The sequence below is a fragment of the Pangasianodon hypophthalmus genome, chromosome 9 (assembly GCF_027358585.1).
Source record: "Pangasianodon hypophthalmus isolate fPanHyp1 chromosome 9, fPanHyp1.pri, whole genome shotgun sequence".
NCBI classification, from domain to species: domain Eukaryota; kingdom Metazoa; phylum Chordata; class Actinopteri; order Siluriformes; family Pangasiidae; genus Pangasianodon; species Pangasianodon hypophthalmus.
The window spans coordinates 28,747,757-28,863,141 of record NC_069718.1 but is presented as its reverse complement, the minus strand read 5'-3'; the positions used below and the strand labels follow the sequence as shown (position 1 = coordinate 28,863,141).

General features: G+C 39.8%; 4 protein-coding genes and 3 long non-coding RNA genes across 8 annotated transcripts; 3 read left to right on the top strand and 4 right to left on the bottom strand.

Annotated features, from left to right (window-relative positions):
- Positions 1–13,776: 13,776 nt before the first annotated feature.
- Positions 13,777–26,620, top strand: LOC117597895 (NLR family CARD domain-containing protein 3-like). The gene is made up of 7 exons (XM_053236966.1): positions 13,777–14,187; positions 14,648–14,764; positions 15,200–15,254; positions 15,513–15,717; positions 16,006–17,776; positions 19,673–19,846; positions 25,421–26,620. Exons 1-7 carry the CDS (start codon positions 14,135–14,137, stop codon positions 25,740–25,742), a joined length of 2,697 nt encoding a protein of 898 aa, XP_053092941.1. The 5' UTR covers positions 13,777–14,134; the 3' UTR covers positions 25,743–26,620.
- Positions 26,621–28,627: 2,007 nt separating this feature from the next.
- On the top strand, positions 28,628–34,230 carry LOC128318871 (ribonuclease inhibitor-like). Its single transcript, XM_053236968.1, has 5 exons — positions 28,628–29,211; positions 29,423–29,599; positions 32,221–32,394; positions 32,637–32,813; positions 32,974–34,230. The coding sequence occupies exons 2-5, from the start codon at positions 29,424–29,426 to the stop codon at positions 33,008–33,010; spliced, it is 564 nt and encodes a 187-aa protein (XP_053092943.1). The 5' UTR covers positions 28,628–29,211; position 29,423; the 3' UTR covers positions 33,011–34,230.
- A 7,394-nt stretch (positions 34,231–41,624) lies between these two features.
- Positions 41,625–45,473, bottom strand: LOC117597917 (uncharacterized). The gene is made up of 4 exons (XR_008302345.1): positions 44,640–45,473; positions 44,456–44,534; positions 43,605–44,319; positions 41,625–42,924 (listed from the first exon to the last, which is right to left on the bottom strand). It is a non-coding gene; the product is annotated as an uncharacterized LOC117597917 (long non-coding RNA).
- A 159-nt stretch (positions 45,474–45,632) lies between these two features.
- On the bottom strand, positions 45,633–46,807 carry LOC128318934 (uncharacterized). The gene is made up of 2 exons (XR_008302354.1): positions 46,635–46,807; positions 45,633–46,486 (listed from the first exon to the last, which is right to left on the bottom strand). It is a non-coding gene; the product is annotated as an uncharacterized LOC128318934 (long non-coding RNA).
- A 22,214-nt stretch (positions 46,808–69,021) lies between these two features.
- Positions 69,022–84,989, bottom strand: LOC128318886 (NLR family CARD domain-containing protein 3-like). Its single transcript, XM_053237009.1, has 8 exons — positions 84,755–84,989; positions 84,178–84,294; positions 81,559–81,613; positions 81,186–81,390; positions 79,133–80,906; positions 77,435–77,608; positions 72,475–72,648; positions 69,022–70,447 (listed from the first exon to the last, which is right to left on the bottom strand). The coding sequence occupies exons 1-8, from the start codon at positions 84,805–84,807 to the stop codon at positions 70,222–70,224; spliced, it is 2,778 nt and encodes a 925-aa protein (XP_053092984.1). The 5' UTR covers positions 84,808–84,989; the 3' UTR covers positions 69,022–70,221.
- On the top strand, positions 74,511–96,272 carry LOC113524039 (uncharacterized). Of its 2 annotated transcripts, XR_008302312.1 has the most exons (5): positions 74,511–75,040; positions 75,186–75,508; positions 83,954–84,265; positions 92,003–92,077; positions 92,551–96,272. It is a non-coding gene; the product is annotated as an uncharacterized LOC113524039 (long non-coding RNA). The 2 variants fall into 2 exon arrangements; XR_008302313.1 differs by lacking the exon at positions 75,186–75,508 and having other exon boundaries at positions 74,512–75,040.
- LOC117597891 (NLR family CARD domain-containing protein 3-like) lies at positions 94,336–110,423 on the bottom strand. Its single transcript, XM_053236996.1, has 9 exons — positions 110,213–110,423; positions 109,932–110,053; positions 109,349–109,471; positions 107,628–107,682; positions 107,257–107,461; positions 105,192–106,968; positions 102,979–103,152; positions 94,557–94,733; positions 94,336–94,403 (listed from the first exon to the last, which is right to left on the bottom strand). The coding sequence occupies exons 2-9, from the start codon at positions 109,982–109,984 to the stop codon at positions 94,367–94,369; spliced, it is 2,601 nt and encodes an 866-aa protein (XP_053092971.1). The 5' UTR covers positions 109,985–110,053; positions 110,213–110,423; the 3' UTR covers positions 94,336–94,366.
- Between the last annotated feature and the right edge of the window lie 4,962 nt (positions 110,424–115,385).

Genomic DNA, 115,385 nt, shown 5'->3' with positions numbered 1-115,385 from the left:
TTTACAACATAGTCCAATCATATGATTATATCTACATAGTTATTTCCCTTAAATATTTACAGAGATCCTATTTTTAATAAAGACCATGGAGATTTATTTTTAGATCTTCGCTCCATTGTCCTTTGTCTTTATAGTTCATTTAAGATTAGTTTAAAAAGCGTCTCAGCTGGGAGATGGCATTGCTTACTGATCATTGTGCACCTTGTTTTCCACATTTCATACTTAACAATACACATTATAAGCCAATCAAAATCTTTTATGTTTTTGGCTTTTTTTTTTTTCAAATATTCCATACATTATTGTCTTTTCATGTGTGTTGATATTCAGCCCTAGATGTTTGGGTTTCTTGCCACATCTCAGCTGAGTGTGAGCAATGGAGCAATAAATGGTCTATTGTCTCATCCTCATCACAATCATCAACAGCACAGTTTTTCTTTGGTCCAAAACAGCTCCATTTCACCTCACATCTAACTGCGAGTCTTAAAAACATCAGTTTCCATCATATGAAGGTCTTGCTTATTTGAATCCTAGTTTTCTAATTCGCAGCTTTCCAATGATGGATTTCTGTCTTAATCTCTTGTTGTTGTTTCTGCCAGTTTCCTTCGACACATTTAGTAGCCGATATGGTCAGTCCTAGTCATTAGATTTGGGCTTTAATCTGGATGGTTAAAGTTGGGAGAAATCTGTTTCCTAGCCATACTGCCTCCGGTTTATTTTGGTGTCATTTGGCTCCTGACTCTTCATCTCATTTAAACAGTTCATTTATTCCGTCTAGTTCTTTTGGACTCTTTATAAAGAGCGGAATATCGTCGGCATATGCAGTGACTTTTTCTTTTTTCCCTGTTGAAGTTTTAACGCCCTGTATTCTTGGATCTTCTTTTATTTAGTGGAAAAGTGGCCTAATGGCTATAATATAGAGTGCAGCGCTCAAAGGCCAGCCTTGTTGATCTCCTCTGTTTATCTCAAAGGGATCCGTTAAATAACCGTTTACATTCATCTGAACTGCTCATTTTTACATCAAGCTTTTAGCATTTTAATAAAGTCTTTTGGAAAGCCATAATGTTCCATAACGCTCCACAAATAATCTCTGGATATCAAGTCAAAAGCTTTTTTTTTGACACGAGATGCTCCTTCTACGGGACCTTGTTGAGAACAGGCGAGGAGGCGGGGCTAAGACCAAAGGTGACACAATAGAGCACATTCAAAAAGAAACAGAACCCCACAGCTTTCTACCTGCTAGCGTCTTCTTCTTCCTCACCCTCTCTATACACACAAACAGTATTATTACTGTTATTAGTAGTGGTTGTTTTTCCAGTAGTAGTAATAGTAGTAGAAATCTTATTCCGATATGCAAGGTGTGTATTTAAAAAAAAAAAAAAAAAACATACAGCCAAACAGCCATCAGTGTGAGGAGGTTAGTAAAAGTAGTGTGTTTGTAAAACATTGACATTCCCTTTACAGACACGAGACGCTCCTTTTGAGCATGTCTGTGGGCTCAAGGCCCGGATTCTACACTCCTAGGTCCACTATAACTCCGGGTCACGCGGAGCAGCACAACATCTTATTAGTAGCCCATCATTCAGCTGATCACCATCAAAGTCTGTGTACACTTTTAATCGAGCCACATTTTACCACACGACTAGCTCACTCACAAATGCCACCACTGCCCTACACTATTAGTAGTAGTAGTAGTAGTAGTATTGCTGCTGTTGTTGTTGTTGTTGGCTGTTGTGATCATGTTTTAATATATGCTCTAACAAGCAACAAACATTTCTTAAAGGACACCCCCCCCCTTTATTTATTTTTCTTTTTTTTATAGCTAATATGGACTTATAACCTGCGGCTTTAAACAGCAGTGGCTCTGGGAACGTGCACTTCCTAAACCTGGCCACACGATGGCAGTCAAGATCCATCCACAACATCTCACAGTGCTGCACTCAACACCCTTGATGGAGATCACAGACTGAGTGACTGTGGTAGTAAGCACAGAGTGAGATCGCTTATAGAGAGAGAGAGAGAGAGAGTTCAGGGTGTTGGATGGTGACTCTGCTCTAGATGAATGCTGATGCAGTGTGTTTGAGTTTGTCTTCATGCATACGTGCAGTTTGCAGGTTGATCAGTCAGTGGATGCGCTTCCTGATGAAGTTCAGTCAGCTTCATAACTCACCAAACTCAGGCAAAATGAAAAACAATAACTGAAAACCCCTCATATTAAGTATTAAATTCCCAAACAGACAAGTACTGAATTCCTAAACAGAAACAGTGAAAAAGCTGATTGTATTTAATAGGGTTTTGTGGATGAAATGAATGTTGAGTTCTGAGAACATTAAAGAACTTATGAATATTTACCTGGATGAAGCAGGTATCATGTCATGACATCAGTAATGTAACTGAAGAAGTGGTGATATTAAATTAAATAACGAATCAAAGTGAAACACTATCTGCCTCAATTAATACAATCTAAACATCATTTGAAGTTTGAATTGTGAATCATGTGACTTTTTTCAGGACGAGCTGAAGCTGAAGCTGAGGCTGTAGAAAGACTGCCAGAAGATGCTGAAACAGTGAACAGCTCACCTCTGGGTGAGTAGGAGCAATCACTCACACTGATCTATCTCTTTAACTGCAAAATACATTTCACACAACCCTTACAATCATCTAATATTCAAACAAATAAATAACCAACTGCATTAGTTTATCATTGATAAGTATTATTAATAATACTAAACAGGGATGGGTTTTCTAAAATGTTTGTAACGCTAAGTACTTCACTATTTTCTTTGTAAGAACATTCTTTAATTAATGAGCGTTTCCCAAAACCCTTTCATAACTAACATAGTACGTAATCTCATCTGTAAATTAATCAGTAACCTGACCCATTCATTATTCACTAAGTTCTCTGTTATTTGGAGCTGAGTGCAGTTTTACCTCAAAAACGTCAGAAGCTGCTGATTTCTATAGAAAACTCCTCACAGTTCTATGGAGTGAGTGTGATCCATTGCTCTAGTGTTAACTGGATTAATGAAAGTGTCTGTGGCTCGGTGGGGCAGTGGGAAGCTTGGCCACTTCACAACGCTAGAGTCTTAGGTTGGAGCTTCAGCTTCAGTCTTTGAGGGTTACACATCGTTTTTATTGATCATGTTAGATGTACAAAAACAAATGAAGCAAACTGCATTTAAATCTGTGTTCATGTAAATCAATTCACATGAAAACAATAAGTTAACAAGTTAAGTGTAAGAGATGAATTCATTTTTAAGTAAAATATTTCATTTACATAATTCAAGCTAGTAGATTAGATTTCTGTTTCAATTAAATTTAGTGTAAGCAATGAAATCATGTTTTGATGAGTAACTAAATATTTTTATGTAAACTATACATTATAGTTTCTCTTAAAATTCCCTTTTTTTTCCTCTGTAGGTCTTCCAAACAAATGTAATTTCTGGTTTAAATTGCTGATTACGCTTACATCTATCATCTGCCATTTATAAAGCTTGTCTATCTGCAATTGTTTTTGCTGTTTAAGTCATTGATTCATTTATTAAATTTACCTCCAGACTGTGAATCGATTGTTTGACTATCGACTCGTGCAGCTTTTCTCCAGACACGGGCTGGATGGAGCCAACAAAGAGCTACTTACAACTCATTCATTAAATCTCTGATAATGAAGGCTTTTGAAAAACACTCATAAAACAGACTCGTATGTAATGTACTCCCTTCTTTATGTTGTTCGTTATTCACCAAGATTCATCTTTAACAGGAAACCCACACCAGTTTTTTGTTCTGATGCTGATAAGAAATAAGACAGTTAATTAACTCTTCATTAAACATTCTGCTTACTGTATCTGTAATGTTGATGTTGAAGCTGAGGCTGCAGTACATAAAATACTACTACTACTTAAAATACATAGCCTTTATATTTTAGGCAAGGGGGTCCCCTGCAAGGAATCATCATATTTGGGGGTCCATGGAATTAAAAAGGTTGAAAACCCCTGATCTAGAAAACACCCGGCTGATTCCAATGGTTGATCTTGAGCATTATCACCTGAGCTCTCAATTCCACTTATTTATAATAATGTAATTTATAATAGTGTCACTGTATTTATATTTACACTTGAGAACCAATCATTCTGTTTGGTTTGCTCATCACCGGGTAATAATGGGATCACAGAATCATGAAGTTTGATCGCCTCTTCAAAAACTCGCATCAAGCTTTCAAGTTCAGAGCGAACAGCTGAAATATTCTCATTTCTTTGCATGAGTTCTTTGATGGCCAGTATAGAACTTTTAATCACATTCCCATTTCTTTTTCCTTCTTTCTGAAGTTGCTCAATTTTATTAGCCAAAGCCTTTGCGGTAAGCTGAACTTTTCTTTTACATTCGTCCTGTTTAGGTTCAACATCCGCACTAGATTCAGTTTCACTCATGATTACAGCCTGCGCATCTCAGCGCGTCTATTCAAAACACGCGAGCACAATCCGAAACACGCAAACACTTTGTAACAAAGCACGTCAAAGACGCTCCTCAACTCACACACTTTCACCAAAGCCCAAACAACGGCTTAAACACACCAACAGCGCTAGATCAACAGCAAACCAACAGCAACAAAACCGCCAAGCCATTTCAAATCATCCGCAAACACAAGCAAAGAAAAAATTACAATCCATGTCCTACCGATTCGATGTCAGCAAACATATCCAAAATCATCGATCCTGTTGTTCCGAAAATCCAATCATGCAGTAATCCTTCTCATGAACGAGTGTGAGTAGATCCATATGCTCCATCAGCGCTGCTCTTAATTCCAGTTGCAGAAGCGTGCGGGTCTCCTTGCATAATCCAAAATCCATTCATTCATCCAACAACATATTTGTTTGTTGACTAAACTGTACCGGCCTAAAAGCCAACCAAAGCCGCAGGAGCTGAACGCGGGAATAACCATTACATTTGCATCTTGAAGTTTATTTTCTCCACCGAATACTTAACACTGAGGCATCAACATTTCCTGAAGCATCGGGAGATCATTTGAATCAAGGCAAAAACTCTGAATGAATTTACGGTCAACAAACAAATGTGTGCTCCCACACTCACCCCCTTTCTTCCCGCCAACCCCTCCCACTCCCAGGTGCTTTAACTCTCAAATAATTAATGACACGCCCAGATTTTCCCACAGTCACATGACATCACACATGAATATTTACATGGCTCGTATAATCCTGATCCCAAAACGGTGACAGAGGCTGTAGGAATAACATGAACATATGGGCAAACTAGTAAGAATTTATATTTCTCTATCGCTGTTTATAGTTTTGTTAGTTTGTGAGTTTGTATGTCTGTTTTCCCTTCTGTCTGTTTTCATGCGCTTTCTCTCTCTCTCTCTCTCTCTCTCTCTCTCTCTCACTCACACACACACACACAGAGGCAGCGTCACAAACGGGGGTGGGAGGGGTGTAGAGTAGAATAGAACGGTGGGCGGACGCTGGAGTTTGACAGCGTGTTTGTGATTGGTTCTTCTGCCACAACGGTCTCAGCCAATCACAGAGCGGCTGTGTTGCTCTATCACGGAGAGAGTAGCGCTTGTTATTTCGGAGTTGTTCTTAAACCAGATCTGAGCAGCAAAATGAGTGGTCGCGGAGATTAAGACAGAAATCCATCATTGGAAAGCTGCTGAATTACAAAACTAGGATTCAAATAAGCAAGACCTTCATATGATGGAAACTGATGTTTTTAGCTGCCATTTTCCCTCCCGACAATAAATGCGGAATGAAATGAAACAAGCTTTGCGTTGGCTTTATCTGGGGCAATAACAGGGAAGTAACGAACCGGGAGCTTTTCTACAAACCTACAGCTTCTGCTGGACTTGGGGCCATCGACATAGGGCTTCAATTAAAGGATCCTTCTGTCCAGATATCACACAAGCTATAAAAAGAAGAGCAGATTGGATAGGGGACATAAGAACATGGCAGGAAAAAGCAGGCAGAGCCAGACACTAACTCCTTCTTACAAATTAATATACGGCCATTTTAAACACAAATATAAACACTTACAAATAGACTGGGACAAATTAGCTAACAAATCCATATCTGAGGAAATAAACGAGGATGAATATGGGGAGGTTTTTAGGCAATGGATCAGAAATATGAAGAGCAAAGGCATGTGTGAAAATGGGCGTGACGTCATGGGGCTGGTCAGTGGGGTAGAGTCGCAGTTAGATGTGAGGTGAAATGGAGCTGTTTTGGAACAAAGAAAAAAGGTCCTGTTCATGATTGTGATGAGGATGAGACAATAGACCACTGGAAAATGTTACTGATGATCTTACTAATAAAATGAAGTGACTATAACTTGTTTTGAATAAGTTTGTTGACCTTACTGAGTGTAGCTAAGCAATGACAACTTTTTAAACTTTGTTTTATTAAACGCAACAGATTCAATTAACCTCTTCTTAAAATAATGAGGATTTTGAAAAGTTGTGGGGGTCATGCACAGTTCTACCTGTAGGTGGAGTCGATTTGGAAGCTCTATTTTAACCATGAAACTACTTTACCTCGCCAACATTAGCGAAGGTGACCGGCAGGGGGCGCAAAGACGCGGGGAAGACAAACACGTTCAAGCGTGAACTCGACCCTCACGTGAACGCGCGTGAGACACTTGGCCGGAAGCGATGTTTTATAGTTAAAGTTTAAAACATGAGTATTTTTCTTACACACACTTATCGTTTGGCTCCAGAAGACACTGATTCATCCACTGGGGTCGTATGGATTACATGATGGCTGTATGAACTTTCTGGAGCTCATTCGCTTGTATTATATGGACTTACAGAGATGGATATTTTTTCTATATATATCTTCATTTATCTTCATCTGAAGAAAGAAAGTCATATACATCTGGGATGGCATGAGGCTGAGTAAATGATGAGAGAATTTTCATTTTTGGGTGGAGTTTTCCTTTAACACTAACTAAAAACCCAATAGATCTTAAACTTTTCTTTTTCCTTTCATAGGTCATTGCAGAGTTTAATCGCTTCACAAGCAAAAGCCTCAAGCAAGATTTCTTCTCAACACTTGATCAACATACAGCTCGTTTTCTGGAAATTTTTGAATCAAAGAAGGGGCAATTGGAAAGAGGCTTTCTGAGATCCTTGAGCAAATTAAGTCTATGGTAAGCTTGTAAGTGTTTCTTTCTTGCAAGCTAAAATCTGTTACTGTTTTAGCTCAACTTTTAATTGATGCTATGTTATAATTTTTTTCAGAGCACTGACATCACTGCTAAGCACACAGCAGTTCTCCGTGGCCTTCCTCTCATTCTGGAGAAGAAACCACTGACTTTTTTCAAACACGTTTGGCAAGTATCCTACATGTGATTCCAAATAATGCCCACACACATATAATCACATATAATCACATATAGGCATGCCTCATTCAACTCTGTACACTGAGCTCTCTTAGCTTGGACCAGAAGCACAAACTCTGCTTTTGAAGTTTTCTTTTTCATTTCGTTTTGAACTCAGGCCCTTCTACATTTTGCTGTATGCAAGTTCCACCTTCACTGTACAGTTCACTGTTTTGAATATAAATTTAACATGATATTTTGATTCACAACCTTTATTTATCTCCATTAGTTGTACATAAAGAAGGTGATGGTCCTGGATCTTTCAATGACATGTACATTTGTGAGGTTTGGATTTTTAATGTAACTAGGATTGTAATATTTCTGTTTTTTATTAGGACTGTGATTGGGACACACCCCACATTTCTGACCGTGATACCTGAAGACAGCCAGGATTCTCCACAAGCACTGCATCTGGAGGCTTCGCACAGAGCAATTATTCTAGAAGGAGCCATAGCGATGGATGATCCTGAAAATCTTCCTCATGCCATGTGCCTGTTTTTGGGCTGATATATGCACTAAATTTGGAGAACCCTCCACAACTAAAGAACACCTTTGATTTTATTCAAAGAGTGTTTCTTTCCCTTGGACATAAATCCCTGAAACCAAAATTAGTCACTTAAAAACCTTCTGCTGATGGAAGTGAATGCTGCGTGAGATTGTGTTAAGCTTGTGGTTGCACAAAAGTCAGGATTCTTGGGTGTTGTGTTTGAAACAGTCACTCGTCAGTCGTAATTAGTCGCAATGCACTTGTATTATATTGTAAAAGAAAGATTGTTTTTAGTTGCACTGCACATTTGAGTTGTGTAAAGAATTGTTAATGTTACACTGAAGAATAATGTTTGGCATTTAGGAATGTCTGAATGGCAGTGTTTGGTACATTGTAGTGTCTGAAGACAATTGAAGAAAAATAAATAATGTTTTGCTAGAGTTTAGTTGTTGCTTTTTGTCTTAAATTAATTTTTGTAGTTCAGCTTACTTGAAAATTTTAAGGCAATCAGTTTCCTAATGTTTTGGTAATAATGTGAAATAATGATTTTGAGTCATCAATACTTAATTAGACTTGATAAACAAGTTTTATATGCAAATTGAGTTAAGTTTTACCAACTAAAAATTAATGCGCTACTTTACTTGGAAATTTTAAAGCAATCAGTTTCCTTGCTTTTTCTAAGGAAAGTCAACTTATGACATTTTACAGTGAAATTGCTCACACTCAGCTGAGATATGGCAAAAAAAAAAAAAAAAATCTAGGGCTGAATATGAACATAAATGAAAAGACAATAATGTATGGAATATGTGAGATAGCCAAAAATATAAAAGATTTTTATTGGATTATAATGTGGATTGTTAGGTATAAAATGTGGAAAACAAGGTGCACAATGATCAGTAAGCAATGCCATCTCCCAGCTGAGACGCTTTTTAAACTAATCTTAAATGAACTAAAAAGACAAAGGACAATGGAGCGAAGATCTAAAAATAAATCTCCATGGTCTTTATTAAAAATATGGTCTCTGTAAATATTTAAGGGAAATAACTATGTAGATATAATAATAGGATTGGACTATGTTGTAAATAGTTATTTTTGTATATTTAAAAGTTTGTAATGTTGAAGAGTTACTGTAACAAATTGTGAAATATTTAAACTGTGTAAATGTTCAAGAGTTATTGTGACAAATTGTGAATGATTCAATAAAGTTTGATTTAAAAACGCAAGACCGGCATTTTAATTTTATTTATTTATTCATTCATTCACTCGTTTATTCAATTATATAGTGTTTTTAACAATGGACTTTTTGTCACAAACCAGTTGTTACAGATATCCGGATATAAAAAGTAAATATAAACCTTTTTTAACATTTCCATGTCAAGTGCTGAGAGGCATGAAGATATGTTCTTAAAAAAGGGATAGAAAATAAAATAATACTACTACTAATACTACTACTACTACTACTAATAATAATAATAATAGTAAAGAGTAGAGGAGAGGCGTGTGTTGGAGTTGTTATGGCAGAATAATCCAGTGCACAGTAATAAGGCTGATGAGCTCTGTGTCTGTGGGAAGGACACAAGGCCTACCGGCTGTGTGAGGCGGCGCTGCGTGTTGTGCTGGATGGAGCTTGACTGCCCTCGTATGGCCAAACCCAGGAACTGCAATTTCCCACAATCACTATTCTGTTATGAAGTATTTTATGGAGGTGTTTATAAGTCTACACTTGCAGTAGTTAGCCGGGGGAGAGTGGAGAGAACTGTTAGAGAAATATTAGAGAAATGTTAGTGAATGCTCCCGCCTCCTCCCCTCCCTTTTTCCCTTTATGTTTTACTGTAATAAGGTATATATTGGCTTTATCTGTGTAATCTTCTTCCCTAGTTGTGGAGATTCTCGAGTGAAATAGCTGAGGCCACGTACGGAACATATGAAGTTCCACTGAAGCAGTGATGAGACTGAACATGACTTTTGGTGCTCATGATTGAATATGGCAGTTTTATTAGGAACCCTAAACATTAGAGAAGGAAATATTGAATGTGAAGTGTAGTAGTGCTAGTGCTTGTGAATAGACTCTCAGTTTAGATAGTGACCCTGAACAAAACTAACATGCAGTGCTTTATTAGGGTGCTGATGAAGTTGGAGTTGAACTGGTAAGAAAGCTATTATAGAGAGGCCTCATTAGACTCCCGAGGATGTTCAATCAGAAGCTGCCCCAAACTCCCCTGATTCCAGTCATCAGCTGGAATGAAGCAAAGCGGCCTGCACGAGCTGAGGCGGGGGTTGTAGAGAAAGCAGATAAAACACTGCCATGTGTTAGATAAGGGCTGGGAAACTGGGCTTTTACACACAGGATTTAGAAGACACAGCTTTGCAGTTAGTTTGATTACAGGTTGCAGTGATCAAGTTACTGTTACACAGTTAAGTTACTGAAAATAAGGTTATAGCTGTGCCGAGTCCCAAATCACACTATTCTCATCCACTATTTAGTGTCCTATATGTCAGAAATGCCTTTTGACACACAGTCACTAAATCCACGTAATATTATTTCATAATGACTTTGTATAATCTATATCATATCTATATTATTGTAAACTCAGTGTTAAATGATCTTGGTATTAATACACTGTTCAAAATAAACGCTGATGCCTCTACTGGAAACATGTCTAGCTAATTTCTCTGCTACAGCACTGATCACAGTCCGGTGGTAGTTCATGTTGTGATTTTTTTGGGTTTCTTTCACCTGAATGCAGATCACTGGTTGTGTTATGCTTTTTTACACACACAGCATTGCTGACTTCTAGTGTTACAACCCCAATTAGTCTAGGGGTATGTGAGGAATAACACTTATTTGATTATTAAAAAATATCAGTTGTGTGTGTGTGTGTGTGTAATCAGGGACCATCAGCAAGTAGTGCAAATCAATCAGGTGATTTATTTATCTATATAGAAGGGGAAGTGTGTGTGTGGTGCCAGGTGATAGTGATACTATTTACAAATTAGAGGTACAACTGGGTTTCGTGTTAACAGCCAGAACAACTCCCCAGGAATGAATGGCTGCGGTTTGTAAATAGGCAGGGTCAGAGGTGGATTGGTGGTCATGGCAAATGACATCAGCGGGGATAATTGAGACGGACAGGAACGTTATCCAATGAGGCAGTGCTGCAGAGAGAGAGAGAAAGAGAAGGAGGGCGAGAGAAAAAGGGAGAGAACAAAACACAAAAACACGTGAACATACCCCAGAACGTAACACCTGGTTTTTATATTCAGTCACACACCCTCAAAACGTTTGAACAAAAAATACACTCTTAGGAAAGATGGTGAAGAAGCCTATGACTAATCTAATAAAATAATAAAATCCTTTCACTCCTCACATATCATTTAAAATGTCACATTACATATTGATTGTGAGGAATTTTTTTTTTAAATTAAAAACACTTTTTAATTACTTGTTTATTAAATATTCACTGCAAAATTAGGCATTTTATTATCTCTTCAGGAAATAACTGGACATCATTAAAGTTTCTTTTTGTATTTATTTAAATCCAGTTTATTAGCAATTAATAACATCAAATATACAATATATAAGCAAATAAGCAAAAAAAGAAAATTGTTTTTAAATATATTTATATTTATCCTCATGAGACTCCATAGTGTTTACTGTGAGTCACTGAGCCTCATTCTGTGTTTACTAACATTGAGAAGTTTAGTTTCTGTAGTTAATGTAGATAAGTTTATGTTTCTGTAGTTACGAAGATTATGATAGTTATGAGGTAAAGTTTAATATTTACTAAAGAAGGTTTACAGAATTGGTAATGAAATATAATATAATTAATTTGAAATAAAGCAAAGTTGGGTGCTGGAAACAAACAAATAAATAAAGAATAAAATGAAAATAGAAGAAAAAAATGAGTGAAGTGACATAGCTGAGTGTTTTATTCCTGACTCATTAGAAGTGCAGTGTTAGACTGTTACACTCTAAAAAATTATTCAGAGGGTTAGTAAATAAAGCTTAAAATAAAAAGTATACTTAACATAAAACAATTTTTTAAATTTATTTCAGATTGTGAGCCAGGATCATAACTACACCCGATGTAATGAATCCGGCCTCTGTGGTCGTCACCAGAGGTCACCATCACCAGAGTACTGACTTTTCCCTCTAAACTCCATTTCCCATCACCCCGTGCCCAGCACTGATTACGAGCTCACCTGCAGCTTGTTACCGGGACTACTTAAGCCTCTGTCTCACCCTCACTCTTCGTGAAGTCTTGTGTTTGACCCTGGACTGCTTTCTCTGGTTTCTGGATTGTTTGCTGCCTGCCCCAACCATCCGCCTGTCTGATTACTCTGCCTTTGTCTCGCCTCTGATGACCCTGTTTGCTGCTGATCGACCACGCCTGTACAACTGTGTCTACCTTTTATTAAACGCTGCAAATGGATCCTCACTCTGTTGACTCATCATTACAACCGAGCTGCTTCTGAGCTTGTGTTGAAAAAATGTGAAGCAGTGTTTTCCAAAGCAGTGTGCTGATGCTTGTGTCGCTTTGCTGTAGTCACATGATCATTGAGGTCTGAAGCTTCATTCAGGACACGCAGTCATGTGACTGGTTCAAAAGCGGTTCATTTGAAGGTGCAGTGTTTGGAAAAAACTGTGAAACCTTCACGTGAGGCGGCAGAGTGGTGTTACGATTCAAACTGTCAATCACATATTTGCAAGAAATGGAAACTTCAAGAAAGAGAAGTGGTTCAAAAGCATGAACTTTTTTTTTTTTTTTTTTTTTTTTAAAAACAGATCTCCTCAGATGTATATTTATTCACATTGTATTCAATACATGCATTGCATTAAATTGTGTTGATTCTAATTCTTTTATTTTATTTTTTTTAAACAAAACATGCTGTTAGATTTTCAGATGCAGTGCTTGCTCTGCTCTCAGCAGTTGGCAAAAAGCAATAAAACATCAATGCTTGGGCATGAAAATGCACCTGAACCAGCAGAGAGTACTCCAAGGTATAGAGTATAGTGTAATTATTGTATGATGCAAGCCAATATTGTATATGTGGATAAAGAATAAAATTGCTATTATTTTGAATTGACTCCATATGCATATGATCTGACCTTCAATATAATACCTTTTGTAGTGAATATCAGCTTTTTTTTTTCTTTTTTTTTTGTAGGGACAAAACCAAAGGCTTGAGGAAGCATTACTTAATATGATTAAATGGGTGGGCATCCTTAACACACGAAGATACTGGATTTAGGGAGTGTGTCAGTGCACTGGACTCTACCTGCACTTTCCCTACAAGAGCTGCTTTAAATGAGAGTGACCCTGAAGTACAATGAAACAAAGGAAAAAGCCAAGGCCGAAGGTATCAGCAGTGAGTCTGACATCTGATATGTGGACAATCATGTTCCATTATATTAATATTACCTGGTAACAGGAAATTCTCCAATCTTACATGGCTGCAGATTTGGCTGAAGTAAAGATGTTACTGATAGAGGAATGGGGTATCCAGGGGAAGGTGAGATGCTTAGTGACTGATGCAGCTCCCAACATGATTGCCTGTGTAAACAGTCTGAAACTCTGACATGCAACTTTTATTGTAGCACATCTGATAAATAAAGACTGTCAGGTTCAGGAACAGATGGGCAATCCTGTCCTGATACTGGTTCAGGAGGTGGACACTTGATGAAACAGCACTTACACAATGCTGCAGTGTTTGGTTAATCTGGGACAAACAGGGAATTAACATCAGCCCTGGAAGAAGTAGTCTTCTTGATAAGAAGTAGTCTTACTGGAAATATTTTCTCAGCACAACCCTGTATACTTATAAAAAATATATGTAATTTTTTAGTGATTTATTTTGAGCAGTCAGTACACCATTGGTAAACAAAGCAGCACCACGTCTCTGTGACAATGTGTGTGCGCAGGTGTGTGTGTATGTGTCACTGCCCTTTGCTCAGGTAGAGTGTCAGTGAAAATAAAACTCAGCAGCTCCATTTTGTGTTGGGGGAAAATAAACCATTTCAGGAGTAAAAACACAGTGAGTCTCTAAATCTAAAGCTATAATATATAAACACACTGAAGTGACACTAGATGCAGAAGAGTTTTGTGGGTTTGTACTGAAGGTTTAATGTACACAGGTTGTTTTAGGACTTGATACCGTGACTATTTCCTGTAAGTGAACTCTGTGCTGATACAGGGTTTGATTTAACACACCGATGTTGGAGTGAAGTAAACGTGTGTCCTGCTGTAATCTGGAGAAGGAGACATGACCTCCAACATGAGTGTGTCTGGAAAACAGGACTTAAAGAAAGACGAGAGGTGAGTTACTTTTCCATTCAGCAGCAATAAATACACACCGTCTCATGGGAACAGATCTGTATCTCTAAACACTCACTAGTTAACAGAGGAACTAAACTTTGCTTTAAGGTGTTTAATAGCAGTGAATATATCACTGATCTGATGTAAGAACAGTTTAGAGAAATCATTCACTGAGAGAAGAGTAAAAAGGACTGTGTAATGTGTAGCATAAGAGCAGCATAGCTTTGAGTCAGTGAACTCTACAGGTTTTAAGACCCAGCTGAGTCAGTTAGCTGTGATTGGGACTCCTGACATCAGAGTAATTCCTGAGGTATGAGGCGTGTCTCCTGTCTGAATAAGTGTGCAGACTGTAGCTGAATTAAAAAGATGGAATTCTTGGTGTTTAATGATGAACACATTGTTTAACAGTGCTGAGACAGCAGAGTATTAATTATTGCTGATATTTCTGTTGTAATTCTAGAATGATGGAGAGAAAGAGATCAGACTCACCAGAACCCAGCTGTGTGTCCATGAAGAGTGACCAGTCAATGGATCCTCCAATTAAGTTCAGAGACAGAGACAGTTCTACTGATGTGAGGTCAGTATAGTGAGGTGTTTTATGGCAGTGTTCCACCTGATCAAACTCACTCGTCTCATTATGAAGCCCTTCATGAGCTTTATCAGGTGTTGAAGCAGTAAAACACTAAACTGTGCAGTGCTGCAGCTCTCGGACTGGCAGTGAGGAAAACTGCTTTAAGAGTTCAGTTCAGCCTGCAGTCCCTGAGCTGGAGGGTCTGTGGTGCTACAGAAGAACATTTACACCTGGGAAATTAATGACTATATAACCATTTTATTTATTTATTCTTTCAAATATTTATATCTAAATATGTCAGTGTCAGTTAGGAAATCCTGAAATCAGTGTATTGTGTTAACAGGATAGTGTTAAATATCTGCCTTTGTATTTATTAGTGTGCGTTGTGCAGCTATGAATACATATAGTCCAAATTACATTATGTGTTTTGTTTGTTCACAGACCACAAAAGAAGAAATCAAACATCAGCAGAAATCAGTTGGAGTCCATATTCAAGGTGTTTGTCTTTATTCTGTGTAACTTGTGTGTGAGTAGGTTGCAGGTTTTTCGATTTAAGATAATATACAGTTTATAATTTATGTAAATTTACAAATTACAGTTTTATTGATGTCCAGCAGGATTATGGGCAATCAGACAGAACGTCAGTTGTAACCGTGTTAATAGAAAGAGACTTTTCTTCTTTTCATAAAATAAAAGCGTCTCTCACAGTGTAACATTATAATATTTAGATCTGTTACTGTGACTTTCTAACCAGGAGCTGGAACACAAAGTCATCACTCTGATAAAGAATGAGCTGAAGAGGTTTAGGAAGCTCCGGAGTCCAGATTACCCAGCATGCACTGAGAGGGAGGTGGAGGATGAGGAGGATCTGCACAGTGTCAGAGAGGGAGCGCTGAAGATCACACTGCACGTCCTGAAGAACATGAACCACACAGATCTCGCTAACACACTGCACAACAGTAAGAGCTCTGAGTCATGACTTTATTCCATCAGGTTCACTTTAGAGAGAGGAAATTGTTTTAGATATTAACACTTTTAGTTTTAAGTTTGATTTTAGTATCATGTACATCTGGTGCTTTTCTGTTCTGTTCGTGGTCCAGCTTGTGGTTACTCTGTACAATGGTCCTGCTCCTTCAGTAATATTTAGTACATGAATCAGGAATGAACAGCAGCATTTGAAAGTATTTTACATTTTATATTGTGCTCAGTGATTTTTCACTAAAACATGTTATTACTTTGTTTATTAGAACTCACCTCTGTGTATCAGCCAAAGTTCAAATCCAACCTGAAAGAGAAGTTTAAAAGAATTAATGAAGGAATTTCACAGCATGGAAGCTCAGCACTTCTGAATGAGATCTACACAGAGCTCTACATCACAGAGGGTTGGAGTGGAGCCGTCAATAATGAACATGAGGTGAGACAGATTGAGACAGCGTCCAGGAGACCAGCAACACAGGAGACACCCATCAAATGTAATGACCTTTTTAAAGACAAGTCCGTCAGAACTGTGCTGACTAAAGGAGTTGCTGGAATTGGAAAAACAGTCTCTGTGCAGAAGTTCATTCTGGACTGGGCTGAAGGAAAAGCAAATCAGGACGTCTTCTTCATGTTTCCACTTCCCTTTAGAGAGCTGAATTTTATGAAGCAGAAAAATCTCAGTCTGATGAACCTTCTTCATCACTTTTTCCCAGAAATGAGAAAACTACAATTAATAGACTGCGACTCCTACAAAGTGGTGTTGATCTTTGATGGTCTGGATGAGTGTCGACTTCCTCTAAATTTCCAGAACAATGAGAGATTGTGTGATGTGACAGAGTCAGCCTCAGTGGATGTGCTGCTCACAAACCTTATCAAGGGGAATCTGCTTCCTTCTGCTCTCCTCTGGATAACCTCTCGACCAGGAGCAGCCAGTCAGATCCCTCCTGAGTGTGTAGACCAGGTAACAGAGGTACGAGGCTTCAGTGATCCTCAGAAAGAGGAGTACTTCAGGAAGAGGATCAGTGATCAGAGCCTGGCCAGTAAAATTATCAGACACATGAAGTCTTCAAGAAGCCTCTACATCATGTGCCACATCCCAGTCTTCTGCTGGATTTCAGCAACTGTTCTAGAGAGAATGTTGGTTGAAGCAGAGAGTGGAGAGATCCCCAAGACTCTGACTCAAATGTTCACACACTTCCTGATCTTTCAGATCAAACACAAGGACCAAAAGTACCATCAGAACTGTGACCCTGATCCTCAGCACACCAGAGAGAGTATCCTGGCACTGGGAAAACTGGCTTTCCAACAGCTGGAGAAAGGAAACCTGATCTTCTATGAGGAAGATCTGAAAGAGTGTGGCATTGATGTCAGAGAAGTGTCAGTGTACTCAGGAGTGTGTACCCAAATCTTCAGAGAGGAGTTTGGGCTTCACCTGGGGAAGGTGTTCAGCTTTGTACATCTGAGTGTTCAGGAGTTTCTGGCTGCTTTATATGCATTTCTCTCCTCCATCAGCAGAAATGTAACCAATCAACAAACCACTGATCTGTCTGATCTTCTCAGAAAGTCAAACATGTCTGATTTCCTCAGGAGTGCTGTGGACAAGACTTTACAGAGTGATAATGGACACCTGGACCTCTTCCTCCGCTTCCTAATGGGTCTCTCACTGGAGTCCAATCAGACTCTCTTACGAGGCTTAATGCCACAGACAGGAAGCAGCTCTCACAGCAAACAGGAAACAGTCAAGTACATCAAGGAGAAGATCAGGAAGAATCCATCTCCAGAGAAATCCATCAATCTGTTTCACTGTCTGAATGAACTGAATGATCATTCTCTAGTGCAGGAAGTACAAACTTACCTGAACAGAGGAGGTTACAGGTGTCTCAGTGGAACCAGACTCTCTCCTGCTCAGTGGTCAGCTCTGGTGTTTGTGTTACTGAACTCAGAACAGGAGCTGGATGAGTTTAATTTGAGGAAATATGACCCTTCAGAGGAAGGTCTTCTGAGGCTGGTGCCAGTGGTCAAAGTCTCCACAAAAGCTGTGTGAGTATTTTTATTTATAAACGTATTACTGCATGGTTTGTTATTTTAATGTAACACTGAACTGCAATGTTTCGATTAATGCTTGTTAATTGTTACTCTAATTATCGCCAAATAAACATGTTTTACACTAACACGTTATGTCTAAACTGATGGCTGGGCGATATGGACAAAATCTTATGATATGGTTAATATCTATCAAAATCTTACAATATGGTTCGTATCTATCTTTTTATATATATATAATGTAGTACATATATAAACAATATATTTTGTTTTTTGTAAAATTAATGAAAAACTAACTAACTGCACTAAACACCAGTGCAAGGCACTTTTTCTTTTCTCTTTTTTTTTGAAAGTGACATTGAACAGAGCTATCACAAATGAGAAAATGAAAAACATAATATAAATACAAACTATAAAAAGTAAATAAAACTTTTTTTAAACACTCCACCTTTATGTTCCTTTTAGGTACAAGTTCCTCATCCTTTGTTCTGTGTAACACAGTGTTGTGGGGAGTTTCACTCTGTCATGCTCCTCCATGCTTGTTTTTTTTTTCCACCCAATTTCTCCCTAATTTATTCATGGCTCATTCCCACCGTCCAGTTCAGTCTCCCCTATAATATGACCCTGTCCTCTACTAACTTCCGACACAAGTGATACCAACCGCATCTTTACAACCTGCTCATTCAACATAACACACTTGGAGGAAAGCGGTATCTGCCCACTTCTGTATGAATGAGCTCACAGACGTCCATGATCAGTTAGTGTCACTGTGATTGATAGGGGAGAGAGAGTATGCCACCCCTCCCTCCCTGAGAGCATGGACTCACTTGCTCACTTGGACTCCTGGCCACTGATGGCCGTGGCATCGTCGGGATTTGAACTCATGATTTCTGGAAAATAGGATGAATGCTTTTCTGTTGCACCACTCAGTAGCCTTTTTTTTTTTTTTTTTTTTTTTTTTACTAGCACACTGCTAGTTGCTCCTAGCTCCATCATTAGTGAGGTAAATCAGCTGTCAAAAAGTGGCTTTTTGACATTGGTGATAAAGAGGATATAGGAAAATATCTATCAATAGACATTATTCATTATTCTATTTTCTCATCCTACGATATGTATCACCATATTGCACAGTCCTATTGAGAGAGAATATGGATGCTTTCACACCAACCTATTTGGTTTGCACTGATCAAACTTTTTCTCTTTAGTTTGGATCTGTTCAGAAGTATGTGAACACTCCACCTGTTCTCCAGTCCACACCAAACACCTGATCCAGTGTCTCTGTAAAATCAGAGGTCTCAAGATACAAATTTTTAACTGTACGAGCACAGAGAACAAAACATACCAACTGTATGTCTTTACCGTCTCTGTGCAAATCACCATATAAATCACTGTAAAGTATGACTAGTATTGGCTTTTTATTAACTGGTAGTGTACAGTGTATTCACTGACACTTAGAACAATGCACACCAACTCTGTGAAATTCAACATATAACTTTGTGTTATTGCTGAAAAATCTGCAACACTTCTCACATTAGAACTCAATACATTTATTTCTAGATTGTGGAGATCAGTAATCATCACTGCATGCATTTTCCTTCAAAAACATTTTCTGGAATATTTTTGCTCCCATAGAACAATAGAAACAGGTCTATAAAATGGTACCGGCTCCATGAGGACAGATAACATCAGAGAAATTGCCTTATTGACCTCACTGTAAAGTACGACTAGTATTGGCATGTTATTAACTGTTAGTGTACAGTTCTCTAATTCTTTATTTTCTGTAATAAAATGCGCTATATCTGCAGTGTTGTTTGTAGAAACCTGAACATAGATCAGAGTTCTGAGATATCATTTCATCATCATTTCATTATCATTTCATCATTTCTCTTCCAGTTTGTATGGGTGTAATCTGACAGAGGAAAGCTGTAGAGTTCTGTCCTCAGTTCTCAGCTCAAACTCCTCCAGTCTGAGAGAACTGGATCTGTGTCACAATAAACTGCAGGATTCAGGAGTGAAGCTGCTCTCTGCTGGACTGGAGGATCCACACTGCACACTGGAGATACTGAGGTACACACACACACACACACACACAGATTAGATTATCACTTTATCACCAAATTTTACATACAGAAATGATTGTGTTTTTATGTAGCTGTAAATTTTAGAATATGATTTAAATATTTTTAAGAAACTGAAATGTGTTCATGAGAATAAGATTTACTTTTTAGATTAATTCTATATTAATAAGAAATAAAAGCTGTATTTATGAACTGTAATTATAGCTGTTTAGATCTTGTGTCTCTGCTAGAGGTGTAACACAATGCTATTATCTGTATCTGTTTAGTGCTCAAATTATTTGTAACCCTATCACTTTGCCCTGAGAAACATTGAAAAAATCAGGGCTGCTGCAAAAACAAAACATGTTATTCACAAATTACAAAACCTTTCTTTCTTTCTTTCTTTCTTTCTTTATTTATTTATGTAACTTTTATTCAAATCCTGAATCAGACATCCTGTGGAACGTTCTGGAAAGCTTTCTATATCTTCTATCTAATGTGACTGAGTAAAAAAGCTAACTATGTTTCAGAACAACGTCTTTCCCAAATCAAGAAACTGTTATTTACCATTTACATTTATGGCATTTGGCAGACACCCTTAACCAGAGCGACTTACAAAAGTGCTTTGAAGTCTCTGTCAATAAATACATTCTGATACTGGTTTGCTAGATCATAAACTAAGAATACCATCAGTCCAAAAAACTCTGTTGGGGAGGTAGTATAGTAACAAGTGCTCAGACACTACAACGTTTTTTTTATAATAAGTGCTAATTTAATTACTTTAGGAAGAGGTACGTCTTTAGATGTCGTTTGAAGACTGCCGGTGACTCAGCTGTTCAGACATCTAGGGGAAGTTCATTCCACCACCTAGGTGCCAGAACAGAGATGAGTCTCGATGCATGCCTCCTTGTACCTGAGAGATGGTGGGACCAGTTGAGCAGTGCTAGAAGATCGGAGGGAGTGTGGTGTCATGCGGGATGTGATATGTGCTTTAAGATAAGTGGGTGCTGGTCCAAACTATGTAGGCAAGCATCAGTGTTTTAAATCTGATGCGGGCAGCTACAGGAAGCCAATGCAGGGAGTGTAGCAATGGGGTGGTGTGGGAGAACTTAGGAAGGTTGAAAACCAGTCATTCAGCTGCATTTTGGATCAGTTGCAGAGGACAAATGGCGCTCAGAGGCAGACCTGCCAGGAGTGAGTTGCGGCAGTCCAGTCTTGAAATGACAAGGGACTGAACTAGCACCTGTGTGGCCTGTGTGGAAAGAAATGGACGAACCCTTCTGATGTTACAAAGGAGAAATTAGCTTGAGCGTGTCAGATTAGCAATGTGAGAGGAAAAGGACAGTTGATTGTCCATGATCACCCCAAGGTTGCGTGCAGTAACTGAAGACGAGATCAGAGAGTTTTCCTGGGAGATCGCAAGATCCTGACATGGGGGTGAATCCCCTGGGAGGAACAGCAGTTCAGTCTTGCTGCTATTAAGTTTCAGTTGATGAGCTTTCATCCATGATGAGATGTCTGCCAGACATGCTGATATCCGAGCAGAAACATGAGTGTCTAAGGGAGGGAAGGAGAGGATGAGTTGAGTGTCATCCGCATAGCAGTGGTATGAAAACCCATGTGAGGATATGACTTCACCAAGAGATCGAGTATAGGGGGAGAACAGAAGTGGAGAGTCTGCAGGGAGCAGATGTATCCATGTCACCTAATATGACCGACCTTCTAAGTAGGAAGCAAACCTTTGCCATGCTGCACCACGAATTCCTAGACTCATCAGGGTGGACAAGAGAGTCGTGTGGTTCACTGTGTCAAATGCTGCTTAAAGGTCAAGGAGGATGAGGACTGAAGACAGTTTGGCTGATCTAGCAGCATGTAACTTCTCAGTGACGGCCAAAAGGGCAGTCTCTGTGGAATGTGCCACTTTGAAGCCAGACTGGTTAGGATCTTGGAGGTTGTTCTGTGAGAGACAGTCGATTGTAGACAGTTTGTTCAAGGGCTTTAGAAAGAAAAGAGAGAAGTGATACTCGTCAGTAGTTGCTGATGCCAGAGGGATCCAGAGTGGGTTTCTTCAGGATGAGAATAACCCTTGCTCTCTTGAATGAGGTTGGTACACGACCAGATGTTATGGAGCCATTGATGATAGTGGTGATGAAGGGGATTTACCGTTGACAACAACAGCCAACTAATAATGTTTGATCAGATTTACTTTAGCGTTTGTGTTTGTTTCTGATCTTTCTGGAATGTAACATTCACTGGACACGCTATCAGAATCTGTTATAAAGCTGAACATGGCACACATGTCAGGACAGATAACATCAGAGAAATTGGCTTATTGACCTCAATTAAATTTTATTTTTTTATATAGCACTTTTATCAATGGACATTGTCACAAAGCAGCTTTACAGAAATGAATAGATTCAAATTAAATTAAACCAAAATAAATTGTACATATGTGAATTTATTCCTAATGAGCAAGCCAGAGGCGACTTTGGCAAGGAAAAACTCCCTGAGACGATATGAGGAAGAAACCTTGAGAGGAACCAGACTCAAAAGGGAACCCATCCTCATCTGGGTGACAATAATACAGTTGTGCAACCAGTAAATTCATCACGGTTTTGAAAAGAAGTCCGGTTTGTTAAACCTATCCACTGTCCCCTGATGGAGTCCTGGGTACAAAGCTGCCATGGCAACTGCAGCCCTAAAGCCACCACAGCAATTGCAATCCCAAGCCATCACAGTACAACTCCCCATATGAGATCCCCAAGCCATTTCCACGGCCCCAAAGTGGAACCATCCCCAGCAATCCCAATGATCTAAGGCCATCCATGTGGGGGCACCACCAGCAGCAGTGAGCGATCTCAACCAATGAGAACTCCAACCAGAAGTAGGGCATCAGGATGGATCAGGCATGTCCGGAGAGCAGAAGGGGTCAGGATCACTTCCATCTCAGGAGTAGCATGTGTAGCTCAATAGTGAGAGAGAGAGAGCGAGCATATGTGGAAGAGATATGTGTAAGCTTTTGTCCCGAATTGGTTAAGGACAGTGTACTTTGTGTGCAGAGTGAAAGCAGGAAATCCGGCAAAACTAGCTATGACAGCATAACTAAAAGGGAGAGCCAGAAGGTAACACAGACATGAGGGCACCCTGGGACATAAAGCTCCAGCCACTCCACTGTCAACAAACCTGAGTGAATGCGTGTGGGGGGGGGGGGGGGGGGGGGTTTGGGTGCGACAGCATCCAAACATCCCAGTTCACCACAACATTCAATGCCCGTGAACCCTCCAGATCTGCTCCTTTACCTAAGAAAAAACTATTCACAAAAGGCTTAACTAAACAAATATGTTTTCAGCCTAGACTTAAACACTGAGATTGTATCTGAGCCCCGAACACTAATAGGAAGGCTGTGCCATAACTGTGGGGCTTTGTAAGAAAGTTCTACCCCCAGCTGTAGCTCGCACTATTCGAGGTACCAACAAATAGCCTGCACCTTTTGATCAAAGATGGGGTGGAGGATCATAAAAGACCAAAAATTTGCTCAGGTACTGGGGCGCGAAACCATTCAGTGCTTTAAAGGGAAATAGTAGTAGTTTATAATCAATACAAGATTTGATTGGGAGCCAATGCAGTGTGGTTAAGATAGGGGTGATGTGGTCATATCTTCTGGTGCTAGTAAGGACTCTCACTGCTGAAGTCTGGACTAACTGGAGCTTGTTTATGCATCTACTGGAACATCCAGACAGCAAGGCATTACAATAATCCAACCTAGAGGTAACAAAAGCATGAACAAATTTTTTTGCATCTTGTAGTGACATTATATTTCTTATCTTAGCAATATTTCTGAGATGAAAGTAATATTATCTGCATGAGCTTCAAATGAAAGACTGGAATCAATAATCACACCAAGGTCTTTTACTGCTGCACATGATGAAACAGAAAGACCATCCAGAGTTATGTAATCAGAAAGCTTACTGCATGTGGTTCTAGTACAAGTACTTCTGTCTTGTCAAAATTAAGTGAGAAAAAGGTAATAAGCATCCAGCGTCATAACAGTGGAAGCTAATACATTGTTTACCAATAATTTTTCCCAGAGGTAGCATATATAAAGAAAAGAGCAGTGGGCCTAAAACAGAGCCTTGCAGAACACCAAACTCTACCTTACTAAGCGTAGAGAAGTCACCATTTACATCTCCAAACTGATAATGATCAGTCAAATAAGACCTGAGCCAGGAGGGGGCCATTTCCTTAACTCCTACAACATTTTCTAGTCTATCGAGGAGAATAGCATGATTAATGGTATCAAAAGCTGCACTAAGGTCAAGCAACACAAGCAAGGAGACACAACCCTGATCAGAGGCCAGTAGTAGGTCATTTATCACTTTAACCAGTGCTGTCTCTGTGCTATGATGAGGCCTAAATCCTGAAAGATACATTTTGTGAATGTTATTCCTATGTAAGTAAGAGCATAGCTGCTGTGCTACAAACCTTTATAGGATCTTGGAGATAAAGGGGAGGTTTGATATTTGCCTATAATTAAACAGCTGACAGGGGTCGATGTTAGGTTTTTTAATCAGGGGTTTGATAACCTCTAGTTAAAAGATTTAGGTACATAGCCATTGCTAAGGGAAGAATTGATTACCTTTAGAAGAGGTTTGATTGTTTCAGGAATTATCTGTTGGAAGAAACATGTAGGTAAGGGACCTAGTACACAGATTGATGATTTTGATGATGAAATTAGTGAAATTAGTTCAGCCTCTTGAAGGGGAGTAAAACATTCTAATCGTTGACCTGATATCATTATTTTATTATCTATAGGGTTAGTTATGAAACTGTCTGGTTTTAAATTAATAGTCTGAATTTTTTGCCTGATATTTTAAGTTTTATCATTGAAAAAAATCATGCTATACTGCTATATAATGATTGTGTGCATGTTTCTATAATGGTCTTATCTCTAGTCAATTTTGCTACAGTATTAAGTAATAATCTAAGATTATTTTTGTTATCTTCAATTAGGGTGGAGAGATACAATGATCTTAGAGCTTTTCTATAGCTCAGAAGGCTCTCCTTCCATGCTATTTGAAATACTACCAATTTAGTTGGATGCCACTTACGTTCTAATTTTCGAGTGGTCTGTTTTAAGGTGTGTGTGTGATCGTTATACCAGGGTGTTAGCTTTTTCTCTCTAAACTGACCTCACTGTAAAGTATGACTAGTATTGTCATGATATTAACTGGTAGTGTACAGTTCTATAATTCTTTATTTTCTGTAATAAAATGCACTATATCTGCAGTGTTGGTTGTAGAAACTTGAACACAGATCAGAGTGTATTGTTTGTAGGCTGCTCACTCTCACGTGTGTGTGTTATGTACATGACCTAATGGTCTTATAATAAATTGTAGCTGAGAGAGTGGAGTGCAGAAAGACGTCCCTGCTCCTGTAAATATGCTGATGTGGCGTCCTGTCCTCTGATTTGTGTGTGTGAGAGAAACACAGTGACATTTCTGTTACATGTTAAACTTTAGCTGTATTATGGCTGTGTTTGTGTGTTCAAGATCAGTGTTCAGATCTTTCATCATTTCTCTTCCAGGCTGTGTGAGTGTAATCTGACAGAGGAAAGCTGTAGAGTTCTGTCCTCAGTTCTCAGCTCAAACTCCTCCAGTCTGAGAGAACTGAACCTGAGTGAGAATAAACTGCAGGATTCAGGAGTGAAGCTGCTCTCTGCTGGACTGGAGAATCCACACTGTACACTGGAGATACTGAGGTGTATATATACACACACACACACACACACACACACACACACACACACAGAGGTCAGATTTTCACTTTATCACCAAATTTTACATACAGAAATGAGTGTATGTTTTTATGTAGCTGTAAATTTTAAAAACTATGCTTATGAATTGTAATTATAGCTGTTTAGATCTTGTGTCTCTGCTCGAGGTGTAACACAATGCTATTATCTGTATCTGTTTAGTTCTCAAAATATTCATAACTGTTTTTGTATTTGGATTTAGACCGGAACTGGGCATGGTCTATACCAGAGGGTTTTTTGCATGAACCCTATCACTATGCCCTGAAAAACAGTGAAAAAAGTCAGATCTGCTGAAAATAGAAAACATTTTTTTTTTTTACAAATTATAACACATTTATTTATTTATTTGGTTGGTTGGTTTGTTATTATTATATAAATTTTATTCAACTCCTGAACCAGACATCCTGTGGAACTTTATGGAAAGTTTTCTGTCTTCTATCTAATGTGACTGAGTAAAAAAGCTAACTGTTTTTCAAAACAACAATGTCTTTCCAAATCAAGAAACTGTTATTTACTGGTGACAATGACAGCCACCTAATAATATTTGATCAGATTTATTTTAGCCTTTGTGTTTGTTACATTCCAGAAAGATCAGAAAAATTCACTGGACACACTATCAGAATCTGTTCTAAAGCTGGACCTGGTACTGGCTCCATTAGAACAGATAACATCAGAGAAATTGGCTTATTGACCTCACTGTAAAGTACGACTAGTACTGGCATGTTATTAACTGGTAATGTACAGTTCTATAATTGTCAAGTTATATTGGGATTCTCAGCCTCAATGTCAGCCCAAACTTGACAAAGGCTTTATTCAACAATGAAGGGCATATGGAATAACTCAAAACATCTGATTCTTGATTACTGATGCAATTTATTTGAAGATCCTTCAAACAATAACTTGATCATCTTTGCATAAATTCAGTGGTTCAATCAGATCTGCTTAGCTTAATAACCTATACAGGAAGCACAAACCATATATATATATATATATATATATATATATATATATATATATATATATATATATATATATACACACTATATTACCAAAAGTATTCGGTCACCTGCCTTGACTCACATATGAACTTAAGTGCCATCCCATTCCTAACCCATAGGGTTCAATATGATGTCGGTACACCTTTTGCAGCTAATACAGCTTCAACTCTTCTGGGAAGGCTGTCCACAAGGTTGAGGAGTGTGTTTTTATAGGAATTTTTGACCATTCTTCCAAAAGCGCATTGGTGAGGTCTCACACTGATGTTGGTCGAGAAGGCCTGGCTCTCAGTCTCCGCTCTAATTCATCCCAAAGGTGTTCTATCGGGTTCAGGTCAGGACTCTGTGCAGGCCAGTCAAGTTCATCCACACCAGACTCTGTCATCCATGTCTTTATGGACCTTGCTTTGTGCACTGGTGCACAGTCATGTTGGAAGAGGAAGGGGCCCGCTCCAAACTGTTCCCACAAGGTTGGGAGCATGGAATTGTCCAAAATGTTTTGGTATCCTGAAGCATTCAAAGTTCCTTTCACTGGAACTAAGGGGCCAAGCCCAACTCCTGAAAAACAACCCCACACCATAATTCCTCCTCCACCAAATTTCACACTCGGCACAATGCAGTCCGAAATGTACCGTTCTCCTGGCAACCTCCAAACCCAGACTCGTCCATCAGATTGCCAGATGGAAAAGCGTGATTCATCACTCCAGAGAACGTGTCTCCACTGCTCTAGAGTCCAGTGGCGGCGTGCTTTACACCACTGCATCCGACGCTTTGCATTGCACTTGGTGATGTGTGGCTTGGATGCAGCTGCTCGGCCACGGAAACCCATCCAATGAAGCTCTCTGCGTACTGTACTTGGGCTAATCTGAAGGTCACATGAAGTTTGGAGCTCTGTAGCAATTGACTGTGAAGAAAGTCGACGACCTCTTTGCACTATGCGCTTCAGCATCCGCTGACCCCTCTCCGTCAGTTTACGTGGCCTACCACTTCGTGGCTGAGTTGCTGTTGTTCCCAAACTCTTCCATTTTATTATGATAAAGCTGACAGTTGACTGTGGAATATTTAGGAGCGAGGAAATTTCACGACTGGATTTGTTGCACAGGTGGCATCCTATGACAGTTCCACGCTGGAATTCACTAAGCTCCTGAGAGCGGCCCATTCTTTCACAAATGTTTGTAAAAACAGTCTGCATGCCTAAGTGCTTGATTTTATACACCTGTGGCCAGGCCAAGTGATTAGGACACCTGATTCTGATCATTTGGATGGGCGACCGAATACTTTTGGTAATATAGTGTGTATATATATATATATATATATATATATATATATATATATATATATATATATATATATATATAGATACATATATATGAGCAAAGGCAATACATAGTAGTGAAATAATCAAGTACATTTAAGGATATTAACTACAAACTTGCTAGTATACTCACAAGTCACTTATCAAAGAACATATAAACATAGCAATTCAAAAGCACTGCTAAATAAAATGCTGTTACTGCACATGGCTAATTAGCCATTAGATGCTAAACCGCTTACAATACAAACAACTTGCAAGTCAACATAGCGTTCTCATAAACAGTCTTTAGTTACTAGAAAAATCTAGAGTCTTTGTCCTACCAGTAGCATCTCAAAGTTGAACAACACATTGTGGCTTTTCCCAGGTGTCCTTGAATGAATGAACTCAGCATCCAACCTTGATGATTAGATCCGTGCAGGTTTAACAATCTTTCTCCATTGGTTTTACTACCAGCAGCACGAACTTGGGTAGGAGCAGTGTATGCACTTCACGAACAAAGAACCTCTGCGTGCTGATAATCAGACACACCTGCCGCTATCAGACATGAGCATGACATGGCACTGGCCAATCAGCTTCCTTGTTGCTTCCATGTTTGCACTATGTGTTCACAACCAATAGGTTTTTTTTTTTTTGTTTTTATTTTAATCTCAAGGTTAAATTCATTTTATCAGATAGATCTTTCCTTACTTTAATAATGATGAATATATATTTTCACTCAATTCCAAAATGAACTTAACAATAATTCTTTATTTTCTGTAATAAAATGCACTATATCTGCAGTGTTGGTTGTAGAAATTTGAACACAGATCAGAGTGTATTGTTTGTAGGCTGCTCGCTCTCACATGTGTGTGTTATGTACATGACCTAATGGTCTTATAATAAATTGTAGCTGAGAGATTGCGGAGTGCAGAAAGACGTCCCTGCTCCTGTAAATGTGCTGATGTGGTGTCCTGTCCTCTGATTTGTGTGTGTGAGAGAAACACACTGACATTTCTGTTGCATGTTAAACTTTAGCTGTATTATGGCTGTGTTTGTGTGTTTGAGATCAGTGCTGTGATATTTCATCATTTCTCTTCCAGGCTGTGTGAGTGTAATCTGACAGAGGAAAGCTGTAGAGTTCTGTCCTCAGTTCTCAGCTCAAACTCCTCCAGTCTGAGAGAACTGGACCTGAGTTACAATAAACTGCAGGATTCGGGAGTGAAGCTGCTCTCTGCTGGACTGGAGAATCCACACTGTACACTGGAGACACTAAGGTACACACACACACATAGAGCAGAGTTTGAATAAGTTCATCAACATCCAGTTTTCATCTGTGGTAATTGTAATTGTAGTGATCTGATATATTTTCAATGTTGTGTCTTTGAGATGGAGAGTAAATGTACTGTATATAAAGATTTTGTGTAGTTCATGTTTTCAATGCTAAAACTGAGTGTGTTATGTGTGAGAAGGTTTTTTATCTTGCAGGATGCGTTACTGCAGTATTACAACTGAAAGTTGTGCTGCTCTGGCTTCAGCTCTGAGGTCAAACTCCTCATCACACCTGACAGAACTGAATCTAAATGGTAATAATCCAGGAGAATCAGGAGTGAAGCTGCTCTCTGATCTACTGAAGGATCCACACTGTAAACTGGAGACACTACAGTGAGTTACTGACTTTCTGTATCTTTACTGTACTGTATGATATTGTGTGTGAGAGAGCCTGATTTGAATTGGGATGCTGTGTGCCCCAGCATTCAAGATCCGTCTCGCAACCCTGATCACCAGTTGATTCATTTTAATTATTTGCACAGGACATACTTAACTCCCCTTAACTCCAGCACATGAACATTATAAGGTCCCTGGCACTTTTATCCATGTTATCATGTTCTGGGAGAGTCCACTGGTTGCTGAGTTCTGGGTTAAGGTAGTGTCCAAACTATTGAATTTGATATCTGTGACGGTGCCCGCAACCATATCAGTCCTGATTCTAAACGAATTATCCACAATTAACATTTCGAAAAGAGTAGTTCTTGCCGAACTCACTGCTGCCAAGAAAATGTCTGCAGTCCACTGGAAACCTCCTCAGTCTCTCCATTATAGCTTGGACTCTGTCCATTATAGAAGTAATCTACAAGGAACTCTCAACAGCTTGAATTAAGTGGGTTAACATTAATCCATTAACATTAATTAACATTAACATTAATTAATTAACATTAATCACTGGTGTAAGGCAATCAATGCCCTGGAAAGTCTGCTATAAAACCTGTATCATTTGTGCTTCCCTCTCTCTCTCTTTATTTCCAAACAGTAGACTCAGAGCCTGTGTGTGTGTTTGTGTGTGTGTGTGTGTGTCAGCATGTGTTTCTGTATCAGATTATGTGAGTGTTCATACATGTAGTTGATGTTTCTTGTCTTACTTTGGCCACATTTCTGTCATTCTTGTATACTGCCCCGTAGTGCCTTGTTTTATGATGTCGATTGTTTTATGAATAAACAAGTAAAAATAAAACAAAAAATCCAAAACAATCCTCTTTAAAACACCTGTTAACTGCTAAGAGGATGAATTAGATTTCTTTATCTTTGAAAGACAGAGGGCTTAGCCCTACTAGTACATTGACACGAGGCGCCCTGCATGATGCCCTCTAGACTTAGACATTTTTGTGCATGAACAGAAGTTACAGCAGAGTTTTAATAAATGCAGCAACATCCAGTTTTCATCTGTGGTAATTGTAATTGTAGTGATCTGATATATTTTCATTGTTGTGTGTGTATGTACTGTATATAAAGATAGGCTAGCACTGATAAACATACAGCAAGTTAAATAGATAGATAAATATTCTTTATTGATGCACAAGAGGAAATCTGGGGAAGATAAAATGAAATTCTACACAGTCACCTGAGCTCAGGATCAAACCCAGGACTCTACCACTGTGCCAGCTGTTTCCTTTTGTATCAGTCGCTGATTAAAATAAAAACAGATGCACTTATCCATGCTGTACAGAATATATGTCTAATCATGCATTTCAGCATCATGAGAAAAATAAGTTGTGATCTGGTGAAAACAGAAATGGTTCTGTCCATTGTAGCTAGGTCTACACTGTCTGCATTTAAATCTCCTCTTTGCCAGAGCATATGTTGGTAGAAATTGGTTTGATTTGATTCCTTTTTTTTTTTGCTTTAAAACAAGATCTTGGCAGCTGAGGACTCTTTATAAATCAGCCCCAAAATCCCACCAGTGGACTTGTTTGACATCTCAACTTTGTTCCAAACAGGCACAGTACGGTGTAAATCTGGCAACCTCACCAGTGCTGTGTTTCCCCATGACTCACACTCTGACAGGGCGGAGCAATTAGCATATGAACAAAACATTTCAATTCTACATTTAAATTTACATTTAATATTGTTTACATTTAATAATGTAATTATATTTAACATTTAGATTCATATTTAAAATGTATATGTAACGTTTACATTTAATATTTACATTTAAAATATTTAAGTACATGAAATCATCTTATAATATTTATATTTAATATTTATGTGTAACATTTATATTTTATATTTAAATTTTTTCCATTTATATTTCTATTTAAATTTTGCACTGAAACTTAGAACAATGCACACCAACTGTTTTACCGTCTCTATGAAATTCAACATATAACTTTGTGTTAATGCTGAAAAATCTGCATCACTTCTCACATTAGAATGAAATACATTTATTTCTAGATTGTGGAGATCAGTAATCATTACACATGCATGGATTTTCCTTCAAAAACATTTTCTGGAATATTTTTGATCCCATTGAACAATAGAAACAGGTCTATAAAATGGTAACAGCTCCGTAAGGACAGATAACATCAGAGAAATTGCCTTATTGACCTCACTGTAAAGTACCACTAGTACTAAACTACCACATGTTATTAACTGATAGTGTACAGTTCTATAATTCTTTATTTTCTGTAGTAAAATGCACTATAGCTGCAGTATTGGTTGTAGAAACTTGAACACAGATCAGAGTGTAATGTTTGTAGGCTGCTGGCTCTCACATGTGTGTGTTATGTACACGACCTAATGGTCTTATAATAAACTGTAGCTGAGAGATTGTGGAGTGCAGAAAGACGTCCCTGCTCCTGTAAATGTGCTGATGTAGTGTCCTGTCCTCTGATTTCTGTGTGTGAGAGAAACACACTGACATTTCTGTTACATGTTAAACTTTAGCTGTATTATGGCTGTGTTTGTGTGTTTGAGATCAGTGTTCTGATATTTCATCATTTCTCTTCCAGTCTGCGTGTGTGTAATCTGACAGAGGAAAGCTGTAGAGTTCTGTCCTCAGTTCTCAGCTCAAACTCCTCCAGTCTGAGAGAACTGGACCTGAGTAACAATAAACTGCAGGATTCAGGAGTGAAGCTGCTCTCTGCTGGACTGGAGAATCCACACTGTACACTGGAGACACTAAGGTACACACACACACACACAGACACACACACACAGACACACAGAGAGAGAGAGAGAGAGAGAGAGAGAGAGAGAACAGAGTTTTAATAAATATAGCAACATCCAGTTTTCATCTGTGGTAACTGTAGTGATCTGATATATCTGTATGGAGAGTAAATATACTGTATATAAAGATTTTGTGTAGTTCATGTTTTCAATGCTAAAACTGAGTGTGTTAAGTTTGAGAAGGCTTTATTTCTTGCAGGATGTGGGGCTGCAGTATTACAGATGAAGGTTGCGCTGCTTTGTCTTCAGCCCTGAGGTCAAACTCCTCATCACACCTGAGAGAACTGGATCTGAACTGTAATAATCCAGGAGAATCAGGAGTGAAGCTGCTGTCTGATCTACTGAAGGATCCACACTGTAAACTGGAGACATTACAGTGAGTTACTGACTTACTGTCTCTTTACTGTACTGTATTGCATGATACTGAATAATATTCACGGTGTACTATATAATATTTATATGTGAGCATGTGCGTGTGTGTGTTTTGGTGTTTATGGTGATGTTTGTTCAAACTGATGCTCTTCTCTGTCTTTCAGCATTAAGGATTATAAACTCACCAGGATGGATGTGTAAGAGATCTAATCACAAATGCTCCTGACAGAGACTACTTTATTGTTGGCTTAGATCAGGAAAAAAAAGCATTTGATTTTATCTCAAGAGAATATCAATGGAATTTTGTTTTCCTGATAGTGAAACAACGCTGCAGCTCTTCTACAGAAAATATTCAAGAGAACAAGGAGGATGAACCGACACACACAAACAAATAAAGATATCTGCTTATGCAGATGATAGAACCGTTTTTATAAAGAACCAAAAGGAACTTGATATAATAAATAAACATTTTAAAAATGATGAAAAAATCTCTGGGTTCAAATGAAAGCTGAATAAAACAGAGGCAGTGTGGATGGACTGCAGCGCTGCTCCGCCTTTACACATAGAAAGTAAAGATGAAAGTAAACATAGAAAGTAAAAATAAAATCAAAATATTAGACTAAATATAACACACAACGAGTGTCCTGAACACAACTGGCAAATAAAGGAACAAGAAATTACATCTGAAATTGAAACGTGGAAAGAATCCAATTACAAAACCAGAACACAAATAATAAACCTTGATACTATCCAAGCTTTTATTTTTAGCCACTGTTTTTCCACCTGATGATAAAAATATCAGCGATTAAACAAAATGTGAGCTTTATTTGGGGAAATAACAGAGAGGTGATGAAGAGAGAAGTTTTATTTAAAACTAAAGAACAAGGAGGACTGAATGCAGCTGAATTAGGGAATAAATGAAAGACAGCATTTTGTAAGAATGTGACACAAGAAACTCAGAGTGGAAATCCTATAAAACAGAATATTGAGTTGAATCAGATCATTTAGCTGTTTCAGTGAGAACGAACTTAAATGAGCAGAGAGGTTACTACAAACTTTTTGCTTAATTTCAGATTGCCTGTGACTGCTGCAGTCGTTGGTACCAATCATGTGTCCAGGAGACATCAAAAGTGCAAAAGTTATAAATGTATATTTTAACAAGCTACTAACAACAGAGATCTTGCCTTTTTGACACACTATTATGATGTGCAGACAACAGAAATCAATGAGCTAAAATGTGATAATGTGAGTGTCTCACTGTAGCCTATAATGTATATGGAGAAAACGTGTGATCTGTTTGAATGAGAGACACTCTTTATTAATCAGTATCCAAGAGTGTTATATTTGAAGCATTTGAATTCTCACATCACATGTTGTGTATGCAAAATTAGGAAAGGCGAATGTACACTGAATTTGCAGTCGCGTTTCACACTCATTGATCAGTATGCTTGTGTAGACTTTGGTGAAAGGTACGCTTGTAGTTCATCTCCGTGTTCTGATCTGCTGCGCGAGTCTCATCAACAATAAGCTTTATCAATAAGCTATCAAGTTAACATCTTCATATCCAGCTGATACAATCGCACCTTTAAATGTGGCTCTCCTATATCAAGGATTAGCACTGTTGCCAATTTTGGCATAAAATTTTAGACTACGCCACCCCAGAAATTTGGCTGGGGACCCACAAGTACATCGAGTACCCAATACACAGATTTGTTGTGGCTGAGACAGGTATCAAACAATGATGAAAGGGTTCACACAATTTATTCAGAACGGCATACAATAAAGTGCAGCATTGATCTCTTTAATATACAAACATTAAAACACCTCACTCATATAACATTATACACATGCACTTTACCACTTCAGAACTGGGGAAATCGTCCTGCCTATCCAATAAATACAGCAACCACACATACCACCACAGCACCAAATCACCCTTTGTGAACACTGCAAACAGACAGCCGCACCACCACCACATACGGAGGACTCTGGCTAAAGCTAGCCCCCAATTCTGAAGGAAAAAAAAAAGAACAAAATATAAGACACAACCACACATACACTTAAATAATATCCTCAATAAAGGAATATTTATCTTGGGCTGTTGAAGCAAAAGAGCAAGTCAAACTGCTCACAAAAAAACATTTACAAAGAAAAAAAATTCAAAATACACAACCACATACACACACAAAAAACACAACCAAATAGTACTGATGTAATGCCTCGTCCGAGGCGGGCTGTGTAGGATCCATAAGCAGAGACTAAAGCAGATAAATCCGAAACGGCAGGCAAAATCACAATCAGGAAACGAGAGCAAAAGTCCGAAAAAACCAGGAAGTCAATCAGCGAGAAAATATGATCCAAAATCGCAAGGCAAAGGCAAAAATCAGAGTTGAGGAGCGAGCTCACCCTGTAGGCTGGGGCCCCGTCAATATCGAGCGGTGGCGGTGGATCATTCTCTGTGGTCGAATTGTCCAGGCGGGGGCGTGCTGGTTTGAGCAGGGACACGTGGAAGGTGGGGGAAATTCGATACGAGGCAGGGAGTTGCAGTTGGTAAGTCACTGGGTTCACTTGGCGGACGATGCGGAAGGGGCCAATGAATCACGGGGTCAGCTTGCGGCAGGGTAGCCTCATTCTGAGATTTTGTGTGGATAACCAGACCCTTTGGCCCACCTGGAACCTGGGATGTGGCCGTCTGCGACGGTCCGCCTGTATCCTTTGGCGTCGTATGGCTCGTTGTAGGCGGATATGGGTGCTTTCCCAGACCTCCTGGCTGTGACGGACCCAGTCATCTATGGCAGGAACGTCAGAGGGTTCTCCTGACCAGGGAAACAGAGGAGGTTGATACCCCAGAATACACTGGAATGGAGTGAGTCCCGTGGATGAGTGGATGAACGAGTTTTGGGCATACTCTGCCCACGGGAGAAACTCACTCCAGCGCTGTTGTTCCCGACTGCAGTAGGAGCGGAGGTACCTGCCGATTTCCTGGTTTAAACGCTCGGTCTGTCCATTAGACTGTGGATGGTTCCCAGAACTGAGGCTTATGTTGACCCCTAAATGGGTGCAAAAGGCTCTCCAGACTCTGGACGTGAATTGCGGGCCTCGATCGGACACGATATCTTCAGGAAGGCCATAGGTACGAAAAATGTGGTGAAATACTGTTGTCGCTGTTTCCATGGCTGTGGGTAGGCCTTTGAGAGGGACCAGTCGGCAGGCCTTAGAGAACCTGTTGATGGCAACTAGGATCGTGGTGTATCCTGCCGAACTAGGGAGGTCGGTCACAAAATCTATGGCCATGTGAGACCAGGGACGCCTGGGTATGGGCAGGGGTTCTAACAAACCCATGGGGAGCTGGCGGCTGGTTCGAGACTGCGCACAGGTACTGCAGGTTCCCACGTACTCCTCTATATCTTGTGCCAGTGCGGGCCACCAAAATCGGTTGCTAATCAGGGCTGTGGTGCGCCGGATACCGGGGTGGCCGGAGCTAGGCGCCTCATGGACCCATTGCATTACTCTCGGACGTAGGGAGGTAGGTACGAAGAGTTTCGTGGGTGGGCAGGCTGGTGGTGGGGGTTCGTTGCTCTGGGCACGCTGGATCTCTTCCATGATGTCCCACCTGATTGGTGCGAGTACTGTGGCGGGTGGTAGTATCGGCTCTGGGCTGCTGGGCGAGTTTATGGGGTCGTGACGCCGGGATAGTGCATCAGCCTTGCCGTTCTTAGTGCCTGGTCGATATGTGACCGAGAACCGGAACCGGGTGAAGAATAGGGCCCATCGAGCCTGTCTAGGGTTCAGTCTCTTAGCGTTGCGTAGATATTCCAAGTTCCGGTGGTCCGTCAATACTAAGAACGGGTGGCATGCTCCTTCCAGCCAATGCCGCCATTCTACTAATGCCTCCTTAATGAAAAGGAGCTCCCGATTGCCGACATCATAATTAACTTCAGCTGGAGTTAGTTTACGTGAGAAGTAGGCACACGGATGAACTTTCCCTGGGTTTCCCTGGCGTTGTGATAGTACGGCCCCTATCCCGCAGCTGGAGGCATCCACCTCAACGATGAAGGGCAGGCTGGGGTCTGGGTGCCTCAAGATCGGTGCTGTAGTAAAACTTGACTTTAGCTGGTTGAAGGCGGATTGGGCCTGGTCATTCCAATGGAGGCATTGTGGTTTGCCTCGCAGGAGTGACGTCATAGGGTTAGCGATGCTGCTGTAGTTTGTTATGAATCGCCGGTAAAATTTTGCGAACCCCAGGAACCTCTGTAATTCTCTGATCGTGGTAGGTTCGGGCCAGTCCGCGACCGCCTTGACTTTGCCGGCGTCCATCTCTACCCCCTTCTTCGAGATGACATAACCCAGAAAGGTGATAGAGTCTCGGTGGAATTCGCATTTTGCGGCCTTGACGTATAACTGATGTTTCAGCAGCCGAGTGAGGACTGTTCTAACATGGTGGATGTGTTCGTCATAGGTGGACGAGTAGATAAGAATGTCGTCGATGTAGGCGATGACGTAGTGATGGAGTACATCCCTGAAAATTTCGTTAATTTTGTTTAATGACTGAAATACTGCTGGCGCGTTGGTTAGTCCATATGGCATCACGAGATATTCATAGTGCCCCCTGGTGGTGTGGAACGCCGTCTTCCACTCGTCCCCCTCTTTGATCCTTATTAAATTGTACGCGCTGCGCAGGTCCAACTTTGTGAATATCCGAGCCTCCCTGAGCTGTTCCAAGGCTGCTGGTACCAGTGGGAGAGGGTAAGGGTATTGGACCGTTAACGCATTCAGTCCCCTGTAATCGATGCATGGCCGCAGGCCCCCGCCTTTTTTTTCAAAGAAGAAGAATCCTGCTGCAGCAGGAGAAGTGGAGGGTCGGATGTAGCCCATGTCTAGGGCTTCTTTGACATATTCCTCCATTGCCTTGGTCTCGGGGAGAGAAAGGGGGTAAACCTTACTCTTAGGGGGTATCGCGTTGGGTAGCAGCTTGATCGCGCAGTCCCATGGGCGGTGGGGGGGGGGAGCTGTCTGGCTCTCTCTTCACTGAACTCCTCTTGAAGATGCTGGTATTCATGAGGTATGGAGATGTTCGTTGGTGTGTCCGGGCTTTCAATGGAGGTCGCGAGACATGGCAGTGACTGGACCCTGCGAAGACAGTGATTTTGGCAGTGGGGTGACCAGCTAACTAATTCCCCCTCCTTCCAGGACACGACGGGGTTATGGAGTTGCAGCCAGGGAAAACCCAGGATGATGGGATTCGAAGGAGTGGGGATGATGTAAAATGCTGTCTCCTCATAGTGAAGTAGGCCAACCTGTAGGGTGAGCGGATGGGTTTGATGGGTGATGAGGCCTCCCCCGATGGGACGATTGTCGACGGCCATCACTCGCAAGGGTGGTTCGCATGGCAGTGTGGGGAGATGAAGGTCTTCTGCGAGCTGTTGGTCAATCAGGTTGACGGCCGCCCCGGAATCCACTAGTGCTGGAACTACAATGGTACCCTGAGTGTAATGCACCGTCACTTTCAGTGTCATACAGGAACATATGAAATCGCATCTCTCCTTGGAGGTAGACGGTTTCTCGGGACAGTTGCTAACCCGGTGGCCAGCTCCCCTGCAGTAGAAACAGAGGTTTCGGCGTGCCCGACGTTGACGCTCGTCCTGAGAGACTCTGGTGCCACCCAGCTGCATAGGCTCCGGCCCCTCCTCCCGTGGTCTGCAGTGGTCCTCCCGAAACCAGGATTCATAGTGTGGGCGAGACATGCGTCGTTGTTGGCGGAGGAGGTTGTCCAGACGAATAGCCTTGGTGATATATTCAGACAGGGTAACATCCGTGCTGTGGCAGGCCAACTCGGCCTGTAAAGCCGGCCGTAATCCCTCCCGAAATACTGCTAGCAGGGCAGGATCATTCCACTGACTTTGGGCCGCTAGGGTACGAAATTTTACGGCGTAGTCAGCCGCCGGCTCGGTGCCTTGACGTAACTCCAAAAGTTGAACAGCCACGTCACGCCCCCCTGCTGGGTATTCAAACACATCACGGATTAGCCCAGAGAAGTAAGCAAAGGAGGTTTTTACCTGGGGGTCGGTGTCCCAGACGGCCGAGGCCCAGTCAAGTGCTCTCCCTGTGAGCAGAGACAGGAGGAAGGCACACTTGGTGATCTCCTCTCGGTATGCCAGGGGTTGGAAAGCGAAGAAATTCGCGCATTGCCGTAGAAATCCTCGGCAGTGTTCCGTGGAGCCGTCAAATTTTTCTGGGAGCGCCATCTGGGCCGAATCGCCGTGGATTGGCGCGGTGACAGTAGCGGGGCTCGCCGCTGCTTGCTGGAGCTGTTCGTGGGCGGCCTGTAGCGCCGCGAGTTGCTCCTGATACGCACGAATGATGGCGCCTTGGCGGGCCACCACCGCCTGGAAACTCACGCGCTCTGCTGGATCCAAAGACGGCGAAGTATTCTGTAACGCCTCGTCCGAGGCGGGTTGTGTAGGATCCATAAGCAGAGACTAAAGCCGATAAATCCGAAACGGCAGGCAAAATCGCAATCAGGAAACGAGAGCAAAAGTCTGAAAAAACCAGGAAGTCAATCAGTGAGAAAATATGATCCAAAATCGCAAGGCAAAGGCAAAAATCAGAAAAACAAACCAGGGTCATACACATGAAGAAAAACCGTAAACAATGCAAAAGAAAACGCTCAGTAATGTCCAGAAAACAATACTTCGCGTCCTCATGTGGTGAACGCGCTGCTTAAATGTCCCTGAAAACCCCGGAAGTGTTTCTCAAGGATGGAGTCAAAACTCAGGTGAGGGCTCCCTCTGGCGGGCAGGTGCCGGTGGTGACGTTACAACTGACAAGCATGTAGCTATTCGCCTCCGGTACCCCTCCTCAAGTCCCACATTCACCGAATACCTGAAACCATAAAATTTGAATGAATCACCTCAGGCCGCAACGATCGCTCCGATCGTCCGAACAAACCCTTCTTGCTGAAATGAAATAGTCATCCAATTAGCCACCCAACGCGCGTGCAAATTGAACTCTCGCAAAGATCAGCCTTCACTCGATACATCCGTAGTTCTCCTCAGCCACGCTATTAAATAAAACAAGTCTCAAATAACCCCGCATAACAAACACAGACCACATTGTAGCTACCACCAGCAGCTCCTACCTCCTGAATGTGCACCCAGCGCACCAAAATTGACGTCACTTCCAGGACCCAACTGGATGCACTTAGTATACAAAAATGGCATATCACATCGCCACATAAATAAGAACTTTCTTCTATCAAACAAACACCAATTGTTGTGAGGATTTTGGCTTTGTTGGAGATAAGCACAGGATCACTAAGAGGTACAGGTCCTGGACACAATGAGCAGTGCATTTCATCTGGAACCAAGATTTTTGGGAATTTCATTCAGATTAGTGGTTGACTTAGTTGGTAGGGAAGCTGGGATTTTTTTCTATCTGAAGATGTGCTGTACCTTTCGTTTGAGGTCCTCATTTGTTGGAGGGTACACTGTGTTCTCAGCATCAACTTTATCAAAATCTGACAGGTTTTTCTCTGGCAACAAAGTCTTGTCTTTACAGGTCACCTCCACCTCAGTGCTCTTAACTCTTTGAAACATTTTTCTATTGGTTTGAAAAAGGTGCCATTTGCATACTGCTTTATGTATGCAGAATCGCCTTGATATAGTACAAGGACAATGCCACATGTTTTTGGCATTGTGAACAACCATAATCCTTCCTAATCTGCTGTATAAAATGATACTTTTGGCTCAAAACAGACACATAGTGCATATAAGACAGACTTCCAAGGTTCACATATGTTGCAAAACACATAAAACTTTCTTCAGCTTTATTCTGATGATTTAAAACCTGTCTTTTTTTTTTCTTCTGAAAACCATTTTTGATAGACCATTTCTGTTAGTCTTTTTGTATAGGACCTCATTCCCTCCATCAGATCTGCAGTAATCCACTGATTTTAAGTGAGTATACTGACGAGATCGCAAGCAACTTCTTCTTCTGAAATCCATGACAACTCACCTTGTATGAACTGCTCCATGTCTTTTCAATGACATGTATGGGAATTCAAGGGCGTCTAGATGATTTTGCCACAGTGAAGACTCCACTCTTTGCATCAATGCACTGACTTTGAAGGTGGGACTGAGCAGTGACATCATGGTCAATATTTGAATGAGCCCTTTGTATGTGTCTTCTAAGATTTTTCTTTAAAATGCACAAATCACAGTGTGGACAATGTAACTTTTGCTCTTGCTTATTTTTAACATATTTAACACAGTTTATAGCTGTCTTGCTGCACTGAGGTGCAGTAGGGGATATCTGGTTCCACTGAGGAGCTGAATAATTGCACACATTTATGTGCTTGATAAAATCTGATATATTGATTATTGTTTTTGTGCAAGTAGCAACAGTGAAAATGTTTGTTTGTTCTGCACTCCAAGTGAAAGATGAAAATTATGAAATCAAAAAATATCATAACAGATACAGTTTCAAATGGTAAAATAGAGTATATAAGCAAATTAAAATGAATTGACTCACATTTAAAATGTTAACAAGATACACAAAATGACAGCATATAAAACTATCAAATATATTCACTATCAAATATACCTATCATTATTCTCTGCATACAATATACATATCACACCTTATGTTTATGATGAACCACGCAAAGTATGTGGTAAAAGACTAAGAACCGTATGTCTCTCACATGGTCTAAAAACATGTGTTGCACAAAATGGACAATGATACAAATTTCCAACTCTGAAAGCTTCAAATAGAATCATTGCTGCTTCTCACTGTAGCACATGTCTGTTAAAAACAATAAATTAATAACTAAGATATGTAAGATATAATGCAACCTAGGTATATATTTATATTTTTAACTACTTAGCTACTGTTAATATACATACACATTTATGACACTACATCTTACCTCCATCTTCTTCGTGTCTAAGGGAGATGACGTATCTGTATGGTTAATGCTGATTGATCAATTCAGTTCCCAGCAAGAACCTCTTTCCACCAATAAGAGAAACCTTTCAACATGCCTATTACGCCGATCTGCAGAGATCCATACTTGCCTGAAACGGGCAAGTGCCACGCCTTACCAAGCACCCATACCCTGTGAATAGTCCCAGCTTGGCATGTCCCATCACCTTTCCTTTTCTTTTTCTTTTGTTGTTTGTTTTTTTCCACTTACATTTCACAGTATTTTTTACAGTAACTAAGTTATTATTATTTTTTTTATTTCTAGAGCACTTTAATAAACCCTTGTTACAGTGCACCTCACAGGGCCTCACAGCACTTCATAAACCACAATCCTTCACATGACTTACACATGAGGAGAAAAATAGGCTGCTGCTAAGAGTTCTAAAATCAGTATTGTCTACATGGGTTTTTAACAAATTTAACAAAGTCCCCAGGACATGTCTTGAGAGCCACCATTTGATTTCCAATGTTGTTTAATGTGGCTCATAGCTAAATCGTTCTTGTCATATTTGTACTTATACTTTTGTCTACAACATGGTGTTAGGGCAAACACTTTACTCAGCACCGTGTTCCAGGTGCTTCTATGCTAGCAGGATTTGAGAGTTGAAGGTTGGGCAGGGTCCTTGAAGTAGTGCAATTTGACAGATGTTCCTGAGCAGGACTCAACATCTGGCTACTCCAACTGGAAAATGTGTCTATGCTACAGTATTATGGGACGAGACATCAAGGAGAATCCACAGAGGTGTGAAAGGCTGCTCCTGAGGCAATATGGTCATACAGCTTACTGCATGTTTATGAGCTGGTGTTGGGGCTACCTGGGAAGGGAAGGGAAGGGTAGCACTTCCATCCTCTGTAGCGAGCAGGATCTGGGCAGACATCCCTGAAGACTCTGGAAGCTACATTGGATTTAAATGACCCCCACTAAGAGGCTGCTGAGTTTTATTAATATCAATATCATAACTGAATAGAGTTCCTGTGCATCTACGTTGATTTATTAAATCTATTTGAACATACAAACTGCTAAATGCAGCACAGAGGTCATGTGGTACTTCAGCTTTGTCTGGGTGTTCCCAGCAGGGGGCCCAGATCACCAGCCACATCCTCCAGCAGCAGTTGCAAAGTGTCCACGTGGCCTTTGAAAAGAGAAAAAGAACAACAATAGCAGATATGTAAATAAAACAGATAAAAAGCAATATGTGAGAAACACACACATACTGCATCCATAAATGTATGCACGACTTTAATTTCTTTTACTACTTCTTGTGTATTATTTACAAAACCTAACCTAGCCTACTAAAACCCAGCCAGATACTAGCAAGCTAATTTAGCTAGTTAGCTCCTGGTCTTGTTTAGCTAACAGGAAAATGTTTTTAGTAGACTCTGATAACCAGAAGATCTCATATGGAACTATAATTTTTTTTTTTAAGAAATAGCTAGTGAACATATTCGACTGCTAGTCTTTTGAGTCTGCTAGTCTTTACACATTAATGTTCTGTTATTTCTGGCCTCCATTTTAGGTTCTTCAGCATTTTTCTGGTTTAACTGTAATTCTGTTGTAGGTTTATAACAACATATATATTATTTACACTTTCATATATTGCTGGTTTTTTTGCAGAAGACAAAAAAAAATCTTTTTAACAAATTATTGTTGAAGATGTACTTCAGTTGTGTTTCTCTATATAAGTAGTATTGTAAAAATTGTCATGTGACTTGACTATTGTTGGGTAAAAAAAAAAAAAAAAAAGATTGTACTAAATTTTTTAGAAATGTAAGTTTTAAATAAAGTAATAAAAGAACTTGTTGCAAACCTTACGTGTTCGGGCGGAAATGAGGAAGCAGAAGGCAGGCTTGGGAACAACTCCAAGGCGTTTTATTCTCCACTTGCACTTTCAGCGGTTTACTTTATTTACACACACAGTTAAGCATGCACACGCAGCTCTGTGCTGGATCTCTCTCTCTCTCTCATTTTTAGGCCCAGCTCACTGCAGCACAGAACACTCGTTAGTAGAATTCCCCGCAGGTGTGCATTCCTTACCGCTCACCTTCTCCGGCTCCGCCCTCCATTCACCAACTGGTGCTCGACCACGCCCCCGCTTCCACAGCACTTCTCTTTTTTGTGAACTCAATTTTAGCTTCATCTGATCATCGTATGTTTCTTATCTATGCTCATGAGAGTTCTGAGGTAGTTTTGGCTGAACAAGTTCTCATTAGTTTGGCCAATTTTACTTCATTAGTCAACACAACAGAGCAGCTTGTTCAGGAAAGTATGATTTAGTCACTAGCAGAATGGAGCAGTAAAAGGTTGAGTGCTATTGTAATCAGATACTTAAATTTATTGAATTGAGAAGATGATTTGTTTATTTACAGCATAATGAACTCCAGCACTTATTCCATTTCAAGTACAGAAGCGATCCATAACTAACCAGAAGAAATAGGAATAGTGTTGCTCAGGTTCAGCCAAGTGTAGCAAACATTCCTGACATTTCCCCTGGATAATTCCCATCAGCTCATCCTTCTGCATCGTATCACTGCAACAGATGTTGGAACAGCTGGCTTATATGAATTACTGCACACACACACACACACACTTTTACTACCTGATGATGTGCTTCAGAACATTACTGCTGAAATATTGAACATGTGAGAGGAGAAAGAGTGTCTCACCTCATCAGTGGGCCAGGAAATGTTCAATTCTTCCCATCAGACACGTATTTATCATCACATTGCAGGACGTCGGACTCCCCTGGAGTCAAACCAAGGAAGAACAGAGGAACAAATGTTGTTCATCATGGCTGTAACTAGCTAAAAGTACACTGAGGTGTGAAACTCGAGATTCAGTGTGTTCTACCTGTCCAGCATGAATGATGATCAGCTCCTCCTTCAGGATGAGGTATAAAAACCTCAGAACAGTTTCTCATCACGAGCACGGCCATTGTCTTCACTAAGCTTTTTGAAATATATCACTTTATGTGGTTATGCGTATGGTTAAGTTATTCTGAATGAATTGAAAGGCAGTTTTATTTTTATATTCACTATTCATTTTTATAAAAGTGAGAATTTCTCAGCTGTTTCCCCTTTCCCCTGCCTCTATAATAAATAAATGTGAATGACTGACCAAAAAAACTGCACTGGAAAGAAAATAATAAATAGGATAATGTATACATAACAAAAAATGATCCTAACAAAGGAAAAAGCAGTTGAGTGTCTTTATTTCCAAAATGCAATTCCAAACTTCTCCATTTGTTACAGGATCTGATATACAATACGTTTTTTCTGATATCCGATATCCATCATTTTGTTTTTGCTGGTATCGGCCCGGTACTGATACTGGGTATGGGATCGGTGCTGTCTCTACTTCAAACCCTGTTTTTCACTCTCTGTAATGAAATATTAGTATTGAGTTGTACAACGCAGTCATACTCTCATCTTCTAAATGTATTTCTAATCTGTGGTGTGCTCAGTGTGTGTGGAGTTTACACACCTGTCAGTTTTAACACATAGAGAAATCTCTCTCACCTGAATCTGTGAGTGTGAATGATGAAGCTCCCAAAGTAGAAATAAACAAACCTTCAGCAGTCCTAATGAAAAAATATGTACCATCTCTGTGACATCATCATCATCACCATGACTACTGCAAAATTCTACACTTCTAATTATTTAAATTTATTTGTATTAAATTAAAAAAATTCTTTAAAATCTCTTTAGTAAATATTAAACGTTACATGATAGTTATCATAAATTACCTCATAACTAGGGAAACACGGTAAATAACTAAACTTATCCATGTTAATAAACAGAAATGAGGCTCGTTGACCCACAGTAAACATCTCATGAGGATAAATAAATTAAAAACACCTTTATTTTTTGCTTATTTACTTATATATTGTATATTTGATGTTATAAATTACCAATATACTGCATGAATGTGTACAGGTGTTCCTAATAAAGTGCACAGTGCTTGTATACAACGTATATACAAAACTGTATTAAATGACAAATATATAGAGTGCATGTACTTAAAGCTTTTCAGTTACAGTTTAAAAAAATCTAAATATATTAGACAGTCAAAATATCTAGTTATCGTTCAGCAAAAACTGTTCAAGTCTGGGACAAGAACCCTGCTGGTCTGTACCCAAGGAACTGGTAAGATAGAAGTGAGGTTAATTTATCACCATAACAACAACAACTCAAGCAACAGAGTTCTTACCATGGTTACCATTAAAAACAGATAAACAACAAAGAACAGAGCTCTGAAAATCATTTTTAGAGGAAAAATAAATAAATCAGTATCACAACTATTAATCAATCATCAGTGGAGACACAAATGTTAAATAAAAATGTGGAGCTAAAAATAAGCTATAAACAGCTACAACACATGGATGTGTATTTGTGTAATCAGTGTGATGATGTGATGATATCTCTGTGTTGTGTGTAGACACTGAAGGATTTGACTTTGGATTGTAAAATAGGTTATTAAAGCCTGAAGTAACTTGTAGCTGAGTGGATAAAAGGATGTGATCAGTCACGGTTATTGTTATGGAACTTCTACATCTGAATATGAATGATTCAGCTCCCAACCTGCTGGAAATGTGGGACGGGTTCTAACGCTTCACCAAAACTGCTTTATCCTGGAAAAGAGGTTTGAGGTGAGACTCCTGTCATACGCCAGTCCTGGTGAGTTTATTATCCTTAATGCTGAAAGACAAACAAACAACATCAGCATAAACATCAACACACACAAACACACACACTCTAAAAATCATAATATTATACAGGATACAGTGAATATTATTCAGTATCATACAGTACAATACAGTAAAGAGGCAGTAAGTCAGTAACTCACTGTAGTGTCTCCAGTTTACAGTGTGGATCCTTCAGTAGATCAGAGAGCAGCTTCACTCCTGATTCTCCTGGATTATTATAGTAAATATTCAGTTCTCTCAGGTGTGATGAGGAGTTTGACCTCAGAGCTGAAGCCAGAGCAGCACAACCTTCATCTGTAATACTGCAGTAACGCATCCTGCAAGAAAGAAAACCTTCTCACACTTAACACACTCAGTTTTAGCATTGAAAACATGAACAAAGCAAAATCTTTATATTCTGTACATTTACTCTCCATCTCACACACACAACAATGAAAATATATCAGATCACTATAATTAAATTTACGACAGATGAAATCTGCATGTTGCTGCGTTTATTAAAACTCAGGTGTGTGTGTGTGTGTGTGTGTGTGTGTGCGTGTATATATATAACCTCAGTTTCTCCAGTGTACAGTGTGGATTCTCCAGTCCAGCAGAGAGCAGCTTCACTCCTGAATCCTGCAGTTTATTGTAACTCAGGTCCAGTTCTCTCAGACTGGAGGAGTTTGAGCTGAGAACTGAGGACAGAACTCTACAGCTTTCCTCTGTCAGATTACACCCACGCAGACTGGAAAAGAAATGATGAAATATCAGAACACTGATCACAAACACACAAACACAGCCATAATACAGCTAAAGTTGAACAGAAATGTCAGTGTGTTTCTCTCACACACAGAAATCAGAGGACAGGACACCACATCAGCACATTTACAGGAGAAGGGACGTCTTTCTGCACTCCACAATCTCTCAGCTACAATTTATTATAAGACCATTAGGTCATGTACATAACACACACATGTGAGAGTGAGCAGCCTACAAACAATACACTCTGATCTGTGTTCAAGTTTCTACAACCAATACTGCAGCTATAGTGCATTTTATTACAGAAAATAAAGAATTATAGAACTGTACACTACCAGTTAATAACATGCCAGTACTAGTGGTACTTTACAGTGAGTTATATGTTGAATTTCACAGAGACGGTATAGTAGTTGGTGTGTACCGTTACAAATCTGTCACCTCAGGACCTTAGATTTTACACAGACACTAGTTCAGTTGTTTGGTGTGGACCCCAGAACAGGTGGAGTCACATACGTCCAAAGAGATCCAAACTAAAGAGAAAGTTTAATCGGTCCAAACCAGCCCAAGTAGATGTGAAAGCGTCCTTATCCTCTCTCACGTGTCCCGCAGTGTGGACATAATGTGTTAGTGTAAAAAGTGAAAGAATATTCTGTAAAAGATCTTCTCCAAACAGTGTGGTTCAGTGTTACAATAAAATAACAAACCATGCAGTAATACATTTATGAATAAAAATACTCACTCAGCTTTTCTGGAGGCTTTGACCACTGGCAGCAGCCTCAGAAGACATTCTTCTGATTGGTCATATTTATTCAATGAAAACTCATCCAGCTCCTGTTCTGAGTTCAGTAACACAAACACCAGAGCTGACCACTGAGCAGGAGAGAGACTGCTTCCACTGAGACACCTGTAATCTGCTCTGTTCAGGTAAGTTTGTACTTCCTGCACTAGAGAATGATCATTCAGTTCATTCAGACAGTGGAACAGATTGATGGATTTCTCTGGTGATGGATTCTCCCTGATCTTCTCCTTGATGTACTTGACTGTTTCCTGTTCGCTGTGAAAGCTGCTTCCTCTCTGTGGTATTAAGCCTCGTAAAAGAGTCTGATTGGACTCCAGTGAGAGACCCAGAAGGAAGCGGAGGAACAGGTCCAGGTGTCCATTCTCACTCTGTAAGGCCTTGTCCACTGCACTCCTGAGGAAATCAGACATGTTTGACTTTCTGGAAAGTTCAGACAGATCAGTGGTTTGTTGTTCTGTTACATTTCTGCTGATGAAGGAGAGAAATGCGTATAAAGCAGCCAAAAACTCCTGAACACTCAGATGTACAAAGCTGAACACCTTCCCCAGGTGAAGCCCAAACTCCTCTCTGAAGATTTGGGTACACACTCCTGAGTACACTGACACTTCTCTGACATCAATGCCACACTCACTCAGGTCTTCCTCATAGAAGATCAGGTTTCCTTTCTCCAGCTGTTGGAAAGCCAGTTTCCCTAGTGCCAGGACACTCTCTCTGGTCTGCTGAGGATCAGGGTCACATTTCTGATGGTACTTTTGGTCCTTGTGTTTGATCTGAAAGATCAGGAAGTGTGTGAACATTTGAGTCAGAGTCTTGGGGATCTCTCCACTCTCTGCTTCACCCAACATTCTCTCTAGAACATTGGCTGAAATCCAGCAGAAGACTGGGATGTGGCACATGATGTAGAGGCTTCTTGAAGACTTCACGTGTGTGATGATTTTATTGACCAAGCTCTGATCATAGATCCTCTTCCTGAAGTACTCCTCTTTCTGAGGATCACTGAAGCCTCGTACCTCTGTTACCTGGTCTACACACTCAGGAGGGATCTGATTGGCTGCTCCTGGTCGAGAGGTTATCCAGAGGAGAGTAGAGGGAAGCAGATTCCCCTTGATGATGTTTGTCAGCAGCACATCCACTGAGGCTGACTCTGTCACATCACACAATCTCTCATTGTTCTGGAAATTTAGAGGAAGTCGACACTCATCCAGACCATCAAAGATCAACACCACTTTGTAGGAGTCTATTAATTGTAGTTTTCTCATTTCTGGGAAAAAGTGATGAAGAAGATTCATCAGACTGAGATTTTGCTGCTTCATCAAATTCAGCTCTCTAAAAGGAAGTGGAAACATGAAGGTGACGTCCTGATTTGCTTTTCCTTCGGCCCAGTCCAGAATGAACTTCTGCACAGAGACTGTTTTTCCAATTCCAGCAACTCCTTTAGTCAGCACAGTTCTGATGGACTTGTCTTTAAAGAGGTCATTACATTTGATGGGTGTCTCCTGTGTTGCTGGTGTCCTGGACGCTGTCTCAACCTGTCTCACCTCATGTTCATTATTGACGTCTCCACTCCAACCCTCTGTGATGTAGAGCTCTGTGTAGATCTCATTCAAAAGTGCTGAGCTTCCATGCTGTGAGATTCCTTCATTAATTCTTTTAAACTTCTCTCTCAGGTTGGATTTCAACTTTGCCTGATACACAAAGGCCACAGACTCTAATAAACAAAGTAATAACATGTTTTAATGCAAAATCACTGAGCACAATATAAAATGTAAAATTCTTTCAAATGCTGCTGTTCATTCCTGATTCATGTATTAAATACTTCTGAAGGAACAGGACCATTGTACAGAGTAACCACAAGCTGGATCACGAACAGAACAGAAAAGCACCAGATGTACATGATACTAAAATCAAACTTAAAACTAAAAGTGTTAATATCTAAAACAATTTCCTCTTTCTAAAGTGAACCTGATGGAATAAAGCCATGACTCAGAGCTCTTACTGTTGTGCAGTGTGTTAGCGAGATCTGTGTGGTTCATGTTCTTCAGGACGTGCAGTGTGATCTTCAGCGCTCCCTCTCTGACACTGTGCAGATCCTCCTCATCCTCCACCTCCCTCTCAGTGCATGCTGGGTAATCTGGACTCAGGAGCTTCCTAAACCTCTTCAGCTCATTCTTTATCAGAGTGATGACTTTGTGTTCCAGCTCCTGGTTAGAAACACACAGAAACAGATCTAAATATTATAATGTTAAACAGTGAGAAATGCCTTTATTTTATGAAAAGGAAAAAAAAAACCTCTGTCTACTACCACAGTTACAAATGTCTGATTACCCACAATTCTGCTGCACATCAATAAAACAACACAAGTCACACACACCTTGAATATGGACTCCAACTGATTTCTGCTGATCTTTGATTTCTTATTTTGCAGTCTGTGAACAAACAAAACACATCATGTAATATGGACTATATGATGATAATAATGATGATAGAATAACAGAATAGTGGGGAAACGCATAATAATGAGCAGTTGAGTAGTAAGAATAATAATACACAGCATAAATGTAAGACACTGCAGAATAATAAGGAAATGAGGATGATAAAGTGAAAAGTTTCCTCGAACTGACTAGCTCGTTTTTCATTCATTCTTTTTTGATTTTGTTCCACTCAACGCCTCAATGCTGGACAACGCTGGAGCTCATTTGTGGTTCTCTTTTATAGCTAAAACACCTTCACGAGCTGTTAACAACAGTGACTAGCATGGCTATTCTCAAAGAATTTTCTTAATCAAAGTATGATTTAAGTATGATTATCATATAATCCATCAAGTATAATCAAGAGTTAAAATACTTAGAAATCATAAAAGATTTAGTGCATTTAGAGAGTGACTTTATGATTTTACAAGGATATTTCTGTGTATGTGAATCAAGAAACCTAAAACAAACTGGTGTGACCTTGCAGGTAGACTTTTGGGAAAAACAATAAGCACGCAGTTCTCATTCATAAATTGTATCTTCTTCAGTCCAGATGTGCGCCGTCATATCTCACGGGAAGGTGTTTTTCTCTCTATCAGACTACTGAAGTGCATTGTTGAGGTTGTGATGAATGTTAACTTTTTTTAAAAAATAAACTGACTGATCTCTCGCCATGGTTAAAACTAAGAGAGAGGGTCAGTGAAATAATTGTGGTGAGAGGCAGGGGTGTGATTAAAAGAAAAAAAGAGAAGACTTCACTTAATAAGATCATTGTTCTAGAAGTGTATAAAAGCATGAGCCACGACTGTGTAAATCAGATGATCATTTCGGCTTTGTTGGTTCATTCAATAAAGTCTCATATTTGGCATCCAAAACCCTTTGTCTTTGGAAAGTTATTTTTGTTATTCTCATCTGAAAAGTTTTGCCACGACACTATAGGCTAGTTTATATACAGGATGGCTGAGTGAATTATTGTCTAATCATGTTACACAGATACTCTGCTTGTTACATCAGTTAACTTCAGAGCTTCGTGGCTCCAGTGTCCCAGGTGGCTGAGATTAGGATTTTAGTGTGTTTGCACAGTTTACTGCAAATTAGCCTGATAATGTCCCATCTATTCTTTTATACTGAGGACTAAAATGATTAGATAGTTTTAATTGATCATTTATACATATATTACTTTACATTCTATACAATGGTCACTTTACAATTTAAAAAGAATAAATTAATAACCATACAGTCTATCCAATATATTTTAATCCATAGATATAATATATTTAAAAAGTATTTTACTTAAAACAGGGTCACCATATCCTTTTTCTATTCAATAATCCACACAGTGTTAAATCATCATTCTTCTATCAGTAAAAACACAATTGTAAATCTGTAGAATCAGGAAAATGGTTCAACGATATGTGCCAGTGAAAGTCTCAGATAGACAGACAACCTGAAAACATATTGCCTATTTATTTATGTATTTATTTGTTTGTTTGTTTGTTTGTTTATTGGGAGGATGTCCTTCATTGGAAAAATAAATTATTGCACCTTTAACACTCTCCTCTTAACAGAATACACTGATTTCAGGATTTCCTAACTGACACTACCATATTTAGAAACAAATGTTTGAATGAATGAATGAATAAAACTGTTATATTGTCATTAATTTCCCAGGTGTAAATGCTCTTCTGTAGCACCACAGACCCTCCAGCTCAGGGACTGCAGGCTGAACTGAACTCTTAAAGCAGTTTTCCTCACTGCCACTTCGAGAGCTGCAGCACTGCACAGTTTAGTGTTTTACTGCTTCAACACCTGATAAAGCTCATGAAGGGCTTCATAATGAGACGAGTGAGTTTGATCAGGTGGAACACTGCTGTAAAACACCTCACTATACTGACCTCACATCAGTAGAACTGTCTCTGTCTCTGTCTCTGAACTTAACCGGAGGATCCATTGACGCGTCACTCTTCATGGACACACAGCTGGGTTCTGGTGAGTCTGATCTCTTTCTCTTCATCATTCTAGAATTACAACAGAAATATCAGCAATAATTAATACTCTGCTTTCTAAGCACTGTTAAACAATGTGTTCATCATTAAACACCAATAATTCCATCTTTTTAATTCAGCTACAGTCTGCACACTTATTCAAACAGGAGACTCGCCTCATACCTCAGGAATTACTCTGATGTCAGGAGTCCCAATCACAGCTAACTGACTCAGCTGGGTCTTAAAGCCTGTAGAGTTCACTGACTCAAAGCTATGCTGCTCTTATGCTACACATTACACAGTCCTTTTTACTCTTCTCTCAGTGAATGATTTCTCTAAACTGTTCTTACATCAGATCAGTGATATATTCACTGCTATTAAACACCTTAAAGCAAAGTTTAGTTCCTCTGTTAACTAGTGAGTGTTTAGAGATACAGATCTGTTCCCATGAGACGGTGTGTATTTATTGCTGGTGAATGGAAAAGTAACTCACCTCTCGTCTTTCTTTAAGTCCTGTTTTCCAGACACACTCATGTTGGAGGTCATGTCTCCTTCTCCAGATTACAGCAGGACACACGTTTACTTCACTCCAACATCGGTGTGTTAAATCAAACCCTGTATCAGCACAGAGTTCACTTACAGGAAATAGTCACGGTATCAAGTCCTAAAACAACCTGTGTACATTAAAACTTCAGTACAAACCCACAAAACTCTTCTGCATCTAGTGCCACTTCAGTGTGTTTATATATTATAGCTTTAGATTTAGATACTCACTCTGTTTTTACTCGTGAAATGGTTTATGAAATAGAGCTGCTGTGGTTTACTTTCACTTTCACGGTCTCAATGCGTCCTTCCCTCGATCCCAACGCGCATGCGTTAAAGGTTTACAGCTGGAGTCAATCCTCTGCGCATGCGCAAAAACGTCACGAAACTTAAAAGCTACGGTTTTATATTAAAAGTGGGCCCAGTGTCTTTATGGATCTTTATTCCCAGTTACGTGCTTCTCAGTTTGATGCCTTGATTTGCTTCTGATGTGTAATTATATAACTGATAAATGACCAGCAACATTATCTGCTTTTCACAGGCAGCTTCTTCTGACTTGGTCTCTGATACACAAGCACAGTTTTCCACCTCACAAGGATTTCATTTGGAATAACTGCAATATTCTTCATAAGAGTAAATCAGTATTTTGTCAGACTTGATAAAAGGTTTGATAAAAATATTCTGTTAGTCAGTCAGTTACTTAATTCTCGAGGGATGCTGTTCTCATATAAGGGATTTCTAGCTCATTTCCAGTCTCCCATTTTCCCAAAAGATATTCCTGTTACTAAACTCTGACCTGCTGAGGTTCTTGGTGCTGTTCCTATCAGAGTTAATCCACTTTTAAAGAGCTCTATGGAGTCATAATTCCTCTCCTTGCTGTTGCACATCCATACACAGACTGGTTGGGTGAATTTGTTTCTCTTTCTCATCCGAACCCTGTGTTAGAAATAGAGGAAGATTAGTAGATTAATATATTCATGTCTTATTGGAGCCTTGAGCTCTACTGTATAAATATCTTATAAGAAGCGAGGTTAAAGAGGTATGCTGGAGGTTAATTCATCACTTTTACCAAGTCAGGTTGCAGCTAAAGAAGAGGGATTCTGACCTGTATCCTGTTTGCTCTTTTTATGCTCGTGCTGAAGAAGAGAAAATCCCATCTGTTTTGCTGATGTATACAGTGTTATTCTGGAAGGTCTGTGTTTCTTCTGCTAAATCATTTCTTTATTGTTTTCTAAAATAATATCTTTATTGTACATAGATGTTTTATTTCAATTAAATAATTTTGACAAAGTATATGTAAGTATATATTAGTATTTATTTTTACTTGGACAGATTTTTTTAATACAAAAGTGTACATTTTTAAAACAAAAGTCCATTTGAGTAATGAATATCAAATACTTCATTTGTGCAGTTTGCTTTCTCTCTGCATCAAAATAATCCTACAGCCGTCGTCAATGAAATTATTCTGATTAAACCCCAAATAAAGACCAACATGCATTCATACATTTAATTTATTAAATCATTTCATTGTTTGAACCATTATTATTATTATTATTATTATTATTGTTCTTGTTGTTGTTATCAGAATATTTTTTTTTTAATTTCTGCCATATACTTTGACATGTATTAGGAATTTTTCTTGGTGTTTGGTCACAACACGATACATTCAACTCAGTTTACACACACACACACATCTGTAGCGTCACCACCGGCACCTACCCGCCAGAGGGAGCCCTCGCCTGAGTTTTGACACCACCCACGAGAAACACTTCCGGGGTTCTTTCAGATATTTAAACAGAGCGTTCACTACACTAGGACGCGAAGTATTGTTTTTGGGACATTACCAAGCCTTTTCTCTCTGCCATAGTGTTTTGCTGTCTTTTGTGCTCGACCCTGTTCACGTTTACGGTTTTCTGCCTTTGCCTTGTGTTTTTGGATTTGTTCGCCTCGCTGCCTATTAGTGTGTAAACCCCTCAGATAGAGCTGGTGAAATGAGAATATTTTATAAATTATATGAAGTGTTAAATGTGGGATATAATATTATTTTATGTGGAGATTTCAATCCCATTACAAAAGGATTACAAAAGGATAAATTCCCCAATACAAACACATCAATATCCAGAGAAGGGAAACTACTCCAAAAGGTTTGTGAAACACATGAACTGAAAGAGTCTTTTAGACAGAAATTCCCTCAGGACATTGGTTTCACCGTTTGGACTCAAAAATAATAATAAGAAGAGACAGAATGTCCAGCTCTATATACCATCCGAGTAGCACATTACAGACCTGATCACTCAGTAGCCTCGGATCACTGATCTGTGAAAGTGAAGCTAATGATGGAGTCACACGGCAAGAGAAGTTTCTGGAAACTAAATCCCACATGTTTACTACATAAAGAAACTATAGACCAACTGGCAAAAGAAATTCAACCAATAAAACTATTAAAAGATTTAATAAAATGTGGGAAGTTTAAAAAAACACATAACAACCTTCTTTAAAGGAAAATGTAAGTCACTTAACAAAGCAAAGAAGGACTAGCACAGCAAACTTCTCTCAGAATCTGCTGAACTTCAGTCTAAACAGAATAGAAATGTGGAAGAAGATGACTGTGTGTAGAAAATGAAATGGGAGTTAACAAAGCTAAAGGAGGATTTCTTCTGAAACGTTCAGTTGCAAGCTGGCCTGGACACGACCTCCACCGGAAAGCCACAGAATGGTATTAAAGACTGAGAAACCGCAGGGAAAAGAGGAGCATAAAGGCCCTCAGAGAGAATGATGGAAATATAATCGAGGATGAGGAAGAGAAAAGAGAAAGAATTCTACAGAAATGCCAAGATGCCACATGGAGAAGAAATGCAATGCCAAAGAGAATTTCAGATTTTCTATCTCCATGGCCAACTTTAAAAACTAGTGGCATGCAGCACTGAGGAGAGCCAATAGATGGAAAAGAAACGCTAGAAGCAATAGTGCAGTTAAAGGAGGTGAAAAGTCCGGGAGCTGATGGGCTTCCAGCTGAGTTTTCCAAAGCTGCAGTTAAACACATTGCACATCTCCTAACTGACTTCTACAACCAAGCCATAAAGGGAGGGATTTGAAATGAATCTCTGTACCAGTGTGTTAAGTCTCATGAATATCGATTCTAAAATACTCGCTAAAATCCTCATCAACCGCATGAATCACGCATTAAACTAAAGAATGGAAAGAGAGCAGACTTGTGCAATTAAAGGAAGATAGATGTGGGACAATCCTGCAAAAAGAAGAGATTTTAAAGACACTAAGCAATGCCATCTCCCAGCTGAGACGCTTCTTACACTAATCTTAAATGAACTAAAAAGACAAAGGACAATGGAGCGAAGATCTAAAAATAAATCCCCATGGTCTTTATTAAAAATATGATCTCTGTAAATATTTAAGGGAAATAACTATGTAGATATAATAATATGATTGGACTATGTTGTAAATAGTTATTTTTGTATATTTAAAAGTTTGTAATGTGGAAGAATTACTGCATCAAATTGTGAAATATTTAAACTGTGTAAATGTTCCAGAGTTATTGTAACAATTGCGAATGTTGAAGATTTATTGTAACAAATTGTGAATTATTCAATAAAGTTTGATTTAAAATGCAAGACAGGCATTTTATTTTTCAGTTTCAGTTTAATTTATATAGCACATTTAATAACGACAAAGCCGACCAAAGTGCAGAGAAGTAGAGTTAAACTAATAGCAATAAAACAAAGAAGATAAAAAAAAAAAACACAATTAATACACCACACTAAATATACACACAATAAAATAGTATACAGCAGTTACTCCAGCCCATAAGCCTTTTTAAAAAGATATGTCTTAAGTAAAGATTTAAAAACCTGAACAGAAGTGGCCGATCTCAAGCAAAAAGGCAAATTATTCCACAACTGAGGTGCTGCCACTGAAAATGCCCGATCCCCCTTAAGTTTTAAGCGTGTCTTAGGTACAGACAGCCCATAAGAGTGTTTGATGACCTTAAAGACCTGTTGGTCTGATGATGGGAGAGAAGATCAGATAAGTAGTTTGGTGCCAAGCCTGACAGGAACTTATAAACAAACAGTAATACCTTGAGCAACAGAATCCAAAATATTAACACAGGTAGAATTAAAATAAGAAGTTAACTCTTCAAGGCCCCTTATCAGAAGAAGATCATTTAAAAGAGGTAGCAGATTGAGAAGAAACAAAGGCATCAGAGAATCGTAAAGATACATCTGAGTTAAAAGGGCGGATGTAGTAACCAGGAGGAGGTTGTTTCACAAGGTGGGATAAAGAAGTATTAAAAAGGATTGGCTTGTGGTGAGAGAAAGAACAATCCTCAATCTGAACAATTTGTAACGGAAATCCAAAAGACAATATCAAGTCAAGTGTGTGGCCTTTTTCGTGTGTAGCACCTACCACAGATTGAAAAAGGTTAAAAGAATCGATCATTTGTAAATATTCTGAGACTAACAGCTTATCAGGGCAGCACACATGAATATTAAAAGCACCGAGAATCAAGAGTCTATCAGCATTAGGCACAACTGTAGTTAAATCAGAGAATTCCTTCAAGAAGAGCTCACTATAGCTGAGGGGTCTGTAGATAAGTGCACAAAAAATAGGGTACATCAAATCCACCCGACACAACTGCACCTCAGGGTGAAGAACACGCCGAAGATGAGGCCGCGCATTGAGGCTGATAGAACTAGAAGACTCCATAATCCATAAACTTTTAGTCTTCAGGATATGACCAGAGCTCCTCCTCCGAACTGCCACTCCACTCCGCTTGCCTCGCTTTTTACAACGCTTCTTTTTATTAAAACCACAGTCCGGTAGCCAGCAAACATCCATCCGCAACAGCGACTTAAGGGGAGGATTAAAAAACCTCCCTTCACCCGAGTTACAGGTGCAGAAATTCACCACTGAGTCATGAAAGTCCAGTAGAGTTTGTCGATCATAAATGAGAGCTGCAGTAACTTGCTGTAGCAGCAAACAAGACAACAGAACGAGGAGACAAACAACAGGTAGCACAAACAGAGAGGGCCAGCTCGCCCTAAAACACACTGGCACCATCTTCCTTCCCATCTTTCCCATTTACTTCCCATTTTATTCATTCATTCATTCATTCACTCATTCATTTAAACAATGGACTTTTTGTCACAAATCAGTTGTTACAGATATCCGGATATAAAAAGTAAATATAAACCTTTTTTTAACATTTCCATGTCAAGTGCTGAGAGGCATGAAGATATGTTCTTAAAAAAGGGATAGAAAATAAAATTAAAAATACTACTACTACTACTACTACTACTACTAATAATAATAATAATAGTAAAGAGTAGAGGAGAGGCGTGTGTTGGAGTTGTTATGGCAGAATAATCCAGTGCACAGTAATAAGGCTGATGAGCTCTGTGTCTGTGGGAAGGACACAAGGCCTACCGGCTGTTTGAGGCGGCGCTGCGTGTTGTGCTGGATGGAGCTTGACTGCCCTCGTGTGGCCAAACCCAGGAACTGCAATTTCCCACAATCACTATTCTGTTATGAAGTATTTTATGGCGGTGTTTATATGTCTACACTTGTAGTAGTTAGCCAAGAGACAACAACTCCAACACGCGCACCTTCTCAACTCTTTATTATTATTATTATTATTATTATTATTATATGACTCCATCTGAACTGCATTCAGCTGCTATTTGTACCTCCACTGTAATATAAATTACAACTGAGTCTATGGATTTCTGCTTAAGGTGCAGTATTTGGATATTGGGGTGGTAGTTGTGTGTTGTGTTGTCTGTGATGTGTGTGTGTAAACTGTGTTGAATGTATCGTGTTGTGACCAAACACTAAGAAAAATTCCTAATACATGTCAAAGAATATGGCAAATAAAATTATTCTGATAACAACATCAACACTACTACTACTACTACTAATAATAATAATAAGTTACTATGATTTATATTATTCCATGCTATGAGGTAAACAGAGTTTTTGTGTAGTGAGTGAAGTGTGTTGTGCTGGATGGATCTTGGTTACTCTCGTGTGGCCACATTTCCAAACTTGACTCTCTGCATTTGCAGTAAATAATTTGGTTTAAATAATGAAATGATTTAATAAATTAAATGTATGAATGCATGTTGGTCTTTATTTGGGGTTTAATCAGAATAATTTCATTGATGACAGCTGTATGATAATTACTTTTGAACATGAGGTTGAATGTGATTGGTTCATTCTGAACACAGCCACACCCCCAATTATGCAACCAGATTACTGTAACATTTTTTTTTATGTCTTCCTATTTTTCCCTAAAATGTTTTTCACTTTTGAGGGTGGAAAAAGTTCTGATATGATTTATCTTGGTTTGATTTTTTTTCTGATCCATTGTAAGTAGCTTTAAATATGAGTTTCTCAGAATCTTTTCATTGATTGATTGATTGACTTTATTAATCCCAAAGTGAAATTCACATGTCACAGCAAAGCTCACCACACAATAAATAGATAAAAAAAAATAAGTAAAAAAAATAAATAAATAAATAAAAATACTGCACAATACTGTATTTCATACAGCCCCCCTTGTTTCAAGCATCAAAGTACGCACTACACCATGTTATACAAAATACAATTTAAAATTCTACATCAGTCATCTAATATGACATTGATTATATAATGTAATGGCTGTCGGTAAAAATGACTTTTTATATCTTTCCTTATAACTGAATTAATCTTGAGCTAAAAGAACTCACACAGGCTTGAACTGTTTCATGAAGAGGATGACAATCTTGATTCATTATACTGACCAATTTATCAGTCATTCTATCCTGTGCTATCACATCAATAGTGGGTAACACACAACCCACCACAGAACCTGCCTTTTTTATCAGCTTACTGAGTTTGTTCTTCTCCTTCTCCAACAATCCCCCTCCCAGCAGGTAACAGCACACAAGATCACAGATGATACCACAGAATCATAAAAGGTCTTCAACAGTACCTGACATACACCAAAGGATCTCAGTTGCCTTAATAAATGAATGCGACTCTGACCCTTCTTATAAACCTGTATCATATTATCAGACCAATCAAGCTTATTATTCAAATATACACCCAGGTACTTATATGAGGTGACCATCTCAATTTCTGACTCTTGTATATTCACTGGCACCACTTGATGAGGATATCTACTAAAATCAACCACAATTTCCTTAGTCTTACTAGCATTAAGCCTAAGACAATTTGTTTCACACCAGTCCACAAAACTCTTTAAAAGCTCCCTATATTCACTCTCATCATGATCCTTTATACAGCCAACAATTGCAGAATCATCAGAAAATTTCTGCAGATGACAGTTTTTGGAGTTGTACTGGAAATCTGATGTATAAAAAGTAAATAAAAACGGAGCTAAAACCATTCCTTGAGGAACACCAGTGCTACACGTAACTACTTGAGACACACAGTTATGCATCCTTACATACTGTGGTCTATTTGAGAGGTAGTCCATTAACCAACTGACCGCACTCTGGTGTAATCCAGCATTTTCTAACTTATTCTTGAGTAACACAGGCTGGATAGTGTTGAATGCACTAGAAAAATAAAAAAATGTGATTCTAACGATGTTACCTGAAGTCTCTAAATGACTTAAAGATTTATATAAAAGATAGATAATTGCATCATCAACCCCAACACCAGTTTTGTAAGCGACCTGCAGTTTATCCTCAGCAGCAAACAATAGCTGCTTAATATAATTTAAGACCAACCTCTCAAAAACCTTCATCAACTGAGCCGTTAAAGCTATTGGTCTATAATGTGAGAACTCAGTGGGATTAATCTTCTTAGGGACTGGTACTACACATGATGTCTTCCATAAAACAGGTACCCTTTCCAAGCACAAGCTCAAATTAAAAATGTAATGAAACCCAACAGATTTGATCAGCACAGGCTTTAAGAACTCCAGCACTAATACCGTCAGGGCCTGCACATTTCTTCTTTTTAATTCTCCTTAACCCACTTCTTACTTGTTCCACTGATACAGCAAACTTAGGAACAGACTCACAAGTGGGAAAATAAGATGATCTTCAAACTGAGGAGGAAGTGGTGAACAACCATAGGCATTTCTCACATGTGCATATAACAAGTCCAAAGTTTTATAGTCTCTCGTGTCACAGTCCACATACTGAGTAAACGTGGGGAGAGTATTAGTGATGTGTCCTGGGCAGCACCAGCGTTCATTAACAGTGCCAGTCCACCTCCTTTCCTCTTCCCAGTCTCCACAGCGCACCTGTCCGGCGTTCTCTCATTCCACCAAGTCTCAGTAAAACACATCAAACTGCAGTCCTCAAACATTGATAAAAAGAATTTAAAAAGTACAACAAATACAACAATGTAAAAACATTCAGAGCTGCTGCGACAGGCTGCCACATGCACGGCGCCATCTTTGATATATATCCCATCCCGGTTGTATATATGTACTTACTTACCTGTGGCCATGTCAAGTATGTGTTCTTGTTGTAAAAACATGTTTATCTTGATTTTCTCGATGGGAAAAGTCAGGTGTTAGATGGAGAACTTGTGCATTTTCCTGTAGATGGCAGTAAAGACTCTGAAATCTAATTCAGTGCTTTTCAAACCTCATCTCAAACGATACTGCCCAAGTCCTTATAGCAACCGTTACATCTGTGGAAAAAAAGTGGAAAAAACAAAGAAGAAAAGAAAAAGAAAAAGAAAAAGTAAAAAGGGAAGGGACATGCCAAGCTGGGACTATTCGCAGGGCATGGGTGCTTGGTAAGGCGTGGCACTTGCCCATTTCAGGAGAGACCACTTTGCGCTGCCTTAATCAAACACCGAGAGATAAAAGAAAACAGAAGCTATTTATGGAGCAGATAATCACTTCTCGATCATGGTATATTTAAAAAAAAACCTAAATAAATAAATAAATCCTCCTCTAAACAATTGTACATGCTAAAAAAGTGTAGTAATGAATATTTCACTATAATATCTAATTATTATTTCATATTTATTACAATATCTTAAAAATCACAATTAGAAATCATGTTTTTAAATGTTTTGTTATTGTTTTTGTTTGTTTGCCGAGGTGCATTATGGGAGAATTCCAAAGTTCCATTGCATCCTGTACGTGTCTCTTAGTTCAATGCTTTGTTCTTTACGTGTTTTTCACAAGTTGAAGAGCAGAAAATTAGGATGAAATAAAAATTTTAATAAAAATAGAAACCACAAAAGAAGCAAAGCCAGCGTGTTAAGGTTATAAATGCCAATCCCAGTGTAGACTCTGGAGATGTGCCGTTCATGAAGGAGGAGTCGATTCTTCCAAACGACTCTTTTAGGTGAAGTGGCATATAGGAGCGTTTTGGAGTCTTTTCTTTTTCTTTTCTTTTCAGGCATGTAGACAATGCTGTTAGTCGTGCAGTGGAAGTGAGTGGAAATGGTTTGGTGTAAAGCTTTTTCCAGCATCTGAGCTGTTGGTGAACGGTGAGTTTACTTGTGTAAAAACTTTCCACAAGGCAGAGGCCACTAATGAAAATAAAGGTGTGTGTTGTAAAGGACAGTGTTTTAGTAAAAGGTTAGTGTTTGCAGACTTTAACAGTGGGAGCACACATTCAGCACACTGGAAGATCTCAGGTAGCGAGATCTTAAAAAAAAAAAAAAAAGCTGTAATAATGTAATGTAAAGTAATCCTCTAATGCATTTATCTACATCAGTAGGCTACTATATAAAACTAGCATTTTAGCTTCCTGGTCCCTCTTGAGTTTTAGATAATAACTCAGTCTAAAATCCACTATGCCCAAAGCAGGAATAAAAGATGGAGGGAATGGGACAAAAACTAACATCCCCTTTTCATTTCAGGTTTACAAATACCAGTTGTTTTTTTTTTTTTAATATTTTATTTCAGCATGCTAGTTTAAAACCATGTTACATATCAGTCTATGTAAAGTGAATATTGTTGTTAGAGGAGCTGAGGTAAGCTCAGGCTGGAACAATCAGTTCTATAATGTACAGGGTTTTAAAAGGAGTCATTTAGCCCCAAACAGAACATAAAGTGGTAATGCGGCCTCCTCCCCAGCCCTGCAACAATACACAGAGGCACACAGGCTTTCTCATTCTCTCTTTCACCCACACTGATAGACCAACACAATCTCATGAACTGAAGTGGGCGGATCATGACAGTGAAATAACCAATGAGCATGATGCCTTTTTATTAAATCCTTACATACATGTACATAATAACACACTTTAAACAGGGAACTCCACCATCCAGACAACAATCCTGGCAGCCAGGAGCCGAGGACCCGATGATACACAGTACACAGATTCACACACACACACACACACACACACACACACTCAATAACACAGATTAACACATACATACTATAACATCACTTATTCTATAGTATATGGGAGATGAACCTCTAAAATCCATGGACTGTTATTCAGTTATTCATTTTAAAACATATCATTCAGTAACTAATTTGAATTATTCAGTAATTATGGTTAAACTAAACTTTTTACAGAATTAAGGAACATTTTACCCCAATAATAATGACTTTATAGAAATTTCTAAATATTTCTATAATTACACAGCAGTGCAGTATCAGACTTTATAACATAAAGGTCTTGTGTATGTAAATGTCAGATTAATTATAAATAGTGCAGCAGTGAAATATTAAATGAAGTGAGGAGGCAGAAAAAATGACAAAAAAAAAACATCAGGATTTGCTACATGACTTCTATAACTACATGGCCACAGATCAGTGTGTTATTTATACCTTTCAGCCTTTTGAAATAGTTTTAAATCTCGATGAAACAATGTTCATTACAAATACTCTTCATTATACTCTGAGAGGTGAAAAAGTTGTTTAAAGTTATTTCCAGGTGTAAAAACAAATAATTAAGACTGAATACAATCTACCAACATGCCTATAGAAATGACAAGTAGTATTAGTATTAGACTAATATTTGCCTGCCTTACACTACTGTCTAAATATTTTGGGATATTTGGTGTAGATTCATGAAATATAATCTCAGTTATGTCCATTTCATTTTCAGTTACCTGGAAGAATACATACTGGCCTCTTTCCAATCTCTAACTGTCCAGTTTGGGGGAGTCTGTGCCCACTGTAGCCTCAGATTCCCCTTCTTGGCTGACAGGAGTGGAACCTGATGTGGTCTTCTCTTGTTGTCGCCCATCCGCCTTCAAGGTTTGACTTGTTAAAAATGAAACCATTGATACAGCTGTTGTAAACATGTCTAACTGTATTTTACAGATCGTACATCTTAAGATGACGCAGCAGACACTGTAGAGACATTTACTGGTTTGAATACTGGAGAAACTGCCTCCTGATTACGTGACAGAAATCACTCAACAGATAGGGATTTTTAAGTTACTGTTACACAGTATTACATACATGTCCAGAATATTTTCAAAAATAATTTTATTTAAAATTTTAGAACTGTGCCAGCAAGAAGAGAAACCCGAGGCAAGCAGAGAGTAACTGTACATCTTTCAAAATTAACCTGAGTCAAATAAATGAAGTTAGCAACAACACATTTAGCTACTGTAATGTTAGCATTATTACATGATTACTTAGTTTAGCTTGAATTCTTCTAAAACACAGACAGAAAGCAATACAATCCCATCATGACAAATAATATTAAATTCTAGTTTTATGCCAGAATTGTCCCTTAAAAACACACATTAGCAAACAAGGAACAGAAGTTTAACAAAAAAGTTAAATCACAACTATAAATCAATCATCTGTGGATAAAAAAAAAATTCACTGTCATGTTACAACAAACTGAATAAAACACACAAAAAAATAGATAAAAATAAGGAGCTAAAAATAAGCTATAAACAGCTACAACACATGGATGTGTATTTGTGTAATCAGTGTGATGATGTGATGATATCTCTGTGTTGTGTGTAGATGCTGAAGGATTTGACTTTGGATTGTAAAATATGTTATTAAAGCCTGAAGTAACTTGTAGCTGAGTGGATAAAAGGATGTGATCAGTCACGGTTGTTGTTATGGAACTTCTACATCTGAATATGAATGATTCAGCTCCCAAACTGCTGGAAATGTGGGACGGGTTCTAACGCTTCACCAAAACTGCTTTATCCTGGAAAAGAGGTTTGAGGTGAGGCTCCTGTCATACGCCAGTCCTGGTGAATTTATCATACTTAATGCTGAAAGACAGAGCAGAGCATTAGTTTAAACAAACAACATCAGCATAAACACCAACACACAGAGAAAATATTATATAGTACACATTGAATATTATTCAATATCATACAGTACAGTAAAGAGGCAGTAAGTCAGTAACTCACTGTAGTGTCTCCAGTTTACAGTGTGGATCCTTCAGTAGATCAGAGAGCAGCTTCACTCCTGATTCTCCTGGATTATTATCGTTCAGATTCAGTTCTCTCAGGTGTGATGAGGAGTTTGACCTCAGAGCTGAAGCCAGAGCAGTACAACCTTCATCTGTAATACTGCTGCCCCACATCCTGCAAGAAAGAAAACCTTCTCACACTTAACACACTCAGTTTTAGCATTGAAAACATGAACTACACAAAATCTTTATATACAGTACATTTACTCTCCATCTCACACACACAACAGTGAAAATATATCATGTCACTATGTAACCCCATTAAAATATAGTGTGTACATGGTCATGCATATACAGTTTTTTTAAGAATGTAGTTCATATACGCACTTGGAAACACACTCGTACACATAACGCAGTTTGTAAGTAAGGTTTAGTTCATGAAAGTTGGTGGGGATAAAAAATTTGTTTGACTCGTTTTAAGTTAACTTCATTGCGTTGTTTAAAAAGAGAGTGGAAAAGTACAAACCTGGTGAGAGTGGATAAAAGGGGGGTTGCCTAGCAACGTGCATGATTCTGATTGGTTATTTGGATAGGGGTTAATCAGCGAGGAGAACGGGAAAAGAAAAAAGGGGAAAAGGAGAAAGAAGTTTTCTCTCCGTGAAAAAACTAGGACTTGTGAATAACTAATGAACTGTGACTAAGTTAAAACAATAATCTAAGCGTGAGAACTTACTAGTTACGAACTGATTAGAAGGAGGGAGCTGCTGTTTCTACATGAAGTTTGCACACAGTGTATTACCTAGTTGACTAGCCTAGTTAGCTAGTCGAACTGCTAGCCTGTTGTTCAGCTCACACAGCTACACACTACTGGCTGCTGTTCACCTGTTTTCCCCTGGGAGTCGCTGAGGAGAACCAGATGGCACTCTGAGCTACCGGGTAATGCTCAGGGTTCCTCTGGCACCGCTGGATAAACGCCTGTGGACGAGTAACACGGAGCGATGCAGGTGCTAACTTCAGAAACGTCGAGCATGTAAAAGCCCAGAAAGCCGCAAAGACCAGGTACCTTTGCAGTCAGTAGAGTCATTGCTCTTCTTAGAGTGAAGAGGCCATTTCAGTCTGGGCCACACCGCACCCCAGCCACCTCACAGCCCTGCAGCTTTTGTTTTGTTTATGCATTTTCAATTTGCCAGTCTGAGTGAGAGCGTGGGCTAAGGATAGCGCGCTTGAGTAAATAATTAACTGTTAGCTGGTACGACATATTGGTTGCTTGGTTTGTTATTAAGTTAATATGATTCGGGATTACTGTATGAGAAAGTAACTATTTTATACAGTTGAGTTACTTTAATTTATTTTGTCTTCATTTAGCAAGTAAACATTTTGGTTGGTGAATATTCAGTGAATTTGTTGTATTTTATATACTGGCATAAGTATAGATAGCAAAACGAGGCATTTACTTCTACCAGTAAGTTTCCCTCACTGACACTGAAATACAGTAAGCTACAAGTAGATATTCCTTCATCTACCATAATTTAGGAAACAACAAAGTGAGTTACGAACCCGAAGCTCTGCTCTCACAGCAACAGGGAGAAAAAAGGGCTACAACTACAATTAAAATTACCACAGATGAAAACTCGATGTTGTTGCGTTTATTAACTCTCTCTCTCTCTCTCTCTGTGTGTGTGTGTGTGTGTGTGTGACAACAGATACTGATGGTGTGTCCAGTGAACTTTTCTGATCTTTCTGGAATGTAACAAACACAAAAGCTAAAGTAAATCTGATCAAATATTATCAGGTGGCTGTTGTTGTCAACAGTAAATAACAGTTTCTTGATTTGGGAAAGACTTTGTTGTTCTTAAACACAGTTAGCTTTTTTTACTCAGTCACATTAGATAGAAGATTTCCAGAAAGTTCCACAAGATGTCTGGTTCAGGAGTTGAATAAAGTTATATAATATTAAAACAATCCAAACAAACAAACAAATGAATGAATGAATGTGTTGTAATTTGTGAATGAAAAATGTTTTCTTTTGCAGCAGCCCTGATTTGTTCACTGTTTTTCAGGGCATAGTGATAGAGTTCACATGAAAAACCCTCTGGTACAGACCACGCCCACTTCCTCTTTAAACCTGAATACAAAAACAGTTTGTACACTAAACAGATACAGATATAAGCATTGTGTTACACCTCTAGCAGAGACACAAGATCTAAACAGCTATAATTACAATTCGTAAGTACAGTTTTATTTATTCATGATCTTCTAAAATTTACAGCTACATAAAAACATACAATCATTTCTGTATGTAATACACTATATTACCAAAAGTATTCGGTCACCTGCCTTGACTCACATATGAACTTAAGTGCCATCCCATTCCTAACCCATAGGGTTCAATATGATGTCAGTGATTCATCACTCCAGAGAACGCGTCTCCACTGCTCTAGAGTCCAGTGGCGGTGTGCTTTACACCACTGCATCCGACGCTTTGCATAGCACTTGGTGATGTGTGGCTTGGATGCAGCTGTTCGGCCATGGAAACCCATTCCATGAAGCTCTCTGCGTACTGTACTTGGGCTAATCTGAAGGTCACATGAAGTTTGGAGCTCTGTAGCAATTGACTGTGAAGAAAGTCGACGACCTCTTTGCACTATGCGCTTCAGCATCCGCTGACCCCTCTCTGTCAGTTTACGTGGCCTACCACTTCGTGGCTGAGTTGCTGTTGTTCCCAAACTCTTCCATTTTGTTATGATAAAGCTGACAGTTGACTGTGGAATATTTAGGAGCGAGGAAATTTCACGACTGGATTTGTTGCACAGGTGGCATCCTATGACAGTTCCACGCTGGAATTCACTGAGCTCTTGAGAGCGGCCCATTCTTTCACAAATGTTTGTAAAAACAGTCTGCATGCCTAAGTGCTTGATTTTATACACCTGTGGCCAGGCCAAGTGATTAGGACACCTGATTCTGATCATTTGGATGGGGGACCGAATACTTTTGGTAATATAGTGTATTTGGGGACAAAGTGATAATCAGACCTGTGTGTGTGTGTGTACCTCAGTATCTCCAGTGTACAGTGTGGATTCTCCAGTCCAGCAGAGAGCAGCTTCACTCCTGAATCCTGCAGTTTATTGTAACTCAGGTCCAGTTCTCTCAGACTGGAGGAGTTTGAGCTGAGAACTGAGGACAGAACTCTACAGCTTTCCTCTGTCAGATTACACTCACACAGCCTGGAAGAGAAATGATGAAATATCACAGCACTGATCTCAAACAGACAAACACAGCCATAATACAGCTAAAGTTGAACATGTAACAGAAATGTCAGTGTGTTTCTCTCACACACAGAAATCAGAGGACAGGACACCACATCAGCACATTTACAGGCCAATATTAGTCGTAGTGTACAATGTCTGTATATAATGTAGTAATGAACCCTGATAGTTTATTTGATGAGCTATTGATAAATTTCAGCCTAGATCTAATATCACCACCAGCCACCTCTGATAACATGCCAGTACTAGTGTTCTGGCATTGCCAGGTGTAATGTTATCTAGCCAAGCGACCTCTTGTGGTCATATGAGGTATAGCAAGAAATTAGAAAGTGACCTCATCAGTAAAAGACTATACAATTAGTGATGTCATCAAAAAGAGACTGAATCAGAGGCAGAGACTGTTCATGTTTTGGGCGTGCATTAATCCAAAGACATCCTCCGTTCAAAGTTATTAATAAGGCATTCCCTGTAAGTCATCTTGTTTGTCATTACTCATGATTGTGTTCAGTCCATTTTGTGTAGTTAAAGATGCATATTTGATGTTATTTAGAATGGCATGCTTATGCTTGCCAATACGGTGCATATTTTCTCATCTTTCACATGTGATATTATTTTATAAAGTTAATATCATATTTTTGAAAGTATAGTGAATTCGTTGGTTGAGTTGAGCAGTCACTATAAGCATTGGTTATGCTCATACACAATATTGAAAATTGTTATAGAATATGCAACTTATCAGTGTATGTATTTGTATTTTCAGTTTCACACCATTCATGTGATAAAGTTACACTCTCAACATCACCTCGTGGTTCCGAGAGTTATTGTGTGAAGGTGTTTAACTTGCTGGACAATTGAATGTGGGTTCAACGAGGCCAGTACAACTAGTCATAGTTTACAGTGAGGTCAATAAGCCAATTTCTCTGATGTTATCTGTCCTCATGGAGCCGGTACCATGTCCAGCTTTATAACAGATTCTGATAGCGTATCCAGTGAACTTTTCTGAACTTTCTGGAATGTAACACAAAAGCTAAAGTAAATCTGATCAAATATTATTAGGTGGCTGATGTTGTCAACGGTAAATAACAGTTTCTTGATTTCGGAAAGAGATTGTTGTTTTGAAACATAGTTAGCTTTTTTACTCAGTCACACTAGATAGAAGATAGAAAACTTTCCAGAAAGTTCCATGGAAAGTTTGATTCAGGAGATGAATAAAGTTATATAATTGAAACAAAAACAAACAAACAAATAAATAAATAAAGGTGTTCTAATTTGTGAATGAAAAATTTTTTCTTTTTTTTTTTCTTTTTTCTTTTTTCAGGGCAAAGTGATAGAGTTCACATGAAAAACCCTCTGGTACAGACCACGCCCACTTGCTGTTGAAATCCGAATATGAAAACAGTTTGAGCTCTAAACAGATACAGATAATAGCACTGTGTTACAACTCTAGCAGAGATACAATATCTAAACAGCTATAATTACAATTCATAAGAACAGTTTTTATTTATTCGTGATATAGAATTAATCTAGAAAGTAAGTCTGATTCTCACAAATACATTTCAGTTTCTTACAAACATTTAAATCATATTCTAAAACGTACAGCTACATAAAACACGCGTGTATGCGTGTGTGTGTGTGTACCTCAGTTTCTCCAGTCTACAGTGTGGATTCTCCAGTCCAGCAGAGAGCAGCTTCACTCCTGAATCCTGCAGTTTATTGTAACTCAGGTCCAGTTCTCTCAGACTGGAGGAGTTTGAGCTGAGAACTGAGGACAGAACTCTACAGCTTTCCTCTGTCAGATTACACTCACGCAGCCTGGAAGAGAAAAGATGAAATGTTTGATTTATTTCGCTGATTGTGAAATGAGGTGTTTCCATCAGTTGGGAAATAAACTATCTACCTGAACACAAGGTTCTAATGTCAGGATAAAAATATAAAATGAACAGCCTGTGTATAAACTTGGACTGCTCTTGGACAGATCCATGTGTCTCAGCTCATATGAGACGATGTATTTAACTTTCAGAAACAAGATAATAACAGAGAGGCCACTCTGAACAAATACGTCTCTTTATTTCTAGAAGAGAGTTTTTCATACAGTGTGTTCAGCAGCTCTGGGGAAAGTTCTGCTGGAAAACATTTACACACTGTCCTTTACTGCTTCATTACAGTGTGTTCAGTGTGTAGATAAGTGTACACGGTGTAAGCGCCTCAGTTGACAAGATTTAGAGCACACTGTTAGAGATATTTAGAGACCAGTATGATTTTTCTGGAGGATGAAAGCTGGTTTATAAATCACTTCTGTTTGTCACAGCATCTTCTTTAAATGCTGTTCAACACTTTAGAGCCAGCACTAATTTAACTATCAATGTGAGAGAGTTCTGACCAACGGTCACTGAGACACTTTATTTAAACACAGCAGTTTCTCTGTGTGATGCTCGGTGTCCATGATCACCTGCGTACAGTGTAGATCTCTTTTTCTCACCTTTCATGTCAAACTGTTTTCTTACAAATGAGCTGTGGTGTGCATGCATTTGGTCAGGGTTTTAAATGATCTGTGGCTAAGTGCCAGTTCTGATCACATTTCCATTCTTGTTCTTCTTGACCTGAGTGCAGCTTACGATACTGTAGACCTTGATATTCTTCTACACAGACCTGAACATTGGGTAGGTCTCTCAGGAGCAGTACTAAGCTGGATCAGATCATACTTGTGTGGTAGACAGTTTTATGATAAATTGGAAAGTCACTCAAGACAATATGATATTTCATTTGGAGTTCCATAAGGATCTATTTTAGTACACTTGCTTTTCTCCTTTTACATGTTACCTCTTGGTAGACTCATTCAAAAGCATGAAATCAGTTTTCATAGTTATACAGACGACACACAACTTTATATATCAGTGTTACTGGGTAATCAAGAGCCAATTAACAAACTGATTACATGCTTGAATGAAATATCTGACTGTGTGTTACAGAACCTTCTGCAGTTAAATCAGGACAAATTGGAGATATTAATTGAAGGAGATAAACAGAAAAGAGAATACTTATTGAAAAATGAGCTGCTTACAGGTTAGAAATCTGGGTGTAATAGTCGACTCAGATCTCAGTTTAGTTCCTCACATCAATAATATCTCTAAGGTCACATTTAATTATTTGAGGAACATTACAAAAGTTCTTCCATTTTTATCTAAAGAAGATGCAGAAAAACTCATCCATGCATTTACTCTCTTTACCTACTATTATCTACTATTTATCCATTACAGTTAGTACAAAATGCAGCTGCTCAGCTTCTAACACAAACTAAAGAGAGACCATATTACTCCTATTGTGCAGGAACTGCACTGGTTACCTGTGACATCCAGAGTCGAGTTTAAAGTGCTCTTATTAGTTTTAAAACTCTTAATGGCATTGCACCTGTGTATTTAGCAGAATGCCTGATGGATTTCACCCCAAACCATTTTTAACATCAACAAATGCTGGCTTCCTTAAGGTGAATTTTAATAAGAAGAAGCTCGGTGAAACTGCTTTTAGTGTCGCTGCTCCCAGGACGTGGAACTCACTCCCAGCGTATATCCATCAGACACCTTCACTAAATATATTTAAAAAGCAGCTTAAACACATTTATTTACCTTGCCTTTTAATTAGTCCTCTTGATTATATGCTCAAAACCACTATTTATCTTTTAATGATCTACTCAATACTTTGTTTGATTAGATGTATTTATTTCTTAATGACTTTTTAGGTTTTAATATTTTATTTTCAGGTTGTGTAGCATTATTATTAGGAATTGACATTTATTAACATACTTAATGTTTGTGTGTGTGTGTGTGTGTGTGTGTGTGTACCTCAGTATCTCCAGTGTACAGTGTGGATTCTCCAGTCCAGCAGAGAGCAGCTTCACTCCTGAATCCTGCAGTTTATTGTAACTCAGGTCCAGTTCTCTCAGACTGGAGGAGGTTGAGCTGAGAACTGAGGACAGAACTCTACAGCTTTCCTCTGTCAGTTTACACCCCCACAGCCTGGAAGAGAAATGAGGAAATATAACACTGATCTCAAACACACAAACACAGCCATAATACAGCTAAAGTTTAACATGTAACAGAAATGTCAGTGTGTTTCTCTCACACACAGAAATCAGAGGACAGGACACCACATCAGCACATTTACAGGAGCAGGGACGTCTTTCTGCACTCCACAATCTCTCAGCTACAATTTATTATAAGACCATTAGGTCATGTACATAACACACACATGTGAGAGCGAGCAGCCTACAAACAATACACTGTGATCTGTGTTCAAGTTTCTACAACCAACACTGCAGATATAGTGCATTTTATTACAGAAAATAAAGAATTATAGAACTGGACACTATCAGTTAATAACATGCAGGGCAGCTCGTGTCAGTGTACTAACAGGGCTAAGGCCTCTGTCTTTCAAAGATACAAATGAAACAAAAAAACAAATGAAAACAAAAAAAAGAAGAGGAATGTTTTGGATTTTTTTTGTGATCAAATTTTTATTTATTTATTCATTCGCTCTGAACAAGCACATCAACATCATAACACAATGAAGTACAGGGCAGTGTACAAGAATGACAGAAATGTGTCCACATCGTTCCTCTTTCGGCTGCTCCTGTTAGTGGTCGCCACAGAGGATCATTGGTCTGCGTGTTTGATTTGGCACAGTTTTTACACCGGATGCCCTTCCTGACACGACCCTCCCCAATTTTATCGGGGCTTGGGACCAGCAGTGAGAGCGCACTGTTGCACGCAACCCCAGTGACACTAGTCCTCCTGTGACCTTCAGAAATGTGACCACATAAAGACAGGAAAAATACTACTTGCATAAACAGTCACACAATCTGCTACACACAAACACACACAGGCACATACTGTTTAGAAAATGAAGAGATACAAGTGTTAGGGGGCGTAATGGAGAAGCACCACGGTGCTAATAAAATGTGTTTTGAGAAGAATGTTAAGTCCATCTATCTAGAGAGTCTTGCACCTTGGTAAAAGCTAAGGAGTAATTTTGTTTAGCAATCTGAGAGACAGGAAAATTTAAATTCCTAAGTACTTGAAGTGTGGAACAATGCAGATAGTGGCTGGAATAAATGATGCTATGGCAGGTTCATTTCATCATAAAAAATTTTGAGCAGTTAACACGGATAAAACCTTCCCTGAAGGACTGACCATAAGAATGATCATTCAAACCTGCCAAAACCTTTCATAGCATCAAGTGCTGTTACAGGAGCATTAATATGTGCTACTCCATTGATTATGTGAAGACATCTGACATTATGTGATGCTAGTCTAGATTTAATGAAACCTGTCTGATCACAGTTTTGTAATGCTGGCATAGGTTCTGAAGGTGACGGGTGAGTAGTTTGTTGTAGATTTTAAGGACAGAATTCAGAAGACTGAGAGGTCAATAACTGGCACAATCAACTGGATCTTTTTCCAAGATTAAGCAAATTAGGGCTGTATTAACACCCCTTAAAAAACTGCCCTTTTCAGTGGAGTACTTAATGATGTTCAGGAGAAATGAGCCTGTTTGATCCCAGAAGGTGACATAAAATTCCAGAGGATTCCATGTGATTTACCTCTTTGCATATCGAGGGCAGCCTCTTTCAATTCCTCCAAGGAAACAGGGTTATCCAAATCCCTTGAGTCCAAGCTAGATAGCTGAGGGAGGTTTTACTTACTTACAATATTGTCACATCTATCCTGATCTAGTAATATTTCTGATCTGTATAAGCTGGAATAAAAAGACTGGAAACTATCATTTATCTCTTTAGGATCAGTGGTAAAATTCCCATTTGGAGTCTTAATGGCAGGAATATCTGAAAACTGCTCACTAGTTCTAATTCTCAGTAGATGACTAGGACTGGCACCTTGGAAATACTGTAGTAGCACTGTCTAGTCCTATGAATCTGAAACTCTGAAAGCTGTTTTAGAATATCATTATTTCTTTTTTGACTATATCTCTCTGTAGTGCCACTTGGTCTACAAGCCATGTTGTAACTCTGAGTCTATTCTTTTAAAATTTTCCTCAAGTCGTTGTAGTTTAGCAGACTTAGCTTTATGCAGATTAGAGCAAAAACATGTGATGTTACTCCTTATGAAGCCTTTGAATACATCCCATAATAGCCTAGGGTCCTCCACCGAGCCATTGTTGAAGCTCACAAATTCCTTAAATTCGGTGATAAATTGTGATATGTATATGCTGTAATGACCTTCCCCTTTAACTTGCTTTGCTTGGCGTTACCACTAGAGGAAGTAATAAACATATAGGATATAAGTGAAACGAAGTAGAGCAAGAGTAATCCACGTTTGTTCATGAGCTAACAGGTACAGCTCGGGAGCATGATTTAGCTTTCAGCTTTAGTATCCCTTCGGCAAGCAGAGCGAGGTTTGTTTTCACGTATTTCTTTGGTACAGTATTGTTGATTAATTTGAATGTTAAATGTTTAGTTAATGCGGTGGATGTTTTATTGTAAATGTTCGTTGTTTATTTATTTATTGTGTTTGTTTGTTTCTTTATTTGTTGTCTTTAGTTTTACGGTGCCATGGTGCTGTGATGTTATTGTTATGGTGCTATGAAGTCAATCAGTGGTTGTGATGCATGGAGAGAATTTGCAACAAAGAATTGAGACAACGAATACTTCAGTAGTGAAGTTTATTGCATCTGAGTAAAATAAATCGAAGGCACCCTTCAAAACTCTCTGCCTTATTTGTTCGATGCTGAAGGGCTCCTACATATGCTACTAGCCCAGGAATGCTATTAGCTCCCTTTCTCTGAACCTCGATAAGCTGGAACTACTAAGCACCAGGTCCCATATCGTGTTAAATTCACCACCAACTATTAAGGAATAACTAGGTAATATGAGTATTTTCTGGGTAACTGTATCATAGATGCCTGTTTTCAACTTTGTAGATGTGAATCTCTGGAGTTACCAACTTTGTGAAAACTCAGTAGACAGAACAAGCTCCAGCCACACACTACACAACACATACACAAAGATTACACAAAAGACAAGTCAGAACATGAGACACAAAAACTCAAAAGAAATTACAAAAACATGAACTTAATAAGAAGCCCAGAATGGACCGTGACCATGTATGAATATTGAAGGTTCCAGTCCAACAGTTTAAAGTAACCAATAACTCAACCTTTAACATTTAAAAAAGAAAAAGGAGGTAATCAGTTCTCCACCATATAGTTAACCCAGCTAGCCTTAGCAGGCCCAGTCTGAGCACATTTGCCCCAGTGAGCTAAAGCCAGCTTGGCCTGTGTGTTATCAGCGGACGTGTGTAGCATCACAACGCTAGCATCCTTATCCTATCAGGCCGAAGCTAGCAATTAGCCTAGCCTAGCCTGATCTAACCCGGCTCAGACAGCTAGGAGGACAGTCCAGAACGTTCAGAAATACTGTGCATGAAACTGGTGGCTTTCATCCTCCAGAGTCCAGAGGAAAAGAAAACAAAAAAAGAAAAGCTAATTTACTGCAATATGAAGTATGAAACTGAAACATTTATCAGTTTCTGTAGCACCGTTAGCCGGGCTAGCTTAAACAAGTCCAGTAAGAACGAAGCTCAGAAAAAGGCTGCAGCTCCACACCAGAAGCATTTTTAGCCTAGTCATCCACGGCCAGCTCGGTGGTTGATGGTGAAGCAGCTCTGCTCGGCACTGCTGCTCTTAAGTTCAGGAAATCCTCTGCAAAAGTGGGCCATCTGTGATTTTCAGTGTGGCAGGATAGAGTAGGAAAAACTCAACACTTTTAGCTCGTGCCGTGGACATGGCCTGGGAGAAGACCAGGCATCGCTTCACCATGTAGTTACTGTAGTCCTGGCTGCTCCATATTCATACATGGTCACGGTAGCAGGGGTGAAGCAGACTGTTCTTCTGTCAGTGATGAGGTGCTCCCTCTTATTAGCATGAAGAAAAATGGCTTGGCAGGTTCAATAACATAGGACATCGAAAATCAGAGTTTGATTTTCCCCTCGTTTGGTTAATGAGTTGCTGTAGATCCGGTGTGCAGAGAGGAGAGGCATTGGGGTATGGATCATGAGAGGAAGTGGATAGCATGGGCGCCCTCATTACCCTCTCAGCCCAATAATACAGTACAATAATTATCTTCATAATCCGCTAGCTTAAGGTCCACTGACGGTAGGGTTTTTTGTGTCTGCTAGGAGCACTGGAATTGTTCTTCACACCTGTCTCTAGCTTGTTAATTGTTGAGTTTATTATGTTGAAGCTCATTGTTAGTGTGGCTAGCTTCAACTGGATAGCGTTTAGCTTAGCATTCGTGTACCCTTTCATCTGCTGTATCTGAGCGAGGTGTGGTTTAAGGTTGTCTCTGATTACAAGGAGTGACTCGCCTCCTATATTTGAGCTTAATTAGGGCTATAATCTTTTATCCTATTTCAGTGATGTCTCTGGTATACGTCATCAGCTGTCATGAGTGTAATGATTGTGACGAGGTGGATTATTATTCTCATAATTTTTCCCTAAAATGTGTTTGGAGAAGAAAAGTTTTTTTTTTCTAGATTGAGCACACATTGTCTAATCAAAGTACAAATTACACAAAAGGACAGATGACAGAACTGTAAGTTTAGTGTTTTTTAGTTTAAACAAAAGAGTTGCAGCTTTTCTGTTTACCGTGTTTGCTGTTCAGAGGAAACGCAGCATGAACCCAGTCGAGCATTATGGACTTAAACCATAAAAAATTATAAACCACTAATGAAGCTGCCCATCTAAATTAAGCATGTGTGTGTGTGAGTTTGTGTGTATATATATATACACCTCAGTATCTCCAGTGTACAGTGTGGATTCTCCAGTCCAGCAGAGAGCAGCTTCACTCCTGAATTCTGCAGGTTATTGTTACTCAGGTCCAGTTCTCTCAGACTGGAGGAGTTTGAGCTGAGAACTGAGGACAGAACTCTACAGCTTTCCTCTGTCAGATTACACTCACGCAGCCTGGAAGAGAAATGATGAAATATCACAACACTGAACTCAAACACACAAACACTAGTTGTACTCTACAGTGAGTTAGTGGCAGGTAGAGGTGTGGGGAAACTCCAGGTCTCAGTCTATAGGGTCGTGTACACAGAACAGTCAATGACTAAATCCACCGTCATAAATCCACAACAGCGAACACAGTCTCGTTACCCGCAGCACGATGACGTCAGGAACCAGGAAGTCCGTGAAATCCGAAGGACAGAACAAGATCAAAGCCAATAAACAAACCAGGTCTGAACCGATAAACCCACAGAGAATAATTCCAATGAAATATTTCCAATAATTCTAAGACAGACACACAATAATCCAGCGCTGTGTGGAGGCGAGTGTAGTTTATTTGTACAGGTAGCAGTCAGTGGGGAAATGGGGAACAGGTGTGCTCGCGCTTCCGCACAGCGGATGTGGATGCGGGATGAAAACTCCGGCTGGAATGCGGAAGTGCAGGTGTGGTGTCGGAGCGGAGCGTGACAGTTATATGTTGAATTTCACAGAGAAGGTAAAACAGTCAGTGTGTGTTGTTCTCTGTGCTCGTACTGTTATAAATCTGTTACCTCGAGACCTCTGATTTTACACACACACTGGTTCAGGTGTTCGGTGTGGACTCGAGTACAGGTGGAGTCACATACATCCAAACACATCCAAACTAAAGAGAAAGTTTGATCTGTACAAACCAAACAAATTAGGTGTGAAAGCGTCCTTATTCTCTCTCTAATGTTCCTCAGTACAGATAGGGCTGCGCGATAAGGTGATACATATCATAGGATGAGAAAATAGAATAATGAATAATGTGTATATGTAGCTGGGTGAATAATAGGTCCAAAATCACTGGTAGTGAGACGGTAAAGACTCTCCTGAATAGTGTCAGTGTTGTAGCAGTTGCACCCTTCATCAGAGGCGCCATTCCTTTAAGAGCTTACACGCCAGACGGAGTAGTCACTAATGTATGACGTCACACACTCGCGACGGCGCAAAAGCTCCGGGTATTTTGTAACGTAATTTTGAAAAATGTGCACTTTTGACTCAGTGGTTGTTCTCGTCTGGTAGGAAAAGCCTCAACTGTTGTTTTGGTTCTGTTTATGTTTATGGTTATCCTGTCATAGGCCCCAAAGATTGTGCTGTATGGGGGTCACTTGTTACTGTTGGGAACTCCAAGTTTTATCTAAATTAATTAACTCCCACCCGGGTTAGTCGGGGAATAAAGAACCACAAAACTATAAGAGTGTTGTATGTGGTCCCTCCTTTAACACCTGGCTACATATATATATAAACACATTGTCAAGATGTGAAATGATCCATATCGTGATATAAGATTTTGTCCATATCGCTCAGTCCTCAGTACAGACATAATGTGTTAGTATAAAATGTGTTTATTTAAAGATGATTAAAGTAACAATTAACAAGCATTAATCCAAACAGTGCAGTTCAGTGTTACATTAAAATAACAAACCATGCAGTAATACATTTATAAATAAAAATACTCACTCAGCTTTTCTGGAGGCTTTGACCATTGGCAGCAGCCTCAGAAGACCTTCCTCTGATGGGTCATATTTCCTCAAATTAAACTCATCCAGCTCCTGTTCTGAGTTCAGTAACACAAACACCAGAGCTGACCACTGTGCAGGAGAGAGTCTGGTTCCACTGAGACATCTGTAACCTCCTCTGTTCAGGTAAGTTTGTACTTCCTGCACTAGAGAATGATCATTCAGTTCATTCAGACAGTGGAACAGATTGATGGATTTCTCTGGAGATGGATTCTCCCTGATCTTCTCCTTGATGTACTCGACTGTTTCCTGTTCGCTGTGAGAGCTGCTTCCTGTCTGTGGCATTAAGCCTTGTAAGAGAGTCTGATTGGACTCCAGTGAGAGACCCAGAAGGAAGCGGAGGAAGAGGTCCAAGTGTCCATTCTCACTCTGTAAGGCCTTAGCCACTGCACTCCTGAGGAAATCAGACATGTTTGGATTTCTGAAGAAATTAAACAGTCCAGTGCTTTGTTTCACTACCACATTTGTTTTTCTAAAAATAATGCAGAGAAATGCGTATAAAGCAGCCAGAAACTCCTGAACACTCAGATGTACAAAGCTGAACACCTTCCCCAGGTGTAGCCCAAACTCCTCTCTGAAGATTTGGGTACACACTCCTGAGTACACTGACACTTCTCTGACATCAATGCCACACTCTCTCAGGTCTTCCTCATAGAAGATCAGGTTTCCTTTCTCCAGCTGTTGGAAAGCCAGTTTTCCCAGTGCCAGGATACTCTCTCTGGTCTGTTCAGGATGAGGGTCACATCTCTGATGGTACTTTTGGTCCTTGTGTTTGATCTGAAAGATCAGGAAGTGTGTGAACATTTGAGTCAGAGTCTTGGGGATCTCTCCACTCTCTGCTTCACCCAACATTCTCTCTAGAACAGTGGCTGAAATCCAGCAGAAGACTGGGATGTGGCACATGATGTAGAGGCTTCTTGAAGACTTCATGTGTGTGATGATTTTATTGGCCAGGCTCTGATCACTGATCCTCTTCCTGAAGTACTCCTCTTTCTGAGGATCACTGAACCCTCGTACCTCTGTTACCTGGTCTACACACTCAGGAGGGATCTGATTGGCTGCTCCTGGTCGAGAGGTTATCCAGAGGAGAGCAGAGGGAAGCAGATTCCCCTTGATGAGGTTTGTCAGCAGCACATCCACTGAGACTGACTCTGTCACATCACACAATCTCTCATTGTTCTGGAAATTTAGAGGAAGTCGACACTCATCCAGACCATCAAAGATCAACACCACTTTGTAGGAGTCTATTAATTGTAGTTTTCTCATTTCTGGGAAAAAGTGATGAAGAAGATTCAGCAGACTGAGATTTTCCTGCTTCATCAAATTCAGCTCTCTAAAGGGAAGTGGAAACATGAAGAAGACGTCCTGATTTGCTTTTCCTTCAGCCCAGTCCAGAATGAACTTCTGCACAGAGACTGTTTTTCCAATTCCAGCAACTCCTTTAGTCAGCACAGTTCTGATGGACTTGTCTTTAAAGAGGTCATTACATTTGATGGGTGTCTCCTGTGTTGCTGGTCTCCTGGATGCTGTCTCAATCTGTCTCACCTCATGTTCATTATTGACGTCTCCACTCCAACCCTCTGTGATGTAGAGCTCTGTGTAGATCTCATCCAGAAGTGCTGAGCTTCCATGCTGTGAGATTCCTTCATTAATTCTTTTAAACTTCTCTCTCAGGTTGGATTTCAACTTTGGCTGATACACAGAGGCCACACACTCTAATAAACAAAGCAATAACATGTTTTAGTGAAAACTCACTGAGCACAATATAAAATGTAAAATTCTTTCAAATGCTTCTGTTCATTCCTGATTCATGTACTAAATATTATTGAAGTAACAGGACCATTGTACAGAGTAACCACAAGCTGGACCATGAACAGAACAGAACAGATACTATGATACTGAAATCAAACTTAAAACTTAGTGTTAATATCTAAAACAATTTCCTCTCTCTAAAGTGAACCTAATGGAATAAAGCCATGACTCAGAGCTCTTACTGTTGTGCAGTGTGTTAGCGAGATCTGTGTGGTTCATGTTCTTCAGGATGTGCAGTGTGATCTTCAGCGCTCCCTCTCTGACACTGTGCAGATCCTCCTCATCCTCCACCTCCCTCTCAGTGCATGCTGGGTAATCTGGACTCAGGAGCTTCCTAAACCTCTTCAGCTCATTCTTTATCAGAGTGATGACTTTGTGTTCCAGCTCCTGGTTAGAAACACACAGTAACTGATCTAAATATTATAATGTTACACAGTGAGACATATTTTGATTTTACGAAAAAAAAAAAAAAAAAAAAAACTCTGTCTATTACCACAGGTACAGCTGTCTGATTACCCATAATTCTGCTGCACACTGAGGAAACAAGTCACACACCTTGAATATGGACTCCAACTGATTTCTTGTGATGTTTGATTTCTTCTTTTGTGGTCTGTGGACAAACAAAATACATCACATAATATGGACCATATGATGATGATAATGATGATAGAATAACAGAATAGTGGGGAAATGCATAATAATGAGCAGTTGAGTAGCAAGAATAATAATACACAGCATAAATGTAAGACACTGCAGAATAATAAGGAAATGATAATGATAAAGTGAAAAGCTTCCTCCAACTGAATAGCTCGTTTTTCATTTTTTTATTGTTTGATTTTGTTCCACTCGATGCTGGACATCGCTGGAGCACATCTGTGATTCTCTTTTATAGCTAAAACACTTTCACTAGCTGTTAACAGCGACTAGCATGACTATTCTGGAAGAATTTTCTTAATCAAAGTATGATTTAAGTATGGTAATCATATAATCCATCAAGTATAATCAAGAGTTACTTATTTAGAATATGCAATACTTAGAAATGATAAGAGAGTTTAGGGAGTGACTTTATGATTTTACAAGGATATTTCTGTGTATGTGAATCAAGAAACTTAAAACAAACCTTGCAGGTGGACTGTGCTTTTGGAAAAAACAATAAGCACACAGTTCTCATTCATAAATTGTATCTTCTTCAGTCCAGATGTGCTCCGTCATATCTCATGGGAAGGTGTTTTTCTCTCTACCAGACTACTGAAGTGCATTGTTGAAGTTGTGATGAATGTTAACTTTTTTTAAAAAAATAAACTGACTGATCTCTCACCACGGTTAAAACCAAAATAGAGGGTCAGTGAAATAATTGTGGCGTGAGGCAGGGGTGTGATTAAAAGAAAAAAAGAAGACTTCACTTAATAAGATCATTGTTCTAGAAGTGTATAAAAGCATGAGCCACGACTATGTAAATCAGATGATCATCTCGGCTTTGTTGGTTGATTCAGTAAAGTCTGATATTTGGCATCCAAAACCCTTTGACTTTGGAAAGTTATTTTTGTTATTCTGATCTGAAGAGTTTTGCCACGACACTATAGGCTAGTTTATATACAGGATGGCTGAGTTGATTATTGTCTAATCATGTTACACAGATACTCTGCTTGTTACATCAGTGAGCTTCAGAGCTTCGTGTCTCCAGGTGGCTGAGATCAGGATTTTAACATTTAGCTTTTGCTCACACAGCCAAAAGGAGCATGAATGCAAAGTTATAGCACTAGAAATAAGTGAAATTCTCATAATATAGTTATTTAACATTACAATATCAAGGTGGTTAATCCAAAGCATTTACTTATTCCTTATCCATGATAAAAATCTATCTACTGGATTTGTTATGTAAAGCAGGCCACTGAAACAGTTCAAAGCTTACAGATTGTGTTTAAAGGCCCGTCCAGGAGCAACATCACTAATTCCCTGTCCAGCTTCATTCCTTCATCAGTAATAAAATACTCCATTTTGGAAAAGCACTGCTAGTGTTTATCCTGGTGTTACTGCATTTCGTCAGTTTTTTTTCCCTGAAGCACAGTGTGTTTTAGAAGCACAGAGTTTAGTGCAAATTAGCCTAATAATATCCCATCTATTCTTTTATACTGAAAACTAAAATGATTAGATAGTTTTAATTGGTCATTTATAAATTTTTTATTTTACATTCTATGCATTTGTCACTTTACAATTATATATATTTTATATTTTTTAACAATATATTTTAATCCATAGATATAATTTAAGTATTTTATTTAAAAAAAAACAGGGTCGCCATATCCTTTGTCTATTCAATAATCCACACAATGTTAAATCATCATTCTTCTATCAGTAAAAACACAACTGTAAATCTGTAGAAGCAGAAAAATGGTTTAACGATATGTGCCAACAAAAATCTCAGAGACAGACAACCTGAAAACATATCACCTATTTATTTATTTATTTAGTTAGTTAGTTAGTTAGTTAGTTAGTTAGTTGGGGGAGATATCCCTTATTTGTCCTCCCTGAAGGTGGCAACCCTAGAGCTTAAAGGCTTTGCTGATATTTCTTTGATCTCCAAACAAGCTGAGATGGGGGCAGAGTGAAGGGACATTGGGAAGTCTCTGCAAGATGATTAACATGAGGCCTGACCAAACACTTCCAGTCTAGAAGGCAGATTTCCAGACGGGTTTTATTTTTTTAGCCACATTATACACTTGTGCTGAGGCCATGACCATTGTTTTTTTGTTTTTTTTTTCTTTTCTTTTCATGTTCTGCAAATTTCTAGCTGATATGTACATGTAAAAATCAATTATTGCACCTTTAACACTATCCTCTTAACACAATGCACTGATTTCAGGATTTCCTAACTGACACTAACATATTTAGAAACAAATGTTTGAAAGAATGAATGAATAAAATAGTTATACTGTCATTATTTTCCCAGGTGTAAATGTTCTTCTGTAGCACCACAGACCCTCCAGCTCAGGGACTGCAGGCTGAACTGAACTCTTAAAGCAGTTTTCCTCACTGCCAGTCCGAGAGCTGCAGCACTGCACAGTTTAGTGTTTTACTGCTTCAACACCTGATAAAGCTCATGAAGGACTTCAGAATGAGACGAGTGAGTTTGATCAGGTGGAACACTGCTGTAAAACACCTCACTATACTGACCTCACATCAGTAGAACTGTCTCTGTCTCTGAAGTTAATTGGAGGATCCATAGACCAGTCACTCTTCATGGACACACAGCTGGGTTCTGGTGAGACTGATCTCTTTCCCTTTATCATTCTAGAGTTACAACAGAAATATCAGCAATAATTATTACTCTGCTGTCTCAGCACTGTTAAACAATGTGTTCATCACTAAACACTAATAATTCCATCTTTTTAATTCAGCTACAGTCTGCACACTTATTCAAACAGGAGACTCGCCTCATACCTCAGGAATTACTCTGATGTCAGGAGTCCCAATCACAGCTAACTGACTCAGCTGGGTCTTAAAGCCTGTAGAGTTCACTGACTCAAAGTTATGCTGCTCTTATGCTACACATTACACAGTCCTTTTTACTCCTCTCTCAGTGAATGATTTCTCTAAACTGTTCTTACATCAGATCAGTGATATATTCACTGCTATTAAACACCTTAAAGCAAAGTTTAGTTCCTCTGTTAACTAGTGAGTGTTTAGAGATACAGATCTGTTCCCATGAGACGGTGTGTATTTATTGCTGGTGAATGGAAAAGTAACTCACCTCTCGTCTTTCTTTAAGTCCTGTTTTCCAGACACACTCATGTTGGAGGTCATGTCTCCTTCTCTAGATTAGAGCAGGACACACGTTTACTTCACTCCGACATCGGTGTGTTAAATCAAACCCTGTATCAGCACAGAGTTCACTTACAGGAAATAGTCACGGTATCAAGTCCTAAAACAACCTGTGTACATTAAACCTTCAGTACAAACCCACAAAACTCTTCTGCATCTAGTGTCACTTCAGTGCGTTTATATATTATAGCTTTAGATTTAGATACTCACTGTGTTTTTACTCCTGAAATGGTTTATTTTCCCCTCGACACAAAATGGAGCTGCTGTGTTTTACTTTCACTTCACTTTTCACTTTAACTGTTTATTCTGCAGAGGGGAAGTGTGTGTGTGTGTGTGTGCGCATGAGCAATGTTTATGTAACTGAACAATATTTAAAGGTGGATTTTTAAGTGATTCTGCAGTAAAATAGTAAACAGTAAAAACAGATTAGTACATTTTCACATGTTATGAAACTTGTTTTATATTCAAAGTGGACTCTCTCCAATCTTTCAGCATAGAACATGTATTAATTAAGCTATCCAACAAACTGTGGGGTATTCTACACTGCCTGTAAAGAATAACCTCACAATATACGGAGAAGTCTACAGGGAATTTGCTATCATTTGGTTACACATTTAGATGAACAACACAACAGGCTTACTCTACTAACCACCACAGTCTTATAGTCTAGACTTGAATCAAAATGTTGTATTTTCCAGTTAAATTTGCAATGGACTTAGTAATCCCGTTCAGAAAGCCTGTCCCTGTTAAGTGCTGCAGACCAGCACTTCTCTCCTTTGGATCATGGGACCAAGTAAGAGTCGAACACGGGAGAGAGTTTTATCTCACACTTTTTATCCAAGAACAGCTTGCAAAGTACAGACACAATCAAGCAAGTCTGCCTTATCTGCAAACTCAGTCAGCACAGGTGATTTTGGGATTGCTGGATGAAAGTGTATAAAAAGTGAGAAAGTTGATTCTTTGGTTTATATCAATAGAATGTCTTATATTGTTAATATGCGAGTGACATTAAACAACATTTTCCTCCAACAGAGCCACACAGTTGAGAGAATGTGGCCAGAAACAAATAATCAGCTTAATTACCCAATAAAGGTATCATTAATTCAGTTAATAGACAGAGATGAATTGAACATGGAGGATAATGTGGCCAGATATTGCTTATCCAACCTGTCTTGCCATGTAGCCCATCTTGGACTCACCAGAGTAGTTCAGGCATGGAATGCACTTAGTGAACAATACATAGAGTATGGAACAGTGAACATACTTCTCTATTTTCTATTCTGTTGAAGTTCAACCCCAACCCTATCCCACAGTTATGTTTATGTGTATATACAGAGCTACTAGTTTGTTAGCTACACCTACCTTGTGCCTACACTCACTGAGCATTACATTCATTACCTATAAGGTGGAGTATCTGATTTAAAAAAAAAAAGGCCAGTGACGGAGATACAAGTTGAGTGTACCAAATAAACTGAAAACCCTGTATATATGTGTAAATGTGTGTGCAAGTGTGGTTCATAAATTCACACTAAATAACAGTAATCATAGAGTTTTCAGTAATTTGGAGTTTTCACTAATAGAAATAGAAATAGAAAAACTAACCTAAAATCTTTGCTCAATATAGCATAAAGAGCATAAGCTTAACATGACAGAACAAATTTCAGCGTTTTGTTTTTTCGTTGTGTCATCAAACATAAACTGTGTCTTGCTGTACACTCAAGACTTCAGAGAGCCCAGCGACCCTATGCACATTAGTGTTGAAAGAATCTCCTCGGCACCTCATGCACTGGTCAGAAGTCTCCTGCCTCTGCTCTACACACACTTTGCACCCAAGGAGGCTGCTGCAGCATGTAGCAAACATAGACTCTACCATGAGACCTGAATAAAACAAATGACAGACACGATGCCAGCAAAGTACACTAAATCAAGATAAACATGTTTTTATAACGAGAACACATACTTGACACAGTCAAAAAAGTCTACACACCCCTGTTAAAATGGCAGGTTTTTGTGATGTAAAAAAAAAAAAAAAAAAAAAAAAAAATTCAATAAATAGTCCAAATGTAATTATAATACAGCTGTCATCAATGAAATTATTCTGATTAAACCCCAAATAAAGACCAGCACGCAACTCTTCTACATTTAGTGTCAGTTCAGTGTGTTTATATATTATAGCTTTAGATTTAGACATTCACTGTGTTTAAACTCCTGAAATGGTTTGTTTTCCCCTCGTCACAAAATGGAGTTGCTGAGTTTCACTTTCACTTTCACCGTCTACTTGGTTATTCTGCAAAGGGGGAAGGGCAGTGACGCAGTGTTCAGAGTGACGTAGCTATTTGTTATCGATATGATTCCCAAATCCCCGTCTCTCGCAATGCGCATGCGTGATGTAAATAGGTTGCGATGACGCAGCCCGACCTTTACCACGCAAGCGAACTCAATCCTCTGCGCATGCGCAAAAAATTCCAGACGTCCCGAAACGTTTTCTATTCAAAGTGGGCGGTCTCCAATCATTCTGATACATAATTACAGGATATAAAATGTATTAATTAATTAAACTATCCACTTTCCATAAACAAGTGTTTTATTTTCATTCAGATTACTAAAATCTTTTTACTAAACTCTGACCTGCTGAGGTTCTTGGTGCTGTTCCTATCAGAGTTAATCCACTTTTAAAGAGCTCTATGGAGTCATAATTCCTCTCCTTGTGGAGTCATAATTCCTCTCCTTGCTGTTGCACATCCATACACAGACTGGTTGGGTGAATTTGTTTCTCTTTCTCATCCGAACCCTGTGTTAGAAATAGAGGAAGATTAGTAGATTAATATATTCATGTCTTACTGGAGCCTTGAGCTCTACTCTATAAATATCTTATAAGAATTATTTTACTGGGACAGATTTTGTTTTAATTACAAAAATGTACATTTTTAAAACAAAAGTATATATGAGCAGTGAATATCAAATACTTCATTTGTCCAGTTTGCTTTCTCTCTGCACCAAAATAATCATACAGCCATCATCAATTAAATTATTCTGATTAACTCCCAAATAAAGACCAACAGTTGACCCTGGGGTTCTGTCCTTAGCGAATAGAACCTTTTCCCCCAAAAATGGTTCTATGTAGAACCCTTGGAGAGTAAAGAACCTTTTATATAAAAACAGATCTATAATTCAGAGAATGTGTAATGTGAAATCAATGCCATTACTTTTTGCAATTTTCTTTGGGATCACCACTTACACTGAGGTGGTGTACACATGGTGTGGGGGTGTAGGTGTGTATGAGTAAGGAGTGTTCCTAATAAAGTGGTGTGTGTATGTATGAGTAAGGGGTGTTCCTAATAAAGTGGTGTGTGTGTGTGAGTAAGGGGTGTTCCTAATAAAGTGGTGTGTGTATGTATGAGTAAGGGGTGTTCCTAATAAAGTGGTGTGTGTGTGTGAGTAAGGGGTGTTCCTAATAAAGTGGTGTGTATGTATGAGTAAGGGGTGTTTCTAATAAAGTGGTGTGTATGTATGAGTAAGGGGTGTTCCTAATAAAGTGGTGTGTATGTATGAGTAAGGGGTGTTCCTAATAAAGTGGTGTGTGTATGTATGAGTAAGGGGTGTTCCTAATAAAGTGGTGTGTATGTATGAGTAAGGGGTGTTCCTAATAAAGTGGTGTGTGTATGTATGAGTAAGGGGTGTTCCTAATAAAGTTGTGTGTGTGTGTGAGAGTAAGGGGTGTTCCTAATAAAGTGGTGTGTGTATGTATGAGTAAGGGGTGTTCCTAATAAAGTGGCATGTATGTGTGAGTAAGGGGTGTTCCTAATAAAGTGGTGTGTGTGTGTGAGTAAGGGGTGTTCCTAATAAAGTGGTGTGTATGAGTAAGGGGTGTTCCTAATAAAGTGGTGTGTGTATGTATGAGTAAGGGGTGTTCCTAATAAAGTGGTGTGTATGAGTAAGGGGTGTTCCTAATAAAGTGGTGTGTATGTATGAGTAAGGGGTGTTCCTAATAAAGTGGTGTGTGTATGTATGAGTAAGGGGTGTTCCTAATAAAGTGGTGTGTATGAGTAAGGGGTGTTCCTAATAAAGTGGTGTGTGTATGAGTAAGGGGTGTTCCTAATAAAGTGGTGTGTGTGTATGAGTAAGGGGTGTTCCTAATAAAGTGGTGTGTATGTATGAGTAAGGGGTGTTCCTAATAAAGTGGTGTGTGTGTATGAGTAAGGGGTGTTCCTAATAAAGTGGTGTGTGTGTGTATGAGTAAGGGGTGTTCCTAATAAAGTGGTGTGTATGTATGAGTAAGGGGTGTTCCTAATAAAGTGGTGTGTATGTTAGTAAGGGGTGTTCCTAATAAAGTGGTGTGTGTATGAGTAAGGGGTGTTCCTAATAAAGTGGTGTGTGTGTATGAGTAAGGGGTGTTCCTAATAAAGTGGTGTGTGTGTATGAGTAAGGGGTGTTCCTAATAAAGTGGTGTGTATGTATGAGTAAGGGGTGTTCCTAATAAAGTGGTGTGTATGTATGAGTAAGGGATGTTCCTAATAAAGTGGTGTGTATGTATGAGTAAGAGGTGTTCCTAATAAAGTGGTGTGTGTGTATGAGTAAGGGGTGTTCCTAATAAAGTGGTGTGTATGTATGAGTAAGGGGTGTTCCTAATAAAGTGGCCTGTATGTATGAGTAAGGGGTGTTCCTAATAAAGTGGTGTGTGTGTGTATAAGTGTAGCATATAACATGTTGATATTCCTTTCACACTTAGAGCGTTTCAGCTCTTAAACATAAACGAGCAGAGAGCTTACTGCAAACTCAATACAACATTCTTACAAACAAACAAGCTGTTCATGAAATAACCAAAGAAGTCAAACAAATCAAACAGTTAAAGGTTTTAATGAGATCAAGCACTGAAATGTGGGATATTTTCAAAAAACAAATAGCTTACTTAAAACAAAAATGTAAAGTTACTTAATCAGTAAAAGAAGCAGCATTATAATGAGCTTGTCTCAGACTATGTCCAACTCTAAACCAGACAGAACAAAAATGTGGAAGATGATGATTTCTTCTCCAAAATAAAATCTGAATTATGCAGAATAAATGATGAATTATTCCTAAATGTCCAGCTCCAGACTGGTCTTGATATAAATCACACAGAAAACCCACAGAATGTAATAAAAAAGTAAAACCTCAGAGAAAACAGGAGTATTAAAGGCATCAGAGACAGCACTGGAAATATTACTGAAAATGAGAAACACAAAAGATACACAATAAGGAAAAAATGCCAAGACAAGTCATCAAAACTAAATATAGAGGAAAATAAATAACTCACTTCTTATAGAGACATGGGCAACATTAAAATACACTAACTTACTACATCTAGAGGACAGTGAAGATGAAATGATAGAAGTGATCTCAGATAAACGATGGGAAAAGTCCAGGACCTGATGGATTACCAGCAGAACTTTCCAGAGCCTGTAGGAGAGACATTGCAGATCTCTCAGCTGCTCTGTAGAATGAAGGATTACAGGAGGGAACATTAAATAAATCATTTCATCATAGTGCATTATCACTAATATATAAAGAGGAGAAACTTATGATTTCAATAATTGGAGACAGAGAAGTCTGATGAATATAGATGATAAAATCCTGGCTAAAATAATTGCAAACCGGATGCAGGACACTTTAAATAAGATTATAGAAATAGAGCAGACGTGTGTGATTAAAGGAAGATACATGAGGGACAACCTCAGAACAGTGAGAGACCTGATTATAAATACACCAGATATAAACAAAAAAAACAAGCCAAGAATACAAGGAGTCAGAACAGCAGCAGTCAAAATGAGCAACATCACTGCATATGCGGATGATAGAAGTGTTGGCCTCAATCAGACTAGAGGCCACAAATGAAGCTGTGAAATAGTATGAAGAAATGTCAGGAGCTAGATGAAATCAAAATCAAGCAGAAGCAGTGTGGATGGAGATCAGCACTGCTTCACTGCTAAATCTAGAAATTAAAGAAGAAATCAAATGACTGGCTCTGACTCTTACAAACACCAAATGCACTGAACACAACTGGGGAAAAAAGGAGCAGGAAATCAAATCCCAAACCCAGACTTGGAAAAGATCTCATTCTAAAACTAGAATCCAAACCATGAAGACTTTTGTTCTTTCTAAACTCCTATTCTTAACCACTGTTTTTCCTCCTGACAATGCATGTCTAACAAAAACTAAATCACATGTGTGTGGGATTTATCTGGGGAACAACAGGGAAGTAACATCACCAACACTTTTCTACAAACTAAAAGAGCTTGGAGGACTTGAGGCCATTGAACTAGGAAACAAATTCAAAAGAGCTTTCTGTAAAAATGAGACACAAGCCATGAATAGAGGAGCGGATTGGATAGGAGAGAGAAAATCATGGAAGAAAAAAAGAGGAAGAGCAAGACAAAACATTCCCTTTTACTAATGAATATACAGAGATTTTACACTCAAATATGAAAACTTCAACTTAGACTGGTTTAATTTATCTAATAAATGTATTTATAAGTATTTATATTTTTTCTAACTACTCCAAGTGTAGACTTATAAACACCTCCATAAAATACTTCATAACAGAATAGTGATTGTGGGAAATTGCAGTTCCTGGGTTTGGCCACACGAGGGCAGTCAAGCTCCATCCAGCACAACACGCAGCGCCGCCTCAAACAGCCGGTAGGCCTTGTGTCCTTCCCACAGACACAGAGCTCATCAGCCTTATTACTGTGCACTGGATTATTCTGCCATAACAACTCCAACACACGCCTCTTCTCTACTCTTTACTATTATTATTATTATTATTATTATTATTATTATTATTATTATTATTATATCATAATTATGTGACTCCATTTAATGCCATCTGAACTGCATTCAGCTGCTATTTCTACCTCCACTGTAATATAAATTACTCCTGAGTCTATGGATTTCTGCTTAAGGTGCAGTATTTGGATATTGGGAAGGTAGTTGTGTGTTGTGTTGTCTGTGATGTGTGTGTGTGTGTAAACTGTGTTGAATGTATTGTGTTGTGACCAAACACCAAGAAAAATTCCTAATAATGTCAATGTATATGGCAAATAAAATTATTCTGATAACAACAACAACAACATCAACACTACTACTACTACTATTACTACTACTGGACTTCTCTCATGTCTCTTGTCTTATGTTTTTTCAGGATGAGCTGAAGCTGAAGCTGAGGCTGTAGAAAGACTGCCAGAAGATGCTGAAACAGTGAACAGCTCACCTCTGGGTGAGTAGGAGCAATCAATGACACTGATCTACCTCTTTAACTGCAAAAAAATTTCACACAAAAAAAAAAAAAAAAAAAAAAAAAAAAAAATTCACACAACCCTTACAATCATCTAATACTCAAACAAATAAATAAACAGCTGCATTAGTTTATCATTGATAAGTATTATTAACAACACTGAACAGGGTGGGTTTCCCAAAACGTTTGTAATGCCAAGTACTTTATCTCCTTCGTAAGAACATTCTTTAACTAATGAGTGTTTCCCAAAACCCTTCGTAAATAATGTAATATGTAATCTCATTTGTAAATTAATCAGCAACTTGACCCATTCATTATTCAATAAGTTGGATAATGGTCCATAAAGGACTATTATTACACACCATTATTATTAATAGAATAATGGTCTGTAACAGTAATAACCTGATGACCCACACACAGTAGTTTTCAAGTGCAACATGATGTTTTATTTACAGTGCTCAAGAAGTAGAAAAATCCAGTGATGGCAAGCTTATTTACAGGCGCATATACAAAAGAACAAAAGGAAAGAAATAAAGGTAAAATGCACATATGCCTTGCAGAATCTGCAAAATGTTAATAAATGAAAAAAGAGGGATCATTAAAAACTGCATTTTGTTCTTGATATAGTACTGCCCTGAATAAGCTATTTCACATAACAGATGATTATGTATAGTCCACAAGACACAATAATAACTCAATTTACACAAATGAACCAGTTCAAAACCAGAGAAAAATCCTCCAGGTCCTGCAACTTCTTTGATTTTCCAGCATCTTCTGCATATTTGACCCCTTTCCAACAGTGGCTATATGATGCTGAGATCCATCATTTCACACGGAGGATGATTGAGGGTCTTGAACACAACTATTACAAAAGGTGCAAACATTCACTGATGCTCAAGTAGGCAATGTGATACATTAAGACCAAGGGGGAGCGTACTTTTGAACAGGATGATCAGTGTAAATTGTTATTATTTTGTCTTCTGGGAAGCATGTACATATCTTATGTAGCTTCTGAAGGGCAGTATTAAATGAAAAAAAAAATTTAAACAAAATGATTACAATAATAACCCCGAGGGGGGTTTAATGGCTCTAATGCTTGCTGGAAAAGCTGAATGTAGAGTGGATTAAGGTGGTACATTTTACAGTCCAAGAACAAACTATTATAATGAATTCCTTTAAAGAAACAAATAATAACAGCAAAAGGCATTACTGGCTTTACTGTTACTGTTAAAGTCTTTTTAAACTTTATTTAACATTTTGGGTCTATAATTAGCTCAACTGCTTTTTTTTACACATTGTGCTATATAACTATTTTACAACGATAAATAGAGGGACAACTAATATTTTTCCGGGAAGGAGGGGATGTGTTACCTTTTTGTCCCATCAGCGGTACTCATGCTAATCCCTACTCCCTCCACTGGAAATCATGTGCCCTAAATAGCGCAATAACACCGAGTACACTAGTGCAGAGAGATGTTCACTCTGAACAACTGAGACTGTCACTGTCACCATGGTTACGAGAAGATTCCTCATGAAGAGTCAGAAAGTCCAGCTCACGAGTCGTGACACAACATTGAAGTTTCTCAGTGTGGTGGAACACGTGTTAGTCCTGGTAGTGGTCGATGCCAAGTGTGATTACAGTACAGTCCTCACACACCTGAACTGTTGTGTTTCAGTCACAGTCACTGTTTATTTTGTACTACACACAGTGTAAATGACATACACACAACATATATACAAAACTATATTAAATGACAGGAATACATACAGTGCATGTAGTTAAAGGTTTTCAGTTACAGTTTTTTAGTTTAAAAAAAACCACCATATACAATACATTAGCAAACGGAAGGATTTTTTTTTTTAATAAAAAAGGATTACATATAGGATTAAATATGATATAAAAGGATATCATAACTGTGAATCAATCATCTGTGGAGAAACAAATGTTAGATAAAGGAGCTAAAATGAGCTATAAACAGCTACAACACATGGATGTGTATTTGTGTAATCAGTGTGATGATGTGATGATATCTCTGTGTTGTGTGTAGACGCTGAAGGATTTGACGTTGGATTGTAAAATATGTTATTAAAGCCTGAAGTAATTTGTAGCTGAGTGGATAAAAGGATGTGATCAGTCACGGTTATTGTTATGGAACTTCTACATCTGAATATGAATGATTCAGCTCCCAAACTGCTGGAAATGTGGGACGGGTTCTAACGCTTCACCAAAACTGCTTTATCCTGGAAAAGAGGTTTGAGGTGAGACTCCTGTCATACGCCAGTCCTGGTGAGTTTATGATTCTTAATTCTGAAAGACAGAGAAGAGAATCGGTGTAAACAAACAACATCAGTATAAACACCAACACACACACACACAAAATGACAATATTATATAGTACACAGTGAATATTATTCATTATACAATACAGTACAGTAAAGAGTCAGTAAGTCAGTAACTCACTGTAGTGTCTCCAGTTTACAGTGTGGATCCTTCAGTAGATCAGAGAGCAGCTTCACTCCTGATTCTCCTGGATTATTATATTTCAGATCCAGTTCTCTCAGGTGTGATGAGGAGTTTGACCTCAGAGCTGAAGCCAGAGCAGCACAACCTTCATCTGTAATACTGCAGCGCCACATCCTGCAAGAAAGAAAACCTTCTCACACTTAACACACTCAGTTTTAGCACTGAAAACATGAACTACACAAAATCTTTATATACAGTACATTTACTCTCCATCTCACACACACAACAGTGAAAATATATCAGATCACTACAATTATAGTTACCACAGATGAAAACTGCATGTTGCTGCATTTATTAAAACGGTGTGCGTTGTATGTGTGTGTGTGTGTGTGTGTGTGTGTGTGTGAGAGAGAGAGAGAGAGATAGATTCTGATAGCGTGTCCCGTGAACTTTTCTGAACTTTCTGAAATGTAACGAACACAAAAGCTAAAGTAAATCTGATCAAATATTATTAGGTGGCTGTTGTTGTCAAATGTAAATAACAGTTTCTTGATTTGGGAAAGACGTTGTTGTTTTGAAACATAGTTGGCTTTTTTACTCAGTCACATTAGATAGAAGATAGAAAGCTTTCCAGAAAGTTCCAAAGGATGTCTGGTTTAGGAGTTGAATAAAGTTATATAATTAACAAATGCTAATAAATAAATAAATGAATGAATAATAAAAGAATGAAAAAATGTGTTCAATTTGTTAATGAAAAATGTTTTCTTTTTGCAGCAGCCCTGATTTTTTTCACTCTTTTTCAGGGCATAGTGATAGGGTTCACATGAAAATCCCTCTGGTACAGACCACGCCCACTTCCTGTTTAAATCTAAATACAAAAACAGTTATGAATATTTTGAGCTCTAAACAGATACAGATAATAGCATTGTGTTACACCTCTAGCAGAGACACAAGACCTAAACAGCTATAATTACAATTCATAAGTACAGTTTTTATTTATTCATGATATAGAATTAATCTAGAAAGTAAATATGATTCTCACAAACACATTTCAGTTTCTTACAAACATTTAAATCATATTCTGAAGTATACAGCTTCATAAAACACACACACGATCATTTCTGTATGTAATATTTGGGGACAAAGTGATAATCTGACGTCTGTGTGTGTGTGTGTGTGTGTGTGTGTGTGTGTGTGTATACCTCAGTATCTCCAGTGTACAGTGTGGATTCTCCAGTCCAGCAGAGAGCAGCTTCACTCCTGAATCCTGCAGTTTATTGTTACTCAGGTCCAGTTCTCTCAGACTGGAGGAGTTTGAGCTGAGAACTGAGGACAGAACTCTACAGCTTTCCTCTGTCAGATTACACTCATATAGCCTGGAAGAGAAATGATGAAGTGTTTGATTTATTTATCTCATGGACTACTCTTGGACAGATCCATGTGTCTCAGCTCATATGAGATGATGTATTTAACTTTCTCAAACAAGATAACAGAGAGGCCACTCTGAACAAACACGTCTCTTTATTTCTAGCAGAGGGTTTTTCATAAAGTGTGTTCAGCAGCTCTAGGGAAAGTACAGCTCCATGAGGACAGATAACATCAGAGAAATTGGCTTACTGACCTCTAGACTAGTACTGGCATGTTATTAAAGTATATGTGTGTGCAATGTAAACTGATCTACATGCTGTGAAAATAAAGGTACTTTGTTTCTGATGTGAGAAGTGATGTAGATATTTCAGCATTAACACAAAGTTGAATTTTCCAGTGATCATAAACTTGGTGATGATAAACACACAGATATAAATCACATAACACCCTCTCTCTCTATATATATATACACTGATCAGCCATAACATTATGACCACCTGCCTAATATTGTGTTGGTCCCCCTTTTGCTGCCAAAACAGCCATGACACATCGAGGCATGGACTCCACTAGATCCCTGAAGGTGTGCTGTGGTATCTGGCACAAAGACGTTAACAGCAGATCCTTTAAGTCCTGTAAGTTGGACTTGATGGCCAGCACACCCCACAGATGTTCGATTGGATTGAGATCTGGGGAATTTGGAGGCAAAGTCAACACCTTGAACTCTTTGTCATGTTCCTCAAACCATTCCTGAACAATTTTTACAGTGTGGCAGGGCGCATTATCCTGCCGAAAGAGGTCACTTCCATTAGGGAATACCGTTGCCATGAAGGGGTGTACCTGGTCTGCAACAATGTTTAGGTAGGTGGTATGTGTCAAAATAGCATCCACATGAATGCCAGGACCCAAAGTTTCCCAGCAGAACATTGCCCAGGGCATCATACTGCCTCCGCCAGCTTGCATTCTTCCCATAGTGCATGTTGGTGCCATCTCTTCCCCAGGTAAACGATGCACATGCACCCGGCCTTCCACATTATGTAAAAGAAAATGTGATTTTGTCGGACCAGGCCACCTTCTTCCATTGCTCTGTGGTCCAGTTCTGATGATCACCTGTCCATTGTAGGCACTTTTGGCAGTGGACAGGGGTCAGCATGGGCACTCTGATAGGTCCGTGGCTACACAGCCCCATACGCAGCAAGCTGCGATGCACTGTGGGTTCTGACACCTTTCTATCATAGCCAGCTTTAACTTTTCTGCAATTTGTGCTACAGTAGCTCTTCTGTGGGATCAGACCAGACGGACTAGCCTTCACTCCCCACGTGCATCAGTGAGCCTTTGGCGCCCATGACCCTGTCGCCAGTTCACCGGTTGTCCTTCCTTGGATCACTTTTGGTAGGTACTAACCACTGCATACCGGGAACACCTCACAAGGCCTGCCGTTTTAAAGATGCTCTGTCCCAGTCATCTAGCCATCACAAGTTGGCCGTTGTCAATGTCTCTTACGCTTCAATGTCTCTTCAATCCTTACGCTTGCCCATTTTTCCTGTTTCCAACACATCAACTTCGAGAACCAACTGGTTACTTCCTGCCTAATATATCTCAACCCTTGACAGGTGTTATCGTAACGAGATAATAAATATTATTCACTTCACCTATCAGTGGTCATAATGTTATGGCTGATTGGTGTATATACTGTGTGCGTATATAATATTATATATATACACACACACATACATACACACATTATATATATATATATATATATATATATATATATATATATATATATATATATATATATACACACTCCTGAACAAAATCTTAAGACCAGGGAAAATATTACAAGTATTCACACTTCGCACTGGTGGATCATAACCCGGTTGTAAGTACTTCTTCAAAATGCCAAAAGAAGAAACAAGAGCAAGAGATAAAAAATAGAGAGTAGGCAATTTATTGAAAACTGCATTTAAACTCAAACAGGCTGGTCATCAGCTGATCAAAAGTTTAAGACCATAGCCTTTAAAAGTTGGCTTTAATGTCATTCAGAGAGTCACACTGTCATGATCACCTGATGGCAAAAGCAAAAAGGCATTCTGTTTTTGAACGTGGCAGGATTGTTGAGCTGCACAAGCAAGGGCTGTCGCAATGCGCCATTTCTGCCGAGGTTGGACGCAGTAAGACAGTCATTTTAAATTTCTTAAAAGATCCTGAGAGTTATGGGACAAAAGAATCAAGTGGTAGACCCAAAAAAATTTCACCTGCACTGAGCCAGAGGATCCGACGGGCTGTCCGTGAAGCCACAGGCCGATCCTCGACCCAAATTAAGGCCCTTACTGATGCTGACTGCAGCCCAATAACCATAACACGGCATCTGCGAGAGAAGGGCTTAAAGAACAAAAAACGTCTTCGAAAGCTACATCTCCTCCCACACCACAAACTTGCCCGTTTGGAATTTGCAAGGGAGCACCAAACATGGGACATTGAAAGATGGAGGAAAGTTTTATTCTCGGACGAGAAAAAATTTCACCTGGATGGTCCCGATGGCTTCCAACGATACTGGCATGACAAGGAGATCCCACTGGAGATGTTTTCTACGCGGCACAGTGGAGGAGGCTCCATCATGATCTGGGCTGCTTTTTCCTTCAATGGGAAAATGGAGCTTCAGGTTGTGCAGGGGCGTCAAATGGCGGCTGGCTATGTGTACATGTTGCAACAGGCATCCCTCTTGACTGAGGGCCCTCGTCTGTGTGGTAATGACTGGGTCTTTCAACAGGACAACGCTGCAGTTCACAACGTCTGCTTGATGAAGGACTTTTTCCCGGACAATAACATTGCAGTTCTGGACCATCCGGTTCTCCTGATCAGTTCTCCTGATCTAAATCCCCTTGAGAATGTTTGGGGATGGATGGCAAGGGAAGTTTACAAAAACTGATGTCAGTTCCAGACTGTGGATGCCCTTCATGAAGTCATCTTCACCACATGAAGCAACGTTCCCACCAGCCTCCTGGAAACAGTTGCATCAAGCATATGCCGAAACGAGTGTTTGATGTTATCACCAAGAACGGTGAGGCTACTCACTACTGAGTCCTTTTTTGACACTTTTAGTTCTGTTGTGGGTATTTTTGGGCTATGGTCTTAAACTTTTGATCAGCTGATAAACAGCCTGTTTGAGTTTAAATGCAGTTTTCAATAAATTGACAATCTCAGTTTTTTGTCTCTTGCTCTTTTTGTTCTTTTGACATTTTGAAGCAGTTCTTACAACCTGGTTATGATCCACCAGCGCGAAATGCGAATACTCGGAATGTTTCCCCCGGTCTTAAGATTTTGTTCAGGAGTGTGTATATATATATTATATATATATATATATATATATATATATATACAGTATATTACCAAAAGTATTCGGTCACCTGCTTTGACTCACATATGAACTTAAGTGCCATCCCATTCCTAACCCATAGGGTTCAAATATGATGTCGGTCCACCTTTTGCAGCTATTACAGCTTCAACTCTTCTGGGAAGGCTGTCCACAAGGTTGAGGAGTGTGTTTATAGGAATTTTTGACCATTCTTCCAAAAGCGCATTGGTGAGGTCACACACTGATGTTGGTCGAGAAGGCCTGGCTCTCAGTCTCCGCTCTAATTCATCCCAAAGGTGTTCTATCGGGTTCAGGTCAGGACTCTGTGCAGGCCAGTCAAGTTCATCCACACCAGACTCTGTCATCCATGTCTTTATGGACCTTGCTTTGTGCTCTGGTGCACAGTCATGTTGGAAGAGGAAGGGGCCCGCTCCAAACTGTTCCCACAAGGTTGGGAGCATGGAATTGTCCAAAATGTTTTGGTATCCTGAAGCATTCAAAGTTCCTTTCACTGGAACTAAGGGGCCAAGCCCAACTCCTGAAAAACAACCCCACACCATAATTCCTCCTCCACCAAATTTCACACTCGGCACAATGCAGTCCGAAATGTACCGTTCTCCTGGCAACCTCCAAACCCAGACTCGTCCATCAGATTGCCAGATGGAAAAGAGTGATTCATCACTCCAGAGAACGCGTCTCCACTGCTCTAGAGTCCAGTGGCGGCGTGCTTTACACCACTGCATCCGACGCTTTGCATTGCACTTGGTGATGTGTGGCTTGGATGCAGCTGCTCGGCCATGGAAACCCATTCCATGAAGCTCTCTGTGTACTGTACTTGGGCTAATCTGAAGGTCACATGAAGTTTGGAGCTCTGTAGCAATTGACTGTGAAGAAAGTCGACGACCTCTTTGCACTATGCGCTTCAGCATCCGCTGACCCCTCTCCGTCAGTTTACGTGGCCTACCACTTCGTGGCTGAGTTGCTGTTGTTCCCAAACTCTTCCATTTTGTTATGATAAAGCTGACATTGACTGTGGAATATTTAGGAGCGAGGAAATTTCACGACTGGATTTGTTGCACAGGTGGCATCCTATGACAGTTCCACGCTGGAATTCACTGAGCTCCTGAGAGCGGCCCATTCTTTCACAAATGTTTGTAAAAACAGTCTGCATGCCTAAGTGCTTGATTTTATACACCTGTGGCCAGGCCAAGTGATTAGGACACCTGATTCTGATCATTTGGATGGGTGACCGAATACTTTTGGTAATATAGTGTATATATATATATACATACACACACACATACATACACACACACACATACATACACATACACAAAGAAAAACTAAGCTCAACATCAGAAACAATGCTAATCCACACCATATAAAAATAAAAATTTTTTACTCATGTAAAACACTGGACCTCATTTATCATATTGGATACAAATTAATTTATTCATAAACCATGTAGAAGCATTTACATAGGAAATCTTTACTTAAAATGTAATGTTGTGGAACATCTACAAGATGTTGAGAGAAAAGGTTGATGAGGTGTTGGATCAGAGTTAAATGGGCTTGGCCACTCAGCACAAGAGCTAGCTCTTTATGTATGTGCATAGCTGCTTTATCTGGTCTTTATTCTGACCCTCAACCCAGTGCTTCTCCACCAACACCTCACTGTCCTCTACTTTCACATTCATCAGGCACTTATGGAGGAGTTCTGGACTGAGCTGGAGCTCGGGGAAATAGCATCAACACTGGACTCCTGTTCCTGTGTGTTAGGGGTGTCACTGGGGACAAATAGTTTCAAAAGCAAGCCAATGCAAATTCAGAAATTAAGAGAAATAAGACAAAAGAATCGTGTCTGTATAAAGGAGGACAGGCCGGTCTGTCTGTGTATAGTAGTAAGCCGACACGGTGCAAACGCCTCAGCTGACAGAAGATTTAGAGCACACTGTTAGAGATATTTAGATATTTAGAGAGCAGTATGATTTTTCAGGATGAGGATGAAAGCTGGTTTATAAATCACTTCTGTTTGTCATTCCTGTGCATGTCCAAGTTTATCAGTGCTTGGATTTCTTGTTATTGTCATGTTTCAAACAGAGAGAAGTGACTGATTGTAGCGTGAGAGGCTGAAGCGTGCATCAGTGTGGGAGATTTCTGACCAACAGTCACTGAGCCACTTTAAACTATTTAAAAACAGCAGTTTTTCTGTGTAATGCTCGGTGTTCATGATCACCTGGCTACAGTGTAGATCTCTTTTTCTCACCTTTCATGTCAAACCATTTTCTTTTCACCTCGCCACATTCACACCTAATTCACCTTTCCTATAAATTGCTTCCAGATTTTGGGTGCACTTCCCAGGTGCTGTTACACTTATTACTAATAATTTTATTGGTGTAGACCTGAGTCAAAATAAATTCCATTTACCTGGAATGGAGTTTTGGCGTCACTAATACAAACGAGCTGTGGTGTGCACGCATTTGGTCAGGGTTTTAAATGATCTGTGGCTAAGTGCCAGTTCTGATCACATTTCCATTCTTGTTCTTCTTGACCTGAGTGCAACTTTCGATACTGTACACCATGATATTTTTATACACAGACTTGAACATTGGGTAGGTCTCTCAGGAGCAGCACTAAGGTGGTTCAGATCGTACTTGTGTGGTAGACAGTTTTATGTTAAACTGGGAAGTCACTCATCAAGATAATATGATATTTCATTTGGAGTTCCATAAAGATCTATTTTAGGACCCTTGCTTTTTTTCCTCTATATGATACCTCTTCGTAGACTCATTCAAAAGCATGAACTTTCGACAGTTAAACCAGGATAAAATGGAGATGTTAATTGTAGGAGATAAACAAAAAAAGAGAATAATTATTGATAAATGAGCTGATTACAGGTTAGAATAGTCGACTCTGATCTCAGCTTTGTTCCTCACATCAATAAGATCTCATTTCATCATTTGAGGAACATTGCAAAAGTTCATCCATTTTTATCTAAAGAAGATGCAGAAAAACACATCCATGCATTTACTCTCTTTATCTACTATTATCTACTATTTGTCCATTACAGTTAGTACAAAAAGCAGCTGCTCAGCTTCTAACACAAACTAAAGAGAGACCATATTACTCCTATTGTGCAGGAACTGCACTGGTTACCTGTGACATCCAGAATCGATTTTAAAGTCCTCTTATTAGTTTTAAAACTCTTAATGGCATTGCACCTGTGTATTTAGCAGAATGCCTGATGGATTTCACCCCAAATAATTTATTAACATCAACAAATGCTGGCTTCCTTAAGGTGAATTTTAATAAGAAGAAACTTGGTGAAGCTGCTTTTAGTGTCGCTGCTCCCAGGATGTGGAACTCACTCCCAGCGTATATCCATCAGACACCTGCACTAAATATATTTAAAAAGCAGCTTGCCTTTTATTGACTTCATGACTATACACTTAAAACTGCTTTTTTTAAATCTCTTAATGATCTAATTCTGATTTTATTTTTTATTTTCAATTCTTTCTATTTGTTTCTTAATGACTTTAATGACTATAGATTTCTTTTTTTATGCTGTGTTTTTATTATTTTATCATTTTATTGTATATTTTCCATTGTATTTTAATTTTATTTTACATTTTCCATATTTTCCAGTAGTAGTAGCAGTAGTAGTAATAGTAATGTGTGTGTATGAGATGATCTTACTCCAGTTTCTCCAGTGTACAGTGTGGATACTCTAGTCCAGCAGAGAGCAGCTTCACTCCTGAATCCTGCAGTTTATTGTTACTCAGGTCCAGTTCTTTCAGACTGGAGGAGTTTGAGCTGAGAACCGAGGACAGAACTCTACAGCTTTCCTCTGTCACATTGCACTTACACAGGCTGGAAGAGAAATGATGAAATGTCACAACACTGATCTCAAACACACAAACACAGCCATAATACAGCTAAAGTTTAACATGTAACAGAAATGTCAGTGTGTTTCTCTCACACACACAAATCAGAGGACAGGACACCACATCAGCACATTTACAGGAGCAAGGATGTCTGCACTCCACAATCTCTCAGCTACAATTTATTATAAGCCCATTAGGTCATGTACATAACACACACATGTGAGAGCGAACAGCCTACAAACAATACACTCTGATCTGTGTTCAAGTTTCTACAACCAACACTGCAGATATAGTGCATTTTATTACAGAAAATACAGAATTATAGAACTGTACACTACCCGTTAGAATGCCAATACTAGTCGTACTTTACAGTGAGTTACATGTTGCATTTCACAGAGACAGTAAAACAGTTGGTGTGTGTTCTCTGTGCTCATACAGTTACAAATCTGTCACCTCAAGACCTCCAATCTTACACAGACACTGGTTCAGTTGTTTGGTGTGGACCTGAGTACAGGTGGAGTGTTCACATATGTCCAAACAGATCCACAGTAAAGAGAAAGTTTGCCTTGTCTAAAACAAATGAAGTAGGTGTACAAGGGTCCTTATTCTCTCTCATGTGTCCAATGTTGCAAAAGCCACTTTTTGGCATCTTTTTTTCATCTTATTATCCAGAGATCACAAGCCTGGAGACCACAGCCATACTCTTTCTCCCCTATCAATTACAGTGATAATAACCAATCATGGGTATCTGTGAGCTCATGCATACTGAAGTGGGAAGATACCACTTTCCTCCAAGTGTGTTATGTTGCATGAGCAGTTTGAAAAGATGCGTTTGTTTTCACTTATCTCTGATGTTGGTAGAGGACAGGGTCATATGAAAGGGGAGATTGAACTGGAGTGTGAGAATCAGCCATGACTACATTAGGGAAGGAAATGGGGGAAAAAAAAAAAAAAAGAGCATGACAGAGTGAAACTCCCCACAACACTGTGTCCCTCAGAATAAAAGGTGAGGAATTAAAAAAAAAAAACCTAACCCAGAAATGTTTAGTTCTTAAATATGCAGTTATTTTGTATAAATTTTTTCATCAATTTTAGCAAAGACTGTGGCGGGGGGCCTCCAAACCACGCACATGAAAGGCTGCATGCTCCTGGTACGACTGCCGCTGTGGTGCTGAAGGGATAGTGACACTTCAGCACTAATGTTGTGGAAACCGGAAAAGCACACGGCTACACGGTGGGGCTGCAGCGGCAGCTCGTCACCCTCACAGAGAAACCAAGACAGTATAAAAAGGTGCAGTGGACACAGAGAGGTGAGCGTGTCGTATTGTCACGGTTATACTGACTCGTTTCTCTCCCTCTCCCTCCAGAAAGGGAAGACAGCGCCGAAGACATAGACTCTCCCTCTATGTCGTACCGCAAGTCTGCAACCTCCTTGCTCAAGGGACTCCCCATGACTCCTCACCTTCTTGCTGCTCATTACAGTCCATGGCCCAGAAAGCCATGCGCTCTCACTCTCTCTCCACCAGCATCCCCGTTCCCTGCCACTTCTACATTAAAATAATAAAATTCATGTGTTTTTGCACTAATCCTGCCTATTCTGTGTCCTGCTGCAGGATGGAGTTTGAAACAGGAATTGGAACTCACACACACACATATTTTATATATATATATATATATATATATATATATATATATATATATATATATATATATATATATATATATATATATATGTGTGTGTGTGTGTGTGTGTGTTTGTGTGTGTGTGTGTGTGTGTGTGATATATATATTTCAAGATATGAAATTATCCATATAGATATATATGATTTTGTCCATATGGCCTCAGTGTAGACATTATGTGTTAGTGTAAAAATTTAAACAATCTTCTGTAAAACTACCAGAAGTTTATTTAAAGATGATTAGAGTAACTGTTAACAAGCATTAATCCAAACAGTGCAGTTCAGTGTTACATTAAAATAACGATCCATGCAGTAATACAGTACTTTTATAAATAAAAATACTCACACAGCTTTTCTGGAGGCTTTGACCACTGGGAGCAGCCTCAGAAGACATTCTTCTGATGGGTCATATTTCCTCAAATTAAACTCATCCAGCTCCTGTTCTGAGTTCAGTAACACAAACACCAGAGCTGACCACTGAGCAGGAGAGAGTCTGGTTCCAGTGAGACGGCTGTAACCTCCTCTGTTCAGGGAAGTTTGTACTTCTTGCACTAAAGAATGATCATTCAGTTCATTCAGACAGTGGAACAGATTGATGGATTTCTCTAGAGATGGATTCTCCCTGATCTTCTCCTTGATGTACTCGACTGTTTCCTGTTTGCTATGAGAGTTGCTTCCTGTCTGTGGCATTAAGCCTTGTAAGAGAGTCTGATTGGACTCCAGTGAGAGACCCAGAAGGAAGCGGAGGAACAGGTCCAGGTGTCCATTCTCACTCTGTAAGGCCTTAGCCACTGCACTCCTGAGGAAATCAGACGTGTTTGGATTTCTGAAGAAATTAAAAAGTCCAGTGCTTTGCTCCACTACCACATTTGTCTTTCTAAAAATAAAGCAGAGAAATGCATATAAAGCAGCCAGAAACTCCTGAACACTCAGATGTACAAAGCTGAACACCTTCCCCAGGTGAAGCCCAAACTCCTCTCTGAAGATTTGGGTACACACTCCTGAGTACACGGACACTTCTCTGACATCAATGCCACACTCTTTCAGGTCTTCCTCATAGAAGATCAGGTTTCCTTTCTCCAGCTGTTGGAAAGCCAGTTTTCCCAGTGCCAGGATACTCTCTCTGGTCTGCTGAGGATGAGGGTCACATTTCTGATGGTACTTTTGGTCCTTGTGTTTGATCTGAAAGATCAGGAAGTGTGTGAACATTTGAGTCAGAGTCTTGGGGATCTCTCCACTCTCTGCTTCACCCAACATTCTCTCTAGAACAGTGGCTGAAATCCAGCAGAAGACTGGGATGTGGCACATGATGTAGAGGCTTCTTGAAGACTTCATGTGTCTGATGATTTTATTGGCCAGGCTCTGATCACTGATCCTCTTCCTGAAGTATTCCTCTTTCTGAGGATCACTGAAGCCTCGTACCTCTGTTACCTGGTCTACACACTCAGGAGGGATCTGATTGGCTGCTCCTGGTCGAGAGGTTATCCAGAGGAGAGCAGAGGGAAGCAGATTCCCCTTGATGAGGTTTGTCAGCAGCACATCCACTGAGGCTGACTCCGTCACATCACACAATCTCTCATTGTTCCGGAAATTTAGAGGAAGTCGATACTCATCCAGACCATCAAAGATCAACACCACTTTGTAGGAGTCGCAGTCTACTAATTGTAGTTTTCTCATTTCTGGGAAAAAGTGATGAAGAAGATTCATCAGGCTGAGATTTTGCTGCTTCATCAAATTCAGCTCTCTAAAGGGAAGTGGAAACATGAAGGTGACGTCCTGATTTGCTTTTCCTTCAGCCCAGTCCAGAATGAACTTCTGCACAGAGACTGTTTTTCCAATTCCAGCAACTCCTTTAGTCAGCACAGTTCTGATGGACTTGTCTTTAAAGAGGTCATTACATTTGATAGGTTTCTCCTGTGTTGCTGGTCTCCTGGACGCTGTCTCAATCTGTCTCACCTCATGTTCATTATTGACGTCTCCACTCCAACCCTCTGTGATGTAGAGCTCTGTGTAGATCTCATCCAGAAGTGCGGAGCTTCCATGCTGTGAAATTCCTTCATTAATTCTTTTAAACTTCTCTCTCAGGTTGGATTTCAACTTTGGCTGATACTCAGAGGCAAGTTCTAATAAACAAAGTAATAACATGTTTTAATGCAAAATCACTGAGCACAATATAAAATGTAAAATTCTTTCAAATGCTGCTGTTAATTCCTGATTCATGTACTAAACATTACTGAAGGAACAGGACCATTGTACAGAGTAACCACAAGCTGGACCACAAACAGAACAGAAAAGCACCAGATGTACATGATACTAAAATCAAACTTAAAACTAAAAGGGTTAATATCTAAAACAATTTCCTCTCTCTAAAGTGAACCTGATGGAATAAAGCCATGACTCAGAGCTCTTACTGTTGTTCAGTGTGTTAGCGAGATCTGTGTGGTTCATGTTCTTCAGGACATGCAGTGTGATCTTCAGCGCTCCCTCTTGGACACTGTGTAGATCCTCCTCATCCTCCACCTTCCTCTCAGTGCATGCTGGGTAATCTGGACTCAGGACTTTCCTAAACCTCTTCAGCTCATTCTTTATCAGAGTGATGATTTTGTGTTCCAGCTCCTGGTTAGAAACACACAGTAACAGATCTAAATATTATAATGTTACACAGTGAGAGATGCTTTTATTTTATGAAAAGAAAAAAAACTCTGTCTATTACCACAGTTACAACTGTCTGATTACCCATAATGCTGCTGCACATTGATAAAACAACACAAGTCACACACACCTTGAATATGGACTCCAACTGATTTCTGCTGATCTCTGATTTCTTCTTTTGCGGTCTGTGAACAAACAAAACACATCATGTAATATGGATTATATGTATTCATAGCTGCGCTACACACACTAATAAATACAAAGATAAAGATATTTAAAAGTACATGAGGTACATTTTCAGGTCTCTAACAGTTAAGTACGTGGTTCCACATTTATGATTTTGACTCCTTAATCCTGACGCCAATTCCCGCCCATGTTCACAAAGCCCCACCCCCAGGATCTATGGTGGCCTGTAGAGTAAAATTCAGCTAGAGTACCAACTATCAAATGAACATTATCTATCATTAGCAAGGATTAGTATTAGCATGGGATCATTTTCAAGTAATGAAGGAGGCAATTTATTTATTAAGAGCATTTCTTTACTTCGTTATTTAGATCTAGGTGATAAAAATCCCTAACTACAGAATAATGATAGAATAACGGAATAGTGGAGAAATGTATAATAATGAACAGTGGAGTAATAAGAATAATAATATACAGCATAAATGTAAGACACTGCAGAATAATAATTAAATGATGTATGGAGTGACTTTAATTAATTATGCTTTATAATTTACCCAGCACAGAGCTCCTATACAGAAGTAGGTGATAAAGTAAAAAGCTTCCTCCAACTGACTAGCTCCTTTTTCATTTTTTCTTTTTTGATTTTGTTTCACTCGATGCCTCAATGCTGGACAACGCTGGAGCTCATCTGTGTTTCTATTTTGTAGCTAAAACACTTTCACTAGCTGATAACAACAGTGACTAGCATGGCTATAGGCTAGTTTATATACAGGATGGCTGAGTGAATTATTATCTAATCATGTTACACAGTTCTCCATGGTGCCAGGTGGCTGATATTAGTATTTTAGCATTTCGCTGTTGCTCACACAGCCAAAAGCAATATGAAAGCCAAGTTATTGCACTAGAAATAAGTGAAATTCCTCTCATAGAGATTTATGAGGATGGTCAAGAGTGCTTTTAATGCACCATCGCTTATTTATGAGTTCTCAGTGATTTTTTCAGAAAAAAACTATAGCTATTAGAATTGTTAGCATAGCTATATAGTTATCGAACATTACAATATCAAGGTGGTTAATCCAAAGCATTTCCTTATCTAACACTCTGAGTAATGAAAAAAATCTACTGAATTTGTTGAAGTGAAGGGACAATAGGGAGTGTCTATAAGACTGACACAAGGCCCAACCAGAAACCTCCAGTCTGGAAGGCAGATTTTCAAATAGGTTTTTATTTTACACTTGTGCTGAGGCCATGACCATTGTTTTTTTCATGTTCTGCAAATTTTTAGGTGATGTGTACATGTAAAACTTCATTATTGCACCTTTAACACTCTCCTCTTAACACAATACACTGATTTCAGGATTTCCTAACTGACACTAATATATTTAGAAACAAATGTTTGAATGAATGAATGATTAAAATAGTTAAATTGTCATTAATTTGCCAGGTTTAAATGTTCTTCTGTAGCACCACAGACCCTCCAGCTCAGGAACTGCAGGCTGAACTGAACTCTTAAAGCAGTTTTCCTCACTGCCAGTCCGAGAGCTGCAGCACTGCACAGTTTAGTGTTTTACTGCTTCAACACCTGATAAAGCTCATGAAGGGCTTCATAATGAGACAAGTGAGTTTGATCAGGTGGAACACTGCTGTAAAACACCTCGCTATACTGACCTCACATCAGTAGAACTGTCTCTGTCTCTGTCTCTGAAGTGTGTTGGTTCTTCCATTGACTCCTCACTCTTCATGGACACACAGCTGGGTTCTGGTGAGTCTGATCTCTTTCCCTCCATCATTCTAGAGTTACAACAGAAATATCAGCAATAATTAATACTCTGCTGTCTCAGCACTGTTAAACAATGTGTTCATCATTAAACACCAAGAATTCCATCTTTTTAATTCAGCTACAGTCTGCACACTTAATCAAACAGGAGACTCGCCTCATACCTCAGGAATTACTCTGATGTCAGGAGTCCCAATCACAGCTAACTGACTCAGCTGGGTCTTAAAGCCTGTAGAGTTCACTGACTCAAAGCTATGCTGCTCTTATGCTACACATTACACAGTCCTTTTTACTCTTCTCTCAGTGAATGATTTCTCTAAACTATTCTTACATCAGATCAGTGATATATTCATTGCTTTTAAACACCTTAAAGCAAAGTTTAGTTCCTCTGTTAACTAGTGAGTGTTTAGAGATACAGATCTGTTCCCATGAGACGGTGTGTATTTATTGCTGGTGAATGGAAAAGTAACTCACCTCTCATCTTTCTTTAAGTCCTGTTTTCCAGACACACTCATGTTGGAGGTCATGTCTCCTTCTCCAGATTACAGCAGGACACACGTTTACTTCACTCCAACATCGGTGTGTTAAATCAAACCCTGTATCAGCACAGAGTTCACTTACAGGAAATAGTCACGGTATCAAGTCCTAAAACAACCTGTGTACATTAAACCTTCAGTACAAACCCACAAAACTCTTCTGCATCTAGTGTCACTTCAGTGTGTTTATATATTATAGCTTTAGATTTAGATATTCACTGTGTTTTTACTCCTGAAATGGTTTATTTTCCCCTCGACACAAAATGGAGCTGTTGAGTTTTACTTTCACTGACACCGTCTACCTGGCTTATTCTGCAGAGGGCAAAGGGCAGTGAGGTAGGGTAATAAACACACACACACACACGAATATGGATTGTTATCAGATTGTTATCTGATCCATGGAGCAAAAGCCACAATAAAGCTCGTCTAAATAAAATCACGTAAATAAAAAACAAAGTTTACAAGTTTAGTAATCAGGATTCATTTAAAGTCTTTGATCAGGTCAATGTCACACAATTTCTGAAAACAGCAGAAAATACAGAGAATAGAGAATTAAAAGGGTGGTAAAACCTCCTACATCACAGACATTATGATTTCACGACCTTGATTTAGTATCATTAAATTGCGCACATGTAACTGTCATAAATGTAAAAATAAAAAAGTAAAATAACAGGAAGCATTGGAAACACTAAGCAGATATAAAAGCTCAATTTAAAAGGATAAATTACAAAAAGAATTTAAAAAAAGAAATTAGAAGAAAGAATTAGAAAAACAAGCAGAAACAATAAGCTGAGTAAGTTTACTTAAGTTTTTACAGTCAAATAACATCTTTCTGGTTTTATCTTAATGAGAATGAGTATCCTGATCTTAGTGAGGATTATTGTGTAAGTAGTTTTTATATGAATGTTTAATATTACTTAGAATAAAAGTGATGAAGGAGGCTATTATAAACACACTGGTCAGATGAATAACTTAGCTAATAATTCTTAGCTTAGAAGTTCTGCTTTTTTTCACAAATTCCTCTGAAACATTTCCATTTTATTTTAAACCAGATTATCCGGGGCACAAGTCCAGCTCAGGGTGGAACACATTCTCTCACCAAAAGCTGTGATATTCACTCACATCAATAAATATGTTTTTCTCTATTGTTGTTTTAATTTATCACCTGCACTATGTGATTAATATTAATTAATTTTAATATTAATTTTAATATAACTCTCTCAGGTTTTATACCTTATATATGACTTACTGAAAATGTGTTTCTATTGAGTGAATTTAAATTGTTTCAGAATCAGTGTTTACTTTGTGAAGCTTCTTCCCAGAGAGAATGCTGCTGGCACTGATGACAACATTACAAACATTTAGAATCTTATACATCTTGTTAAAATTATGATTTAAAAAAATATTCATTTATGTGAACAGTTTAGTCTTCTAATTTTGGCTAGAAAGTTTTTGCTTAATATAGCATAAAGAATGTGTTTTTACTGCCATCTACAGGAAACACGATGGTACTGTGCGCGTGCACGTGAAGGGGTGTAGGATCCAGCCGGGCAGTCGGTTCCCCTTCAGGAACTCGAGCTGCGTCACGAAACGCTATGGGAACGCTCCCGCGTGACCGCGCTCTGAATCACGTGTCTAATCCGTCCAATGGATGGGCGAGACGTCACGGGCGGGGTGATGTAGCGACCCGGAAGCATAAAAGCCCGAGCGGCGAGCCCCGCGTTAGCTTCCTGTTTTCAGCAAGCGCTCTGTGTTTATTGTCTGTCTATTTTTGTCTTTTGGTGTTTTATCGTTGGCATGCCTAAAGCCAAGGATAAGACGAAGGGCGAGAGCGGGCAGCGCTTCAGGCCGTGTGTTCCTCCCTGTCCGCGATTTATTACGGGCGGGGATACACACAGTCTGTGCGTTGCCTGTTTGGGAGCGGAGCATGTTCAGTCGGCTCTCGAGGGAGCCGGCTGCGCACATTGCGAGCGTTTACCGCTGCGCACGCTCCGCTCCCGCTGGGCTCTCTTTGAGGAGGGAGCCCTCACTAGCGTGCCTCGCGGTGCCGGCCCCGCTTCTGCCGAGGCAGAGCGGCGGTTGCGCTCGTGGGGCTCGCAGATGGACCTGGCGGAGGGAATGGAGACGGGCCCGTCCCTTTCTCCTTCCTCACCCTCCAGGTCCTCTGTCCCCTCCCTGGGCTCGGAAGCACGCTCTGCGGTTTCTTCCCCCCGGGGAGCGGACTCGGCGCTCCACCTATCGTCCTCCGATGAGGTCGATGTGGAGAGCGTTGACCCTGAGCCGCAGTCTCCTCAATACGGGGAGCTGCTCGAGGTGGTTGCATGGGCAGTCGCTAAGCTTAGCATTGACTGGCCCGCTGAGTCACGGCCTGAGCCTCAGGGCTCTAGACTGGAGGAGCGTTTTTTGCGCAGTATGCCGCCACCTCCGCCCCGGAGCCTGCCCTTTTTTCCGGACCTCCACACTGAGGTGTCGAGGTCCTGGAATAGGCCATTTTCGGCCCGGTTGTTCAGCCCCACGTCTTCCCATTACGCTAATGTGGCGGGGCTGGACTACTCCGGCTACAGGGCGATGCCCAGGGTTGAACAGACGCTAGCCAGCTATCTGTCCCCTGCTGCTGCATCGTCCCTGAAGGCTCCGGCGTTGCCTACCAAGCCGCTGCGGACCACCTCAGCGCTGGTAGGCAAGGCGTACACGGCAGCAGGTCAGGCCGGTGCATGTCTGCACACCATGGCGGTGTTACAGGCGTACCAGGCTGACCTGCTTAAAGAGCTGGATGAGCAGGGGGAGGGTACGTCTGAGCAGGTAGCTGAGCTCAGGCGGGCCGCTGATCTGTCCCTCCGCGCCACCAAGGAGACCGCCCGTGCTATCGGTCGGTCTATGGCAGTCCTGGTGGCGGCGGAGAGGCATCTCTGGCTGACCCTGTCCGATATGAAAGAGAAGGACAGGGTCGTGCTCATGGACGCCCCGCTTACTCCCTCGGGCCTGTTTGGCGACGCGGTAGACTCCTTCGTCGAGAGATACCAGCAGGCCCGTGCTCAGGCGGCGGCGTTTCAGCGGTTCCTCCCCCGTCGCTCTCTAGCTCGTGGGGCTGCCGGGCGGGGGCAGCCCCCTCCGTGTACGGCCCCCTCCTACAGGGAGGCCCAAAAGCAGAGCGTCGCCTCCCGTGCTCCCCCAAGGCAGGAGCAGGAGTCGCGACGACGCTCTGGGCCCGGCCCTTCGGGCACTAAGGCGGATCTGAGGACTGTCCTCATGTCCAGAAGGGCCGCGGCTAAGAAGCCCTGATGGTTTTGGCCCAGGGCTTCCGAGGGCGGGCCCCTCTGGGGCGACGCGGCGTACACCTCATCTTACGGTGCCCGGGTCCCCCCAGTGCCCTCAGGAGGTCGATCTGCCAACCCTGCCACCTATGGTGCTTCAGGGCGCAGCGGTCTCCGGCGAGTGCCTCTCCCAGTTCTCGCCCGGCAACGTAGCGGGTCTGGGAGGCTCGCGGCCTCTCCTGAGGCCTTCGCAGCGGTTAGCTCATTTCCCCCATGTCGGTTCGCCGCCTCAGGGCACCCAGCTAACCGCTTCTATTACACCAGAGGTCAGTCTCGAGAGGCTGATTCCCTTAGTGAGCTTTCTGGCAGCGTGGAAACTTCTGCCGAATGTGTCTCATTGGGTCCTGCGTACTGTAGAAAGAGGCTACCGAATTCAGTTCGGCTCGCCTCCACCTCGTTTTCTGGGGTTCTTCCCACTGTGGTGGGTCCCGAGCAGGCTCTGGTATTGGAGCAGGAAGTACGTACTCTCCTGAGGAAGGAGGCCATCGAGGTGGTCCCTCCTCATGACAGGGAGTCAAGGTTCTACAGCCGGTACTTCATTGTTTCCAAGAAGGGGGGAGGGCTGCGTCCCATTTTGGACTTGCGGCAATTGAACCTCTCAGTCGCTCGACTGAAGTTCAGGATGCTTACGGTCACTCAGGTCGTGTCTCAGATCAGGTCCGAGGACTGGTTCGTCACGATCGACCTAAAAGATGCGTATTTCCACATCTCCATCCTTCCCCCGCACAGGAAGTTCCTGAGGTTCGCTTTCGGGGGCGAAGCTTACCAGTATCGGGTTCTTCCCTTCGGCCTAGCACTCTCACCCCGCACCTTCACGAAGTGCGTGGATGCTGCCCTGGCTCCTATGCGACTACGGGGCATCCGCATACTGAACTATATCGACGACTGGTTGATTTTAGCTCATTCAGAGCAGATGGCGGCTCGGCATCGAGATGCCGTTCTCGCCCATATGAAGGAACTGGGGTTAAGACTAAACGCCGAGAAAAGCGTGCTTTCTCCAGCTCAGAGAACCGCTTATCTAGGCGTCGTGTGGGATTCGACCACGATGCAGGCACGTTTGTCTCCTGCTCGGATCGAGTCGGTCCTCACAGCGGTCGCGAGAGTGAAAGTAGGCCGGTCACTCACTGTAAAGCAGTTTCAGAGACTGCTGGGCCTATTGGCAGCTGCATCCAACGTGATACCGTTTGGCCCGCTGCACATGAGACCCCTACAGTGGTGGCTCAAGACCAGGGGGTTTTTCCGAAACAGAGGAAACCCGCTCCGCATGATCAAGGTCACATGACGATGCCGCCGTGCCTTAGCTGTGTGGAGAGAACCTGGGTTCTTGTCTCAGGGCCCGGTCCTGGGAGCTCCTGGTCGCCGCGTAGTGCTAGCGACGGATGCGTCCCTCACCGGATGGGGAGCGGTCATGAGTGGCCGTCCTGCCCATGGTCTGTGGAGCAGCCGCCATCTCACTTGGCACATCAACCGCCTGGAGATGCTGGCTGTGTTTCTGGCTCTGAAACACTTTCTCCCAGACCTAAGAGGCCGCCACGTGTTGGTGCGCACCGACAACACGACGGTGGTCTCTTACATCAACCGCCAGGGAGGTCTGCATTCGCGCCCCCTTTACAGGCTGGCGCTCCAGATCCTTGTGTGGTCCCAAGGGAACCTCCTCTCATTGAGAGCGGCCTACATCCCTGGTCATCTCAACGTGGGAGCGGACGCCCTGTCGAGGCAGGGGCCGGTGCCCGGGGAATGGAGACTCCACCCCGAGGTGGTGGAGCTCATATGGCGTATGTTCGGCAGAGCCCAGGTGGATCTGTTTGCGACGCAGGAGACGTCGCACTGTCCCCTTTGGTTCTCTCTGATTCATCCAGCTCCTCTTGGACTGGATGCCATGGTACAGCCGTGGCCGAGGCTGCGTCTGTACGCCTTTCCTCCGGTCGCTCTGCTCCCGGGAGTTCTGGAGAGAGTGCGTCGGGACGGAATTCGTCTACTGTTAGTAGCCCCGTTCTGGCCGGGCCGAGTATGGTTCTCGGACCTGATTTCCCTCCTAGATGGCTCCCCATGGGAGATTCCGATCAGGAGGGATCTCC

Coding starts and splice junctions, on each gene's coding strand:
- LOC117597895 (XM_053236966.1), top strand. CDS start 14,135: ATGACCTCCAACATGAGTGTGTCTGGAAAACAGGACTTAAAGAAAGAC. Junction 15,255..15,512: donor AGTTGGAGTCCATATTCAAG/GTGTTTGTCTTT, acceptor CTTTCTAACCAG/GAGCTGGAACACAAAGTCAT. Junction 15,718..16,005: donor CGCTAACACACTGCACAACA/GTAAGAGCTCTG, acceptor TTTGTTTATTAG/AACTCACCTCTGTGTATCAG.
- LOC128318871 (XM_053236968.1), top strand. CDS start 29,424: ATGCGTTACTGCAGTATTACAACTGAAAGTTGTGCTGCTCTGGCTTCA. Junction 29,600..32,220: donor TGTAAACTGGAGACACTACA/GTGAGTTACTGA, acceptor TTTCTCTTCCAG/TCTGCGTGTGTGTAATCTGA. Junction 32,814..32,973: donor TGTAAACTGGAGACATTACA/GTGAGTTACTGA, acceptor TCTGTCTTTCAG/CATTAAGGATTATAAACTCA.
- LOC128318886 (XM_053237009.1), bottom strand. CDS start 84,807: ATGACCTCCAACATGAGTGTGTCTGGAAAACAGGACTTAAAGAAAGAC. Junction 80,907..81,185: donor CGCTAACACACTGCACAACA/GTAAGAGCTCTG, acceptor TTTGTTTATTAG/AGTGTGTGGCCTCTGTGTAT. Junction 72,649..77,434: donor TGTACACTGGAGATACTGAG/GTGTATATATAT, acceptor TTTCTCTTCCAG/GCTGTGGGGGTGTAAACTGA.
- LOC117597891 (XM_053236996.1), bottom strand. CDS start 109,984: ATGACCTCCAACATGAGTGTGTCTGGAAAACAGGACTTAAAGAAAGAT. Junction 107,683..109,348: donor GACAGTTCTACTGATGTGAG/GTCAGTATAGCG, acceptor GTTTGTTCACAG/ACCGCAAAAGAAGAAATCAG. Junction 107,462..107,627: donor AGTTGGAGTCCATATTCAAG/GTGTGTGTGACT, acceptor GTTTCTAACCAG/GAGCTGGAACACAAAATCAT.